At 41.4% G+C, this 144,179-nt stretch overlaps 2 protein-coding genes across 2 annotated transcripts; both read right to left on the bottom strand.

The window, feature by feature from the left end:
• Positions 1-52,691: 52,691 nt before the first annotated feature.
• dmrta2 (DMRT-like family A2) lies at positions 52,692-54,546 on the bottom strand (the record flags this gene model as incomplete). The annotated part of the gene is made up of 2 exons (XM_080506450.1): positions 52,692-53,581; positions 54,069-54,546. 2 exons carry the CDS (start codon positions 54,544-54,546, stop codon positions 52,692-52,694), a joined length of 1,368 nt encoding a protein of 455 aa, XP_080362576.1.
• A 14,260-nt stretch (positions 54,547-68,806) lies between these two features.
• On the bottom strand, positions 68,807-137,222 carry faf1 (Fas (TNFRSF6) associated factor 1). Its single transcript, XM_080505891.1, has 20 exons — positions 136,919-137,222; positions 133,038-133,106; positions 130,270-130,316; positions 124,645-124,677; positions 123,878-124,119; positions 122,421-122,512; positions 121,793-121,884; positions 114,060-114,165; positions 109,213-109,299; positions 99,434-99,529; positions 98,850-98,973; positions 98,670-98,733; positions 98,502-98,583; positions 93,261-93,415; positions 88,421-88,557; positions 88,232-88,320; positions 83,865-83,945; positions 82,840-82,917; positions 78,956-79,168; positions 68,807-70,597 (listed from the first exon to the last, which is right to left on the bottom strand). Exons 1-20 carry the CDS (start codon positions 136,976-136,978, stop codon positions 70,361-70,363), a joined length of 2,184 nt encoding a protein of 727 aa, XP_080362017.1. The 5' UTR covers positions 136,979-137,222; the 3' UTR covers positions 68,807-70,360.
• Between the last annotated feature and the right edge of the window lie 6,957 nt (positions 137,223-144,179).

Here is a 144,179-nt window from a genome sequence, read left to right as displayed (position 1 = left end):
ACTGCGAGCGGCTTGAGTCTGCTCCACAATAAGCTCTGCTGCTCCTGATGTGGACTGAGTCTAATGGATTGATGGAGAGCAGTTTGTTCAGTGACCTCCTGTCACTCACTGACTCAAACATCCCCAAACGTGCCCCAAAACAGCTCCAGCTTTCAGGATGGCTTTGTTGATCCTGGTGTCTTTTTATTGCACCGATATCAAAATCCACCACCACATCCACCCTCTCCATGAAATGAATAGCACTCACAACCGGAGCTTGGTCTCCGGTATCTTGCCGTAGACGTCCTTCAAAATGTTAAGTTTGGACGACAGTTTGAAGTTTACACTACTTGCTGTTCCTTCCAACTAATGCCACATTTACCAGTGTCATTGGACATGCAAATGCAAATATTGCCACAGCTATATGTTGGTAATTAATGCAACTGGAAATGACTGGGCTGAAGCGTGGAAGAGAACAACTTTACGTCACCGTTTGTGAATACAGGGACAACAGAGCTTTTATTCACTGCAAGATACAGGTAATAGGTTTCCTAAGGCAGCCACTGCTTTATATAAGCACTTCATATCAAGCACGAATGCTGTGGTGGAACATCATTCACTCAGAAAAGGAGCTGAAGCGCATCACAAGACTGTTACTCAGTGTAGTCGTAGGGAGTGTGGATCTAATGAGAAAACGGATGAGATGATAAGACACCAGCTAATTGAACACATGGCAAACCCGAACATCAGAGAGAGGCTCCAAATCGAACCAGAGTTTTGATAAAGCCATCACTATTGCATCACGAATGGAATCTGCTTTTTTTCTTTTCACCAAGCTCAGGCTTTTTCTACAAATGGTACAGCTTCAGTACAAGTGGCCCAGCGTTACTCACATGCTTCCATAAATAACTTCAAGCAGCATGCTTGCCCAAGTAAGCCTGCTAAAACTACTCCTGCATCATTTCAAACACTTGGTTAATATTCCTCATTGCCCCGATGCCAAAGCTAAATGTGGATCATGTCAAAAAATGTGACAGTTTGCCTGTACAGGAGGTAGAGCTTGCTGTACTATACACATATTGGACACAGCCAATATGTTTACATAATCTTATAACAAAAGATTAGAGACTCAAAATCCCCTCGTCCGTGGTTTGTGGTCATATCAGCTTCCATCAAGTTTATCATTTTATGGTTTACTTTTCTCTGTCCTGTTCTTTTCTCTATATATTGTTACTTAACATCAACAACCACAGGTATTTTTAAGTTTTTTTGCAGTTTTCTTCCGGTAAAAGAGAAAGTTATTTTTCTCAATCACCACCCATGCTATACACCTATACACATGTTTTGAATAGGAACTACCGTCATCAATAAACCTTAACATTGCAATGCACCCCCTTTTTTTTTTTTTTTTTTTTTTTTCCCAATCAATGAAAGACTTCATTTGTCCCCGGTGGGCAATTAAAAGGTGGCATAGAGCAAGGAGTGCAAATAAATAAATAGATAAATAGTGCAACAACAGACAACAACTACATCTCTGGGTAAATCAATACTAGCAATAGTAAAAATCTGATAATAAAACCGTGCGTCAGATATAATTACAAATAAGAATGAAAGTCAAAGGTTCAATATGTATCAGCCGGTGCAGGAGGCAGTGATCAGCTCAGTTTTTGGCAAAACAGCTGTAATTTTTATGTTGAGACGATGGGGGTGCCGGCAGGTGCTCAAACTAACTAAAACATTTCCTGTAATCTAATTTAGTTACTTTTAGAAACAAGTAATCAGTGAAGTAACTATGTTACTTTTTAAAGGAGTAACTAATAACCTGATTGCTTTTTTAATGTAACTGTAGCAACACTGTTGAAAAATAATTGATGAGACATTTACTGAAATCTGATAAAGTGCATTGGACATTTTAAATCAGCAACACTTGCAGACATCATCTACCTTAGTGTCACATAGTGTCCTTTGATTGTCATTTAGCAAACAGTGGATTTACATTTCACTTATTGCCGTCAACAGTACCATATATCTATGTTTATAGTGCTCACATTTACTCTGGTTTGCAAAGAAACCCTAACAGTTCTCTTTTAATGCTCGACATGTTTTGTGTACCTGAAAACCTCACATTCAAGCCCACATCTGTGCACTGTCATCTTTCTCAACCACTATCATCCACACAAATATTGTTTGACAGATGATACAATAGCCACAGCAAGGTAAATGTTCAGACTCGGGTGAAATTGCTGCACAGTATAAATTCCCCCCTTTCCACCGCAATGCTTTCCCGCTTCAGCACCTTGGACAGCGCAGTCCCTCTCCTTCCAGACACATAGAGCAGACTGTCAAAGACCAATCATACCAACCACTGAGTGCCAAAATGCAACATGATGGTGAAGACGATGTAAACTACAGCGTGGGAAAAGAGTGTCACATCAAGGAGGTAAGAACACAATGGCGCAGCAGTTACTGTGCAAACAGGCCACACAACAAAACACTGCCATTATGAACAAACGCTCAGTAAACCATATGTCACTACACGGAGTTGTAGTGCCGGAACGACTTTCACCCTTACAGGAGCATCTTTATTGTCTTGTTGTATTAAAAAATTTCTTTTATGTCTTCAAACTGTATCTGTTTTACCAGAAACACGTATTTGTGTAAACCTACCCTTAAGCCATAGCGCCGTTTGAATACACATTGTAGAAACAAAAACATACTGCGAAACCCAATACACATTTCATATAGTTTGACTGTAAAGTACAAAGGTGTGCAAAAGACCACTGATGAAGAGAAGAAGATAAATTATCAGACCTCCAAAAAGCTTTATCTGAATAGTGCCAGTTGCTCCAGGGACAAATGATGAAAAGTGGCTTTGCCAACTTTCTGGTTCATCAGTTTGAAACAGTGATTGTACTATTTTTTTAACTATTTGAAATTGATTATTTTTATCTGGCACTACTGCTATCTTCAGATTGTTCAGGGAGAAATAATATCATACATAAGGCCGGATCTACGAAATGTTTTCATGCAGCAGAACAGATATAAAAGTGATATTGTGCTCAGTTTAGCACGTTTGATTGGGTGGTGAAAACCGGCTCTATCTTTTGCAGAGATGCTGCCATTAGGTGATGACAGCCATTCTGTCCATTTCAACTGGCTAACCACAACATTTGATTCTACTGTAAGATATTTTCAGTGTTTCAACTTTGATGGGACTTTCATTGTGAATATTTCATTGTTGTCCTTGTGCCTGCTTTCCATGCACAAACCTGTGCATGCGTGCACCTTGCACCACGTGTTGGCTATAATAGGCTCCCGCTGCCAGTGACCATGGTCTGCAAAAAGCAGGTATTGATGAGAGATATTGTGTTAAATAGACTGGTAATGAGCCTTTTATTTTACTCTGTGTGACACAAACTGTTTTTGCATCTCTTTATAAACGGCTGCCTCCCAGCAAGCCGGCTTTCTTATAACTGATCCGTTTCCATAGAGTCTCTGTTGCAGGCCAACAGGCAGCATGGGGGACTTGTAATTTGATACCAGCCTCATTGTTTTGCTCATTACAGCTATGCCTGAAATGTGCTGAAGGCGCCAACTACATATAGAAAACCATGACAATTCAATGGTCATGAGATGTCATTCAGTCCACTTGAGTGTTTGGAGCCATCGGAGGGAAAAAGATCGTTTTGAGCTCATGTGGCTGTGGACTTGATGTGATAATCAGCCCACATTTCCATCAAACTCACATCATAAAACCTTGGCAATCACCGCGTGCCAATGTGCTTGGGTATGTGATGACCCGTTCAATGCTGCTTAAATCACAATTTTAATTTTGATTCATTGTACATGCATGTTATGTATTATCTTATTTAGTGAACGTAACAAGAAAGTATATGACAATGCCTTGCCACTGAGTGGTTAAGCTGAAAACCATAAATAAATATCAGAAAAGTTTGAAAACAATTTAAGTGACACTAATAGCGACAGTGATTTAAATAAACTATATAAAGCACGATTTCCTGAAAATGCATTCTTTATGGCTTGGAACACATTATAACCAGCCAGTGACGGTGTATTGATTATTACTGAAGGTTACATCTGACTGCAGTATTAACACTATCCCCATGCCGGTGTGACAGGTTGTTGACATTCCTCCATGTGAGTTCAGTTCACATCCTCTAGCACATTTTCTACTGCTGGTTTAGCCATCAGAATGAGACCTGCATCTTCATGACCTTATTACAGGGAGGGACGAGGAACCGTTTCTGTTTGTTTTGTGACCATATGGCCACATTAGCAGGGTAACAGTAACAGTCCCTCCAGGACTCGCACTCATTTCTGAGTGTGTGTGTGTGTGTGTGTGTGTACATGCATGTTTGGCCAAAATGACCTTGGAGGCCCTCTAGGGCATTTAACACGGCCTCCAAAGGCCACTTACACAGATGAACCTTTTTCTTGTGCCATTTGGCCTGCAATCACCAGTTGGATTGCGAGGCTCTCGCCACACACAGAGACACACACACACACACACACACACGCACACACAGGTGGGATTTGGCATGCTTGTAGCAGTTCTTCAGATTTTCATGCTCGTCATTTTGTGAATGCACTCCTACTTGGTATATTTGCACAAAAACAGAAACATTTGCCAGCACTGACAAAAGGTCAAACAGTTGGGGGTCACAGTAAAATAGATCACCAGCATGCTAGAAAGAAAACTATGGCGAGGTCAGCAGAAAACAGGCACTGGCAGCTGTGGAGATGCTGGTTCTTGTCAGATGAGTCATTCTCAGCTGCAAACACAGAAGCAAGTCGACTTGTCTTTTAATACCCCATGCTGCTGCTTCTGATAAACCAAACACAAGCGATAAAGTTAAGGAAATATATTCACCCTTCTCAGACCAGGCTAAATGAAAGTCACCTCAAACTTTGTGTTGCGTGACTGTGTGTCGTGTAACTTGTGCATATTATTGTGTCGTCACGCATGTGCAGCCTTCTGCATGAAAGAGCTCAACCTAATCAGCAGTATTGCAACACGTGCAGAACTGAAATGTGCAAATAAACTATGGGTCATTAGGGAGAGAGGCATTATCATTCAAAGCAGTTTGAAATCACATGTCCATTTAAGCACGCGCACACACACACACACATATGTGTGTGTGTGTATTAGTGTGTGTGTAAATGATGTGTATGTACCTTTTTTGCTGCAATAACATGACTCTCTGCCACTGTCATGCTGACGACAACAGTCTCCATAGTTTGGCCTGACAAAACCCTCATTCTTTGGCAGACTATGCTGACAACAACATTATGGTAGCAAAACAGCTTCTGGCACTATTGAACATATTGTTGAGTCGTCAACTACCCAGTTGTTTAGTAAGGAAATGATTATGAGTCATCTTTGGCTAGAAAAGAGGTGGTTACTTAGCAAAAAGCCTCTGGAAAAAGACAGAGAGAAGGAACAGGACTGAAAGACTATAAAAAAAAACAAAAAAAAAAACTTAAGCTGCAAGCATGGTTAAATGGGTCCTTACTGGTTTGAGATTGGAAACATGTCCTTCAAGTGGCGCTGCAACTGACAGTGTATTTTGGCCTATGAATGTGATGAGGGCCGACTGTGATCATACAAGCCAAGTGCACATTTTCATGAAGGTTTGAACACGTTTAGGCCATTAAAAAAAATGTGGTAGTTTGCGCAGTAGTAGAAAGTAAAATAATAATAATAAATCCTTGCTTTCCAATAAGGTCTTGCCCAGCTCTGCTTGGGGTCGAATCCTAAATACAATTGTGTGCTCACTGTTTGACGAGTGCTTTCACTGGAGCATGCTCTAGAAACTCCACAGCCCTTATTATCGGAGTTGTCCGGAAATTAAATTAACAATGAATCTGTGAGGTGTCACACTGGAGAAGACATTTTTGAAAAGATGTTTGACAGACCACAGACAGATCTATGATTTTATGGCAGCTGTCTTTAACAACCGGGCTGCTGTTGTCGGTGTCATCTTACTGCAACTCATACTTCACACAGAAACTCACGTTTACTTACTTCATTAATTTAGTCTATTTTTCATTTAGGATTTAGATTCAACATGAAAATGTGAATTCTTCCTCCATATTTTTGGAGGTAAATAGCTGACCAGCTGGTCTGCGTCTTTTGATGTGCATTTCCTCTTTCATATCAGTCTTTCTTTGCCTCTCTATCTGTCTCTCTCTATCAAAACCTTCTGGGTACCAATTAGGACTCAAAGCTGCTACAGTGCATGTGTGTGTGTGTGTGTGTGTGTGTGGTTGTGTGTGTGTGTGTGGGTGGGTGTGTGTGCGTGCGTTCTAACTCCAGCTCAGACAACAAGCTATAGGCTACCTGTCAACAGGCACTTCAATGCTCACCATCTGCTCAAACTGTAAAATGGTCTTCATTTACCCCCCCCCCCCACTCACAGACCAAAGCTACACACTCACAAGATAAGCAGAAAGACAGTGCAGTGCCGACTGAAATAAGTTACAGGCAATATTCACTGCGCCCAAGATAAATATTAGGCACTTAAGCTTCATATTTGTGCGTGAGAGCGCACTCACACGCACCTATGACTTTCGGAGTAAAAATGTGGCTGTTGGGTTTTGTTTTTTTTTTGTGGCTGCTAACATTTAGTGAATTCAAGTTCAACTCCGTGAACGAATCAGAGAGAGGGGCGGGCATTGCGTTCTGATGGTTTTAGACTTACGCAATGAATTAATTATTCATTTAAAAAAAATTTAAATGTCACAAAGGTGGTACTGTGAAAAGGCCAACTCAAGCAGGGGAAGGAGAGGAAAGCTTTTGAACATCAATTTTTTTTTTTTAAGTAATATATATTTTCATTTATTATCAACAATATTTTTTGGTTTGCCAGTTATTGCAGCCTTTAGAATGTGCATTGCACTGTCTCTTTTAGGCCACTCAAATCTATTGATCCTCAATCATACTCACTAATCACCATTGAGTGTTTGGACTCATTTGTGTGAATGAGCCAAGGTTATAAGGTAAGTCAAACAGCAAATTTGCCCACATTATTCTCTCTGTAATCAATAGTCAATTGTGTGTTTACAACAAATAATGATCTTATGTCAATACAAAGTTGGTAATTAGAAATTGATCAAATTCGGAGGAACCTGTAGGACATTCAATGTTGCCCTGCTCTTGCAATAAGCACAAGAAACAATGATGTTGTCATCAGCTCTCAGAAGTCTCTCAAATGTGCTCACAAAGCTAGTGGGAGCATGTGGATCAGGTTTAGTTAAAGATTGGAAGCTGGTTCATCAACACAGTGTCCTGTGGAGGGTAAACGTTACGTTAATATCACCTGCTCTGCTTCACATGTGCTCTGTGAATGTATGTGGGCAGCTAATGTAGTATTATCCCTATTGGACTGAAATTATTTTTTCGGCTTTAAGCAGAATGTACAAAGAAAACTGGCAGTATGACCCATATATATTATAATACAGTGTAAATGTGTTGAATAACAAAGAGCTTTAATTGGCACTTTGGAGGACATGTATGTCATGAGGGATGTTTGTTTAGACTCTGCAGCAGCGTCTCCCTTTAAGCCATCAGGACAATGAGCTCTCTCTGGATCCAAACCAGATGACAAATCAAGAGTGTATGTATAAGTAAATGTGTTTTTTTTTTTTTTTTGATTTTGCTTTTATACTTCCTGATCTGAATGCTCGTCGACACATTTTTTTTTTTTTTTTATTTTATTTCAAGGACATTAAAAGTGAATGATGTAAAATTAAACTAATCAGAGCTGTTTGGTGTCCATGGTTTGAGGCTCTTTTTAACTCGTCCATTGCTTGCTCATTGGCTTAAGTCAGTTCTGGTTTGTTCTTGCGCGTTTCCACAAGATGTAGCGATGGAGACAATGAGCAATGGGTCCCTGATTGTGAACTATGTTATACCTCTTCTAATTTATCCATTTGAGAGAAGAATTTTGTTTGAAAAGCTTCAAATCTGGTTCAACTTTCTCCAGTATAGTTATTTTTAACAGTATAGAAACACAAATTTGTTCATAATTAATAGCAAATGTGTACAGGTTTCTTAATGATTAATAAATGTTTAAATATGCTTGTATTCATTAGTGACCGAAAATGCACGAGCTTAAAAAAATCACACCTTACTTTGCAAGTCTTTTTTGAGGTATAATCCAAAAAATCCCACGAAAGATCCATTGACATGTTTGGTGAAATTAAACCAGAGGTTAGATTTAGATTTCGTTAAACTCAGGTGAACTGTCAGAATCGTTCATCATTTCAAGTAAACCAGCCCAAAAACAAAAATTTTCAAAAAGTGACTTATCAAACATCTGCTTGAATTTGCTTACAAGTGCATTTGCAAAAATGTTATCTCAACAAGTGTTCTCTAATCACATGCTATTTAAAATTACCATAATTTTTACCACTATAGGAGTTTCTTTCAGTGTAAAAAAGGCAAGATTGGCAACACTTTCAGTGCTTATTGTAATATGGTTCATAAACTCCCAGTATTTAAGGTAACATTCAGAATAATGGCTAAAATTGAAGAATGATGAAGATCCCCACCTAAGAAATTTACCACCAGCTCACACTGATGTGCATGTGTGTGTGTGTGTGTGTGTGCGTGTGTGTGCGTGCGTGTGTGTGTGTGTGCATGGTTTTTACCTGCACTGAAAGGTTATGCGTCCCTGACAATATTTGCCCTCCTATTCCCATTTTGTATTTTTTTCTATCGCACAGTCAGGTTTTCCACCTCCATTGCTCTCTTTCTACATAATGTCAAGCAGACGTACAGTACATTGCCGCGAGCCCTCAGACCGTGGGGATTGGACACAGCCTATATTTATAGAGGGGGCGATCTGTTCAAACATATGTTCTCCTTAACAAAGTCATCAATGTCAAACCTTGTTCTCTGGGGCTCCACTAATGCTACATTTAGCTTTGCATGCATAACATTACAGTCAGCAGAACAGAGAGTATTGGAGTTGAAGTGAAAGCTAATAAGCTATACTGTTGACCTCGTTGGGCCCCAATAATCACTTCAATAATAGATAAAGTAGGCTTTGGAGGACATGTGCTTGAGTTGATGTGACGAACACAGATCACTGAAAATCTGTTAGCCTGTATCAGATATTGCTGTGTTAGTTTTTGCCTGATGATTTCATTCAAGAGAGAAATAAACAAAAGTATACTAGAGGCGGGAAGCATTTTTAATTTGATGCAGAGCTTTACTGTCAATTTTTCACTCACCATGTCACATGTCTATATTACATGTCACTAACATTTGCCTCTCTCAGAGTCTGTGCTCTCTCATAGTAATAGTAGTAATAGTAGTAGTAGTAGTATCACAAATAGTTATACTGTATGTGAGGCAATGTGTATCAATAAAGTTTGTGTACGTCAGTCCAATTCAGAATCTCTACTTTCACATTTTAACCTGAGTAAGTAAATTGTTTCTTTACACAAGTATCTTTACTGAAGCAATGAATTTGAGAGCTTTACACACTTTAATGTACACACATGTACAAAAGCATAATGTTCACGGGACTAATTGCACACACAAAAATCCGTTGATTTTAACTTTAGAATTGAAAAACTTTAATCAGGTTTAAAGTAAAACAATACCCATGGTAGATCATACTTTTACCTCTCTAAGAGAGGAAGAGCCTCGAGTCTTTGAGTGAAGCCTTCTTCTCAAGGATCTTCTTCTGTTAGGGTGGTAAAAATATGTTTGAAGAAGTTTGAAAAAATAAAAAAAGAAAGCTCTCTCAATCCTCTTGGAAAAATGATATACCTAAGGTCCCATAGGGTGCAAGGGAAATATCCCAAAGGGCTCAGCAGAGGGAATTGGTTGCCTATAAGAAGTGAACCAAGGTTGCCCAGAGCCATACAGATGAGTCAAGCAACAGCTTTTAGAAGTCGTTTCTGTACTTGTGGTTCTAACTGATAAAAAAAAAAAAGGCCTTGTGTGGCCTAACAAACCTCGAACAGAATTAAAGAATTTTCTACAAGGATTAATAGAGTGATTCTGATACTGGACAGGTCAAATATGTTAACAAAAAGGCACAAGGAGACAGGAAGCTGAGCCAAGCCAGTGAGCACAGAACTCATTTATCTATCTGACCAGATAAACTCTCTGCGTACAGAGTGAGTACCGAGGTGGAAGACAAAGAAAGAGTGGCACTACAGAACAAAAGATTAAGTCCGGATTTGACAAACAAATGGAATGAGACATTTCCAAAAACAAATACTGATAGACGGATACATTTGGGTTTTTTGTTGGATTTCTCTGTAAAAAGCACATAGAAATGACTGTGTTGTAGTCAGTGCTATATAATGGAATAGAAATTAAATTAAAGTATAAGTCATCAATATTTGTTAAAGTCAAAAAATGCATAGCATCCAATTAAAATTAAAGATTCGTGAAAGGATTTTGGAAGGAAAAAAGTACCCGAACTTATGTATTTGTACTCTTTCTATGGAAGTGGTTTTGGTACTTTAGCAACAGCTAAATTTTCACCCATTAAAAAAAATGGGTGAAGTTGCTGGAAATGGTTTATACTTTTATTTTCTTCTGTGCAATTTTTACCAGCGTGTAGATTTTCCTTCCTAATAGCACTTTCACTGGCTCCCACCTCTTTAAGTTAAAGCACTTATGTGAAACTATTTACATATTCCCAGGGGGGGGACTCTGCTAAGGAGATAGTACTTTCAGACAGTCTCGTCGTCTCTCTTTCTGTCCATTGCTCCATTTCCCCCCACATTGATACGACTCCCCTGGATAACACATGAAAAAGAACTGAGTAAATAACTCATGCACACTTGGCAGGGAACGCTTGCTTCTTCTGCTGCAGAATACAGCTGGAGAGACTACACAGCCAGACACATTTTGTACTTTGTTAGTAACCAGTATGTAACACTTTTGTCTTTTTTGGTTTTATTTTTTTGACCCCACAATACAGTTTATTGTGCATGCTTCTTTAAGACCTCACAGAGTCATAATATATTGTCTCTGAACTCTGAGAACTCCATATATCAACATGACACCTACAACCCACAGGTCTCTGTCAATCCAAACTCACATCGCCCCTCATTCTTTCTGGCCTTCGTTCAGCTACCCAGGTGAGAAACCACTGAGAAGGGGCCACTTTGTGCCTCGCCAGCCCCATGGCAGCACAATGAATTATGTATGCATTTCTGGTTGGATAATGTGTTCAAAAAATGCCCCCTGCCTGCCCTTGTTATTGGAAACCTTCTCATGATGAATAATGACAGACATCAGGGTGCCAAATGTCCCGTGCAGGACACCCTAGGCATTTCTCTGCTAACAGGAGGAGAACAACATCTGTTTGGCTGCTGAATGCAACGCTGATTCATCAGTCTCACTAACACACCTCTGCTTAAAGTCACAGTCAGCTGTTTCAAAAATGCACCAAGGGGTGAGTCTAACACGATGTCAGTCATACAGCATAAACACTGGCACTAATAGCTATTTCCATTATAGATATTCATAAATAACCATGAAGGTATGATAGTAAATGACAAGGGAAAGAGATCCTGCTGCTCACACACTGCTCAACTGACAACTATGCCTTTGATCATAATTTGGCTCTACTCCTACAGAGGGACTGCTCCGAAGGACACTCAGCCTGACGTAAAGTCCCTCGTGATGAGAGAAAATTGCAGGATTTCATCTTAGTGTCTAAATGTTCATCGGCTCTTAAACTTGCTCCAAGTTTGCTGAGAGAAAAAAGTGCAGAGGGTGATTGTGATCCATAATAGGAGGAACGTAAGAGACATAAAGGGACTAATGTTGTTTTAATGGGTCTACCGCTGTTAAAACTGAAGAAGGGAAGCGAAAGCGTGTGTAAACAGACTTTGGCTTGGCATCTCTGCACTGGAAGCCATTTGCCTCGTTCTTTATCAAGGCGTTTAATGCAACTCAGCAATGCCAGAGGGTTTCGTTCTGCATTCCTGATTAAATCTGCAGGTTGCAGATGGTTGCAGGAAGCAACAAGTGAATAGAGAAACAAAAATGCCTGCCTTGAGGAACTAAACTGAAGAGACGTTGAGGTGCAAGTAAGAATAAGTCTTAAGGAGTAATGTTTAAAGAAATAATCTCACCCACCTTCCAAGTTAATAGCCTTTTCATCTTGGACGCCACCACTTTCCACTTCAAACAAATCCAATAGTGATAGGACCGACAGTATGTCGAGTTGTCAAGCCAACAAAACTCAGAGGGCAAAACAACCTGCTGAAGTGAAAAACAGTTCAAGATGCTGCAGACGAGATGTATTACATGGACATGTTTCATGAAGGAAATATGAGCTTGAAAGAATAGTTGAAAGTGAAGCTCTATTATGACACAGCAAATCTGGACCTATAGTTTATATATAGAAAACTATATGAACAGCAAGGTCACAGCAGAGTTGATTATTTACTCAAGCTTTCTAGATTTCTTTAGTTCTTAAGTTTATTGAATAGCCTTTGTTTATATCAAAGTGCTCATGGGGGATCATTACAAGCAGCTGATTTAAAACTAATCATTCATGAAGTTTTTAGCCAAATAGCCTTTTTTGCTCAGCCGCATTACTTCGTAGTGTCATAGTAACTTCAGTTCGAAAAAGGTTGATTTTCCCTGAGATGTATTTTTTAATCTCCACTTAGTTTTAGACCAATAAAAGAAGTACAATACAGTCATGATCCGAGAGCCAATATCTGTTGCAGGGGCCCACGACGCCACGTGGCTCCCGGCTCTCTTGCACTGCATAAGCAATGCACCACTCCCTTGTGTTCGACTTCGTGGGTGGTTAGCCCACATAGCCTTCCCATGTCTGTGGTTCGGGCTGTGCCCAACCGGGACACATGGGCTACCCGGTCACAAGGCAATCGTTAGCAAACACCACCCCTGGGCCTGGCTCTGGGCGGGGCACACGATCTTTTGTGTCCCGTTTGCAAAGGTGAGATTTTGGTGTTCGTCTGGGCCTTCACTCCAGACCTGTCCGCATTGGGTGGCCCCACCAGATGGCATAGCTCTAAAAATCACTAGACCACAGAAGCCATTCCACCACGACAAGGCCACAATCCAGGAAGACCGCTGCTGAAGACCGATAGTCGAACCTCAGATACAGGAGGAACAATGCAAATTCTGTCCTGGCTGTGGAACAACAGACCAGTTCTTCACCCTCTCACAGATTATTGAGGAGGCATGGGAGTGACATCTCTGCTCTTTGTGAAAGACATTGTCCTTCTGGCAGCGTCACATGAGGGCGTCCAGAAATCACTGGAACGGCTCGCGGCTGAGTGTGAAGCGGTTGGGATGCGGATCAGCATGTCCAAATCTGAGTCCATGGTCCTCTCACAGAAAAGAAAGGAATGTCCTCTCCAGGTAGGGGGCATGGAAAAGTATTTTGGGGTCTTATTCACGAGTGATGGAAAGAGGGACCGTGAGATCAGCCACAGGTTCGGACAGGGGGCAGCAGTAATGCAGTTACTGTCCCAGACTGTTTTCTCTGTAGGGTGGAGGCGTCACTCTTCTGATAGTGTGAGGAGCTCAGCCATCCGGGAGAGACATAGTCAAGCCGCTACTCCTTCACGTTGGGAGTGGCCAGCTGCAGTGGTTCAGGCATCTGATAGGATGCGCCCTGTTCGCCTCCCTTTTTTAAATACAGTACAGTCATTCCTATGTGCTTTTACAGAAAAAATAGAAAAGCCCAACATATCCACATGAGCGAGCAGGTTTGTTTGCGACTGTGTAAAGGAAAAGTTCTCCCCAACAGGGAGACACCTTTGCAGAAACCAGACTCAGAGGCGGTGGAATTCTGCGGACGTGAATGGAACTGTTGTAGGGGGGCCCGCAGTACCACCCCGGGGCCCGAGGCCACCAGGGCCGGACGCCGCCACTCCGGCACCCGACAGCCCCCCCGGACCCGGGGAGGCTCCAACAAACAACCCCAGAGAGCCACGTCCCAACCCGAAAGGCAGAGAGTGCAGAGAGGACCCCCCCCCCCCACCAGGTCAGAGGGGCCCACAAGAGAAGGGTAAAGGGCGCAAAGCCCCAGGCCCCGACCCAAGCCGCCAAGCCGGGACCGGCAGGTGCAGGGCCCCCAGGCCACGCGGACAGGGAGCCCCCCCGATCCCGGCAGCGGAGCCCGCCGCACCCCCGGGGACCAATCCCCCCCACCAACCCGCCAACCCGGCGGGACAGAGAAGGCCCCAGCTGCCGAGCCCCAGACCAGGAAGAGCGAAGGCCCAGCCGGGCCCGGCCGGAGGACAGCCACCCTCCAACCCCCAGGAGCCCCAATACCACCGCCCCATCCCCTAATCCCAATCCACACACACACCCACACCTAAGCATACGCATACACACAGACACACAGACACACGTACACACATATACATATACACATACATTTATTTGGTTGGGAGGGGGGTGCCCCCCACTCCCCAGGCCACCAGCCAGGCCCCCCGTCAGGCCACTACAAGATCTCATACTCCACCAATCCAACCGTGAATAGGGAGGGAGAACCACTACCCAGCCCCCCCCGGAGGCGCCACGCCTGAGCGAGCGTGCCCCCCGTACTCCAGCCACACTCACCCCGGAACACGGTGGGACCACAGCGGGAGGTTCTGGGGGGAGCCCCAAATCCCCCCCCCCACCCACCCCATCCACCCTGTGGGGTGTTGGATGCATGTAGAGGTGTGTATTTGTGTTTTGAAGAGGTGGGTGCAATGTGTGTGTCTAGGGTGCGGTTTAAAATTGAGGGGTAGCGGGGGCCCGGGCATTCTACCGCCGCCCAGCAGCAGAACCCCAAAAGCCAGCTTATCCCTTCAAGACCCTGCGTGACTAAGTGTAGTTAAAATTGTGGGCGGTGCAAAGTTGGGGGAGGGTCCAGATCACAGTTAAGTAGCCTGGACCCCCCCATCCTAGGCCCCGCCCACTGGTCCCTATTGTTGAATGAGGTAAAGTGAGATAAGGTAGGGGGGGCTGAGAGGGAGTAGGTCCCCCGTCGCTAGGACTTGGCCCAGCTGGACCCCCCGCGCCGCCCCACTCCACCCCCAAGTGGCCGGCTTGGAACACGGGGACCAACACCTACCCCAACAAGGCACCGCAAGAGGACCCGGGCAGGAAGCCCTCCCCACCCCACCCGACGGCCGAAGAGCAGAGTCTAAGACTCGCATGGCCCAGCATGAGCCCGGCTGGAGGCCAGCGGCTGGGGAACACAGTCGCCCCCCCCACACCCTCACACAAGACGACACCCATAGTTATATATAGAGACACACACACACACAAACACACACACACACACACACACCCAAACACCCCCGGACCATCTCACATATAAACACCTCTGGGGGTCACCTCCAGTCAGCTGTCCATCCAAACCCGGAGCCCCACTGTCCCCCATCCCCGGGAACGAGTCAGACCCGGAGCACAGCAGCAGGGGCCAACCCTGCCCCAGCAGGGAGAGGGAGGCAGAGGGAGGACCCACCCCCAGCGCCGCAGCGGGCACCCCCACCAGAAAAGAGAGGGCACCCAGCCCCCAAGACCCCGAAGCCCCACACCCGCCAACCCGGCCAGGCAGCCCAGCCGTGGCACAATGCCCAGCACCCCCACCCCCACCCTAGTAGAACCACCCCCAACCCAGAGTAGACCCCCCCCCCCCCACACACACACAACTTCCCCAGCACCCCCTGGCCAGGCCGCCACTCCCCAGGACAGATGCCAGCACCCCCCCAGACCACAAGGCGGCGTTCGCCTCCCTTCAGAGATTTACCTTGCATGTCCAACTTGGAGGAGGCCCCGAGGTCGGCCCGGGACCCGCTGAAGAGATTATATCTCTCGCTTGGACTGGGAGCATCTCGGGGTCCCCCCCAGAAGAGCTGGCGGAAGTTGCAGTGGACAGGGACACCTGGGCTTCTCTGCTTTCTATATTGCCACCACAACCCCAAATGGAATAGGCGGGAAAGAAGATGGATGGATGGATGGACAATCCAGTCAAGCGTAGGTAGTCAAGCGTAGGTTTCACATGTGCACAATATGCTTTTACAACTTGTAAATGACAATTGAAACTGTATATTGGGCCACAGCATGTCCATCGGTCAAAGTCTGTGCATATCTGATTTAGGCCATTTCAAATTATTTGGAGATGCTTTGATTGAGTGATTGTGTGTTTGCTTTGTAGAGCAGGAGAGATTTCAACAACTTGCGCTCTAAAAGTCCACATTGTAATGTTTTTTTGGATGGACTATATGTTTTGCGATAGCGAGAAAGGAGAAAATATATTTTAGGCAGGCAAGAAGGATTATAAGTGAAAATCAGAGAAACTGTGGAATCATAGTATGGTTATTCCTCCTGTTGACATACAGCTGCAGCTTAATATTATAATAATTGTATCATTTGTAACTTTGCAGGCTGTCAGCTGGAGACAATATATCTTAACTCCCTTACTGGGACTCGTGCTTAAAGTGCAAGGAGAACAAGCACCAGAACCTCACTGGCAACAAGTTGTCAAATTCCAAGTCTGAATTTCATTTAATTTTATTTATCACAGAGCATACAGCAAATGCAATGTAGCATTTCACCTGAAAGTTTCAGGTATTATGGAACTGGCACATTGGAGTGGTCCAAAACAGTGCCTCTATCTGGCTGCAACAGCTCTCCTTCCCTCCCTCTGCTCTGGACTCTTGCTGCCTCCCTTGCTCATTAAAGTCAGTAAACAGAGAATAGATTGATGGGGAGACGATAATCTGCACCAAATTGAAAATCCTATTTAACTAAATCACCTCTTTCCTTGTCTGTCTTTTTGTTTCTGTCTCTTTCAATCAGATAGTCATGATGCTCCGTCTCTCTTCATCTCTGTTTCTGTCTGTCTCCCCCCTCAGGCCAGGATGCCTCTGTCCAGGGAGCATGTGTTTTATGAGCTTTACCACTGGGAACCCACTGATAAATGTCACTGTCTCAAGCTAATTTAAAACATTTACTTGGAGTCCTTGGAAAGGGCTCCAGGAAGAACAGTAGAGTAACATACACGCAGATTTCCTTCATTGTTTTCCCCCTCGTCTTTTCATGTTTTTAATTAAGACTGGGTTAAAACAGAACATGAGTGTTTGCAGTGCTGGCTTGTATTTCCTCCTCCCGAGTTTTGTCATGTTCAAGGAGAGAGGAAGGAGGAGATTGGATGGAGAGGCACTGTGAGCCAACTGCTACCTACACCAGTCAATAATGATGCTGTTAGTTACTTCAGTTTTGCCAGTTATTGTTTCCCTCCTATTCATCCCTGAAATAATATTTGTCGAGTCTCTCACCCACCCGCTTTCATTTACTGTATTTGCATCACAAAGCATGAAGCACATTTTCATAGGTGTATTCTTTTCCCGTTTTCTATAGATCTGAGCATTACACTAATGGTCTAGAGATGTTTTCCTGCTCGGAGCTACAGATGCATCTCAGCAGCCACACCAACCATTTAACAGCTCAGGCGGTGTCTGGCTTTTATGGTCATGAATCTTAAAGAGATCCTTTTCCAGAATTACTGCACATTGAGGTGTGGCAGAGGAGCACGGTGAGAGTTCTCAGGCATTTTAAGGGGCAGGTGCTTTATGTGCTGTGTGCACGTGCGCAAGTTGGTCATGGTGTTGGAGGGTGCTAATGCCCGTCTGCCTCTTTCCATGCATTTGTGTCGGGCCCTGTGTGGTCTGTTGACGGCCTGACAAGAGATACTGACCCCTGATAGCATCCGATGCGTCATCACTCCATACGGATGTCGGATGCTCTCCATTTTCTTCACGTTTGTAGTGTATTGTTCTCTGCACACATATCTGTGTGGTTTCATTACAAAATCAAGCAACAGCGCCCTCCCGTGGCCCGGCATATGAACTACATCATTTGTGTGTCCGCTGCTGCAGTGTAAACACACACTTTTTTTTTTAACGGATTAGGTGTTGTCACGTGAAACCTTGTCATGTAAATGAGGCCTCAGTGAGATAGAGGGACAGAGCGGCTTTAAACGCAGGCTCTGTTTTAGGCTTCACTGCATAACCAAATAGCGCTCTGTGTGTCACAGAGGCTAATAAGGCGTATTGCTTTTCTGAGGAGCTCAAGGGGAAAATAGTCTCCCTGCATTGAAAAAAACAAAAAGAAATACTTTTACGAGATACAGACTTTTTTCCTTTTTGCTTCCTCTGAACTGACAAAAAAAACTGCATGCAATTTTAATGATTTTCTTCCTTTACATGCAGCCGAGAGTGGAAATGACACATTTCACTGCCCCTGCAATGTCTTCATATAGGTATTTATCAGCCTCAGTGACTCCTGGCTGTGTTAATAATCCCATAGCACTGGTGTAATGGATTCAGCCAAAGTCCTGCTTTATCCCAGGTATCCTCCCTTTCTCTCACTAAATCCACAGATTATTACAGAAAATACTTTTTCTCTCTCATACTTGTTCTGTCAAATTAGCGCTTTTAGCACGTCGGCCCTTTGGAGGAATTACAGGACTTATTTGGTTTTTGCTGAATGCAGGATAATCACTGGTTCACTGTGGGGTTTCAGACTTAGGGTTTTAAAAAATTAAGCTCAATCTATCTTCCCCTTTTCTTTCACTTTATCTCATTGAACACAAAATCCTGCTTTTATCACAAATACAGCATGTGGCAAAAGCTAAACTGCTGTTAAACTGCTCTCCCTCGTAATAGTGAGAAGGAAGTATTTTCTGTTAATTTCCTTAACTACCTTACTTCTACATGATGGATCCTTTGTGTTTTTTAGGTTGTAGTGAATGTGACTGTTGGACAGCATGATATAATGTTAATAGCAAGGAAATGTGGAAATGCGAAAAAGTATGAATGTGTATTTTTGAATCTTTAACAACTCAAACTGGACTTCAATAAGCCTTTTCTCACCAACATATTAAGACAGGCAAAACGTTAAATGGAAAGCCTGCGAGATGTGGCTCTGTCAGAACTTTTTTCTTGTTAAAAGTGAGTGTTTCCTCTCTCCTGTGGCTTGAAAACAAATTGCTGAATTATTGAGTTCCCTTTAGTTTCATTGAAATGTCTTGACTCAGATTTTCTAAAAAAGCCTCATGAAGTTAATCTGTTTCTCTATACTGAATTGAGCGGAAAATGAATTTATGCTACATCGATACGTTTACATAAACTAATTTGGTTTATTTAGTTTGTTGCTTCATGCTGTCATTTTTCAGTCGACCTACTTACTGTACAAACCTCATCCCTCATCAAAGTTGTACAGTCATTTTAATTAAATTTTTCCGACGCTTTGTGTTTCTCTTCATATAATAAATAGAGTACTATGTCTGTCTTGTGCCATACATTCTCTCACATTCACATGAACTTGCTTGTACTTTTTCAGTGCTTTTCCATCCTTTTCTCCCTTATCCATCTATCAATGAATTCATTTATCTCTGAAAAGCAGTCTCTGATGACTAGCATCCAGCACAATGCCTTGCTCAGACGGGCAAGGTCTATGGATGTGTGATGGAGTGCTCCACTCCGCAACCTGGCAGCGACGTGAACAAATTGATTTTCTGACAGATTAAAAAAGATTAAACCAGCCATAAAAACAAGCAGGAAAGTGCTTAATGGACCATATGTGTGCACAATAAGCTTTCATATGTATTCTTTTCCCGCTTTTCCTCAGGCCATCCATCTTATTTAGACTGACAGGTCGCGGGCCATGCTAACGTGACTGTCATGATGCCTGGACTGTGTCCTTCATATTATTTTGTAAAAGGCAGACATATTCTCCCACGCTCACCCAAAGCTGGATATACAAATATTTTCTATGGTTTCTCTTTTTTTGTGAAACTGTATTACCTCGCCAGTCAAACCTTAACATTTATCACAAGTTGATTTGGTGTTATGCAGGCTAGACATGAAACTTACATAAGAATGACTCTCTCAGAGTGAAACTTAAAACTGAAAGGTAGCGATTCATTGAACAAATCAGACGCCTTCAGAAATGGAGCTCACTTCACTTGTGACTAAAAGCATCTTTATCAGTTTCTCTCTGTGATGCACTGTGAGTTACATCCTTAGACCACAATATTCATTTGAGAACCAGCTGGAATGTGTGACTGCAGAGCGCTGGTGGTATAAACTGAGCTTGACAACAAGAACGGGCATTGGGAAATGTGTATCTACTGATGAGAATCGCAATAAACAACGATCATAGTGTGCCTGAAATTCTTCCCAAAAACGCTTTGATTTGTAATTTGTGCATCTCTTCCACACAAGAAAGTGACCAAGCTGCTGGTTCCCCAGCAGGTACAGACCAACATGGAATACCAGTTATTCATCTAAGGCATGGTGATTGAAATACACTTCCCTTTTACCAAATACAGTGAACTTCTTAGAGAACTTATGAGATCTCTGTGACTCAATGAGTCACATACAAGGGCACATACAAAATACTGAAATTCCTACACTGCAGATGTGATTTCGATGTAAATATCCCTAATTCAAAGCTAATGTCTGCACTTTAATAAGCAATTTCCAAATATTTATGGGTCTGCCAATGCAAGATTACCTCCAGCTCAGCTTCAGACCAGAAGAAACAGTGGTCACACAATCACCATTACTCACAACCTCCAGTGACTGGCGGTGTGTCAGCAGAAAAGTTTTTCACGTGAAGCAGCTTGGAGTCTTCAGTTCAACTGCAGCTTCGCTCATTAACTGTTTTTTAACTGGCTGTAACAGAGAAGCTCAGAAAAGTTAATCTGTTCCAAGAAAGTGCAAGTACAGAAAGATACTGCACTCATGTTCAGACAGGAGGGAGAAAGTGTCAATGTACTTATAATCAGGGATTATTTGAGGATATTCTAGGATGTAAAAATTACCATAGCTGATATACAAAAGCTTGACTATTGCCATAAAACATATCATAAAAACACAAATAAATGCACCTCAGATGAACTCAAACGCATTCAAACTGCATCAAAGTAGTTCAAGTCACGGTTAAGTTGAGTTGCTGTTAGCAATGAGCCAACATTCATCTCCAGCTCTGACTGTGACCTGCGTCTGAGGAAGTAATTAACCAGTAATTAGCCAGGGCGAGTGTCACAGTCCCTCTTGATTGAGTTCACGTATTTCTACAATTCAGGGGGATTGTGGAGGTCATCCTGAAAACATTCAGATTTGGGGTCAGAACAAAAATGTGAGAAATGTGAGGAAACTTATCCCTTTCGAAGAAATGTCCTGAATATCCAGCAGATTAAAATGAAAGGCATCCCTGGATTAAATCAAAGCTGTACTGGATGAAAATTTGATTTGATACAGTCTGATCTCTGAACAAAAGAAAATGTTGCCGGGAAAAGGGAGGACCTCTGTTTTTAACACAGACATTTTTAATTCGTTGCCTGTACAAAAGTTGATTGGTTGGTCAGTTGGTCGGTTGATTGATATTTAGAACAAGGTGGAGACGTCCCTGCCTCCGACAACATTTTCCAGCGCCTCTCCAACGGGTCAAAGGCCTTCCAGTGACCAGGGGAAATATTAATCAGTTGTCCACACCCCCTCAACTTCTTCTCCAGTCTTTTTTGTGGTCAATAAGGTAGCTTGATTCGTTCTGTTCTGTGTTCCAATAATGTTTTGTGCTCCCACTTTAATGAAAAATGGATGTTAAAGTCTTTTTTTAGATATAATGTGGGGTCATTGTTGGTGGATTGGACCTGGGGGCCATACGATTCACACCACTGCTGAAACACAATTCATTAAAAGAGAGACTAAGATGCTGACACAAAAATACCCAGAGGAAGACTGACAGTTGATAAGTGTAATTGTGAAGCTTTACTAATATTATCAAAATGGAAGTTCACATACAGTAACTCCAGGACAGACTCAGAGATTATAAGACTGAATTTTGACAACAAAGTGAAAAGTTTCACTTCAGCTCATCAAGTGATAAGACCTGTTGTGTGGGGCGAATCACTAAATCCTGTAAATCAGGAACGCTTTGAAAGTGCCTTTCGTTTTTATTGGCATTCAGTGAAAATTCCCAGGGAAAGATATAATATGATTGAACCTCCAGGATCTAATAAAGTTCCTTATGTTCCTTAATAAGGACTCTGCATTGTGTCTCGAACCAGCTCAATAGCCCTCTGTGCTTTATCGAGAGAGTAAAAACTGTCTGAATGTTATTAAAGCAAATTTACAGATTTTAAGGTTTTGAAATTGAAGAAAAGTGCTTGATAGTTTTAAACTATACTGAGTGTTAAATTAATGTTCTAAGACAAACCTCAATAAACTCATTAGATTGACCAAAGCGACTTTCCCTTTGTGTCTTCTGACTAAATGAGGCATTGCCAAGTAAAAACATCAAACTGAGTCAGTGAATTCTCGACAAACCAATGGATAAACTCATCAGCATATATGATGAAAATCTAGCATGAAAAGACTACAGAAACATTCCAGTGGAAATGTGTTTTGATCAGGTAAGAGTTTAATAGTATTAAAATGAGTTGTGGATTACACTCTCCAACAAAAAGTTGCACAACGACAGAGATACGGAAATATTAGTCTGTTTGGATGCAACATCATCAGCTTAGCGCAATACTGCTGACAAAACAGGAGGCAAGACAGATTAGAAGACCTCAATCTTGCAAACAATAAAGCAACAGACTGGGACTGCAGCCATAGGACGAATTCCCAGCAAGTCTTCCGCTTTGAAATTTTGGCTTTTCACAGTGGTTTGCCCTTTCCATACACCCCACCACAACCCATAGCCCCCTCCTCATCCTTTTTTTTTTTTTCAACCCACCATCTCTACCACTCACTTCCTGACACAAACTCCAACAGCTGCAGCCGGCAGAGCTGCCCGACTCCCTCCTTGATTCAGTCACATCTCTACAGACGCCGCTCTGGAACGCTTCAAACGGCTATTACATAAAAAGTGAGTGACTTACAGGCAAATCCTTTCAACCCCAAAACTGCCAGAATGTACAGCCAAACCAGAGAGAGGGAGGGAGGGAGAGAGAGGGGGGTGGAGGGAGAGGGGAAAACTATGTATTTTTGGGAGCTGAGGACTGCAGATAGTCAGCATTTAATCCCAACCCAGCTCCCCATTTTTTTTCACCTCCTGCTTTTTCTGTCTTCAGACCTTAAGAGCCCCTACCTTCAGCAACTGTCTTTTCACACATGAACAAACAAGGGACATCAGGACACATCGAAGCCAAACATGAATACATATCCTTGTACTCTGCTGACACAATGCAGGGGAAAAGCATCACGTCAAAAAAGCTTCACCTTTTCACTTGAAGTGAGGATGAAAACAAAAAAAAAATGTTTAAAAACAAAAAGTATGTGTTCCTGCTCGCGTGCGCGCGCACGTGCCTGTGTGTAGTTGAAGAGGTTGGCATGCTTTAAAGTCTGGCTTCCCAATAGACACCAAATCTGTGTTTGTTTCTCCAGCTTCTGTGTTTCTCCAGATTTCCCTCTGGTGTTCACCAGTCCTGGGCAAACGAGAAGAGAAGTGGTGCATTTGTGGTGTGATAAGTTGTTTGAGTTCCTGTTTCGCTATTCTGGAAAAACACCAAACAACTTTGGAAGGATGTGAATATTAACACCATCATAAGGTAAAGGTATGGTACTAGCTGTAAGCAATGTGTGAACTATACCGACTCAAAACTGGCTTCAGGACCACAATTGGACACAAAAAGCCACGATTAAAGTTTTTTTTTCATGAATTTCCTGGACATTGCATGGATGTCTTTTCTGGAAGTCATATGAACATCTATGGAAAAAAAAAAAAAAAGTGTGCCTCCACCGGGAATCAAATCCACATTAACATGCACAAAATAACCTCTGAAATACATCAACATGCATCAACAAACCAATAATTGACACCAAACACGCATGATCATCAGAATTAGAATAAAAAATGGTCCAGACTACCAGAGATCCGGTCCTCAGCACCATCATATAGCCAACAACCCAGTGCTGAAAATTAATAATACAGTTTATTGGCATTACCTTCAGACAGAAGCAACTACAGACCTGGATCAGCTTCTGTTGCTGCTGCTCAGAGTCCACTAGCTTATTTTTCTTAGGAAATCTAAAATTTACGGGGCTTGTCTGTTTGAAAAAGAACGGCTTTACATATGATCATGACAAAACTGCAAAACAAACAAAAACCAAATGCATAGGGGAAAAAACCCAGCATTTTAAAGACCCCCAAAAATGTCTTTAAAGGGTAACTGAAATGTTTTTCAGATTTCATCTTTAGAAAGAAGAATAAATATGCTTTCGAAAGGTATATAACATTCCCAGATAAAAGTCCGAATTCCGACCCTTTTAATTGACTTTACATGATGCAGCAGACGACGGTATATTTGCGGGCCATAAATGTGAGCCGCCTGAGCTAGACCGGATATGACGTACGAGGGGTTATATGTCCCAGCCAAAACAACATCAGCTGATTGAAGAATGGAGGGGTTTGGCGATACAGAAGCACCTAGGAGCGATGTTGGCGAAGATTTAAGTGACGTATCGTTGGTTTTGGACGAAGATGAAGGAGAGGAATCATCGGAGGAAGAATTAGAAGAAAATCAAGGCGTTCAACCATACATGTTTGAGCCGTGAGTACATATTGTGTGTGACCGGGTATTTACCCGTGTGCACATATTGTGCGTGACCGGGTATTTACCCGTGTGCACATATTGTGCGTGACCGGGTATTTACCCGTGTGCACATATTGTGCGTGACCGGGTATTTACCCGTGTGCACATATTGTGCGTGACCGGGTATTTACCCGTGTGCACATATTGTGCGTGACCGGGTATTTACCCGTGTGCACATATTGTGTGTGACCGGGTATTTACCCTTGTGTCAGAGTGGGTGTTTTGCAAAGTTTATTGGTCTATTTGTCTTAAGTTTTAGCAGGTTTTAAAAAGACTTACTGAAGGTTGGGTTTAAAAATCCGTTAAAAAGCCGTTTAAAAATGGTGGGGACAGAACCAGGTTTCAGGATACGTTTCCTCTTCACATCAAAACCAAGTGACTCTCGGATTGCGGGTGCTGTTTCGTAACAGTCATCCGTGAAATGTTGACTGCAGAGATAGGAGGCCTCTGTTGGTGTCCAGTTGGAGCGAGTGCGCTGCACTTGTTTTGTCCATAATCTCCTCAAAGTTTCATCTTTTGGGAATTTATGGACACTTACAGACGGACTGGGCATTTGGGAACACCCAGCCGCAACACAACGCTTAGGCATGACTCTAAAAAACTGCTAAATAACGCGATAATGCAGAGCACATGTAAACAAGACACTACGATCAGCTGTTGTGGGCGGAAGTAAATAACTCCTCATACGTCACAGCGCAAAACTACGGAAAGTTGGGAAAACTAGGTCAGATTCACAGGGCGGGAGATTTAAAGGCATTTTTAGACGTTCGGCGCTCAAGAGCAAGATAGTGGTGTGATTGTCATTGGTGTGTCATATATCATTCGAAAGGGGGAAAAATAATGCTAAATACTGGTGTATTTTAATAGAATTATTTCAGGGACCCTTTAAATGGCTATAAGTAATGTGTATGTGCTTAATTGGAAAAATTAACTAGTATACACATAAATAAAGCTCTCAGCTCATACAGACACACAGTGCCACACAAACACAATCATCTCTTCTCCACGGGAAGAGACGTGTGCAAGAAGACATGCAGACAGTGGAAGTGATCCAGCAGTGTTTTCTGGCCGTGCTGGTCGACAGTGTCATCACAGTGTGTGAGCGCCACACTCTGTCACTCCGCTTCGCTGGCAAGTAGCCTATCAAAATGCAGCAACCCACACTGGTGTGGAGGAATTGAGCAGATTTTCCTTTATATGTAGCCCCACACACACGCACAAAATAGAGGCATTTTATATACTATTTAAACTTGTAATTTTGGGGGAAATAACTTTGTGAAGACCCAGCAGAGAAGTAGCTGTGTTGAATTTTTTTTTTTCCTGACAGAGGCAGCTAATATTCCTAAACACCTTGATGTCTATTGACTCAGATGGATTAAAAGTCATTAGAACATGTGGGCTTTTGTGTGTTGAGCTCATTTTTGGCAGGCACACATCAAAACATTGTAATAGGATTTCCTGAGAGTGAAATGCAAATTTTAAATCTCCCTTTGAAGTGTTAATTAGTATAGGTAAATAGTATCCATATTAGCCACAGTACATAAAGCTATAGCACTCATAAACATTCACGCTCTTTCACTCGGTCTTCAAAAACGGATCACTGACCATTTGTGGAGTCAATGTTAAACTTCAGGTCAAAGTCGCAAAAACTTTCAAGTCCATGGCATGTGTAAGGTACATTCAAGTAGCCACAGGTCCGGTTCTCACACACGTCAGCCGTTTGTCTGAAGTCCTAAGTCTCCTTCACCGGGTCATTTTCTGCCCACCTAGTGTATGGCACTCCAGATAATAACATCAGCTGCAGTACCTAAAAAAGGAAACACAATTCTGTCTCTGATGATTTCATTAATTTCTCAGTGCAAGAGATTAAATTGAATTAAGTTCCTGGAGTCTCAAACAGGTGCTGGTTTTACTGTAAGTGGTCCCTGAAGGTAACGGTACCATTAGTGGTAGATTCTGTCGGGACAAACTGCTGTTTACCATCATCTTGGCTCAGGCTAGAAGACCCAAAAAAATACTAAATAAAGAGAGCTTTAGTCCTTGTCCTTGACTCTTAAAATATATCACTCCCTGGTGCTTCAGGCGTTGCTGAGTGTTCACTCAAATAGAATTAATACTGTAGGCGTAAAGCCAAAGGGGTACGACTACTCACTTTACTCACTGGTGACTCTGGGCAGCCGTAAATAATAAGCAAAGGCATCCTGATGCAATAAGGCCCCAGTAAAGTTTGGCCAGTTGAAAAGTGAAAAAAATAAAATAAATAAATAAACAGCTTAAGACATTTTGCTATGGGCAAACTAGCAACTGGTATGTATTCAGGATGGATCCCACACCAAATCTTTCAAAGAACACTGGATATATGCAAAATAAGATCAACAACTGTTATAAAATACAACTATTTACTGTTTACATGTAACTCACTACCACATGGCTTTTTATTTTAAAAGGTAAAAAGTATTGCATATCACTTACTGAGAGCTTTAGGGTTCCTATTGACGTATCAGTCACATAAGTCTACCCCCATCATTGTTGAAATGATGAAACACAAACAAGATGTATGACAATTACAAAGGAAACAATTAGAAAATGTATATCTAAAAAACTGCTATTCTGTACGGACCCTCGGGGAACACTCGTGTTTGGATGTGAAACAGAGACACTTCTGCTACTTGGTATCACCCTTTGTTTTTCAGCCATGACAAGGTGTTGCGGGTCCGCTTCCTTTCCTGCCTTTGTTTCCCCAAGTGATTAAAGGAGTCACACAACCTGTCTTGCACTCCATGTTTTCTTCCACTTTGACACAGACTTTGCACAATGTATGAATTTAATGTGTGAAGCTTCTTTTTTTCTTGTACGGTCATGCCATTGTCATTGCAATCTCTTCTGTGCCAGGCAGTCACAATCACAATGTCAATAAGGTGGAACACAAATGCCACTTCTTTGATCCAACTGTTGAACAGGAAGTCCAGCAAATCCACCCCACCCATATTCATATTGCACTCTCTCTCTACCTTCTGGTCCCATGTGTCTACCTACACACCAATGTAGTTAATACTGAGAGGGTTGATTGAGTGGTTGTCATACAATTTCACCACAGGCTGCAAGCAGTACTAGTGGAGTGGATTCCTTCCTGAGTAAAAGGATGTGAGGGACACTTAAAGCTCGTAAACGCACGTAAAGCTGTTGTCAAAAGACAGCTTGTGATTCTGTTGCCTGTGTATTGGCCGGGTCAGGTGGAGGACAATGTTGCCACTGGCTCCAACATCTGGCAGCTCAGAGGGATGTACAACCCCCCTGTGTATGTCTCAAAGTCAGGTGCAGCACCTTCACAACTGGCCAACATGTGTATATTGTATGGGGTTGGGGGGGGGGACATCTCATGTCTATATTCATATAGACATGAGATGATCAAGCCCACTGTGCAGTGGATCTGGATGATCCTGTGTTTCCTTTTCATTGTTATTGAAGTGCAGGGATATCAAGATGGCTTCCCCATCTATTCAGATTCATGGTGTCAGCGACCGAGGACCATCGGCTGGCTTCATGCTTAACATGCAGGTAATTAATTCAAGAATATTTCACAGAGAGAAAAAAAACAGCTTGAGGTATTAGATATAAAATCTATAGATCCATAAATCTATAGATTTTGGGAGACTTCCCTGTCATTGTGGATATTAATTGGAGTTGGCACTGGTTGCTGTTCTCTGTCAGTGCAGGTGTGAAATAACAGGCTCTGATATGGAAGACATCTTTTTTTCCATTCACTTGTTTCATTTTTCTTATCTTATTTCAAACATAATAAATAAAAAGAAACTAATTAGTCAAATGAATGCCATGAAAATAGAACTCTAACGTGCTCAAAAATGAGTAGGAAGTAGCATAAACCTATTAAATATTACCCGATTTCCAGTCAATCTGTTTGTGTTCGGTTATTTTCTTTTTTCAATCGATCGCACACTCAGAAAATTTCAGAAACTTACAGCAAAGAAAGCAACCAGCAAGTAAATAAACATATAGCAAAAAATAACCCCTCCAACCCCACCCACAAGTTGTTCAATGTTCTCTGACACTAAGTTTTTTGTTACTTTATACAGAGTTTGTGTTGTTTGAAAATGATCCAACTGAGTGAATTTGAAAGTTTTTGACCATTAGAATAGTGGGTGTGAGTGATCTCTGTGACTGGTGTTGTAAATGATCCTCATGGCCCATTTTGCAGTGTAGACAGTGAATGTAAGTTTTTTTTCCCCAAATCTCAGCAGAGTAATTTAAATATGGTGATATGAGTGGATAGTAGTGAATGTGGAGTGAAATGTGGTCCAGTATTTTGCCTTCCTGAGTATTGAAATGCTTTGTAATAGTTTGTTTTGCATGTGTTTAATGCAAGATTTCCAGTTTATTTTCACATCCAATATTTGATTTCATGAATTCTCAGAATATCAGTCCAATCTATCTGCATTATTGCATTATTTTTGCTTTGACTATTCCCAAATATACCATTTTAGTTTTGTTTAGATTCAGTGATAATTTATTCCTATCAAACTAATTTACAGAATTCAGCAGTTATTGTCTTCAGGAGTTCCTGAAAATCCCTCCTGAATAAAACATACTTGTGCCATCTGGAAATAGAAGCAATTTTAAAATGTTGGACTTTACTTGTGTAAAAGGATGAAGAGTTTGGGACCCAGTACTAACCTCTGGGGGACGCCACACGCAATGTCCAAGAAGTAAAGTATCCCAGCTTCACAAACTGCCTCCTGTCCGATTTCAATTCTCCTCTTCATCTTCTTGTTCATTTTCTTCAGCAGGCTCATCATCACCCACTGGTCCTTCGGTTTGAAAAATCAAATCAGGACACAAAACACTTAAATGAGTCATATGCTTCTCTGTATGCGTTAATTATATTTTGAAGGGCTTGCTCAAACACAAATAAGCACAATCACCGACAGACATAAACAAATGTTTGTTACTGCCATTCTCACTGGATCTCTAACTTGATTCTGAAGCCCACTCTTCCACATTGTCAGTCTTATCCTGAAGTTCACTGTTCATTGGAAGGACGGTTGATGACAGAGTTGCATTTTCTATAACTGACAGTAGCTGGATCATCAAAAACATTGAGTACATGGCTCGTTGTCCAGCCGAGCACATCTCCAAACATTTGTTTTGTTGCCTCAAGGTAACATCGGCATGATGTTGAATCAAACCCTGATTTTTTTTTTTTTTTTTTTCTTGGAGAGACATAAATCTAAAGTGACAAAGTTAAAGAAGATAAAGACACGGATACTTTTGTATAACGAAAAAAAACTTGTGTGAATTAGTAACATGAATAACAAGAGCAATCAGAGATTTCTTGACCTCTGCCAAGGGGAGACATGGACACAAGGAAATGACATATTCCACACCCAGATCAACTCCCTTTTTTTTCAATTATCTAGTTTGGTGATCCCGTGATTTTATTTAAGAATTTGAAAGACCACAAGATAAGACAATATTGTTACCTTCTTCCACGTTACCATCCGAGTCTTAGTTCAGAAGCCTGGCTTATTGTTGCGTTTCACTCACTAACTTGTGACTCATGCATGATAACAACAGGATGTCTGTCTTGGCCAATTCTGAAGTGCAGTTGGATGGAGGGAGAAGGGAAGACACTGGTGGTGCAGATTATTCCTCTTTTAGCACACACTGAACTCACACACCTGCAGTGGATCACCGGAGCGCAGCAGGACCGCGACAAACTACACTCCCCAAAGCAAAACGCGCTTCGACTCCATTTCCCACAATGCACTTGTCAATTAAAGTGACAGTGACATCTATTTCCCCATTTTTCGTAAAGATCATCCCATTAGTGTTTGAGATATCTTGTGAACAATTCATGGATCAAACATCTATTATGATTTTTTTTTCCCAGCTCAGCTCCTTGTTTGAGAACAAGGAGCTGAAGTTGTGCAGGAAATACTGAAGCATTGCACATTTTGCATCCAAAGGTTTAGAGAAGATCACATAAAGCTCACCTGTAAAGGTTATAGTGCATTTAAGGTTCATCCTGAAATTTCACCTAAAAGTCCAATATATTTGTTTTTGCGGGGAGCGTATTTAAAGTCACAATATTTTATTTGGTCATAGAAATTCATACACAAATCCTGTTGCTGATATTCCATAAACTCCAAAGAAATACACCTCCACAAACCTGGCAACAAGACAACTCCAATTTAAACTCAGCAAGGTTTCCTTGACAAATGAGTAGTTTCTATCTGGATCAGGACCTTCCCACGTCCCCATCAACCAATCACTGCAAAGCACAGCTGCCATGATTGGCAGAGAAGAGATTGATGGGCAGGTAAAATATTGAGATTATGTCATTGTCATTCAGTGTGTCTGGTTATATCAGTCAGGTAGCATTAGTGTAATTAAGACAGATATAGTACTGGTAATTAAGTCAGTGAAACATTAAATATGGATGAATGACTTATATTATGACCTGCCAGTGTCGGTATTAACAGTGGAGTCACCATGGATCCACGTATAGAGAACAGAGCTTCACACAAGGTCTTCTTATAGAATCTAGAAATATATCAATATATTTCTTTGTTTGTTTTAGCATTTTAAAACAATTTTCATTTCCAAAACAAAACACAAAGCACAAATGTTATTAGAAAATCCATTGATAAGATGTATTCTCCATTTCATAATGATGAACCGAAGTATCTTTGCTATTTAAACAATGTGTGCAATGTAGGGTAAATGACAACTGTGTTAGTTTGAAACTCACAAAGACACTAACGCTGTGCTTGTTCACAGAGTGTAAATAGCGTAAGTTGAAATAATGACAGACAATCTGATGGAACTTTTTATAAAGTTGAAGAAAAAAACAGACATTTTTATTCCATTAAACTCATCTGTGTTGGACAAAAGGTGCAGATACATTATAAGTGAGATGTAAAGGAGTGATTTGAAATTGAAAAAATAATGCTTTCAATAGTCAATTATGATGAATATGAATCCTATCTGTATTTTTTTTTCCACTTTAGTACAGTTGCAACATTTCTAGTTTGCATTCTGAAAACCACTGATGTATTGCTTACTGTACACACAGGAGCGTGTCCTGATTCACACACACACACACACACACACACACACACACACACACACACACACACACACACACACACACACACACACACACACACACACACACACACACACACACACGCACACACACACAGACACACACACACACACACACACCGAGCGTTCAGCAGTCATGCCTTTCTGTAGGATTCTCCTCTGGGTGCTGTGTCCAAGGTGAGTGTGCCGGCTGGCAGCTCCTGAGGAGTTGGTGGGAAGAGATAGCTGAGCGAAGCTATTAAAATACGGGCAGGAATTTCCCTTATCTCTCCCACCGAGGCAGCTCGCTCCGCTTTGTGCTATTATGGAGATAAAATGCACAGAGGCTTGGAATGAGGGAGGAAGGAGGAAGAACGTGGAGGGGAGGACGAGGTTGGGGGGGGGGAGGCGTAAGAACGTCAGATTTATGGAGCTAGGGAAGCTTAAGGTTATTAAATCGGAAGATTACTCGACTGCGAAATTGTTGAAGTTTTTACGAGAAGTTGAGGGATTTAGCCCGGTATTAAACAGCAAAGCATTTTGAGGCCAAAATACATTATTCACAATTTATTTTTACCCCTTTTCTTCTATTCTGTTCACCCTTTTCGCTATTCCCTGGGTCTTTCGTCTCCTTCCTTTCATCAACCTCACAGACAATATCGAGCTCCTCCTAAATTTTTATTCTGAGGAGCAGCTGCACCTCCCTTTTCTTGCCTCTCCCGCTCTATGGGAGCAGCATGTAGATGGATGGAAAATCGTGAGGAAAAAAAACATGAGTCAAAGGCAAAGAAACAAAGCGACACAGCAAGACACAAACGAGAGAGACAAAGATATTCTGACTGGGAGGACGGACTCCTCTTCCACCGTTTCAGTATTGACTCCACTCAGTGTGAGACAATGCATGCTTTTATCTAGGATACCCATCACTCTCAACTGTACAGAGACAAGGTAAAGTCAATGATAAAAGCCTCAAAAAAAGCATCACATTTTCAACAGAATGGCATAAAACGAGGACATACATGTTTATCAAGGCTAAGGAGGCTCAGATACACAGTGCAACACAAACTTCAACTTTTTTACGTTGTTATAAACCTTAACTGGTATGTCATTCGGTTCAAGTAGCAGCTTTTCAGAGTGTTTTTTTTTGTTTGTTTGTTTTTTTATCAAGGTTACAGTGGAGTGTATTTACCGAAAGATTGTATTCTCCAAGAAAATATTGAATATTTATCCAAGATTGAGAGAGATGTCTATTTTTAAATACATTCCTTTATGACAGCTCTTCAAAACAAACATTAAAGCTTAATACATGATGCACAAGTATGAACCTGAACACGTTGTTTGGAAAAGGAAATCGGTTCACAAGGGTGAGTTACAGATACTGTACGTAACGCGACATGGAAATTTGCACATCAAAAACAGGGTGACAACACACACACACACACACACACACACACTCCATACATTGTCTATCACTATGTGCTTGGCTTCAAATGTTTACTGCTCTGCTCTTTTGAGTCAGGTCAGGCTGGTTCTTTCTTAGTAAACAAGAAAAAAACGTGTTTTTCAGAGAAGTATTGAAAGAGAATTAAACATTTTGTTCACAACAAACTCCCTTGATAGCAGATACATGCACATGCTGACACATAAATGATATCCCGTAAAGAGTATCCCATTTTCTCTCACAATATCTCTACTCCTATATTCCGAAATGTTGTGTGTGTGTGTGTGTGTGTGTGTGTGTGTGTGTGTGTGTGTGTGTGTGTGTGTGTGTGTGTGTGTGTGTGTGTGTGTGTGTGTGTGTGTGTGTGTGTGTGTGTGTGTGTGTGTGTGTGTGTGTGTGTGTGTGTGTGTGTGTGTTGTTAATGTGAATAAGCTGGCCATACTCTTTGATACACCGGGAGGCCTTGGATATTTCACATTTCTTTTATACTTGTATTCTGCGGTGCACTTTCTCATCCTCTTCATCTCTTCACCTAATTTACACAATTTGCCTCCATCTCTCATTGACTTGGGGCATATTTTGCAATCCCCAACTGTGATCTGAAGCATGGAGGCGGTTTGTATAAGTTGGCAAACTAATGTCTTCATTTATGATGATGCCAATACATGATTGTGGATGTGTATCTATATCTTACATGCTGTTGGATGTACATGCAGAGCTGTGTGTATGTAGTTCCAATCCCTCTTTATTCTACATACTAATTTCCTCACGTAAAATGACTGATTGCATTTTCACCAAACTGAAATGTAATACAGCAAAATATGAACAACTACATCTTGCCATTTATGGAGGACCCCCCCCCCCCCCCCCCCCCCCCCCACTGTTTGTTGACACTCAGAGAGAGAGCCAGCTATCTCTCGCTACACTAGATAATTCTTCTCTGTGGCAGAGTAGAGAGAAACTTCATTAACCCCACTGCCACAAAGCCAATCCTGGAGATGTGCATGTGTAATGTGGCTGAAAGCACCCTTTTAACGCTGTAAACACTAACTTGCTAAACGTCAGGATGTATTACACACTTCAGCTAAATTGTCAAGAGCTGGTCCACCAGCTTGTGTTCCATGAGCTGTGAATAAGTCTAAAAATTATGCAAAAAATATTATATGAATGCAGATATGTACTTTCAGCAACAATGCACTCACATTACACGGGCCCGTGAAACACTTGTATATTTAATTTATGTCGATGTGCCACTGCACCACTGCTACAACCCCGGCCCAAAGTGAAAGTTAATGCAATCCCCTTTATGGCGACAATGTTGTCAACATGGAACTTGGTTTGTCTTGTCAGTTCAAATTAGTGTTTTGAATTATTTAAAATGATAGCTTTCTGGCCAACAGGGGGCTAGAGAAATACACATGATCTTTACAATCACGTCTCAATTTGTTTGAGTGTACCAGTGCAGCTGTTAAAATTTTGAAGTACAGTATATCATGCAAATAATGGGACATATGAAAATGGCAGGTGGGGGAGATCGAGAGTACAAAGAAATTAAATCTGGAATAAAGAAGAATAAGCCAAAACAAACAACAAACTAGTTAAAAATTGCCATCTTGTTTTCGAAATACGCTCTGGGACACTTCTGTCCCTGGAGGCCTCGACCCTCCTTCTCAGCCAAAGCCAGAAGCCTCCATTCTCTGCTATGATGCCAGAGATTATATGGCCTTTTTTTAAGAATTAGTGAAGAATTAGAATTCTTGGGTGTTCAATATCTCATAAGTTCTTATTGTTATTTTTCTTGTTCTTGTTCTTGTTCTTATTCTTGTTCTTGTTCTTGTTCTTGTTCTTGTTCTTGTTCTTGTTCTTGTTCTTGTTCTTGTTCTTGTTCTTGTTCTTGTTCTTGTTCTTGTTCTTGTAACAGATTCCGAGCAGTTGACTTCCATAGTGGACCACCTATACACTCAGCAGTCAACTGACAACTACCCATAAAAATTATTCAATGTAATGTAGGTATGAGGAATTGTTACGCTTCCTTCTGTAAAGTACATCTGCTGGTTTGATCTATTTTTGTAAAAAATAAACTAACTTCTTGAAGATGTACCGTAAAAAGTATCATGAAATGTATCACGATATGCAGAAAAACGAATGAATGAAAATTCAATTACAATTCTCACAGCTTTCACATGTAATCAAATATTCCAAATGTGAAATAATAGCCCTTGTTTTCTTAATCAGGTCTTAATGGATGCTGTAAAAAAAATCCCTAACTTTGTACACAAAAGGCTGCCTGCACGTACAGTACAAAGTAAAGGTATTTCATATTTAAATTCTCACATACAAAAATAGGAATGTGCATACGCTGTTCTTAATTTAGCTATTTGCCTTTAGGCAGTAAATGACTAAATGAAGCCTTCAGGGAAGAACGATGCCATTAGAACATCATCCATTCAGTCCTCCCACTGCCTGAAGCCCACAAAGATGCCTCCTCCTGGGATACTCCCACTCTGCCTGGGGGCACAAGGACATATGGAAGAGGCGACGTATAGTAGGAGTGAAGAAGAAGAAGAAGAAGAAGTAGAAGAAGAAGAAGAAGAAGAAGAAGAAGTAGAAGAAGAAGAAGAAGAAGAAGAAGAAGAAGAAGAAGAAGAAGAAGAAGAAGAAGAAGAAGAAGAAGAAGAAGAAGAAGAAGAAGAAGAAGAAGAAGAAGAAGAAGAAAAAGAAGAAGAAGAAGAAGATTGTTTTGTGTGTATTGGTATATTTCCTCACAATTTGTGAACACGTCAGTAATTACTGAGGAATTCATTTTTCCCTTTTAAAGTTAAATAATGACTTACGAAGGACACAGTCAGGAATTGCCATCAGTGATGGCACCCAGTGTAAACTCTGAGCTGGGCAGCTGCCTGCATGCCGTTTATTTCTTCCAGTATCTGCCTTCAGCACACACGCACGAACCAGCCAACAGGCTCCTTCTGTTCCTTTATCATGCACACTGATATTCACACATAAAAGTGCAAAGGGAGTAAATGAGCACACACACACACAAACGCACACAGAGAAGATGAAAGGTACAGCAACTGAGGGGAAAAATAAGAGAGCGAGCAAGACAGTGGAGATTGCAGCTTAACCTCTTGGCTCCGCTGTAAAGCAGCACTCACTCTCAGGAGCCTTGCTGATAGCCATCTGTCTGGCAAGAGGAGAGAGAGAGAGAGAGAGAGAGAGAGAGAGAGAGAGAGAGAGAGAGAGAGAGAGAGAGAGAGAGAGCGCTTCCCTTTCCCAACACATCAGCTCATAAACACCCACCCCACAAACACAAGGGCAGGCACTCACATAAAACTAGTCTATACTCACACATGATAAGCGCACAATAGAAGAAATATATTTTAAGGTGCTATCATTTTTTCCCCAACTGAAAATAAAACTTTGAGAATTTTTATCAGCAAAACCAATCCTGCAATCCTTAAAAATTCTAGCTGCATGCAGGCATGTCTGAATATAAAGATATTTTATCTGTATTCACACAAAGTGTGTTATTTAGATATGCGGCATGTGTACCCATAGCTGTGATAAACATCTATTTAAAGTGTGCCTGCACTTTTCATTGATGAGAAAATGAGGTATAACTTGGATAGCCTAGCAAAGATTCCAAAACACCTTTAGATTCTGGCCATAAATCTGGAGCTTAGTCAATAGCTCCCTCTCAAGGTGACAGGTTGAGCAAAAGGAAAACCTTCTGCCGCACTCACATCCTCACCCATAACTCCCCTCCTCTCCTCATGCTCAATACTTCCATTCTCTAGTGCCTCCTTAAAATACACAAATACCTCCAGAATTCTCCCACTTCTCTACCTCTTCCTCAATTCCACAACCCTCACCTCACTCCTCGATGTCCTCTCCACCCCTCGATCCATCTCTGTCCTCCTGATCAATAATCAATCTGCAGGAGCCAAAGCCAGGGGCCATCTGTCTCCATCCACAAATGTGGGGGGGCAGAGACAGAGAGAGAGAGAGAGAGAGAGAGAGAGAGAGAGAGAGAGAGAGAGAGAGAGAGAGAGAGAGAGAGAGAGAGAGAGGGAGGGGTGGTGTGAGGAGGCGGCATAGTTCAATCTATCTCCATCCATGGTTAGGTCCACTCGGCCGATATACATCATAATTTGGAAAGGTGTAATTGCTGGTCAAAGACTGGGGGTGGCTGCTAAAGGGGGAGGGAGAGGAGAAGAAAAGAGGTTGTCAATAATGTTTCTTCAGTCCAGTCCTCCCCTTTGGCCCACCTCCCCACTTTCTGCCTGACCCAGTTTCCCAGGTTTTTTTTTTTCTTCTTGATCGCTTGCCTTCCCTTCTTCTCTCACCTTGTCCTCTCTTCACTGTTCTCAGTTCAATTTAACAGAGACCCACAGACCACAACAACATCATTTATCACTCTTCTCATTCCACTCTGCGTCGGCGTGTCTGCAAGGGTGCTAGTAAAGTTTGTTTTCCACACTAATCCTGCAGGACCAGCACCAACAACGCCCACTCCCAGCATCTGAGCAGTATTTCAGTTGATGCATCAGAGGAGGATGTCCCTACTTTCATACGGCGCCATCTAGTAACACCTGCCTCACAAAGAAATACATCTCCGCTTCTTAAATTAAGTGACAACACACACAGCTGCAAACTTTCCACCAAGCCTGTCTCACTTTTCCAACGTCACAATTTGAGTGCACTATTAAATAAAAAGAAGAAACCATGTGATTGGAGCAATAAAATGCTTGTGGTTATTTACTGATAACAACAGATTGATACATTTTGACTATTTTCTGTCAATTTGGCAGATGACAGATTGCCTCAATTATAAAAAAAAAATGGAATGTATTTTCCAAGCATAAACCTGTAAGATTAATAATATAGACAAATGGTGATACAAGGACAGAAACACAGCTAAAACATTTAAAAGTTGTTTTACTAAAACACATTTGTAGAACCGAGTTAATATATATAATAATAAGTTTGAAGAAAAAAAACTATTCTGCAATCCATACCTATAACAGTTCTGCTTGTTGGGGACTCCATTTGAAGGCTTACCATCTATCATTTATCTTCTAAATAACTTTATCCAACTTGGAATTGTGTGGCACTGGAGCGGATCCAAGCTGACTTTGAGCGAATGCAGGAAACACCCTAGACAGCCCCCCAGTCCACCACCGGACAAACACAGAGCGACAGACAGTCAAACATACTCACACTGACACATACAAGCAATTTTAAAGATAAAAGTGAGCCAATAATGCACTTTTTTGGACTGTTTGAGTAAAACTGCATATCCAGAGAAAACCCACGGGTACACACAAGGCAACCTCCACACTGAGAGGGCCTCTCAATCCCATAAGCAAAACATTAAAACAACTGTTGAAATGTAACGACAGCATAGTGAGGCTGCGCAGACAAGTTCAATAGAGACATTAGCACCGAATGATGCTCGTGTGTATGTCAAGCAGGTACATTCACCAAGTTCACCTTGTTAATATAGGATGTTCACTTTCAAACACCACCACATGCTACTGCTGGCAACCATGTATGAACCCTGCGAATGTTTCAAGTTGTCTTTGTAAATTTGCAGTATGGTCCCAGTCCAATGATATCGCGGTTTTAGAATAGCATTTTCAAAATGAGGTCTATGCCGGACAGTTGATGTATATGCTCTATATTCTGGATTTAATTTTTATAGCCTATAACAATTCTACATGCATGGTTAAATACAGTGTAACGCAAGGCATCGAATTGTAGGCGTATTTTCATGACCTCTGTACTGACCAACACCTCATAGCCAGGCAGTCATAACACTAACATGAAGTCCTCTGTTACAACCAGACAACAATGTAAATCTGCATCAAGGACACTGCTCTTCAATAACTCATCATATCCAGCATTTTGCTTCAGGGTCTTTGAGCCACTCTGCATTCATACTTCAATCAGCCCACAGCTAAAATCAACCCAACAGAGACTTGTTTTCTCAAGCGTCTCTTCCTCCACTTGTTTAGGGCACACGGAAAAGAAAAACACTTTGATTAACTGATGCATTGTTTTGCCAGTTTAACGTTCCGAAAGGTGATTATGTAGCAATGGCATTCACCCATTCAAACATGCGCCCACACACACCATGAGCTGCCACGTGAGGTGGTCACCCTCAGCTTTGGTCAGTTATAGAGATTAACCACAGCACAGCGAGCAATGTGGATCTCTGCTACTACTTTTTAAGCAACTATTGAGCAGGTATATCGTGGATTGGCACTTTGCAAGTAATACATGGTACTTTGTTGCACGCAACAAAATCTTTTTGTGAGCAACTCGACTACGCCCACAAACTGAAGACATCAGAGAATGTAAGGAAATTGAATAAATGCTAACGTGGTTTGCCATAGAGGGTCGGAGCAGCACTGGCTCCACACAACACAAAGACAAAGCACAGGTTTGCAGCATTGATCAGCAGTCAGGACATCCCTGGTTACTATTACACTGAGCTGGAGGAGCACCTCATTGATCCTGTAATCACTCAGTCCTGCTGATAGCAGCATGAAAGTTGTCCAACTGTTAGTAGTATTAAAATCTGACTGTGTCCACAATAGCCCTAACCCTAACCCTAAATACCAACAGTAATGCAAAATTTAATTTGTCAAATAGTTTGTATTATTCAAACTAATTAGCAAAGAGAGTCCACTACTTTTTGCAAAAGCACCTATTAAAAATAATCAAGATATACATTTTCAGTAGCTTGCAAAACAGGAAATCCTATTACAATGCTTTGATGTGCGCCTGCCAAAAATGAGCTCAACACGCAAAAGCCCACATGACTCATGAGTTTAATCCATCTGACTCAACGGACATCAAGACGTTTATGAATAATATAATATATAACACAACTATTTCTTGGCTGCACCTTCACGAAATAATTGCAGAAAGTTAAAAAGTTCATGTGGTATATAAAGTTTTGATTGGAAAGTTTTGATTGTTTTTGCCCTGTTTGACTACTGGGTACCCTCAGTTGTATTGGAACTGAGCCCGAGATCACCTGTGAGCAGATCACAGAGCTCTGCCTGGTCGGCCAGCCAGTCAGGAGCACGGGGAGAACGAGTACAATGAGAAACTGTTTGGGGAGATTTTCTCTTTTGTCTTTGCAGAGACTGGGGGAAGAGACAAGTTGTGGAGTTGTAACATCAGAGCTGCTGTCGAGAGAAATAAAGACCGCTTTGTCACTTTACTACTGAAGAATCCAGGGTATAGATATTTCACTCTTGCATACTGTCTGAAGTGTAAATGTGAACAACATATGCCTGTATGTTTGTCTCTGTGTGCATTTGTGTCAGTAAAAGCGACTGAACGAGTGCCTGTTGGTGCAGCCGACACCTACTGCATAAAGCGCAGGCATCAACAAACGATGATGTACAGTAGAAAACCTGGTGGGAGAACATAGACATGAAAACATTTAAACATCTATATGTCAGTTATTTTTCAACCGCTGTGCACTGTGAAAGATCATCAGGTGAGGTGTGTCGTGGAAAAGTGTCCAATTGAATTCAATTGGTTTAAAAATCAATCAATGGCAATGATTTTATATTGTTGAGTGTCTCCTGCCCTCACCCACAGTAGGCTGGGATCGGTCCCAGTACCCTGCGACCCTGGACTGGATAAGCAGGAAAGAAGAGGGATGGATGGATGGTTGGATGGGTGGAGTGTACATTTTATGTGTTGGCTGATCAAGATATTTACACACTCTCCCTTGCCAGCAGGTGGCAGTAGGGAGCACATTAATACTGATCCTGTTAATTTAAGACAATAAAAAGAGTGAGGAGTAGAGCAACAGTAAGGTTGCCAGCTACCATAGAAGAAGAACTGACACATGGGAGAGGGTGCAGTGACAAAAAAGCCTTGGATAAATATTTGAAAAGGAAAAATTCAGACTCTATTTGACAGTTTTTGACATTATTAAAAAAGTTTTGTTCCATCTTTATATCGAACTAAATGTGCTGTATAAAGCTGCAATATGTTATTTTGTAATTGTTTTGATTGGTTGTCTGCCACAGGATATTTTGAATATAAGAAATGTTCCGCGGCTCAAAAAAGGTTGAAAAACGTCGCTCTATGTCAGTGTTTTTCAACCTTTTTTGAGCCAAGGCACACTTTTTTCTTCACACCACCACCCGAAAATGGTAAAAGTTTAAACACTGTAGCCTATATTAACAATATAAAGTCATTCTCATCAATGGTTTATCAACAGGAATCAAATAAATACAGAAAAAAAGTATTTCCCAATTTCTTTTTTTAAATTTTTACTCGCTCAGTGTGAAACCTGGGCCTGATGGATGAACACAGGGCTGAGATCCTGGCAGGAAAAGAAGACGGACAAACACCAACATGTCTAGTTCGGAGTTCAAATCCTCCCTTTTCAAAAACTTCTCCATCACTGTCACTGACATAGTACTTTGATACAAGATGGTAGCAGCCGCAGGTGGTGGTGATTAACAAGACTGACGTCTTTCAGTTTCGATTTCAACGGCACAGTTCTGTGCTGCCATCTATTGGTGAAGAGTATTTATAGATGATTACTCTGCAATACACAGTTTTTTTTAGAAAAAAATGTGAAATTGGATCATTTCCCACGGCACACCTGACTATGTCTCGCGGAACACCAGTGTGCCGCGGCACAGTGGTTGAAAAATACTGCTCTATGTAATGATAGGTTTTCATAAAAATACGAGTGAAACTCTCAGAGTTGTTGGGAATTCGTAACAAAATATATAGCCGTGGCCTTCACATTGCACCGTATGCTACTATATCCATTTATAAAAATGTGTGATAGACAATCCTCTTATTCTCCTAATAACAAACACTAATGCATTCCATCTACTGTACAAACTTATAGTATGTTTTTCTGCTCATTTGTATTAATTGTAACCATGTTTCTATAGCCCATGTCTTCGTTCTAAATGAATATGAACCCCTGGTGCAATGTCCAATGTTCAGTCAGATCTTGCAGGTCTGACACTAAGTGGGTGCTGCAAGTAAATAGCCGTAATGCTATCATTTATTGGTTCTCTCTGAGCTGCACACCGCTATTTCTTTCACCTGGTGGAGAATGAGCTCCACCTGGTTGCTCTAACGGTGCCGTTAACCTATCAAATCACCCATCTTCAATTAAAACCCCAGTAAGAGACAATGAGCTAATTTGAGACTCTGACTCATTAGTGCAGTGTGTGTGTGTGTGTGTGTGTGTGTGTGTGTGTGTGTGTGTGTGTGTGTGTGTGTGTGTGTGTGTGTGTGTGTGTGTGTGTGTGTGTGTGTGTGTGTGTGTGTGTGTCGTCCATTGTTGTTTATATGCTCACAGCTAAATTTAGACATTCTTTCTAGGAATTTGTTGCTGTTGCTGTTGTTGCTGTTTGGTGGGACATGTGTGAGTCTCTTCACTAAACAGTTCTTCAATAAATTTCCAGTGACATTTGACAGAGTGACAGAAGTAGGTCTGCCGAAATAAAAAAAATACCTCTGACTTCACTGGTTCTCTTTTTGGTGAGAAATTCCTCCCATATATCTGTTGGGGTTTTTTTTTTTTTCACAATCAAGGGCTGCTTTGTTCCTCTTGTCTTCTTTCACTGCTTCTCTCCTGCTCATTGGTTGTCTATTGTTCTCTCTTTCTTTTTCCTCTTCAACTTTTTCTTTCTTTTTTTCCATTTTTACTATATTTTCAGCCTCTCTGCTCTAAGTGAGTCAAATGAAGATTAAAGACGTTTCTGCTTTCACTAATGCCCACACATACACGCACGCACGCACGCACACGCACACACACACACACACACACACACACACACACACACACACACACACACACACACACACACACACACACACACACACACACACACACACACGCAAGCTTACTTAAATTACATGCAAACTCAGAGAGGCACGTACACCCACTCACATACTCACACATATGCACACAAAAACACGCATATGAACTGAAGTATAAATGCAAAAATTTTCAAGAAAGCACTGATATGCACACATGCATACTTGCCCCCTGGGGACAGCTCACACAATTACGGCTAGAATGGGATTCATTCTTAGCCTTCAACAACTCATTAACTGCATATTGCAAATTGTACGTTTCAGCAGAACGCATTGATGAGGAACAGTGAGGGAGAGTCTGGCATCGTTGCAACGTGTGTTCAGAATGTATTAGCATACCCTATACACTACACTATATGTATGTCATATCTGGTGGGGAAATGGGAAAGAATGACAAGAGCTGGGGTTTTGGGTTTTTTTTTTACAACCACACTGCAAAACCTGCAGGTTAGATATCTGCAAATGTTTTTTTTTTATTTACTTGAAATCCCAAATGAGTAGGTCAAACTTGTCACATTATAATAATCTCGATGTTGAATATGATGCAGCAGAAAAGAAAAAACTGACGAGTTTTGTGCAGTTCTCAGTGTTTTCTGGCACCGATTTGTCAGGCAAACACCACAGACCTCAGAATCAGTTGCAAAGTAAACATGAGCTATAAAAAAAGATTTGCAAACCACACACCGACAAAGCCCTGAGAATGCTGGCCTGTAGGTAATTTCAATATAGTGTAGTCATTCAGATGCCCTTGGCTTTACACAACAAACACTACGACTCTTGATATCATATGGGAAAAGGAGTTCAGCTTCATCTTCTGTTCGTTGCTGTCCCTTTGTTTGAGTGTGTAGTTTTTTTGTCAGCTATGTTATGCTATGTGACCGGCTCATTAAAGTCTTGCTCGCCCTCTATGTCTTCACCTCTGCACAAACCAGTTGGAACTCTCGCTCACAGGAGTCCAGTCAGACCAGTCAATACATGTGTGGGTGTAAACAAAGACTAAAAATAATAACGACACACTCTTCTGAGGAGTGTTGTGACAAACACAAATATGTCAACTGGGCTGTCAGTCTCTTGCTCTCTCTCTCTCTCTCACACACACACACACACACACACACACACACACACACACACACACACACACACACACACACACACACACACACACACACACACACACACACACACACACACACACACACAGCAGCCCAAAGTACCAAATAATGTTGGTAATGGCAAAAAATTATTTGCCATATTATGTCAAGTCAGCCAGTGAAGTAGGTCCAGTGAGTGGCGGAGTGACTATATTCAGCAGAAGGAAGTGGCACTAACGTCCCCTTGACCCTGGCGTATTGCAACCCTGAATGTCGGTAACTGTAATAGCCTCTGAAGTAACAGGAACTCAGTTAGGCATTGGTATAAATGTGCATTTGGAAGTTAGAGTTAGAATTTACATTTTACAAGACACTCACAATGCATCCCCTCCGCAGATTTATGTACACATGCAAAAACATACGCACACCGGAGATGAAGCCAAAAAATCATACACAACCCAACGCACACACATGCATAAAACTCAGTCACATTCCAACACACCTTATCTGCCCCGGCTGTGTTGACTGATATTCTTCACTTGGAGAGATTAAGTGAGCTTATGCTGTGTCGGAACAGCTTGATGTCCATTTATCCCTAAAACTCACACGAGGCGTCTCAGTGAGCTTGATGCCAACCACGCGCACACACCGCCCAAAACACGAACGCTCCCCAACGCTACTGTACATACCTCTAACTTTATCATCGCTGCTGTGATTTCTGTTTAAGAAACCAAAGTGGCTGGCACACCTCAATGTTATTTGATTGTTAAAGTGGCCAGTTTGTGTGATGAGGGGATTTTTGGGACCACTGAGGCCAAAAACTTTACAAAAAAAACAGGCCCTGTAGAAGATTTTCTTGAAAATGAGAAATCTTCTCTGTGCACTTAAAAATAACTTTAGGTATGTGTTTTTCATCCAACATCAATTTTATGTTCTCTAATTGCCACATGGAGAGAAGGTGCCTGTGGTGTTTGTGGTTCCAACTGCAGCAGATTTAACCAACACACTATTAATACACACAGGCCATCTGGGTACTTGCAGGGTACAGATAGCTGGCAAGTGCTCGTCGTCTCTCTTTAGTAGATGTTAGTAGATGACAAAAAATTTTATCGTTTACGGTTTGAAGAGCCAACAATGGATCCACAATGAGACACCTGAGCAGCTCTCGTAGGCTGTTTACCCAAGGTCCTGGTTTGCTTCGCTTTCTTTCCTGCACAAAGTGGTGACCTGTTTAAATTTAAAAAAATTATAATGATAATTCAATACGACTGCTAAAACTTAAAGTAGGTTATCGGGTCTACATCATTGCAGGTAATTGTAGTTAACTTATAAATACTTGTGCATCACAGAATCACATGTGAGCAGGCCTGAGGATGCAAAACAAGGGTCCTCAATTGTAAAAGGGATTTATATTTTCTCTCCCTACTGGGTTGATTGAAATACACTAAATGGTAAATGGACTTCACTTATATAGCCCCTTACAGCTGTGTGAGCAGCCCCAAAGCTCTTCACATAGCTCATCACATGCACACACTCAGTCACACACCATACTATCAAAATATATTCATATAAATGATGTTACATTATAAAGGTCATGTAAATGGAGCTGGATAACTTTTTTTTCTCATTTAAACGGACAAAGAAGACTTTACATTCAATTATAAATGTAACTATGAACATACACACACACACACACACGCATCAATCTGACAGTTCAGTGTCCTAAGAACGGACAATTGAGATATCAACAGAATAAAATCATTTGCAAATCTCATTAAAAAAAAAACTACTCTCACAAAAGAAGCAACATCACTGTATCCTGGCCTTCTGGAGACGTGTTCCTTCATTCACATTCAAAAAGTGTGAATATCTTCTGTGAAAATTGTAAAATATCTTACTTCCTACAAGTGTGGTTAATGTGTGGTGGATGTGCTGTGATTGTGTGATATATGTACAATGAATGTACTATGAACTTACTTTGAATGTCGTCCTCATGTACAACAAATAAAGCATTTCAATTCATACAATGACCTCACAGCAGTTTATCGCACATTTTGTTTGTTTATTCATTGTGTGTATATTATCATTTCATTCCGAGTGTAGTGAGCTGAAAGAGAGGAGACACTAAATTCAGGCCAGAATGTGCTCAGTTGTTTCTTGTCTCAATGTTGTTTTGTTTGTTTTGCTGTTATCTATTTGTTATTCTGACAGTAAACCAAACAGCGTCTCGGAAAATGAAAATGGGTTTTACGTATGGAGTAATAACCTAAATGGATTTCTCTTTCTCTTTCTCTTCCTCTTCGTACTGCACTGGGAGCCTGTAGCTATTTATCTGCCTGTGTCTAATTATTCATTAGAGAACACAGAGAAAAGAGCAGAAAAGAAAATGTAGTTGTTCACTCACGAGCAGGCCAGCGTTTGTTTGTAAGCCGATGCATATTCCTTCAAACTCTCTCCCTCAGCTTTCGGTTGGTTTTCACACACTGGTGACATGGATCTATCATCTCCCATGATACCTGATGTACTGTACTAATAAAACTTTGAATCATCAATTTGCAAAACATGTCCAAACAGGGTAAAACAACTTAACCGTCTCCTACTACAAACAGTTTTTCACCTGCATGTGGATGTGAGACAGCTGACACTGAGAAGACCACAGTGAAATACACTGATACGGTTGAAAACACAACCCAGAAGATGTCGCTGGTGTTGTAAATCAGTGTTTTACGCATACAGGTGTCCAGCAGAGTGCGCTGTAGGTCATGTGGAATGGCCTCATCTATGTCTCACAATGATGTAAACATCTTTAAGAGGCAAACACATTCATTTAACTGTTTTGACATTCACAGCTTGAAAAAGAAACGTGAAAACAGCAGGTTTGTCTTTGACTTTAAATGAAATACAAAGGTCTTGGAGTTTGATGAGTGATTTTCGTTTTGATTCAATCAGAAATGCCACGGACCAGCTGCTGTCCATTTTTAATTGGCCACTCGCAATTATTAAGCATGATTTCTTTCTGATTAATACCGACAGCATTAACACACTCGATGTGAAGCAATTTATCCCACCCACAGTGGTGGTGTGCTCATTTGTTGTTGGGTTGTTTTTTTTTTTTTTAATGTCTGTGGTCTTCAGTGGGTAGGGGGGGGGGGGTGTTGACACTATTCCATGTAGGCAATATAGGATGACCACTTTGTTTCAAACTGTCTGGTCTGTCAGAGGAAAATGTCCTACCTGGCTTAAAAACACACACACACACACACACACACACACACACACACACACACACACACACACACACACACACACACACACACACACACACACACACACTTGCCATGAAGTGTTAGTGTTAACCACTACTCCACATCTTAGCAATGGATTCTCATATTTGAACAGCTCTGGATTAAATATTCTGGAATTGGAACCATCGAGCCTTTGAAACTGGGATTTATTTCAACGTTAACGAGTCACACAATTGTCTTTGTTACACACTTCCTGAATAATTAAAGGCCCATGTTGTCTGTAAACAAACTTTTCCTATACCGCTCTGTTTGAGAACATGGCCTGATGGCGACTGACAAGCTTCCTGTGAAAGCTACGAGGTCCCGACTTGCCCCAGTCATGGATACAGCAGCAACATACTGTACCATTATTTCACAGAAGTATTGCATTATATGCTGTATATGGAGTCGTTTTGGTCTCATTCATATAAACACTGGTCTGTGGCGTCCCTGCAATAGTGGATTGTTGGACAAGACGGCCATCTAGTGGTGTTGTTAGTTACTCACAATAGCCCTGCTGAGGTCACGCTTAGGCACCATATTAACTCCTCCTTTGTAATACTAACATTGTTTAACATTTTCTATTGTGTCTATTGTAATCGATTTTATTTATCCATCCATCCATCCATCCATTCATCCACGTTAAACCCTGCACAGGTGGCCCACCCATCACAGGGCAAACAAACGTCAAGAGGCAGATAGTCAAACACTCACATACACACCTACAGACTATCACCATTTCAACGCATGTGTTTGGACTGTGGAAGGTAATTGGATTACCCTAATAAACAGAGAAAATTGCAGAGCCTGGACAGAAAAGTCCAACAAGGATTCAAGTGTGAGACAATCTTGGTGGGAGACAAATGTGTTGCTGACTGGGGTAACTGTGGGCCCCGAAACTGGGCCCTGAACCCCCAGCAGCTCCCCAGGACTGCAGCAGCCCACTGTTCTTAGTCGGTGTGGTTAAAGTTGACTTGAGACAGGATTGGTTAAATGTAGAGAATGCATTCCCCAAAGACAACCAATAAAGTACCGAAACATAATTCTGTATTTGCTGAAAAGTTTATCTGAATACATAAATGTGACCAGGAAAGCAGAGCAACTAATAGAGTGAATGGATGAAGGTGCATTAGCTTTTTCAGGCTCGTTTTCCATCAAATATTGAAAGATACAAGTTTATGCTTTAATTAAATCAAACATATATTCACCATTTTAAGTACATAGATTTGCTGATAACTTAAAAACGAAGACAAGTCTCCAGGCTGTGATTCATGTTTATCTGGAAAGCAGATTTGTTTTTGATGCTGTCAAAATAAAAATGTTTTCAACTTCGATTTAAATAACATCTGTCTCCTCATTCATGAGAATCTATTTCTTTTCAAAAAAAAATTCTAATTGAGGTTATCCTGGGGCATAAGGTGATTGGCTTTTGAGAAAAAGGTCAGATTAATTAACCCAAAAAAAATGTACAATCATGAAAAAGCTGATGGCGGCTCCAAATACCTCACTTCCTCCAGTGCATGCGTGGTTTTTCTACAGTTGTTCTAAACCTGGATGCAAGTTGAACTGGGGTTTTAATATTGCTGGCCAGTGGGAAAATGTTTCACTGCCCTGTGGAATTGTGAAAGTCAAACAAAATCCACTGTCGTTGAGCACCTCCGACATTCTCTGTGACTCTAATGATGGACATGAATATTCATTCATTATTTAGTTAAAGACACTGCTACGAGGTTGTAAACATTATCTGGAGACTTGTCTGCACATTGAGTAACAATTGTCTACTGCTGAAAGTAGTTTGCAGTGTCAACCTCCGTCATACTTGCAGAGGTGAGCCAGTCCAAGACTACAACAAAAAGAAAAACAAAAGAAGCTATATTCGTATGAAAGAATGCTTCAAAAATATCAAGGGATTGAGTCTATAAGTAACTTGAATGACTAATTACTAATGAAATGTGAGTGTAGTGAGTGAGGAAATTGGAAGTGAAGTTAATACAGTTTGAAGTGCTTCAATGTCATCGCTTTAAAACCATGAAACAGAGTTTATCAGTTCCAGTTAGTCGTCAGGGTGAGAACAGGGAATAACCAGGCTGTGTGCTGTGCCTCAAAATGACACTGTCTGTTGGTGTAAATGGCTGCGGGTGCAGGAGGTGATGACCCAGTAAAGTGTTCTGTGTGAGCACAGTGTCTGAGTACAAAATAAAAGAGGACAGAAGGTTTAAACAGATGCCTGTCACACACGTGGCTACGACAACAAATGTTAAGCCCGCATGTTATGCTGCGTGGTCATACTCTTAGCGCACACGACCCATATTAAAGGTCAATCATCGAGTTTGGTCCCGCCCAGCCATCCAGGCCAGGGGCCGTGGCACCTGCAGCTCTGTCGCTGTTGCAGGCGATTTATACAAACTGAAATGTATTTCATTGTGGGTTGTTTGAACATTACATATCTCTGAAATAAGGAAAATATGTCATAATATAGCAGGAGAATCAGATATAATTAAAGCATTGCAGCTTGACATAAGAGAAATGTTTAGATACCACTTTAATTCAAACATGTGAAGCTTCTATACATCACATTAGTTACACTCAAACGGAAATATTCTAAGTTATCTGAATTATTTCAGCTTATAAATCATGAAAATCTAAAATTCTGGATCTCAAAATAGAGTGTTGGGCAAAATCTTAATTTTTCCCATTTCAAGGCTATTATCACACCTATCAACGTTTTCAATTTTTGGTTCATGGCTGTGTGCTATGGGTTACTGATTAAATAACTAACTTTTTATTCTGGGTTTTTTTTTTCAGTGCACCTGTGAAATTGTAGCACAGAGCAGTGTCAAAATATTGCACTCCATCCGTCCATCCATCCAGTCATCCGTCCATCTATGCATCCATCCAGAGGCAGAGCCAGCTTGACAGGTCGCCTCACATTTACCACCACAAATCAAATACACATACACATTTCTATAGTCATCAAATGTCCCCAAGCTCGTTTTGGGGATTGAAGGAGAAAACTAGATTGTCCTTAAGAAACCCACGTGCCCACAGGGAGCGCGCGCTCCACTCGGGAAGACATCCAGTCCAGATACAATCAAGGAACGAGAGATGGCAGTGCTGCTTGAAATGACTCCAGTGTGGCTCAAGTCCCACTTGCTATAGATAGTAAATGTCCACGAGGTGGTGCTATACTGCTGTTTGCCTTTTCTCACAGGGCGTGAAGAGAGAGGGCGCTGATGCGCAAACTGACCAATCCACAAGCCAGAAAAAAAAACGGGAAAAAAAACAAAAAAAAAACGGGGCCTCCGACTTATCTTCAGGATTTACACAAGAGATATCATTTTACAAGTTTACAAGAGACTATTATTCGGGTTTAATTCTGACAACATGTAGAGCTCTGATTCTCTATTAATTGTGTATTATTTCAGTGTGAAGTAATGATCTAAACATGTGACATGTTTACCATTTATATTGAATAAATGATTTTGCCGGTGGTTAAAAAAAACAACAAGTATTTCGTTTCCACCTCTAATTTTTTATGCTGATATTAAATGAATTTGAATTTTCTACCTTGTTTCCCTTTTATTCACATGCCCATGCGGGATTGTCAACTGCATTTTACCTGGTTATCGACTTCGAATCCTGTTAGTTTTACTCGTCTAAGCTGTTTGAAAACGATTGTATTCATCGTTTACTCAATAGATGAACGTGGACGAAAAAGAGAGGACTGACAGTTAAAATAAATAAATGCCATTGGTTTATTTGTCCTCTATAGTGTTTTAATATCCCCCGTAACGAAAGCAACGTCATCAGGCAGAAATATTTGAGAGTGCAGGGTCTTCTCACCGGTTTAGAGCATGACAGGGTTTCATTCACTCTCACATTTACAAATACCACGTGGAATTCACAGTCACTGAATTACAAAAACATATTTATGTCATTGAGATTTACTTGAGATGTTTAATCAAGAAAATTAATGAGTTAAAAGAGAAATAAATCTTCTTAATATGACACCGAAAGAAACTGTAGCAATTAAAATAACGAAATCATATTTACTTTAAAAACACTTTTCTCCATATTAAACTGTGTCTTAGACTCAATTTAATTCATCAGTTAAAAAAAATGAAAATATCTGAAAGGATTTCTTTTTTTGTGTGTAATTATTGTTCTTTGTTTTGTCTAAAAATGCGCTTTTGTTATGGCCTGAAAATGATTGGAGGCAGCAAATAATGATTTAGACCTCCGATTAAAGATGGAAATACAGAAGTATCAGTTGCTTGAAGGATTTCGGTGAATGTTCGTGAAACCATTTTTCAGTGTTTACGTGCTCCGTTTACACTTGAACGTGTTTTCATTGTGCATTTTCACCAAACATTAATAACCACCATGCATTTTCACAGTTTTTTAAAATAACATTTATTTCCAGTATATTTAACAATGTGACAGCACAGCTTGTAACATTTGAAGAGGAACCAACTCGATCCAGCACTTTGTTACAAAATATTCGAGCTGACTAACGGATAAATGAAAAGTCAAATATAGCATAGCATTTCATATAACCAAATGCAATATAATACAGGCAGTTGGAATTAAAACTAAAAACTGAAATAATTCATACAAAGAGAAATGAAATTAATAGCAGTTTTACACAACATTAGTTCAACTTGTACAGCAGAAATGGGGTTAAACATCTGGAAGCTAAGTAGTTTAATAACTTAATGTTGCTCGTTTTTAACATCCCATGTATTTGCGCAAAATGCGCTTCAGTATCACCAACCGACTGTAAAGTTTTGGGTTTTCTTTTATAAGCCTTTGATAAATAATTTCTTCGTTACTTCGCACGGGTTTTTACATCAAAAAATGTTAAATAAATGTACGCATGTATCAACCATTTTTCCTGGGCTGAATTTTTACTTTCCCAGCTTGATCCGGATTTATTTCGACTCTACATTGTCAATTTCACATCATTTTATGGATGATGTATTAGGGTCGTACATGGATAATACCATCGTGACATCTGTGGTTTAAGATATGAAATTATTTGGAAAAAATTACACACAGGTGAGTTTTGGGTATCTCTCTCTCTCTCTCTCTCTCTCTCTCTCTCTCTCTCTCTCTCTCTTCCTCTCTCCCTCTCTCTCTCTCAGAGCAATTGACTACAAGCCAGATAATCCTATTATGTACAGCAGCCTGTAGCCAAAACACATAACAGATTTCAACACTTTGGGCTACAAATACACTGGAATGTATGTCACTGGAAAGTCCACCAGTCTCACTGTTTGTCTGGTGTGTTGTTGACGAGGGGCCCGTACAGGCCACTGGCGTAGCTCTGCTCCTTGTGCAGCATCGTCCTGTCTCTGATCAAGTCGCTAAACGCGTAGTCCATCGGGGGCCTGAAGCCCAAAGTGGGCATCAGCCCGGTGGTGGAGTAGGGCGTCATGAACGCCAGGCCCCGGCTGTGCGCGGAGTACGCCAGCCTCAGCGGGTTCAGTCCCAGGTGGGTACCCAGAGGGTACGCGGTGGGGTCCGCGCCGAAGTGTGGCGCGTTTGGCTGCAGAGGCGAGAAGGCCGAGCGGTTGCTCAGCGTCATGGCGCCGGGGAGCATGGGCCGAGTGGGCGCCGTCGTGGTGGCAGAGGCCGGCGGCGGCTGCTGCTGCGCACTCTGGAGGAGCCTCTCCGCAGTCCACGTCTCGTCTGGCCCGCTTTTATTGGGGCCCTGTCCGCCGCCGTTGTTGAGGATCTGCTCGATGGCCTGCACCACGTCTTTGCCGCAGCCCTGCAGCACGAGCTCCAGGACGCTCCGCTTGTGCGTGGGAAACACTCGGGTCAGGATGTCGATGGCGTTCATGTGCCGGGAGGCCGCTGAGGACGGGGAGGGCTCCTGTTCGTCCTTGTCGGTGTCAGAGCCGGAGTCAGAACCCAGGGAGCTGATGGAGCCCGGGGTTTCCTCTCCGTCTTTCAGAGGCTTGGATACCGGCGAGTTGATGAAGGACTCGCTGTCGCCGTTCTCCGAACCGGAACCTCCGTGTCGTCCGTCCGGGGAGGAGATCCCCGGGGCCGAGTCACTCTCGGTGGAAGCGGGCTTCCCTGCAGACTGCTGAGGTGTGGCAGACCTGGACAGCTGGCTCTTTGGGAACAGCTCATACTTCTGGATACTTGAATCTGCCGACACAATCACACAGTCAGATTTGAGAGACAATATGACCAAAGACAATGAGTGACACATCCTAAAATAACATTAAAAAAACCTAAACTTTGTTTAGCCGTAGACGTTTCCATGGTCGAGACCGGAACACGGTCTGTCTCAAATAGAGAGTTTAAACGTTGTCCAGATATGTGTCAACAAATCACGACAATACAACTATCAAAAATATTTTCTGGGGTTCAAAATGTAAATTACGGTCACTGTAATCAGATTAGATTCCACTGCAGTCTTTCAGCATCAAGTAAAACCAGTGCGACGATGGGCCTGTCTGTTTCCACTTGTGTGATCAATATTCGGGCCTAAATGATCAGACTCGCAAATTAACTTTATCCACATTGTGATTCCCCCTATTATAGATTTATTAGCATTTAATACACAACGACCTGCCCCCCCCCAAAAAAAAAATCCCCGCGTGCGGACACTTGTACACCTGTGCGCACTCACCAGAGTTGCTCTCGCTGTTGACCGAGGTGAACACCTCGTAGCTCGGCCGCGGCGGGATGATGCCGTTGGCTGCGGCCAGGGCGAGTCCCTCCGCCGTGCCGTAGAGCAGCTGCAGCTCCCGGGCTTCGTTCTCCTCCTGCGCCTGCTGCCGCCGCAGCGCCACCTGCGCCGCCATCACCCGCTGCCTCTCCGCGATCAGGGTGCACTTGGCGCACATGCAGTCCTTCCAGCGGCAGTAGCGCTTGTGGCCCTTCAGCGCGGACACCACGCCGTGGTTCCTGCAGCGCGCGCACTTCGGCGTGCGCGGGTACTTGTCGGCGGCCCGCAGGAGGAGCGGAGGGCCGCGCAGCAGGTTGCCGGCCATGGACACCGGGATGGAGGCCGCCGCGACCGCCGCCGCCGCCGCCGCCGCAGCAGCAGCTCCCGGGTGGACTTGTGAAGCAGAAGAGACTGTGGGGAGCTCCGGTCTCAGATCCATGCCCGTGATGCTCACTGCTATTATGTCACTAAACTATTGAGAGGTAGAAGATGTAGTGGGAAAGCGGTGATTTTTTTTCTTTTCTTTAAACGACGCGGAGACGATCACATACGCGCCGCGATGCTCACCACATCCCCCGGGCAACAGGTGAAGTCAAAGATTTCGACCGACGGGGCCGCAAAATACGATTGAAACTGTCCAGGTGGAGTGTGTTGGGGGTGGGTGGGGGTGGGGGAAAAAAAGCAAAAAGCGCGACTAAAAAGAGACTAAATCCGGGATGAAGTTGCGCCGAGAAGAGCGGGTATTCCTCCCCGACAGAGAGTGGAAGCTGTCCGGGAGGAGCTGAGGTTGTTACTCGCTGCAGCCGGAGACACTAACTTCCTCCAGAGATTGTCAGTGGATACAGAACCCTCTCTCCTCTCTCTATTGTTGCTCCTACGTTTTCATTAGACAAATTTAACAACAATGTGGCGCCTGTCATTGGCCAAAGGAGGAAGGAGCGATCTGATTGGCTTGCCTTTTTTTTTCGACTGTGTCCACCTGAGTTCTTTTTTCCCCGAATATCAAGTGTTAAGAATCTGAAGGGAGTTCCCAGAAAGCTGAAATCGATGCCGTCTATTTGAAATAAAAATGAGTTTATAGATTGAAAATAACAGGCCTTATTATTCCCCCTTGCTTATTGTTTAAGTTTAACGGAGCACAGTCGGCCACGAACAATTAAATCCCGAGATGAAGGAGACATTCTTCTCCCCAAAAAAACTCTGTATAATTTTTTTTTTAAGAGAAATTCTGTTATTTGGTGTTTTCGTTGTTGAGCTGTGTCTGTTGACACAATTGATTTGAAGTCAATTTAAGATCTAAAATTTCCCAGAATTAAAGATAATGCTTGCCTCTATCTCATCTGTAAGGTAAGTATTTATTTCTTTTACTCAAGATGAAGGTGATTATATTGAATTTTTAAAAAAAGAAGATATTTCCCTCCAGGTAACGAGTGCAGGATGTATTTTACCCGCGGTTTCTGGGTGGGGTTTTTGTTTTGTTTTCTCCTTAACCGCGGACTGCTTCGCCGTGTTTTCACACGTCTTGTGGGCGCAACTTTACCTGCAGAAACAAACTTTGAATGGGGCATATTTAAGGGAAGAAAAAAATTACTACGATGTGTTATTTTGTCTACAAATTCGATTTTTTTTCTTCCGATTTGTGTTTTTTTTTTTTCTTCCTCTTGAATTAATCTTTTTTTTTTTATCGCATTTTCGGACTGCTTCATTGTTTGGGCTTCACTCTAACTTGGATATACTTGGTTTCTGGTTTTATATTCAGAGTGAAACTGTTTAACTCCTGTTATTATTTAATGCAACATAAGAAGGGAAAATAAAACCGGAGAAATACATTGCATGATGTGACAAACAACCTTGTTAGCAGCATTATTAAAACTTAAAATACGAATTTGTCTATATAATTCAGTAGAAATAAAAAAGAGATTAAAATTAAACACTTTGTAGTATTTTTCCCATTTAAATATGAGATTTGAAAGTGCTTTTCAATTTAAGTGTTTATGAATTATTTGAATTGTCTTCAGATGTCGTCGTCTGTTCTATTCAACATGTGTCGTTACTTTAATTTTGCGTAAACATCATACAACAATAAATATCTTGAAATAAAATTGTGAAATGTGTTAGATGTATTATTATTATTGTTGTGTTTTTATAATTTTCGTTTTTATGGTTTAAATAAACAATTTATGTGTGACTATCAAAGACATCTGGCTCCACTTTTGCGTCTTGGTCTTATTCGGGTTTTTTATTTTTTTATTTTTTGTCAAAACGAGAGGAACAAATGGGGGGTGTAAAAAAAATAATACTTCTCCATTCTCCAATAACCTCTATGAATTAGGCGCCGTGCTATGTGGTCCTCTCGCTCTCCTCCATAGACTGACAAACTGAAATCCACTGGCGCTTATAGAGATTTACCGTTCACGATGCACAGAGCGACAAAAGGGCACCGCGTTCAAACCACCTGCTTCCTCACCTGTTCACTCCGCATCAACGCCTGCAGCTTTTTTGGGAAATCAGATTAAAAAGTTCTCGATGTTTTTCGGGTTTTTTTTGTTTTTTTTTTATTTTCATGGGTGTTTTGTTTATTTTTCTTTTCTTTTTGAATCAACAATTGTCAGTACCTTAGAGGATGACAAGTCCTAGTAAGCAACAACAACAACAACAACAACTTGGAGCAGAGGAGAAATGGCTGCTCGGTGCGTCGCAGCAGTGAGCGTGTGTGCAGCCCTGCCTCTCTCCCCTCCCAGACTCATTGTTTACTTTCTGAATCACTGTAAGCAAATGCCATCTGTTTCCCTCGCCGCTGTCATCTGCACCTTAATTACCTAGCCAACAGGCTAATAGAGACGATATTAAAACTACATCTTTTTGACATTCAAAGTAATTATCTGCATGGGCGACGATCTCCCGCGGATGGAAATTGCCGGTTTCGCAAAGCAAGTGATAGTAGCAAACAGCAGAGGAGGATTATGGACCTGTAGTTTCACCTCAGGATGAAGGCTTTCAAAATAAACCGCCGGTTTAAGTGCTGGGGAGACGAAACGAAGAAGAAAGTTTATGGCCAACCTTTCTCATCTTTAAATAGAATGCTGGAGGAAACGATGAGTGGACAATTACTTAAAAAAAAAAAAAAATAAATTAAAAAAAATACAGCTATTATAAGGCTTTAGTGTGCTAATTTATAAATAATTAGGTTGTTTTTTTTCTGGTTTGCATACCGTGTACCTTTTCTCCTGGGCGAAACGGAAAGGTTTTGTAAAAAAAAAAAAAAAAAATGTATTATTATAGGGATTAGTTCCCGATTGTTCCCCATGGCCCAATTAAAAATGCCCCCCGCGCAATTAAAAGTGACTGTGAGCACTTAGAAAATCCAACATTCTTTTAACCACTTCATTAGGCCTATGCATCAAAAAACTATGCGGAGCTTTCATTTCTTTCAGGAAGGCTACAGACGAGTGGGTTTTTAACACCCTTTTAAGATCACAACAAAGGCCATGCTTGACCCAACATATGTAGCAGCATGTTTCCGCTGCCCCTGCACCCCGGTGCGGCTTTCGGAGCGGCCTCTCCCACTGCCGCCGCCCCGCCTTGCAGCCCGGCTGGGCCCGGATCCCCTCCCGCGCTCTCCCGCTGCAGCGGCCGGGCACTGTCGCACACAAGCAGAGGTTAGAGTAGCAGTTAGACAAGGGGGCTGCGCAGAAAGGAAACGCACGGGGGTTTTCGCTCAAGTATTTACACGCTTGACGGGCACACCGAGTATGGGCCCGGGCTTATAGACAAGGGGGCTGTTAACCTGCCACTTCACACCCGCGCCGCCGCGCCGGGGAAATGGATCAGGCTCGACGCATTCCTTTAAAGGCAGAGTCAGGGGGGAGCGGAGAGGGCCGGGGACCCAGCAAGGAGGAAGCTTTATGGGTTTCACAAGCATGCACGCAACAGCAACATGCAGATGCACGATATGATCATTTTCCACAAAAAAAACCCGTCATATTTTAGTTTTCCTCACTAAATTCCTTTTTTGAGAACCTCCACAAGAGGCCTCGACGTTAGTATGCATTATGGGAGTTAAAGCCGACTGAAAAGAACTAAATTGTAGATAAATGTTAGATTTCATTTTATTTAAAGTGTTGTTAAGCGTACACCTCACCATATAACTCCTTATTTGTCAAATAACAAGCTAAATTTTTTTTTTTTAAAGTGTTTCACCTAGCGTGCTCTTGAAGTATAATGGCTTAAGTGGAAGAAACACTGCAAAGCGTCTCCTCTGAAATCGAGAAATGTGCTATAATTAGAAATAAAAGGCACCCTGCTACTTAAAGAATATTGGTTTTCTGCTGCGATCACAGGCGGAAATATCTTGGGGAAGGACTCCCATCTCCGTTAGAAAAACAGATAATTAATCCATACTTTGTGGACTCATCAGAAATAGCTTTTGAAAAACTGTTTCTCTGGAATATTGATGTGAAATCCCCCCTCCCTCCCTCCCTCCCTCCCTCCTCCCTCCTCCCTCCACCCCCCCTGAGCTGTGACAGCCAGTCTTGCAAAAGTCAAAGGCAAACATCGGCTTGCTCAGAGCTGGCTGGATGAGGCCACGAGCTGAAGAGGCACTTGAGCTGAAGAGGCAGGCAGAGGTCTCTGAAGCGTCGCTCTTCACCCGCTAGAATAACACTTATTTGTAAATGGGGATCACCCCGTCATGGCGTATGAATATTTCAAAGATTTGAAAGCCCCCTGTCTGCCAAAGCAGTTGGCCAGCACTCAGGCAATTTCTATCTCTCTCTCAAACACGCACACACACACACACACACACACACACACACACACACACACACACACACACACACACACACACACACACACACACACACACACACACACACACACACACACACACACACACACACACAAATACGTTTTTGTGCCCCGAGGTAGGTTGGCAGGGATTATCTTTGTTTAATGAATGGGCTACAAGTATTCATCAACACGGCGAGATTATTGGGCTGCCTCGCTTTCCATTTTGAGCAGCCTATAGTGGCGTATAACTCCGTGTGTGTGTGTGTGTGTGTGTGCGAAAGAGAGAGAGAGAGAGAGAGAGAGAGAGAGAGACCTACACACTGCAGCCAATTAAAATGCACTCTCCCTCGCTCTATCCCTCCACATCTGCCTCCTTTTCTCCACCAACGAATGGCGCAGAAAAGAAGGAAGCTCATGAATAGGAGCTCATTGAGATCACAGATGGAGTATGGCTTTCTTTTTGCTAGAAATTTGAGAAACACTATTGTCCCCAATCAAAACTCAATGTGTTCCCCTACAATGGTGCCGGCTTTGAGCTCCGCCGCTTCAATTGGCCTTGTTTTTGAAACTTGAAGTGTTCCGCACAAAGAGTTGGCCCTCCTGGATGTCACCACCGCTTCGCTTCAGTGTGTGTGTGTGTTGCGCGCGCCATACACACACACAAAAAAACACAATTAATATGAAGCTGTAATTACTCTCCTTCACGCCACTGCACCTATTCAGGACCCCACTGGCCCATTTATTGCTTTATCCCATGCGGCTGGTAATCCGAATACCACAGGTTTTTTTTTTTATTCGGCCTCTATGGAAGGAGGCAAATCTGGAGGAGTGTATAAATAAACTGAGCAACAAGCCAAAGGAGGCTGAAGGATACAGGCAATAAAGGTTAGCGCACACGATTAATCATAAATGACAAACTTGCACAAATGGCTTGAAGTAATAGGTTGATAAATTATCCATATTATGGATTTGATGCTCGTGTATGGCTGTTGACATTATTGCGTGTGGTGGGATCGATGTAACGCACGCGTACACCGTCACACATATTAAGTATGGGGAATTTTTAATATGTAGAATTTAGGCATGATACAACAAATAAAATGAGACTAAATGAGTCAGTTAATGGATAGATTGTACCCAGAGTTCGTTCTATGAATAAATCTTCATAAGGCCACAAAAATATAGATATCGTTTCGAAAAGTATATTTATTTAATTTTCATTTATCCTTCATCTGGTTTGAAGGTTTGCACACCCGCTGCGGATCTAAAGCTTTAATGAGACCAGGTGTCACCGCAGAGATGCGGGTTCTCTCCATCACTGCAGCGCCCAGGGCGCCCCCTACAGGCAGCAACCCACGGGGAGTGGAGTGGAGCCCGGGCTCCCCATCTTTCTGATTACAAAAAAACAAAAAAAAACAAAAAAAAAAACTTTCATTATTATATCATTAGATTTTTCGATGCTTTGGAAACAACCGCTGATCGAAACAATCCACTGACTTCATCAATTGTGAAACAATGACAACATTTCCGCAGATCAAAACAGGAATATTTCCCTCAACATCAGGTGCACGCGACGAAATAGAAACCAAAGGCCAGTTGGCAATTTTATAAAAACTAATCACAGGAAAGGAATGGGTCCGTGCAGCAGCGGCTAAAAAATACACGACAAAATGATCTATTGTGCAAACAGACAAAGATCATCAGTCTAATTTAACATGTCACAGACGGGACGAAATTAATTATGAAGACGACCTTGAAAAATTCATCTTAATATTACTGTTAAGAAAAGTGTGATATTAAGAGAATAAATACAAATAATGCACAAGTTAATTAAAAAAACAAACATGTTGACAAAGGAAGAACTGTTCAATGCTTGTATGATGTGTTCAGTTGTCAATAATATATTTGTTTCCTTACTGAGAGACACACAATCATCAGACAGAAATATTATTGATTAAATTCTCATGTATGCATTTTGAATACTGGGTCATGTGTGTTGACTGAAAGCTGATGTCAAACACAAAGTGACCTGATAGACCTCCTCAACTGACACTCATTCAGAGGAGTGTATATAAGGAAAGAAAAAAAGGGAACATACAAGATCAAGTAATGGAATTATTTGTATTCATCTACATGTTGAATGGGCTTAATACTTTTTAAACCTACTTAAATTAGGTTTGTATCTAATCTCAATTTCACCAAATAATTGCTGAGTCTTGAGGTAAATGGTCAAAACACAAAAAAAAAAGGATCTGGGACTTTATAGGTTTTCTCCTTTTCTAAAATAATCTATAGTAATTTCAAAGGCATGGCTCTTATAATCCAATTGGTTATATGTGTGCAAAAATGTGTTTTGTTGTTTTCGAGATAGAAACCAAAGTCTATTGTGTCATTAACAAACAGACGTGTGAAAAGAGGGAGAGATGACCCTCCCTTTTGTGCCCACCCAACAGTTTAAGCTGCATAGATTCTGTTTCTTTGGGCAGGGCCCACGTCTCTGAGAAAGTAAACTCGGGCTGACCTTCCAGGTTAGGCCAGTCTGGGACACAAGCAGAGATCCTGCGATTCAAGGAGCTGCCATGCTCTGCCCATCTCAATGGGTCCCACTTCAAAAGGAGGGAGGGGAAGATCACTTGTGTCAGGAATTTTGTTCCCTCGCCAGTGGGCTGCATTCTTGACCCTGGCGGAGCTGGTTAAACATCAGGGACGCTCTCCTCTTTTGTCGTCGACAACCTGATGTTGCTATCACCGAGTCTGTGGCGGGGGAAGCCAGCAGAGTAAGCTCATTACCACACAGACACTTTTTTGTCCCGGCCTGTGTCATATTTAAGAGCTGCTGCTGCTCAGACAGAAGCTGATTGAGACGTCCAGCCAGAGAACTGAAACGTCAAACAAGAATCAATTAAAGGATCTTAATGGAATCGCACTAAATGCTTCTGCTATACAATGCATAAGACAGAGATCAGCGTTATGAAAGGAAGCAAATGAAGGTTGTTTTCCTGCTTGATTTATAAGTATAACTCTTTACAGGGCACTCGCTGAATTTAAAATGTTTAAACCTAAGGCATTGATCAATAATTCTATATTCCAAACCTTCAAAGTACGAAGGTTCACCGTCACACGATAATGATGCCATTTAAAAGTAGCCTTTACAGTATTGAGGTATTGAGCACTGCTGTCCCAAAATACCAGTAAACTACTGTATATATCTGCCAATAGCTGATTGACATAAAAAGACACAAATGTAAATTTGTATTGTAAATAATTTGTATGTATTTACATTTGTGTCTTTTCATGTCAATCAGCTATTTGCACACTTTTGCCCAAAGTAGTGACGTTGCAATCATTTCTTACTTGTTATTTCCAGCACCGCTAATATCTGATTCAAATGTGTTTAAATGGACTTTCCTCCCCTCGTCATCTGGAATAACTTAATACATTCTAAGATTCATATCTTACAGGCTATTTCAAAGATATTGTAAGAAGCCTGTTAAGAAGGCGAAATGTGACACTAATACAGGGGAAGTCTTATGAAAGCTAGATGAGAAATCATGTCACTTTTTGCACACATCACTGCTCCATTCACATGCACATTAAAAAAAGGTACTTTGACACATGCTGAGATTGATGATAAAACCTTAACCAACAGCCTGAATCTACCCCGTTAAAGATGTCAAGAAGTTATAATAAAAATAAGCTCCTCACAATTAAAAAAATTACAAATTCATATTGAACATTCAGGGAAAAAAGTAAAGTAAAAGTAAAAATGCTGTCATGCTAGTCAGTTTGTCTGTCAACAACAAGCTGTTCCAACTGTCAGATTTTCTAATTTCATTCAGTTAAAAACCAACGCTGACATTGACTCATCACACAAGATAACTTATGACAAGTTTGTTGGGATATTAAAGAGGAGCATCATTAAGTATCAGCAGCATTTCCCGCCTGAGTCGTCATCATCATCATCATCATCATCATCATCATCATCAGGTGCACCCTCACGAATCAACGTACAGAAAGCTGCACGATAGAAACTGTAATGTCACAGTTGAGTGGAGCTGCAGTATGTCGGCCGTTCCCTGAGGAAGACTCACTCTGACAGAGCGGCCGAGGTGCACCTGTCTGTCTCGTCACGCTCACTGAGCTCCTCACCCTCGCCCCGAGCTGCACGTGTCTGTGCAGCCAGCACACACACACACACACACACACCAGACACACTACACACACACACACTGAAGGCTCCGCGTTCAACCCTCAATCTGAGTAATGCAAATGTCATCGATGGACATTTAACTTTTCTCCCTCAGAGCTTCAGCAAAGTTCAGCGATCTCCCCACCAAAAAACAAACCCAACTCACATTCAGGAGGTCCTACTTGGTCAAGTCGGGGTCAACATTTCCATGGAGCGGTGAGCACAAACGGGTTCAAACGATTGTGGAGAAATTGAGGCACAGATCACCTCTGGTGCTGCGGCGTCTCAGTGACACTCCACCACGTCATTTTCTATAACCACTTTATTCTTTTTTTTATGGTGGCAAGAGGCTGGAGAGGATCCAGGTCACACATTTATAACGGGGCCCAAACAAAGAGATGCAACTTCATGGATGCCAACTGCTGTCAAACCCAAAATAACAACAAGAGATGGACTATCACACAAACAGAGAAATAATTGCATTATTTGTTCTACAAATACGTGATGAAGGACACTATAAATTCATTGGTGGGAAGCTGGGTCACATCCAGTAGCAGGTAGTGGTTTGAATGTATCTATTTAGTCCATAAATTATGAAAAGAGGTCAAAACAAAACAAAACGTGGTGTGTCTAAAGTCTAAGCATGTGTTAAGTACCAAAAATTACATTTTCATGACAGAAATACTCATAAAAGTACAAAAATGACAGAAATACTAATAAAAGTAGAAAAATACTGTTCAACAGTGGCAGCTGGTGGTAAATGTCTTAGATGGGGCTCTTCATTAATATTCAATTTCAGCCAATGTTAACTTCATTTAAATATAAAACACATTACAACAATCTGGCCTTTTAAAGATTGTGACAGGCCCCTAGTGCTGAACATCATTGTACATGTAAACAGGGAGCGAATAGAGAGCACCTATTCAGACTCTTTTATTAATATACTTGTAAACAAATACAAGCAGAACTTCATTAGTCCCTTTTATATATATATATATATATATATATATATACACATACATTTATATAAATAAATGTGTTTTAGGGCTGGTTTACTGGAAATGACTGAGTTGAGGGAAAACAAAAGGTATAGCAGGTATATGTTTCAAACAACACATCAATTCATCGTTCAACGTATTTTCGATGCGTTGAAAGAAACTTCACAAAAGAACTGTAAAATAAGATGTGTATATAAGCTCTTAGATTTTCAGTCACTAATAAATATGAACGTATCGAAACATTTATACAATTCAAATCTGGACACGTTTGCAAATTTCCAAACACATTTGTGTTTGTGTGCATTTAAACATAACTAGCATGGAGAAAGTTAAACCTGACCTGCAGCCTTTCAGCCACATTTCTCCTTTTAAACGGGTAAATTAGAAGAAACGTGACCGAGTTAGAAATCAGACACTCACCGGTTGTTGTCTTCAACATCTCGTGGAAACACGCGAGAACAAACCAGAACTAACTTTAAGCCAATCACGTCTGGAGATACACGATTTACAAGGCGCCCCAAGTCTCGAACATAGAATGACGCTGATTGGTTTCATTTCATGTCAGTCACTCTGGTGTCAGTAAATTAGTAAAATCCTCTCTTTAACTGGAGGTTATATGTAGAAAAGGAATACAGTTCAAGGCCAAATACTAGTTTATGGCATAAACATATAGTTTAATTATAAGTTTATGAATATATTTTATAATATATTTTTCTGCATCTTTATGTGTTTTTATGTTTTTTTGTTTTTTAGGGGGGGGGGGGGGGGGGGGTTGCTATTGGCCAGCTTCCACTGCTCAAGCACAGTAATTATGAGCGTTTGCAATCAGTAACCTGGACACAGGGTGGAAGTTAAAATTGGCACAAACTAATACTAATTTGTAGCCTGGTGACCTTCAAATGTGAACTTAAACATATATTTTTTTTAAACTTCTGTCGTTTGCACATATCTATATCTATATAGCTTGATTTCACGTAAACTAAGAAAAGCATTATGCGTGGGAATAAAGACCAAATCCATTTATTAAATGAATAATGCAGGCGTCTCTGATTACATGAAGCTTTTAACAGGGATTTAACCATAATCATCCTAATGCATTTTGCAATAGAAATTATGAACCTCTTTACTTCACGTATTGATTATTTTACCAGAATACGAGCAAAGATGTTTTAAAGATTAATGTCTGAGCTATTATATCTTCTTGGCACAAGTGCGGTACATGTTTCTTAATCACAGCAACAATCAATAGAGTCAGAGTAGCTTCTGTGGCTCCTGAGACAGCCTGTTAAAAAAAAGGCTGCAATTTCCTGCTCCACACGGGTTTGAAGGAGAAATTACCAGTAACTTTTTTATTGTTTTAGAGCCTATCAAAGATGTCTTCGAACCCAGGGAAACCTGTATTTTGATAAAGGATCTTGCAGCAGATAAATGCTTGTTAGATCCCATAAAAACAACAACAACAACAAAAATAAAAAAATCTAATTAAAAACCATGTTATTTCCTAATAGACCATTCTGTCTTAGTAATTTGTTTCGAGAGAGAGAGAGAGAGAGAGAGAGAGAGGGGGGGTGATGTCTTGGAGCACTTTCCAGGCTCTGAATGAAGCCTTCAGCAGAATCTCCAGTTTGGTCAAACCTGAGGAAGCGTGCCTGGCTGAGCGCATTAGGTCGACTCATTCCTCGCGTGAGAATCATGACAGGCGCGGAGAAACTGACAAACACACTCACACACCAGGATGCTCGCGTGAAATACTCCCAGTGCGCCGCTCACACGCAGCCAGGGAGTGTTTCAAAGCAGGTTTGGATTGCGTTGTGATACATTTCTGAAGAAAAACCAAACAAAAAAACTCTATAACCCACCTCGAGACTCACATTTTCCCTCAAAAATATGCACTAAAGGCTTTTGACGACACTGCTTACAGAGATGGATAATTGTCTTTTTCACCCCATCAGGATTAACACGAAGCCTGCAGGAAAGTAGATTCACTCAAAACAACTTGAAATGACTTGGTTTCCTGAAGTAATTTTATAGTAGATTAATAGAATCCGGTTCATAAAGAAGAATGAGGTCAGAAGGCTTTCCCTCACAGGCTGCTTCTCTCCACAATGAAAATCTATATCTGAAGTTGGGATTTTACTTACATTACAAGTTAGTATTGGACAATATTAATGATAATAATATAAACAAAAACTCTTTATAATCCCATACTGCTTGATTGATTTCATTTTCAGACATTCCAACTGCCGAGCCCATCTCCACACTTTGTAGTTCATATATCAATTTAATAAGAGAGAGAGAGAGTAAATGATTTGTTTCACAAGTAATGGCAGAATGATGGTCAGTTTAAGGAGATTTGATCTACTTGTGATCTTAAAATACTGTTTTAATGAGTTTATTTCAAGGGGAAAAAAGAAGAAAAAACTGTGAAATGCACGTCATTGCTCATAAACAATCTAAATTAATAAATACAATAATCACATACTATAAAGGCTATGATTGTGCAGGAACACAAACATTATTTTGTTTGTTTTTGGCAGTGGAGCTACACATACATTTTTTGGCCACCCTTTACTCAATGTGGAACCTTTTTTTAAACACATGCAGAGTAAAAAGTGTATATTTAGTGGATTTACATAATAATTCTATTTCCTCTGCAGGCAATTTGTGGCACATTTTAAGTTAGTGTCAATCTCTTGTCTTGGTTTCCTCGTTTATTTCAGATGAAAGTCTACCATCAAACAATATAATATCAAAAGTAATGATCTATTACCTCTGTCCAAGTTGACCCACCTCACTGCACCAGTGTGCGTGTGTGTGTGTGTGTGTGTGTGTGCGTGTCCTTGATGTCTTCTTCATCAGCTCTGCTACAGATGGGGGCTAAGCCTGCATGATCTCTGCTCACTGAAGGTAGGAAATCAGCCACGGTGTGGCTGAGATTACCAGGTGGTGAGACAGTGAGGATATTAAAACATTTGCGAAGAGAGACACTCCACGGGTCTGCGAGGAGCAAATGAAGGTGCAATCATACGGATCGGTAGAATAGAAAACTGGACAATTGAGGGAAGCTTGTGTAAAACGTGGGGCAATAAAGTATTAAAAGCTGTTCAACGGCTTGTACACAATAATTAGGATTTAACATGTTGCTGTGATCAAAAAGAGGAAGTGAGGAGATTCCTCCACAACCCCTCACCTTCCAGGACCAGGGGATCCTTCTTCGTCTGGGCTAACAGTCAACTTGCTTGGCGGCCCCCAGACCAGAAGCCTGAAGCTGATCACAAGAGCCAGTCTGCGTCTGCTCCAGAACTATCTGCAATAGTACACCAAGATCAAATACATAGAACTTTTGTCAGCACATCTATATAGTAGACATCCAGTCAGGAGAACACTAACATTTCCTGGTGGTCTCGATGAAACTTTGTTTAAAAGGGTGAATTTATCAAGCAAGTGCATTATCCAGTGGATTACATGAGCGGCAGGTTTACCCAAAGCACCAGCAACTGTCTGAAAACTGCCACCTCATCAAAGACCAGAGGAGTTGATGTAAAAACAGAAATAACAGCCTAACTTACGGGAGGCTGTGAAACACTGCGCACAACTTTTAATTTAGTGGAGGTATAACGAGAAGTATTTGGAGTTGTATCCAGTGAACAAAAATATACAAACCAACATTTTTAGCTTTTGCTCCCATTTTTCACAAGCTGAACTCAAAGATCGAAGACTATTTTCCCCCCTTTGTTACACAAAAAGCTTATTTCTCTCAAGCATCGTATGCAAATGTGTCTACATCTGTGTTAGTGAGCTATTCCCCTTTGCCAAGATAATCTCTCCACCTCACAGGTGTGGCATATCAAGATGCCTATTTGACAGCAGGATTACTGCGCAGGTTTGCCTCAGGGTGGCCGCAATAAAAGACCATCTAATGTCACCCAGTGCAACCAGTCTGCTATGAATTCTGGCATCAAGACGACAACGTGCAGCTTCATTTGAGGGAGTAGATGCGGCTCAGGTCGTGGCGTCATCTTTCGATCTCAATGCTGGCGGTTCGAATCCCATCAGTGCCTCTCTGGCCAGTGCCTGTGTGGATGTAACTGAGCTCTGACAATGAAGAAGTAAACGTGCACTATAAACATCATCCAGTGTAACTGAGTTGATCTTTTGTGTGGTTGTAGCATGCGCTAATGTTAAACTGGATTCTATGAACATTGAGAATGCTTGACATATTTTAGAAGGAGCAAGACTGAGAGCAGCAGAGCATCATGGGCAAGGCTCAGTGTGAAACAGTAGATGAACACAACTCCAAACTCAAGATGAACATTTTTCACAACCGATGGACATTTAAGTATTAATTTAACAAACTGAAGGAGAAATATATCAGTCTTGTTGAGAGATATGCTGATATTTATGACAAGGTTTCATCTGAACTTTGCCCACCTCATTCTTTATTTTTTTTAATCTACATTCTGTGGCGTGCCAGAGAATGTACATTCCTCCCCCTGCTTCATAATTGCACAGGAGTACTTCATAAAGTGGCTGGTTCACCACAGTGGATAATGTTAAACTTTTCAAACAGCAACGATTAAACTGAAAATGACTTCTCTGCATCTTCTCGCCTTTAGAAAAAAAAAAAATAAATACTGATTCAATCAACCGAAGGTAAAGACGTGTGCGCGTGTGTGCGATGGGTTTCAAGAAATTACAGGGTGACACAAGTTGATGCTCATAAACATATATTTTATATAATGTATATCAAACTGAACCTAACACAGGAACAAACTTCAACAAGGATCCAGCAGAAGAGAAGAAAAAAAAAAAAGAAAAAAAAAAAACCTGAACACTGAGCACTCTATTGGCTTGTTGAGCAGTGGTGGTTAAGTCATGGACGAGCAAAGGCTGAAAAGACATTGCAGATGCTGCTGGTGTCCCATCAAGCCCCGTCCCCTAATTGGGTAGCGGACGGACAGGTGCAAGGTGGTGGAAGACGTGGTCAAGTCAGGTCAGGTCAGGGTCGGTAAAATGTGGAGTTGGGAAAGATTGAAGGCTGATTTATGCTCCATGTACACACTGAAGTGAATGCATTTGAGAAGATGTTTCCGTCACTGCCTGTATGCTTCTATACGCCCTTTCTGCCGACATGGACAGTACACTACACCTCCACAGGGGGGCAGCTCTGTGTCAACAGGCCTTGGCAATGAGTTCCACGCCAACAGTCGCAGAAGTTGTGTTGATGACATGGCGAGTGGTGAGGACACGATGATGTACCGTTTGGGCAGGAGAATTGAAAGTGTAGTCGGTAGCAGCGGTTGCCTATACCTTTAAAATAGGCAACTTGATGACGACAGTCGTTTTGAGATATTTCAAGATATCCACGCTGGGTTTTGCGACTTGTTCGGCTGAGTGGCGCCCCACATCAAGCATAACAAGTCACGTCGTCCGTCAGTGAGGTTGAACGTCTCGCCGTCCCCCCGTCACCTCCGCCGTACAGGAATTGGCAAGCTTTGGTAGCACTTCTCAAATTGGGTTCTGCAACTGTGCTACATTATCGAGCCGTGTTACGCAATATGGTTTGCCCTCAAGGACGGACTGGTTTCTTCTTGGTGACCACCGTCAGTTGCACTCAGCGGCTACGCTGCCCCCGAGGCTAGCGGCGGCACTCCTCCGTTGGTCCATATCCGTACACTTCCAGGGGACGGAAAGAAATATGGATGAAATGAACACAAGGTAGAGATGGAAGGCTTTGTGCATATCCATGCGCGTATCGAACATCGAGCATAAATTAGCCTTGGGAGGGTAAATAGAGGTTCAGATGAGTCAGCTCAGACTTATTGAAGTTTTTCCTAAAACATTTTCATATCATTTTTATTATTTCAAACACAAAAACCATGTTCTAACAAAACAGCATCGTTGTGTTTAACTGAAAATCCGGGAACAAGTCCTTTATTTTTGTTTGTGACAAAGATTTGCCATCTCAGTCTCTGAACACTTATTGTCCTAAGCTTGTCTTGTGCGAGACAAACCATGACACAGCAGTCCTGGAAGGTGAAGTGTGTTAAGTGTATGTGAGGAGTTGAGAGAGAGTGAGAAAGGGGGCGAGAGAGAGAGAGAGACAGGATTAGGGCTTGTGAGTGTTTGGCTGTGTGCTTGTGATACTGTCTTTGCTCCTCTGTGCAACACATGTACACCACACCACCCTTTCATTTATCACGACCGGGCCGAGGGCAGAAAAGCTTACTTGCACTTGTGTGAGTATGCCTGACTGTGTTCATTTACGTCTGAAAGTTTCACCTTTGTGTAAATCTATGTGTGTGTGTGTGGCTGTGTGTGTGGCTGTGTGTATAGTGTAGGCCCAGACTGGAATGGGGCCCATGCTTGGTGACTAATGTGCATCCAGCCAGTTTATCAGTCAGTCTCTCAGTAATCCACGGGGCAGTTCCTACTCTTTGGGCTCCCAGGAAGAGCGTCTCCTGTGGAAACAACCTGGCCTCCAGCAGAGTCGACCCTGGATCCAAGTCTGATACCTGAGAAGAGATGAGGTAGGGGAAACAGAGGGCGAACGTCAGACAAACACCCAGGAAATGCTTTGTTTCATAGTCGGGTCCGATCAACGGAATTATATAAACAACTTCCCACTATATATACACACAATCCTCCGGTTGGTCAAAGAGAACACACACCTTGATCAATCTGAAGCCCTTCATTCCTAAATATAAGTAGAAACAATGACAGTTCAGTCAAACTAATAAAATATATTAAATAAGCGTCTTTGCAGGTTTGCCCAAATCTCATTAGCAGCATCTCACACCAACGAAACTCCCGAAGCTGCTGGCGAGCTGTACATCCCCCCGTGATTGAGACTGAGAACAGTGTAGCGCTGATTGAAACACCTGAGAGTGTATGTATGGTGTGTATTATTCTAGCAGTCTGTTTAAAAAGAAAAGAGAGCCTGAGGTGTAATCTGAGCTGTAAGAGCTTTGTTTCCATTGGGTTGGTTTTCTCAAAAAAGGCACCAATCTGGAGCAAACAAATGAAGTTTACAGGACGAGAGAGAGAGAGAGAGAGAGAGAGAGAGGAGAGAGAGAGAGAGAGAGAGAGAGAGAGAGAGAGAGAGAGAGAGAGAGAGAGAGAGAGAGAGAGAGAGAGAGAGGAGAGAGAGAGAGAGAGAGAGAGAGAGAGAGAGAGAGAGAGAGAGAGAGAGAGAGAGAGAGAGAGAGAGAGAGAGAGAGGAGAGAGAGAGAGAGAGAGAGAGAGAGAGAGAGAGAGAGAGAGAGAGAGAGAGAGGAGAGAGAGAGAGAGAGAGAGAGATGAGAGAGAGAGGAGAGAGAGAGAGAGAGAGATGAGAGAGAGAGAGAGAGAGAGAGAGGAGAGAGAGAGAGAGAGAGAGAGAGAGAGAGAGAGAGAGAGAGAGAGAGAGAGAGAGAGAGGAGAGAGAGAGAAGAGAGAGAGAGGAGAGAGAGAGAGAGAGAGAGAGAGAGAGAACTGGATTATCGAATGCAAATAATGATTCATCTCAACTTTGACGAAGGTCACACTGAAACGTCCCTGATGCTTTAGAAGGAAGGTAACATTTATCTACTCTGTGGCTATTGTCTTTCAGTGGAGAAATACTGCATTGCCACCCACAACGGGGTTGATTGAGTTAGCCCTCATAAGGGGGGGGGGGGGGGAGGGGGGGGTCTGACCTACGTATTTTAAAACAGGACAATCCGACTGTCTCTGACACCCACCACCCCTGTGGGCCTCTTAGATTATGTGAGCTAATCTCATGAGGGGTTGTGTTACACCGGGCCAATCTAACACCTGGGCTGGCTGGGCGAGGCAGTGGGACACCGAGATGTTTCCAGGGCTTATCTGATGACTGCTGCATCAGCCCCTCTGATTAGGAAACCTATTCAAACCGTGCGGAGGATAATTAGTCCGCTCCCTGTACTGGGGGTTGTAGAAGGTCGGAGGACAAGCCGAACACCGTAAAGGTCGGCCTCACGACGGGCAAAGTGAAAAGCTCAAAACAAGAGTGCTGCGGGGACTGAAATGTGAACATTGCTTACGGTCGCCTGCAGTGTTTGTAGCAGGTATCACGTTTAGACTGCAAGCACCGCAGTGTTCATGTTACTTCATGAGAAAAATCCTGATTTGAAAAAATACAAAAACAAAACTAAAATACAAATCTATTTATTACAATTTGCAATGACAAATCAGCGATAAGAATTTCTTAAAATTTGTGGTAGTGATGTATATCTGTTCTTTGTCTCATGCTCATGGAAAATCTTACAGATAATCAAGGCATGTGCAGCCAAAAAATATTTAACAATTACATTAAAAGACAAAGTGATAGTTTTCACATTTACCATTAAAGAGACTCATTTTTACTTCAAGGCTTTTTTTTTTTTTTTTTATTTGCCAATGGTTAACTTAAAGGGTTAGAGTTACAAACTCATCCGTATGCAGTGAAAGGCACTGGACAGATGACGGGGCATAAGGAAATATTGAAACCTTTGTTTATTTGAGTGTTAAATTTGTCACAGAGAATTTAAAGATTACAAAAGGCCTGTGCGACTAAAACACAAGCCAAATTTTTATTTGTGTTCATAAAATTAAGAATTGTAAAAAGAGAAAATCTTTAAAGTAAAATGATGCAGAGGGAGGAGAAAGAGAGAAAGAGGGAAAAAAAAATTAAAATCAAAGGTTGTAAACGAGGGGAAAGTGAGGACATAGCGGCATCACATAACCTATCATTCTCCTATGGGTGTTTGGAAATGTCACACCATGTGCAAGTGGGGGGTCTTTGACTCCACGATTTCATCTCCTTGTCCTCATTTCCAAGTGTCATTTAGACCCTTGACTTCTCAGCAGGGTTCTGGCGAGCCCGGTGCTCGCAGTGAGAGGGTGCCACAGCAACCTCTTGTCCCTCACCTCGTCAACTGGCTCACGGCGCAGCGGGGGAGCGAGCTGCTGTGATGAGAGGGTTATAAGATCGTGTTTCAGTGTGCGCGCGCGTGCGTGCGAGCGGCAAACATTATCCATCCCAACGGTGGGGAAACGGCCAACAGAGCTGCTGTATTCCTTTTCCCACCTCAGGAGCGCCGCGTCACAAATGGCTGCCATGTTAATGAACCCGACAGGCTGTCATGACACCACAGCATCAGGTAGGAGTAAATGAGGCTTTGAGGGTGGAGCAGGTGTAGGTGTGTGTGTGTGTGTGTGTGTGTGTGTGTGTGTGTGTGTGTGTGTGTGTGTGTGTGTGTGTGTGTGTGTGTGTGTGTGTGTGTGTGTGTGTGTGTGTGTGTGTGTGTGTGTGTGTGTGTGTGTGCTGAATGAAATCAGGAGGAGTTTGTGCTCGCAGTGCACGAGGGAGAGACGACGGGGAGAGCAGCATCTGACTCTGAAAAAGAAAGTAGGGAAACAAGATGCCACACTGACACAGGAGACGGGCGCCATCGGTGATTGTTTACATTGTTATCCAATTAACAGACCATAAGCATGGAGGCATCTGTCAACAAACAAAGCTGTTGTTTTTCCTTTGCTCAGCCTAAGCCATATTCTTCCTTCCAGTGCCTACACAGCCATGCATACATACATACATACATGCATACATACATACGCAAGACACAATCTAGCTCTATGTTTTCAGGTTTGTTTTTTAACCTTGAGTCAATATAATTCTTATTATTCAATTCAGATCGAATCAATAAGCCAAATAAGAAAACCATTTGACCCATTTAGAGATTATTCTGTAAAGGTTTTCATCAAACTGAAATGAAATGGAAAAAAATACCACTTGAATCAATCAAATATGTATAAGAACACAACTGTTAAATAAAATTACATAAATTAACAGAAAAAAAAGTTAATTAAGCCCGGCTTGCCTGAAGCAAAATCTAAAGTGATATTATAATAACAAGTGCAGTTACTGAGCTCTGCATTATAAAGCCTAATTTTAAAACTGGATCCCAACAGAGAGACAGATGGTGCCTTTCAACAATATTCAATATTTTCTTGGTCTTTCTGATAAAAAAATAAATAAATTAGACATATAATATTAGACTACGACGAACTCTATGTATTTGCCATCTATAAACAGAAGATTTCAGGACAGTTTAAACGAAATAATTAGCACCTAATGTGAAGTTAAAATAAATACGACATTGTAAGTCAACTGATTCAAATGAATAAAACACACTGATAACAGAGGACGCGACACTAAGCAACGCTGAGCCGTGAAAGAAAAGAAAGGGAAAATAAACACGGGACCTCAAGATGTCCGTTTCCAACATAATCAAACGTGCAGCTGAAATAACGCATTTTTAATGAAGCCATTACAGGCCCTGCTATGTTAATTAAAACCAAATAACTTGTCTGTTTTAAACTTGTGTTGTCAAGTGTTTATTTGGCCAATTACAAAAGCAGTGGGAGATCATTATCTGCTGCCAGGAGCGTTGACAACACGTAGTGCTGGGGCGTGAACAGAAAAGAGCCAACTAGAATAAGACACTTCAAAGGGAGTGCCGCGCGGACTGGATGGGGGGAGGATGAGAGGAAAAACCAGAAAAATGCAGAACGGGGTAAAAAAAAAAAAAAAGAAAGAAAGAAAAAAGAAAATGAGAGTGCAATGAAATGAGGGGGAAAAAAGAGGGTAGGCTTGTGTATGCCTAAAAAAAAATGTAGATATAAAAACTGATTATTTTTAGAGGTAATAACCGTTGATTTGGATGAAGATGGAGAAGGCACAAATAGTGAGTGATACAAAGGAGAGTGAGCAAAATGTAAAAAGACAAAAGATGAACGCTGTGTCGGGAGCAGAGAGGAGGAAGAGGAAGAAAGGTTGGGAGATGAAGACGAGGGGAAAGGGAGGCAGAGGGTGGAAAAGCTTGAAAAAAAAGAGATGGAGATAAAATCCTGAGGGGGAAAAAAATCAGCTTTTAAATGGTATATATATATATATATATATATATATACTACTATAAAATAATAACCCACTTCCATAAACTGACCTATTCTGAAATTGTTAATCAAATCTAGCCCTCCATGTCATTCTTAATTTGAAAAGTTTAGTCCATCAACTCATCCTTCAGCTCATAGAGGCGGGGGAAGAAAAAAAAAAAGAAAAAAGAAACACCTCTAAGTTCAGAGATGTGGAAATGTCTTAAAACGATGAAATTATGCACTTGGAAATATGTTCTAACTCCGTACAATCAGGTTCATTTTTCACAGTTTTTCAGGTTCTTGCTTCCAAATATCTTGAGAAACTTGCCACAGTTCTGTGGATTTAGCCCCGTCTCAGTGTCTCTTCATGTAATCCCAGACTGTCTCCATGACGTTGAGATCAGGGCTCTGTGGAGGTCACACCATCTGCTGCAGGACTCCCTTTTCCTTATTGTGGCTGAAAATAGTTCCTTATGACTTTCTGCATGTTTGGGTACGGTGCTGCAGGAAAATCTATCAGGCGCCTTTATTTTTGCCGCTCGGCCAATGTCAATGGCTTGGAAAAACTTTTAAAGCTCTCCACATGCATCATTCCCACATAGAGAAGCGCAAACATCCAAGTGAAGTAGCGATAAACAAAATGCAAGTTGAAGTAAAGAGAGACATAAGTGGATGAAGGCGATGCTGCCCTCCGTCTCCTCCACCAGAGATGAAGCAGCCATACAGGTTGGAGTCAGATGGAGGTAATATCGGAGGAAGTCCTGAGGAAGCCTTTCAAAATGAAACTACTTTGAAAATAAACTGATGCTCAGTTTCCTGCGAGTTTTCCTACAGCTCTTTCAGAAAGCCGGACAAGAAAAACAAAAAACACACCAGTATGACAGATGTAAAATCTATTCCAGCGCAGAGTACAAGTTCTTCTTCTGCGTTTGCTTATTTTTTCTGGAGCTCGGGTTTTGTCTAAGACTTTACCGGGGCAAATTCACAGACAGAGCTGGAAGAGGGATTACCGACAAGGTGAAATAGAGTACAGTATCACAGTGAGAAAACTAATACGCTGTCTTGACAGTGTTTGGGTACCTGTGAGCCGCCAGGCAGGAAAGAACCTAATGCAAATGATTTTAACTGCAGTCTAAACATGTTCACCACATGCTGAAGGAAGAAGAAGACCTGGAGCCTTGCTGACGGAGGCTCGTGCTCAACAAGTATCAAAGGGAAAAGGAGGAAATTCGTGAATGGAAGGCGGAAAACTGAAACACTAAAATTCCCCCTCCTTCTCCTCAAACTCGCTGACAGTCATTGAAACGGAGAAAGGGTTAGTTCCCTGAGCACGGCTAAGCCTAGTACAAATGATGCCAGTGTAAGGCCTGCTGTAGTGCTGAAGAGATAAGCCACTGATACCAAATGTTGAGGAAGAGGCTGAGTCCAAAAAGTGGAGACTAATAGACACTTATTGGCGCCGCTACAGGAAGGTGGCGCGAGCGGGAGACAGACATCCCCGCCACGGAGTGGCTGCAGTTGAGGTTTACAAACGGGTACAGGGCTGTGCCACCAGATTTCCAAGCTCTGTCTCTTGATAGAAAGTGCTGTAGTTGTAGATAGAAAATACTTCAATCCAGCTTCACAACTTTTTTTTTTTTAAAGTCGGATTGAGTAGATCTAACTGCTTTGTGCTACAGCTGAATGAAGTGAGATGACATAAAGCACACTGACGAGAAGGAGTAATAGCAAAAGTAAGAGTGACACTGCTCAAAGCCCCGGGAAACTAGAGAAGGGGAAAAAAGGTTTCAACAGTTGTGCAGTATTACAAATGCAATAGTGGTCTATCCTCTATCCTCTGATCCTGGCAGAGCAACAGTGAGAGCGTCTGGACGGGATGGAGGCTTTCTATGCTCCTCTCATTTAATTACAACACAGAGCTGCAGGATTAGACAGGGGCCTGTGTTCACAGCCTCATACTGGCACTACCAATGAGCCGCTTTCCTCCACTCTTTTCCCCCAAATCTCTCGCCTTTCTGTTTTCTGAAATTATCTCCCGTCTTCTTCTTTTTAATATCTTCCCCACTTGTCTTCTCTATCCTTTTCTCTTTCAGACTGTTTCTCTGATTAAATCACTTCTTTGTTTAAGCTTTTGTCTTCTCTGTTCCCTTTTTTTGACGAGTTCTGCAGTCTCCATCCTCTCCTCGCTCCTCTCCCCCTCTAATCCTCCCATCCTGTTTTTGCCGGAATTTCATCTGCGATGCAGACACATCTTTATCTCTGTCTCAAACACATGTTTACTCTTGATTATAAAGAGACAACTGTGAATCCTTTAAGTGACAAAGTTGTGAGCGGGGCATGTGTTTGCTTGAAAATATTTGTGCATGTGTTGAAGTGTGTGATTGTGACGAGGAGGCGAGTGTGAGCTGCGCGTTAATGTGTGTGTTACTTTGAGGTGTTTGTGCCCCGGCGGTCTCCATAGACCACGATGGCACACTGCCTGGGCAAGCCTACACACACACACGCGCGCACACACATACACACACCTCTCCATACAACCACCACCCCTCCACACGCACTCATCTCTTGATTAATGGAAATCCCATTTTTGTTTCCAGCAGCATGGCTAATTAAAGTGGTAGTTAAAACAGTGCTCATTAACTCGCTACCACGGCGCGCTTTGACCAAGCCCTCTAATGACTAGTTGTCGCTAGCAGAGTGCTGCCGGGCGTTAGCAGAAGCGCCACAGAGAATACTTCTGTTAGCGCTGACAACTGTATCTTAACACAATCAGAGTGTACTGTATTCACAGTGGACCGATACTAATTAATATTCAGTGAATAATACATGCGTGCAGGTGGATGGATAAACAGTCGGCTTAACTTCCCGCATCACAGGTGCGAGTAAACAAAGGCGGTGATGCAACAGAGCAACTGCAGCACACAAACAAAAGAAAGGAATAATTTAAAAACAAAAAACAAAAAAAACAACCCACAATCACCATTAAGTCATAACCGATTGAATTATTGTCCCCGCTGCTTTTCATTCACAGCCACTGCTTGATTCTCAAACTGAAAAGCCAATGACAGCTGTGGATCTCTCCAGTGGGGATGTTTGCTCTGACCAAAAGTACTTCAAAATCTACTGACACTTTTCTGCAGGAAGGTAAAATGAAACACTTTTTTGATGCGGGCAGAAAAGTCCTGGAACTGGACAACAGAACTATGTCAGCTTCTATCAAATTATAAATCTTTGACTCGAACAGCTCAGACATACAAATGCAATAGGCACTTTGAATGTTAAGCTTCCATCAGAGAGGTACTGTGATAGTACATTTACCACAGCTCGATAGACTCCAAGAACTATGTTCAGCAATGTGAAGAACAAGGAGTCTTGAAACAGTTGGCGTCGACCCTACAAGCCCTAATCTCAAGCCCCTCAATTGAATCTGTGATCAAGTGAAGAAAAAAACATTGAGGCAGCTTAAAACCAAAAAAAGTTGTTCAGCATCTGAGAGACGTTGTGGAAAAACCCACCGAACTCAGTACCGACAAGGGCATTTACAGTTATACCTGAAGACAATTACAATACCACTGAAAGGTTATATATTTTTTCAGTTATTTAAAAAACCCCAAAACACACAGACGAAGATGATTCAGGTATTGAAAATGTCATTACCAGTTGAAGAAATAGGGAAAATATATAGTTCTAATTCAATTAATATTGTGAATTAAGAATGAAAGGCTTTATATACCTCAGTTCATGTCTAAATAAATCCCAAATTCCTGGAAGTCGCTCTCTTATGATAAAAATGAACATTTTAATTTTACTTACATTTTTAATAAGCACCAGTAAAAAGAAATTAACCTAGTGATGTGCTGGTATTGCATCCTTCGGTTATCCCCCCCACCCGCAGACCATTTTCAGCTAGATTTCTTTTACAAGTGCATTTGAAAGTGTGTTGGTGAGACACTCACATTTCTGCGAGGGAAGGTGGTGAGGAGCTTGTATTCTTCGCTGGGATATCCTTTGGACGCCACATAGTCAAACAGTACTTGGAGGTTCGAAGTACTCAGAAAACGCCTTTCGAGGAACTTGCCGCTCGGGGTGCGGATCCTCAGTGTGCAGATATCCCCCGCTTCTTGGTCGGGCTCTGGAGGTAGGCCTTGTTCCAATGTCATGCGTACTGCCTGCACAGACACAGAAAATCGAGGGTTCTTATTATTACATCCATACATCTTCTGAAAAGCTTTCGCCATCTTGTGGAGGTTGTAGACGGAATAGACCAAAGCTGCAGGTACTTAAGAAGTACTGCTCGACTGGGAGTGAGGGCCTGCTTGTGTTTTCTCACAGGCCTCTTATCTGGTTTCCTTCCGCAAAAGGATGTTCTTGCCGAGACACAAAAATGTGATGACCACTACAGTAGAGGACAGGTATGACGCAGGAGTGTTGTGGTACACAGTATTCAAAGAAAATACACATTATATATACAGTGTACATCCCCGATGCTAAAAAAACCTCAAACGTTATTTGTTAAATATTGATGATTGGCAACTCCACATGACCAGACAATAAAATCTAGACATTAATTCCATTCCTATACCAAATTAAATGAACATCAGGCTACATCACTATTTCTACAGACCCACAGCAACATTTACCACCACCAATGTCTACAAAACAGTATGAATGTATTTATTATAACTACATTTGCCTAATTTCGACTCCTGGACATTTAAACACTGTGGTATACAACAGAAGAGGAAAGGAAGAAAGCCAAGAAGCTTTTCACAAAGTCATTTCCAGCGCATGAAGACGTCCTCTCTTTCTGTCTGTGTTTTCAGTAAACTTAAACCAAAGACTCGTCAGTGACTCTGGCTGTTATCAAGATGATGACACACTATCCAAGCATTTATGAAAGACAAGCCAAGAAGTTTCTCCCAGTGCCTTATTGCAGCACTGTTGCTTCACATTAATTAAACGATTTTCTTGTCCTAAGAATGTTATTAAATTAGTTGCCCTGCGTCTCACCCTGCTCCCAAAAGCCTTGCAGAGCTCAGAAGGTTGCCAAGTAGCATAACAGTATGTTAAAAACAGCCAAGTGAGCTCTTCTCACAAGCCATCGTGCTTTCTTATCCCTGGACCGAGCCTGTTGAAGATGTCAATGTCGAGTTGAGATAATTTTAAGATTTGATTTCGTCGGAGGAAATATGCTCTTTAACAGGCTCTGAATATGGTAATATTTTCAACACCGCAAAGTGAGAGCGGTTAAACAGGCACAGAGACAACAATGAACTGTCATCTTCCATCGCAAAGCTAATCAACGCCCCACAGCTCTTAAAAACATGCTTCAGCTGCTCCCTTGAGCCTTCCCCGTCTTTCTACTGCGGCCCTTCGCCGCCGCCTTCTCCTCCTCCTCCTCCTCCTCCCCCCCCTGGCTTGTTGTTCCTGTTTGGCCAGCCGGGGAGCATATGCTGTGACAACACGCCCCGGTTTTATTTGCACACCATAATGCAATTATATTTCATAAGAGTGTACAACAGTAGCTCATTAGCAGCTTCTGGTGTTGGGTGGGCAGGGTAGGGCGCGTGCCGCTCCGCCATCAGCTCCCTCAGGTACGAGAACTGATGCTGACTGAGTTAAAGGGGCCCCCGGGGACAAACTGACACACACATGCACACGCGTGTGCATACACACACACACACAGTGTGAGACAGTAGACGGACAAACAGGCTGCAAACCACAGACGCGGGCATAAACATCCACACCGGTGAGACGTAGCGTCCCTACAGAAACCACAGGACACACGTTTGGTCGAGCCTCGGGGCCCCTGGAAGGTCCACACAAACAATCAGGAGCATCTCTGCCGCCATTTATCTGCCTTTCTGGCTCTGCTCAGCTCACCACAGAAAGCAAACAGATGAAGGGTGGTGGTGGTGGTAGGGACACACACACACACACACACACACACACACACACACACACACACACACACACACACACACACACACACACACACACACACACACACACACACACACACACACACACACACACACACACACACACACACACACACACACACACACACACACACACACACACACACACACCTGACAGCCACACAACTGTATGCTAAGGCCCCCAGAAGGAGGTAAATAATAACGTTAGCCCACAGCGGCACATGAAACTCATACACACTGCCACTCCACAGCCACCACCCCAATTCACCACCTTCTACTTTCATCTCCCTTTTCTTTGCACAGGGGCACAAAATCACAGGGAAGGCATTCCCACTAGCATCGTCCGATCTCTGGTGGCAACTGGTGTTTTTGTTGTGTCTGCAATTTCTGTCCTACACAGTGTGGGGGTCACTGCCTCACAAGACCGCAGGAGAGTGAAAAGAAGAGAAAGAAATGAAGACGATAAAATTAGATCATCTTTCTGAGCAGACTCTTCAACGTTATTGAATTGAGCAGTTGTTCATTAAACTGTTGCTCAAAGATATTGAGGCAATAGAACAAATGATTGACACAAACAGAAATGTCTATATCAGATGGATTAAGACCTTGATCAAAAACAACACTGGGCTGAATGCAATGATTAAAATCACAGAAATGTCGAACGTTTCCCATCGACTTGAGCATGTCACAGGTTGAAATGTGTGTGGTTCCTTAAGTTTTGGTAATAAAATGCATTTTTATACATTTAGGAACTCAAGCAAAACTCAATGTAGAAATTATTGGGTGATTTAAAATAGATAAATAAATAAATAAAACTTCAGTTTTTACGAGGAATCTATAAATGTGTCTTCATTGACCGGAGCCAAAGCTCCTAATTACACACATTAGAAAATAGTTGATTTTACAATTGACTTATGCCGTCTATAATTATATATGAAACGTCATTTCTCACTGTTTAGTCATACAAGCTGCTGATCCTCCTCCTCTCACTCCTTTTTTTTGGATGTCTATCTGGACTGTAGTATAAGAAAACTGTGTTGGCACAAAAGCCGTCAAGCCTGAGCAGACAGAATAATATAAGTAGGAAACAGAAGGTCATCAAGGCTATTGTTGTTCAAAACACACATAACGCACGTGTGTACACAAGAGTTTGGTGAGTGGACGACAGTGACATAATTAAGAAGGCCGGCTCTGGGAATGTTTTGTCATCATCTGTTTGATTTAAGTGACAAATCATCTGAAAGAGCCAGGCCATCCAATACCTCTCGCTGCCCTCAGGCTCTGTGCTGCTGAGTAAACAACAATCAGCCGGGACTACACTGTGTTACAATGGACTGTATTACAACATTGGTGCCATCCTCGCGATTATTGTTTTCCTTTATGCGTGACATTGTGTCTGCCTCTGTGTGGGTGTGTATTTGCCCCCACTTCGTGGACAATAATTGTTTTCAAGTGAATGTGTGTGTTTGCTTAGGTTGTGTGTATGTTTGTGCATAGGCCTGCCTCGCGAACTGCCTCAAGCTTTTGTTCGCTTTGGCTTTGAATATGAGGCTGTGTGCTGTACGAGCAAAAAAAAAGCAGTTAAACAGAACAATAACTGTGTACAGAGGGTGACATTAACGAGGACTGGTCTTGCTGTAATTACGACGTTTGATTCTTCTGAGATGGCGGTGTGCCGACACTGCTCCGGCCGCGCTGGCTTACAGGTTTCACCAAAACCACAGTCTAATTGACTCATTATAGTGAAGTGAGAGCAGGACGGACAATAAAAGGACGGGACAATGGCACAGTCGCTGTGTGCTGGCACAACATATCATTGTTCAGCCCAGCAGTGATAATGCAAAATTAATTTGGAGCATTTTGATTGCAGTGACTGTGAGGCTGACTGGAGTTCTTACCTCCTTCTCCTCCTCCTGCTCCTTTTTCATTTGTTCAAGACGAACCAGTTCAGCCTCTTTTTTCTCTTGTTCTTCTCTCTGGAAGAAAAATTTTAAAAAGCACATTTAACTCACTAGAATATAAGAAACTCTTGCTGTTATCTGGATAGTCGCTCTTACTCACCATGCGCTGTATGCCCCACATTTATACTCTACAAGAACATTCATTAGGTCATTCATCAATATCTGTATCTGTGAAAGAGATAGATCTAGATACGCGTCTGAACTAATTTTGCTGTGTCTTTGTGTGTAAATTAATATGAAGTCTAAACTTGAATGATACACATTTATTGCCTAATATATAAGGGCAATCACTGTCGACTTCAGATTTGGCTCATAGACTTGTATCTTTTTTTCAGATTGTTCACTATTTGTGCTCCATGTAAACTCGCACGTTTCACTTTGTTAGAATACATTGAGTTTGAGATGGCCTTAAGGAAGTGTTAAGTGTTATCCAGTAGATCTGGGCACAACGTGCCATTAGACCCTGAAAATTTAAGGATCGGGGAAATAATCTTAAAACTGCTAATCTAATAAAATAAAATATGGCTCTATCTACTCAAAAAAATAAAATGTAGTTACTGGCTTGAGCCCTTGTGCATGTACTATATCCACTTCTGTCTGGTTTTCTCTTAAGTTTGTTGCTTTATTTTTAACTCATTTATCAACATACTGTTCGGATTTATTTCATTAGCTATTTCGAGTCTCTATCCTGACTATGTTTCTCCACTTTTCCAACCCCATTTTCATTTAATTTTAATTTAGATTTACCAAGTCTGCTTTGTGTGTATATATGTGTTTGCGCATGGATGCGTACACAACACCACAAAAAAATCAAATAAAGTACCATAGTAACGGCAAAAGCACAGAAATTGATGGTTTAACTTGGTCTAATGTTTCACTGAAAAGCATAAAAGATGATAGCCACCCACGGCGAGGAACCCACTTTAGACACAAACGGCAAATTGGTTTGGTTTTGATCGTACCTTTTTACGGTCGGCCTCTAAAGACAAACGATACGCCTCATCCTGTTCCTTCTTCACCATTTCTCTCGCCTCACGCTCGTCCTGGGTGGATGAGAAGGAGAGGGGGGAAAGGAAAAAAAAAAAAAAAGTTGGGTCCATTAACATCATAAAAGGATGCACATGTACAAAACATCTAAGCTGAGGTGCTTTTGGGGTGGAAGCCAGAAAGGGACGGGGCAAAAGAAAATGCAGCATGTCTCGTGTGGTTTACGTACAAACACCAGGTATGAAAGAGTTACACCAGAGGGGAATTCATTGTGACCGGGCCGCCATTTACCAGTTCCCGAGCCGCTTTTGTTTCCTCATCTCGGTTTCACCCTCCTTTTCTCTTTCATTCACACAGCCTCTCTCTTCCTGTTTGTACAGAGGGAAGGGGACAGGCGGCCTTTCTCTTTTTACCTGCTGTGGCTACAAAGTGTTTCATAAAGACGGGGACTAAATACGAGTGTCCATTGTGTGAACAGTGCACGGCCATTAGTTTCCCATTTTCTGAAGGCCCATGCTGTGTGCCACCCCGGATATGGCAAAGGAAGCTTATTGTGACGATCAGAGGCCTACTGCACAGCTAAACAGTGGCCAAGCAAATTGACAGACATTGTTGCATTGAATCGGAAAATGCAAAGATACATTTGTGCCTTTCCCCACACACAATAGATGAGCAATGAAAAGAAAGTGTAAAAGAATGGCACAGTGGCACAAAAGCATCAAAAGTACCGACCTTCAATAAAGCGGCTCGGAGTCACGCAAACGAGTTGCACAGTGATTTTTGTTTGACACTTGAGTTGAACTGTTGGCAAATGTTTTGAAATGCCCAGAATGGCTTGATGTGAAGAGGCATGAAGGGAAATGCTAATCTGACATGTATCTGTTCAGACGCCACGTGATTTCAAGGGCCTTAACTTCAGTGGAAAAAAGAAACAGATTTTTCACAAGTAGATCCTGGCTACTGTTCAAGTTGGCGAGACGCGCCGTCTTCTCGTGGTGATGAGAAGACAGCGCACGTCCGCTCATCAAGCTGTCACACATTTTAATGTTTGTGTGCAAATAAGAAATAATGAAAAGAGCTGTAAAGATCTCCTTTTTTAATTTTCTGTGTAATGCTGGGACCAAGTGAGGTGAGCTGCTTATACAGAGGCAACTTTTACATTTAATTTAATTTGGCCTATAGTAACAACCCCCAGCAAAAGCGGAGCAGTTCTGATTGGCTCTCAGGTTACATGAACAATAAATTACACATTTTGGTGCTTTTACATGAAGGAACTGACCTGGAACTTATAGTTTCTCAAGATATGACACGTCATGAAACTGGGCCCAGTTTTCATCTTCTTTTGTTTCCCTCCCCCCACATAAAAACTCTAAAATGACCTGGAAATGACCTGAAACAGCCTTGAGGAAAGCTGACCGATGCAAACCACCAAACCTGCGGTGAGTCGTCATTGGATTACTAACTGCTCAAGCTCAAACACAGACGGGTTGTACAGTTGGGTTGGAGACACAATGTGGCCGTCCAGCTGCTTCATTTCCAGACAAACACAAAAGTCACTGTCAATGTGGAATGTCTGGGTTGGGTCAGTTTGTATTCATGTCTAAAGTTGCTTTTAGTCAGAGGAGGAGAAAAAAAGAAAAAAAAGCAATAAAACAAACAGAAGAAAGAAGAACAAGAGTCCAGAAAGGAAGAATATTCACCAGCATGTCAGTACTGCTTCAGTAAAGGTGAGCTTGTCGAATTAATTCTGGAGCTGTGATATCACTTACTGGATAAAAGGTGTGTTTATGTTAATGCTACCAATTATAAATAATTACATTGGTATATTGTCCTTTTTGTGACATACCAAGCTGTTTGCTAGATTTAATAAGCCCCCCTGATAGCAGCAACTCAATAACCTTATACGCTGTTAAATGTTATTTCTCTCATGGACATCATAATTCTATTTGCAAAATATAACAAATACCTTTTTCCTTGTTTCAAATAAAAACAAACAAAAAGCATTACAATTACATGCAGAGTGAATGTAATGTATAATTAAGGGAGTGAAAAAAAATCTGTTTTCCACTGCGGTACAGGCCGATTTAATGTAAATTAGTTTTAGAAAGTGTATCATATAAGGCCAAAAGAATAATTAAAATAAATGGTTGCACACTCTCGCGGCGCAATATTATTTTCCTTCCAATAACAACTTTGTGTAGATCAATGATGCCATGTATCAACAGTTTTGGGTCCTTGGTTGTTGTGTATTATTATGAGGACCTGTCCTCCATTTGCAGCTTCTACTTTAATGTTGATGGATGTGGAAATACAATCAATGACTTTTCACAATGTTTGGCAATTTTTCGAAAAGGTCTGAAATCCTGCCTGCTACAATATTTCTCAGTTACTCGCTTTTAAAATGTTTTTGTGGTTATCTTGCAGTTGAAGTGACTAATCAGGAAGGCAGCTTTCGGTCTGTAAGTTTGACAAGCTTGATAAAGGACACCTATATTCTTGGTACATTTTGGATGTGTTGGATCATCTGATCGTCACAGCTCGCCTGATATTTACAACACAGCAGTGGTTCTATGCTCTATGAATACTTCTCATGACATCCTGTCAAGAGTATTTATTTGAAGAGTGTGCAAGAGTGACAAATCCGCAAAGAAGCCAAAGTACTGTGGACATAATAACAACTTGGAGAGAATAGCTGCCACTCAGCCGTCAGTCACTAACCTGAGGAAGTTTAACCCTCGGGACATGTGTGTAACAACACTCAGTTCTTATGAGCGGTTCCCATAACTTGGATGCGGTGACTCCCTCAATAAAACTATTACAGAGGAGTCTGTTTGGTTGATTGACTCCATAACTGTTAAAAGACCTAATACAGCAAGACACCTGTCATCTATAGAAACAGTTGTCAAAAACAAAAGCACAGCAGTGTTAGGTAAGGCTGGCAGAAATATGCAACCACAATATTGTAGCAACTACACACGCAAGCACGCACACATACACACACACGACCCTTAAGAAATAAAGAAGATCACAAGTATGACTACTTTGTTCAAATGTGTTACTTCAGCACATTTGTTGGTATATAAACAGACTATATAGTGAGACACTGCCTTGAAATATATGCGACCACACAGCTTAGAGGGATGACTTTAATACACAGCTCAGTAAAACACTATCGAGTGTCTTTCTTTCTTTTCTTTGATTGAGGTCACTGTGTAAACACATCAATCGGTGGTTAATGGGATCAGGTGCCTGGACAGCGAGAGGTCCTCTCGGTCGCACCGTCCCAGATTCCTGTCTTGTCACATGAAAGGCAGGAATCACTTCTCCCCTCCTCTGTGCTCTGCACAGATTGTATCCTTTAATGGTGTTTGCACAATTTGCATGGCAGTGAAAGAGGTAGTTGACAGACACGTAGCAGCATAGCATTACCTACAAACCAGAGTGAATGGGAGGTGGACTTGAGTCCTGTACCTATTCACAGACTGAAGACTATAGATGGTACAGTTAAAAAACAGCCGAAAGGGACTGAAAAGGTTCAGTGGCTTTCTGCCAGTCGTTACATGTTTGGTAATATCTTAAATCCTTTATGGTTTGTTCCCACAGCTCGTTACTTGGAGGTTATGACTTCCAGCTGAGAAAGAAAAGAATAATGGAGTTCTTCTTTTCACTCTACGGAGAGAATTTAATCAATTCACTCAGTTACTGTTTTTTTTTTCACAACTGTACATGTTGCAAATGCGTTGCACACTTGGTGAGTCTATTCTGCGATTGGATATTTTATTAAGTTTCCAAAGAGGTTGATTAGTGATGGTATGTAAGGCAAATTCTGTCAGTAGAGATGGAAGAACAGACGAGGGAAGAAATATCTGAACACACAACGAGCTCAGCTGGTTAGAATGTTTACAGGCTAATAATGTCTTCCTGTCCTCATGTCACACGAGACTCCTAAATCAAAAGCTGCTACCTTTTCTGAATTACGACATATGAACCAAAACATTTTCATTTTGTTTTTCCCTTCTCAATTACCAATCTGCTTGTAAATCAAAAGTATAGTATTTCAGAATATTACAATATTTCAGAAATCTGATGTTTTTCTTTCTTTTTTTTCAACACAAGGCCAAAGTTATACCAAACAAAGGTATTTATATATTAGAAATTTTGAAAGGAACAATTTAACTTACTAATAGTAATCAGATATTTTGTGATGCAACTCTATAAGCTCTCCTGACCATCGGGGTAACCAAAAAAGGACAATACTATCAGGCATCGGGAACCTCAAAAAACAATCAAGCATTCCTCACATGTTTCAAATATTGGTCTCAATATTTGTGCATCTAATTACCTCATCCTTAATGTCCTCCTGTTGTTGTGCTGTGAAGATTTCCACTGCTCCCATTAACTTCATCAACAACTCATCCAGTGTTGTATTCCCTAAAGAAAACAGTCAGTCAGGTGCTGCTTTGTGACGTTCAAGCTTTGCATTTTCACATTATTAAACAAACAATTAAAGGTCACGTGGATAAATAATTACCTTGAATAACGTTTAGGACTTCGTTGGATGTGCGTTTGCCCATGACAATAAGGAGCAAAGGGAACTGGTCTGTCTTGTTTGTCCGTACAGTCCGTGCAACCACGCTGCCAAAGTTCCTCGAGCATACAGTGAGTAGTCTGGAAGACAAAGAAATGGATTCAATTAACTTTTAATCTTCATTCTGTTTCATAAATACTTTGGTTTTTCTTGGAACTCAACTCATCTTTCAGAGTCTGTAATTCAAAGAGGAAAAGAAAACCCAATCAAAAAGCAAACACAAACAGACACATACAATAGAAGCAAGTACTAAAACAAGTAAAGCAAATATTTTCCAGCAAATGGAAAAGGAGGAGTAGTCTTTTGAGATAGCAGCAGAAAAGAGAAATACACATAACTCACGGCATTAAGGACTTTAAAACCAATTCTGCGTTTTCTTATTCCATCAGAGTGACACGCTATCTCAATTGGAACCTGAGATGAATTAGTATTCCTCACCAGACGCCCAGAATTGATAGGGCAAGAGAGGATTTCTTATTCCATTACAAAGACAGAACTTTTTAAATTAACATTTCAGAGAGGGAAAAGGGTAGCAGGCAGCCGGGGCCCCGCCAAGCTCCCTGTAAATGTCATAATATTAATGAATTGCTATAGACGGAATGCAAATATAGATTAGCTTTTTCTCCCGCCTTTTAATAAGATCTACTTTAATAACTGGCTGGTAAAATAGAGAAGTGATGGAATAGATGGAAGGATGGCAGGTCAGAGGAAAAAGACAGAAAGAAGGGCTAGCGCCTGAAAGTGGGGGAGGGTGGGGGGGGGGGGGGTGTAACTCATTAAAATATGAAGCCAAAGCTGAGGGAGCTACTTGCAGACTTTTCAAACTGTGAAATTGAGCCCCTGCTCCTACTATGGTCACTTTAAAGTAATAATCCTTTCTGTACATACCCTCAAAATATGATTCTTGGAATGAAATGTTTGGAATACGATTGAGAAAAACACTGAACTTTGAGTAACCCGCGTCCTTAAACCCCCCCCCAAAAAAACCTTGGGTCCCCTAAATCTTTCAGATCATTTTGTTCTGACATTTGTCCCTGTTCAGACCTCGACCCAACCACACCATGACAATGGTCCACAGGGAAACTCTAACCTGTAATGAAAGGCCAGGGAACAATGGACAACAACTTGAAGGGTAACCCAATCTTAAATCTCTCATCAAGCACAAGAAAACCTGCTGTGGTTTCCAATCTCAAAACCAAGGAAGTCAGTCCAACTTAATATAAATGATCATGATCACGACGGCGTAAAAAAACTGCACAATCTGGGAACACAACCTAATCTGACCATGCATCCACTGTCACTCAGACGAGCACCAATGCAGTGACTATGATGGGAAGCACTTGTGAATTACTTTAGGAACAAGTATGGACATAATACTGAGGGCAGGCCGACGTCAAAGCTGCTCTGCTGTCATCCAGCCATAATATAACATGCTGAAGAATGTAACCTCGGCCACAGAAGACCCGCGGCCCTCAAACAACCTTAAGGGGCATCGAACTGGAGAGGAAACACCTGCAACTTACAATTTAACATGCACTTAAAGCTCTGCTTGGATGGCTAATGTGACTGACAGCTTGTAATTTGTCGCCCATGCCATCTCTATTTCTCACAGTGGAGCCAGACAGCCAAAATAGTTAATGTTTCCCTGCGCTGTCACCTTGCATCACTTCACATCAATGTGCTTTGTGAAGATGCGAGTGGACTGGTTAGACCTGACGTTTGCTCCACTGAGCAGCTGATGAGTCAGACCAGTACAGTAGCACTGCAGGGAATATCTTCACTCAGCCACCTGTGGGCGGAGGGTATGGGAACCGGATGCTGTGGTAGCTCACTGTGTCAGACACACTTTGTTTCAGAGTGTACGTGGGCATGTTTTGATTCGAAAGTGACATTTCGCTCTTCCTGTGAAGCAGTTAACTCTTCAGCTTAGCGTATGTCAAAAGCAGAAGCCAAGTGCATAATAAAAAATTTGCATATTGGCCCATCTCTGCCCTCAGTGGTTACAACATCAATTCCCACTGAACTGTTTTGGCTGTGTATTAAACTGCATTTCATTTTTATTAATATTCATATTGGAGAGTCTATATTGAATGATTAAATATCTACAAAACATTTAGCCTAAAAATAACATTCAATTTTTTTTTAAAAGCTTGTACAGACATGTTAGCAAAGCATATAGATAATAAGCATTTGAAGAAGCACAATGCACATATTCACAAATAGTCTTAATATTTGCAATGACAATATGTCGCCTGTGCGATTTAGCAAATGCATTTCCCACGAGTGAAATTTACACTGGCATCAATTCACCAGTACTGCATTTATACATAATTAATCATCTAACTGGGAAGCCTGTGAGAATACACAGAGCTGAGCAACAGGCAGGCACATTCCAGTATCAGCAGGTTCAGTGCACACGCACGCACGCACACACACAAACCTGTGTGACTGATGCCAATCATCAGTCATTTTGAATCAGCCTGAGAGCGTGAGAATGCCGAGCGACGGTGTGTGTGTGTGTGTGTGTGTGTGTGTGAGAGGAGTTGGCGCGCACATGTGCATGCATGCGTCGTTAGCAGCGAAGCTGTGACTAGCTGTGTGTGCTGAAAAGCTCCAGATGTTGCCTCCCTTTTAATGTGCAATAAAAAGGCCCAGCTGGGGCAAAAAGCAAAGGGGACCAATGCGAGAGAAAGGAGAGCGGAATGAAGGAAGGAGGGAGTTTTCTTAAAAGAAATAATGGAGGGGTGAGGTCAGGGTGCGAGTCTTTCTTAAATGGCTGCTACCAGAGGGCAGGCTTAACTCTGGAGGTTCAGTGAAGAGTGAGAGGGTTGGGCTGGTGAAAAATCAAGGAGCGAGCAGTAAGATGAGGATGGAGACAAGAAGAATGTAGCCTCAAGATGAAGAAAAGGTAACAGCAATCCAAAGCCTTCACAGGTACAGTGATGACGGGGGCAATAGCCTCTCCACCTGCATCTCCTCTTCTAAACCACTTAAAACCTCGGCTGCTGCAGATCTGATTAGTATGAACACATGACTGGCGACTGGCGGTATTTTAACGTTTGCATTCAATTGAGAAATTTGTCTTAGTCACTGTATCAGTGTGGTAAACAAGTGCCTCCAAAAAAACAAAACAAAACATTCCCCAACACTCGGTGATGAAGTAACGCTCGCACTTTGAGGCCAAGTGAAAAGATAGAGATGTTTGGACCCCAGTGGAGTACTTCATCTCACACTGACCCTCCATTCAGACGGCTTAGTCAAGATTGCCCAATCAGGGGCCTCACCATGCAAACACAACGCCTTTTGTTAGCATCCAACCTCCAAGCTTCGACGAGAGAATGAAGCTGAAGTGAGAATGAGAGGACGGCGATGGAGGGTGTGAGTGGTGGGGTGAGAGCTGAATGCCGGCAATTAAAGGACAAACCAAATGGATTTTAAATTGCTGCCCATGAGTCAAATGACGATTCATCTACACTTGCATTTTTTTTTTTTTTTACATGAAATAAATCAAAACGGTCAAGTCATGGGAGTCCAACATTTTCTGACTTTAAATGGGAAAGAATTTGGGCACAAAACATCCAAAGAGTTCTGAGAGAATTACTTGAAAAAGATACTACAATTGTGACATTAGCTGAGCAAACAGAGTGTCTGGGCAGGTCACAAAGCTCTCAGATGACATACAAGCTTCTTTCCTACTGAAATATATTTCAATACCCTATTTATTAGGTAGACCTCAGCATTTATGCAAACAGCCCACTCTTCCAGACAGGAAGCCACATATAAATAAAACATAAGGATTAAACATGCGGTCAGAGCTTAGAGCTCCAGTTATTGCACAACTAAACTTTATATTTGGCAAAATTAAATATTAAATGCTGTATGTTTCTGATAGATGGCACTGCACCCTTTCCACGGAATTAGGTTTGGTTTTTACAGCATTATTTCATTTTCAAACTTAGTGGATGGACTTAATCAAATGCACCGATTCTCAAAACAAAGCTGTCCCTACATTTAAAGACTAGATCATGCTTTGCAACAGAATTCCCATGCACCCGGAGATGGCTCTATTGTTTAGTCAATTTGCAAATTGACAATGAAGAGGGCAAAAAAAAAAGAGAAGCAAAAAGCTAGAAATGCTTATAAAAAAAAAAAAATCACTCTTAAAAAACAAAATACTAACAAAAAATCTGACTCTGAAAATAAAACCAGTAAGACTTTGATTAAAAAGACAGAAAATAATTCCGTGAAAAATCCAACAAAAATAATTATTGGCGAATCGACAGAACATATTTTGTCAAGTCTTCCATTAGAGAGAATAACTTGAAAGGTCAACCAGTGTTTGGCAGCACATGGAGAGCTGCCATCGATTATGTTCAGTCTGCTAAAATATAAGAGCGTTAAGGTCTTTAATTCTGTCTGACTTTGCAGTCGAAATACATTTCGCAAGCTATAAGAATGAACTTTTTTGATCAGATTGCAAGTTATCAAACAGAGAAGCCCTGTTCAATTAAAAAACAAAATCTGTTGAAGTGGATCAATCCCACTGAGTTTACACCAAATTCAATAGTATTTTCAGGGAGACTTATCAGGTAACATTGCAATGATGTATTAGCACTTATTATACACTGTCTTATGCACTTATATTAAAAAGAAATATGAAAAAGTTCAGAGTTTGTGATATTTTTGTATACGCCTGAATATATTACTGCAAAATGGTTAACGGAGGAATTATGTAAAATAAGACCGATATGATCGAATAGCTTCGAGATGACCGATACTGTACTTTGCTTTGTTAGCTTCTTCAGTGACGTCCCAAGCCCATGTGACGAAGTTCTGGCTCAGGTAGGAGACGATGGAGTCGGCACACAACAGTTGGGAGCAGAAGACGTTGCTGAGGACGCTGTCGTCGTTGTGGAGGTAGATCGCAAGCAGCTTTCTCTGCGGAGAGGAACACAAGGAATTTATGGGTAAAGAAATCAAAGATGTAGAACATTTTAAGGATGATTTCTTTGGTACGTCTGCCGTGGCCTGTTGAATCGTCACCGATTTCTAACATCAAGTAGAATCTGTGATTCAATTTGGCAAAAAAAAAAAAAAAAGAAAATACTTGGCTGTAAGGTAGAGTTTTATTAAATTTCTGAACAAGCAACCTTTACACTCAGCTCCAAGGAAATACAGATTAAAAGTTTGTCTGTGTGATCCGCCTTCGAAATGAGAGTTTTATGCAGCCACAGTTCTCAGGCTCCACGGTGGAGTTGGGTTTCTCAGCCACGTGTCTCATCACTGCAGAGACGCCACCACATTACATGAAAATAAAATGACACGGGAGACCAGCGGATGCAGAGCGAGCAGGACTTCTCCACACCGCAGCGAGGCCACAACTGACCAAAAAAAAAAAAGAAGCAAATACCACACAAAATCAAATGGAGAGCGGTGTAAATAAAACTTCTCTTGAAGGCGAAGAAGATGTGGAGAAAACAAAACAGACAAATCACTCTATTTATTTTACACCAAATGCCAGCAGCCTGTTCAGGTTAGTAGCGGCAGGGCCAGACAATATTGACGAAGCTCCAAATCCAAGGATATTGACACCATCATATAAGCCTGGTAGATTCTCCCTCCTGACGATCTAATTAAAAAACAAACACACCCACAAACATAAAAGGTTCCCGGGGACAATGTTGGAAATAATGCTCTTTAAATTACATGTCAATTCTCTTGCTATAAAAGAACAAATAATAAAAACTCTCAGTCTCGACTCAGTTCATTTCTAACCACGGCTGTGAGCGGGGAAGTCAAGGGGTCCGTTTCTCAGGAACAGTGATCCAGGCTACGTGCGCCAAAAAGCAAAAAAAAAATCTACACAAGGCGTAAAACGTGCGGGGAACTGAAAGAAGTTGTGCTATACTGTGGCCCGTATAGAATGGGAATGGGAGAGCACTGCTGTGTTTGCTCAACGATTAGTGCTTTAGAATAATCTCCAGGGCTCCTAGAGAGAAGGAGCTGGGGACTCATTCAGGCGTCCGATTCAACAGCCTGAAAAGATTAAACACTCATGCTGAGAAGACAAGCAAATTCAGTCTTGAGAGAGGAATGAGTGCGAAGAGAGGGAGCGTTTTACAACAAGTAGAAAAGGCCCCCCCCAAAAAAAAGCCCCGATACACACTCGAGCTCCGGCGTCTTCAACACACATGCACAAACTTCGCCCGCGTACCTGCGAGCGAGGGACTCGTACTCGCACACATGCATGCTCAATTAGAGCAAGTGTAAAGACTAATCAAAGTGGGCATTTTGGGCCAACTGAACTCCTTCATCTCGGTTAAACTGTCCGTACCCCTCTGTTCCCTATCCGCTTTCAAGTAAATCTTTTGTGTTGCCCGTCTTAGCAGGGAGGAGCAAATCCCTCGGTTCAGCTAAATTACTAGGTCCAACCTGAGTAAGATAGTGACCCCATAGCCTTTCTTCACACCTGTTCACCTAAATCGAAGCTTTGTGCACGCGTGACAGAGAGACTCTGAATTTAACTCAGCAGAAGAGTGTTGGAGCTGATGCACCTGTATCACCGGCGCTCTCATAACACAAAGGTAGATCAATAAAGAATTTCATTAAATAATTATTTTTTTTAAAAGGGGGAGAAAAATCGCAGTGTAAATATATTTGGAGGGAGAAAAACTATTTGCATTTAAAAGCATTTAGTGTCCCTTTTCTGAGGTGATCATTTGAGGAAGCCGATGGTATCAGACTGTGACGACACTGAGCGTGGTTTATTTTTTTACCTCTGGAGAAGTCGGCAGTACAGCCACCATAAAGCACGTCCTGTTTTGTCTGTCTCCGCTCTCAGCCTGTGTTTCATAACTGTTATACAATACGGACAAAGTATTGACGCCAATTACTGGTATCCTTCAGACAGTATAACACATTGAAGTAAGAGCAAAACATTTATATAATATCTCGCAATAATGCCGTTAAAAACTTTAACATCTGGGCCCAGCTTATTTTAAGACCTGCGGTCACCACATGGGACGCAACATTTAAGTGATAGATTAACAGGATTTTACAGGATTCATTTCATTTCATTCATATGACATGTTATTTTGTGAAACTATGCTACGTTTAGCCGTAAATAAATGTCTTACTCGACGAGAAACCTTTTCCACATAGCACTGAATGAAAGATGAAAGTTGCATCATTTTTATTATTAAACATTCACTTCTGCAAGGAAAGTTAAAAATGGGCCACACAATGAAGAGGAGTGCGCATAACTTTCACTGGCCATTGCACTTCTTATATTATAGTCTCCCCTACTATTTCAGTTATTATTATCAGTCATTTGTTGTTATATACATTATCGAAAAAACCCGAAGGCACTTTGAAAGAGTTGATCATGCAGACTGCTAGTGCAGATCAGCATTCATCTTGTTTTTCCCATAGCGATGAAGATGCTGGGTCATAAGGCATTTATACCTATGCATATGCATATGTACACCTTTTACACCATTGTTTTGTTTTCTTTCAGTCCCTTTGATACAAATTGATTTCTTTATGAAGCGTTTATCATTTCACCTACTATAACGTATAAAAAACTATTGTTTTCCTTCTTTGGAAAATAAAGCTTTACTTACAGTGCTTAAGATATTAAGCTAACAGCAACAATCAAACAATGGATAAAGGTTTTTACACGATTCTGTACTGCATTTGAGGCTAGACATTGTGCACGGCATGCCCTGTTGAACGACCAAACAAATTCCCAAATGGCCTTCAGTAGCAGAGTGTACAATTATATATATTGTCATCTTTCTCACTTCAACAAGGTTTTCACCAAGTGCTTCTAGTTTTCAGGTTTTCAGCTCTCAGTTGTACATATATCTGCAGCCCTATACGTTTGGACTGACCAGAGCAGTTCCCTCTCGACTCTGCGAGGCTGTTGCTGGGTTTGAAAAGTGGCGACTTCGCGGTGATAGATCCCTGAACTTGCCTTTCCGGCAAGGCTATGAATTTTGATGCGTCTTTGTGTGTGGCAGACATGAGAGGAGTGGAGAGCGGGGTTAGAGTGATTAACCACTGCGTTGATGGGGATTTAGTGAGGATCGTGGTTAGCGATGGGTGGCCTATCTCTCTGTGCGCTCTGACAAACCACTGATCCCCAAGAGGGTTCAGCTCAGCTCTGCAGCCCAAAGCATTTTCATTAAGGATGGATTGACTCTATCTCAACAGTCCCCCAACACACACCTTCAAAAACACTTCATCAAATGTAGTGTTTTGCTTAGTGATTAGCCTCTTCCCGGGTATGAGAGTGAGACTGATTCCTCTGTTTAGAAACCCTCCTCGACTCGCCCTTTAGTCAGATCTGCGCCGTTCTAATATCCATTTAATGAAGTACTTTTTCTATGATTAGGACACAAACTCTACATTCCTTTTCAAAAGGAAGCAAAGAGTAAAGGATGGGGTGGCTGGAAAAGAGGGGAGAAGGGACGGCGTTATTGTGCACATATGCTACTGTGTAATGAAACCATGAAAAGCAGCATGTTTTGGCCTGTTGTCTGGGATGCTGGTGACAAAACAGGACAAACACGGAACAGATCAAATAGCTTCTGTTTTCATGCAGCGTCTTTGCACATATTCAGCTTCTCCAAAGCCATTTTAACCACAGCACAGTTGGCAGGCTAAATCAAGCTCACCCAGAATAAAAGAAAATACTGTGGAAATGAATACTATTTTGCCCTCGCACTGTTGTAGAGCACAGTGGTACAGTACAGCATGTGTGAACACCAGAGAGACACTGGCCATATTGTGTTGGCTTAAGAGGGGAATCAGCTGAGAAACAGGCAAGATTCCAACTTTCTCTTCAGTTTTTTTTTTTTGTTACCCATCTTTGTTGATTTCACACATCCCTTACCCTCGTCCCTCAAATTCATATGCTGTTGTCCCCATTTTCTTCTCACTCAGTTTCTCCTTTCAAGTTTCTCGGGTTAGGGTTTTTTTTTGCACACTCCCTCTAGATCTTTTTTCACGCCGTGTTCTTCGCACCACACTCCCCCCAGTATCATTCATTGCCCTCCCTCTTTGTGTGTCTGGTGATCTGAACCCCCCTAACATCTTGCTGTGTCCTTGCAGTCTAATAAGGCGGCAATCCACACAAGCTGTCAGTTGATACAAGCATCCTTAAAAGGAGAAAAGCAAAAAAAAAACATGGGGGGGTGGACAGCTAAAAATAAAGCCTCAGCTGTCAGGGTGAAAATTTGATGAGGGTTTTGATAAAAAATTACATCAACATGGTTATAAAATCTTTAGCCTCCATAGTAAACACTCGGGGAAAAATGCATGTTTTTACCGCAATTTGGAACATCACTAGTGATCTTGCACCGACAAAAATCGAGCAGAGCAACTGGGCTGTCGGTTTTTACATGTAAATTTGAATTTTGTCCATAATTAATATGGTCAAGTTGTATATGTTTATTTGATCCTTATTAATTGTGCTGATAAAAATAGCTCACCTTGACATTTTTTTTCTCTCCAAATTTTTTCTCTCCATATGGGATTATTGTTTCTCTCTAGATTCTAATAAAAATATTACGCTAAAGTGATGTGATATATAAATATATAGCAACACTGACTAAATAATCACAAGACCCATAACTGCAGTCTGGCCTAGAAAAGATGAGCCTAATCACATACATACACAATTATTGTGTTTCAAATTCCCACCAGCTTCTTAATAAAGACAGAAATGCCATATCTCCCTTGACAGAGAATGAATAATAATAGACTTGGTATGTGTTCCTTCTTGGTGTTATTTCAAGAAAAGAAAACAACTCAAAAAAGGGGGTGTACAGATCACATAAAGGAAAGATGACATCAGTGCTAAAGAAAAGAGTATTGGTAACAGTAGTACCAAAAAAAACTTTAACCTCGTCAAAATTGGGGTTTGAAATGTTAATGTGCCAAGAAAAACAATTCTGTGATATATTACAGTTCCGGTAGTAAATTAAAAATGTTCATGTGAGGCCTTCAACACTTTACTTACATCTCTGGCTTTGCCATAGAAGGCCTCTTGAGACGCTGCCTCCAAAGAGCCAATGAAGAACATTGGGTGGGTCTCACCATACCTGTGGGACACAACAGGTAAACAGCGTATCAACACTTTCAACTCTTTCAACCTTATGAGACTTTAAAGTTGTTGCACTGAACTCACCTTGAAGAAAATTCATCAGTAAAGTGAACTAAGGCATCAGTGTCATTTTGAATATTTTCTGGCACTGCAAAAGACACGAGAATAATTTTGTGGTCAAGCTTCAGATGTGTTGTGCTGAATTGTGACACCGTCTTCCAAGCAATAAACAAGCCTTGAGCAAACTGCTTTTCTCCAACGTACTCATAGGTGATCTTGGGCAGTTCGTGGAGCTCATTCCGAACAGCTCCGTATCGTCCATCCCAAACTCTGATGGATCTTCGAAATCCTCACCCTCACTGTCGCTGATCATAATGACATCTGCACACTGTAAACAATCATTATGGAAAAAGTCATTTAACAGAAGCTTCTTTTTTCCCCCCCTGTTTAATCAGTTAGTATTTACATAGTCTCTGTTGAGGATTGTTGTGAACAGTGATTTTCTGGACTACAACTCCAGTAGTGTCGACACGGACATAAGGAACAGTTCAGGTTACTTACAGTATATAGAAATAAATTATGACGGCACTACATATTTATTTTCAAAAATGAACAAAATTTAGGATGAGGGTTGAAGAAGCCATGTGCTTTTATCTCAGCATACATCAAAGGTGAACATTAAGAGGACCCCAGTCATAATGAGCTGTTCAAAAGATTGCAGTACTAAAATATAACATAGCAACCGTTTAACACAGAATATTTATACAACAGCCCCCCCCCCCACCCCACATTAAAACTAGTCTAAAGCTCCAAAAGGTGTGTTTGAAAAATGACAGAAGCTTATAAACCTCTTCTGTGGGCTCCTGGGCGATTGCTGGTGAGGACCTTCGACAAACACTGAGATGATGGCAGGGAAAGCTGATTCCGGAAAGGGCTAGTGTCATCTAAAACAAATTAAAAAAGCAAAATAAAAGAACAATATTAAGTTTCTTGTACTGTGGTAAATGGTTCATTGATTGATTTGATACCTCGCATTTCCATGATGTTAACATACCAGTAGTAATGTAGCTCATTATTGATTAAGAATAACTGAAGTATAACCAAAACAAAGGAAACTTTACAACAGTTTTATCCAATTTATCATCAATCCAGTGACAAAAGTCAACTTCAGTCAACTGAAACAGGTTCAACAAATGAGCAGCAGAGGCAAAAACCTGTATCGCATGAAAGTTTAGGATGTTTGAACAAAGCCTTGCTCATTTCTCTAATGAGGGCCGATCTCGACGAGGTTTTTGTGCACCTGCAGTCACCATTAGTGTGGTGGCGGTTGATAGTAAAAGAACACCTGACTAATGAGCTCTAAAATCCAAAGCTTGGACTGAAAATGTCAGTGATCAGCGGGGACTCATTACAGCTGGTGTCTCCTTGCTGAGACCCCAGGGGACATCAACTATATAAGCAAGGCTGTTGCAGAGTCTAAAGAATGAAACGAAAGATGACTTTATTAACAAGGGGTGGCATAGCTTGATTATTACAACTTCTGATCAATTAAAAGTACACGCCCACACGCCCACACACCAAAGCATACAACCAATGCAAATTATATTAACAGAAGAATAACTACTATATGATGATTTAAAAAAAAAAGAAAAAGAAAAGAGGTGTTACACTGGATCACATTAGACAAAGCCAGAAAGTGTGAAAGTTGACGTTTCCTCAACACAAAGACCCTTTTGTCAAGTCCTATCAACAAACACTATTACAAGCAGGACTGGCAATCATCTACCCGTGACTGCCTGAATATACTGATACTTCACAATAATGCAACAATGCACTCAATTCACTGGCGTGCTATTTGTTAGGAGCCAAGCAGAAAGCCCAGATGCAAAGACTTTTTTCTGGGAGAGTGAACTTCTAAACAGCGGGGCTGAGGAAGGGCAGGCAAGCCGGGTGTGATAAGAGGCAAGAGACGCTGCTCGTCTCCTGCAGAGGTCCTGTGATCTGCCCCATTGTCCGGTGCAAAGACACACAAAGAGCAGCTGGACACGGGTGAATCAAGAGACGATTATATGCAACGCCAATTGAATCTGAAAAGGGCTCCACACTCGAGGGAGTTTCTCCCCATGTTTCTCCACGACGAGAGAGGTTCCTCCTACTGGCCTCGGTCTCAACGGCGGGGCAAAACAATGTAATCACTAAACCTTGTCAGCAACATGGACTCACTTGTATAACGCTGCCTACCTTGCACAAATAAGAGACGAATCCCTGACATCATATCCCACTGTTTGATAAAACAGTCACCCCTCCCCCCCACCAATAAAAATAGAGCCAAACCAAGTAGATATTTTTTTTTACAAAAATGACCTAAAGAACTGTGGCCACCTGCAAGCATGTCTACAGATTTAGTGTTCACTAACAAAATAAGCAACATTACAATAATATAGTTTGTCAAATTTCAGAGATACACTATTTATTACTTCACACAAAATGTTCCATAGTGCTGTTAAGGCTTGCTTTAAAAAAAAACAAACACCAAAACCTTTTTTCTCTGGTTTTACTATGTGTAAAAAAAAAGTGTTACATTTTGCAAATATTTTGAAAATACACAGTGTACGTTATATAGTGATTGTAATGCTGAAATACAGTTTGTTGCGATAAAAGGGATCTATTCATGTGACATGTCCAATAGTCAAATGCTCTCAAATGACATTTGTGTTGACAGATTTCCAATTATATGAGCTGTTTATATTGATTTATTCCCAAAGGGAGAAAAGTACCTTTCTCTTAACGATTCTTGGCAGGCAAACACACCGTTTATTACAGCCTTCAAACTGTTGACTGAGAATATACTGAAACCGGTTGTAATATTGAACACTGTGTTTCAAATTTCCGCCTTCCCAGCAACAAAGGAGAGGTTATATGAGAAACCCGTTCTCTCCCCTGACAGATCTTGTAAGTGTTTGATTTTGATGAGTATTCCTCCTCCGTGTTGTCTTAAGCACAGAAAATTGCTTTAAAAAAAGCAGTGGAAAAACCACCGATGCAATATTAAAACTACACAAACCAAGAGAGAGACCACTGGCGAAGGGTCACGTCGGCTTTAAATGCAAAAATAGCTCCCATCCCACTCACTGTTGAGGGTAAATGGGGAAGACTTTGGGTTTTTTTGAGCAGTACAATCAGCTCCCATTTTCCAGTTCAGGAGACGAACAGTCTCCTCTGTTAAACCCAGGCTTGAAACAGTCCGACTCGATAAGGTTCGGACAGGTTGAAGTCACCATGTGCCATTTTTAGGGCACAAAAAACTGAAAGTGCTTCCGACCATGTTACAAGTTATTATGATGATTATTAGTATTAACACAGGGCCAAAAAAATGATTGATTAACAAAGTAACCTGTACATCCTCCAATCTGCCTCACACTGTAAATGTGGATTCGCAAGTCCAGCCCTGAAGGCTTCTATAGAACAAAATTCATAGAATACGTATGTGTGTGGAGGTGCAAGGGCCCATTCGATGCTGCTTGTAGCTTTAATATCTTCTTGTATCCTAGCATGACGCAAACCTGTTTGCTGTCCTTTGCCCTACCTTTTTTTCTGCTCACTATCCTCTAACCACAACTGGTGCAAACTGAAAACGGATACCTGAGTCTGGATCAGTAGGAGGTTTGGTCATGATAGAAGGGAGTTTTCCCTTCCTCAATCACCTTGCGAAAGTGGAATTATTTTGGGGTTTTTTTTGTCCTGAGATGCTTTTCTTCTATTAGGCGCAATCTAAAACAACTGGGATTGAATTAAAGACACTATAGAAGAGACACACTGCGTCGACTGTGTATTAACACTCAATTGCAAATGTATTTTTCTTTTTACAATCAAACTTGTATCACAGCAAGGACAGTCTAGTGTCCCGGGAACACCTACAAAGAACACTTAGCTGAATTGCCTCGTCATTACAGAAGTAACTCAACTCTAACTGCTTTAGTGCTGCGGAGGTTAATTGTCAAATGTGCTTCTCATAACAGTAACCTGTGACTTTACAAAGGAATGTGTCAAAGCTATAACTTTAACCACTAGCTAGCAATACTTACTCAACTGCGAGTAACCATCGTGAGCATGATAGTCGTTCACTCATATTGATGATTAATTGGGTCAGGTGGCGACATCACTGTGTGAAATACTGAGCAGAGAGCATCTCCATGGCAAGATGCTGATCTCCTTTAAACTTGTTTGATCTTCTATCTCCTTTGTATGTGACCTTTTTCACAGTTTTATTCAGAAGCGGTAACATCCCAAAATCTAATCGATTGGTCCTTGGATCAATCATCCCTGAGGATTTCATGCAATTTGGCTCAATAGTTTTTGCAAAAACCTGGTCAAATACATACATACAAACAAACAAACTAATTAACTTAATAACTAATCAAATAAATAAATGCAGACGAAAACAACCTTCTCAGCCAACTTTTGTTGGAGAAGGTAATAAAGACCAACTGCCAGTAGAGTAAAGGTACGACCACTGAAGACACGACGTATGGCCGGCCTGAGAGTCCACTTCACACAGAGCTGTATGTATTGAGCCAAAGAAAGATAGATTAAGCTTGAATGGTGTGAAGTAATAGGCTCAGGTCTATTCTGCTCACCCCGCAATCGAGTGGCAATCAAACGTGAGAATCTCCAAAATGACTGCCAAGAGAATCCCCGTAAACCCTTCACCACGACCATGCACAATGAGAGATTTTGTTGGAGGACCTAATAAGTGTATACATAAAGTTGATCACTTCCCTTGTCAAAGAGCCTGGAGGGTTTGGGCTGACATGGATGCAAGGAGGGGAGGTGAAAAGAAGTGGTGGTGGTGGTGGTGGTGGGGGGGGGGGGTGAGTGCCTCTCAGTCCTTTTCCTTGCTTTGACCCAGTGGCTTCTCCCGATGTTGAGGTACACAAGTGCAGCTTGACGGCTCAGTGGTAAAACGTGGAAACAAGGTTGAAGCGCCGCAGGGCATGGGGTCCCCCCCCCCCCCCCCCAAAAGACCCTCCACCACATCTCCACACAAAAGGAACTGGCTCCTCTTTTTTGGATTCTTTTAATTAACACTTGCATTGAAGCTCGAGGCATTCACGGGCCGATACAGGGAAAGAATTTTCTCTCTCCTTCCACCCCCCCTCCTTTCCTTCTCCCCTTCAACCCTTTTTTCCCCCTTCTCTACCCTTCTTTCTCTCCCTTCCTCTCCCTTCATTCTTTCTGTGTTTCCTCTTTTTTCTTTTCTGGTGGAGGCAGTGTTTAGATTAGGTGTCTGGCTGTGAGTGTGAGATAATTACCACTGACAGCTGCAGTGAAGGCAACCAAAACCACAGTATACTACCTTACTCCACTATGCCATTTATGAAGAGATTGAAGAACAGAGAAACTGAAGGGGGGGAGGATTAGAGATTTTTTTTTTTTTTTTAAAGGAACTGGATTGATGCAACGATAAAGATGAGAAAGTGTGTAAACATGTGGAAAACTAAGACCAGACAGGAAAACAAAAAAAAAAAGGAGAGCTGGATTACTTGGTCCAGGCTACTTTGAGTGAGCCAAGCTGCTGACAAGTACAAAGCTCGAAACTAATAAATGACTGCTGGGATCAGCAGGATGCCTAACAGTGGGAAAAGTGGTATCATCTCTCCAACATGGTGTTGTACTTCTATGCTCACACACAGTGGGGAAGCAGTATTATGCTCATCCTTCAATTAAAAAAGAAGTGCTGATACTGATGATTCAACTTGTTTGAAAAAGAAAAATAGGTTCCTCTTCAACTAAAAGACTGTAAAATATTTTAGAAAGTCTTCTGCCACCTTTTCCAACTTATGTGTACAAGTTTTCATTATAAAAATCAGGTAGTCTTTTTTTCATAATTATTTCATACCAGTTTGCCAAAGAGCAGGAGACAGAAGACAACATAGTATAAGATACAGGAAGAGGTTTACTTCCGTCTAATTCCATTTGTATAGTCTAGTGCGTTGATGTAATGTGAAAGTACATTTGTGTTTAAGATACATTTCTCAAAGTATTTAAAATTTATGAAAGGACAAAGTGTGAAAGCATAAAGAACCTGAACTCATAATCTTGTACTCTGGTAGTTACAAACTTAACGTCAGCTTTTAAGAAAGAAGTATTAATTGCGATCAAGCTCATGAAGAGGAACTTCTTCCTCCATAAATAAACGAGAGACGGGGGGGGGGGGGGGGGGGACCTATAGACCAACACAGTTCTGAATGTCACCTCAAGGATTCCAGTTGTGTCAAGGAGGGGCTACCCGAGTTTGCAAATAGGACATGTTGCTACGGAAACCACTTGCTGCCCCCCCCAATAAATCCCAGGTTTCACAGGTAGAGGAGGATTGCATTAATGCCAGGTGGGAAATGGAGGGAGGTGCTGCCCTACAAGGCAAGGCACCTCGGAGGCTCTGCAGCATTAATACATTAGCAAACACCATGAAACACTGCATAAATGTCAGCAATTACTGGCAAGAAGGAGGGGTGGGCGGCACTGGAAGGAAGAGAAGAGGAAGGGATGTAATAAGGATGTCCTACTGGCTGTCAATCACTCCCGACAGATGTGCGGGAAGGACTGTCAATCAAAGCCTCGCTAGTGAAATGAGGCCTATCTGGAAACTGTTCATGCTAAATTGTCTCGGCGAAGGAGAAGCGCCCGGAGGAGTCAAGGGAAGAGCCTCGACCGGGCACATTTCCAACAGCAAGGGAAAGTTAATATCCTGATGGCCCCTGAAATCAGCAGTTGTAAAAGACCTCTGTCATTACTTTCGGCAGTCTTCGCAGCAGATTTGTTAAAGCCACGAGAATCGGGGGGGAATTTGAAGGCAGTGATAGATCCTGGTATTTGCAAATAATGCCGGCGTATTTGTCCTAATCTACTTGGAATAAAGTGAATTTCATCTAGTTTTAACTATAGCAAAGTCCAACATACTTTTCTCTGACTGGGAACTTTTTCCAGTCCTCAGAAGACTTGTTGATTTTAATGCGGTAAAACCAAAGAAAATTAAAAGAAATGCTAAACCAAACATGGGGAAAAAACAAAAGTGTGTGTCGCCACAAATGATCCACAAGTTAGTGAGGAGGGCGAATATTACAGACTGCATTCTGATCAATCAATAAGACTCCTGTGCAGTAAAAAAAAAAAAAAAAAAAGAAATCCGATTTTTTTTTTATTTAAATTTGATTGGAGTCACTAAAGGGTAAGGGTTAAGTGAAACATTATGCTTTAGATGTTTATTTTTCTGCTTTCTCGTTGCCTTCAGTGCTATGAAATATAAAACTAGAACCTCCTTTCCTCAAAAAAATCCCAACATGTTTCATTCTATGTTTCTCAACACTGCAAGTCAGACAGCAATACTGTAGCAGGGCTGGATGTACGAGTCACAGAAACACAGACACACAAATAGAATATTAAAACACTGTTTATGCCAAAATCAAAAATGCACAAAGCCATCTTGAAAACTAAACTCAGGATTCTTGAAGCTTGTCCAAGTTTGTCCTCCGGATATTGATGTAAAAAGAGCGGGTGTTTAATATCTCAACTCCGCAACACTGAAAACAGCTCAGAGTTTTGGGCCCTGGGGCAAGAGAAAACCAGCGTGGGCATATTAAGGATGAAAATATAAAAACCTATATTAGCAAGTACACGATGGCCACACAATTAGGTGTGTGTGAAAAAAGGTTTTTTTTAATATAAAAAGGATTTCTAATACTTGTTTCACCAGGTCTATGTCATCTACCTGCTGGAAATGAGCATCACCTCAATGCTGCTTTGTGCCTCTTCCACTTCCTTTAATTCTCAAGCTTCCTGCATCTAATACCACATACAATAACAGCGTACTGAATAAACTGATCTCTTGTTCACCGTCATTTGAGCATTATATGTCCTGATCCAATTTCTATTCTTCGTACAGCTTGAAATAACTTGGAGCACAATAAACAATGAAACACATTGACTGGACTGCATTTGTGGGGGGAAACGCAACACACAACTACTAGTTTCTCTGAAAGGTGAGAATTTCTTTCTGACCAACTATTTTCTTACACTCCCAACAATGCACAACGTTAATTAAACCAACATCTCATCAACTCGAAGAACTTTCTCAGAAGATAAGAATAACTCTCAGAAGAAACGTATACTTTGAACTGGCTGATTATTCGGGCGAATGATGTCACAATAAGAGGGGTCTTTGTGTACACAATAAACCAACTTAACGAGAGCAGCGACACCAATGGTATGAGTGTTTAACATTTTTAGAATATTAACCGGTGGTGCAGACTCTACTGTCGTCAGAATTTTTACAAATTTATCTTATTTTCTCCAAAAACAGCTTTACTTTTAATCACATTTATTTGGTAAAAATTCTGCATCACTGTAAGAAATAAGGGTTCAAACCAAATTTATTTCTATCATTCATCATCATCAAATTGAAATTCCACAACTATTATAATGCAGCCAATACATGAAATGAGAAACATGAAAAAAAAGTCTTCCAAACTGACCATTACTGCAATTTAAACTATATAATTTGCAAAAAATATTTTCAGAATTCAGTGTATGAGACACAGCTCAGTTACTGTGGTGAAGTATCGCTCGCCTTCAGACGGCACATTTGAAAACGTGAATATGCACACGAATGCAAACACGCAGGTGAACATAAGAGATATCACACACTTGAAGGCAAAGCAGAGTTAAGTAGTAATCGATTCCACTATGAGTGGGATAGTGTGTGGAGCTAAACACAATCTTGGGCCTCTGGCTGCCATGTTTATTGGCCCAAACCCCGGGAGATGAGACTCGGCTAATGAGCTAGACACTAACACTGGCTCCCTACCCGCCTGCTAGGCCAGCCAAGCCCCGGGCTTTCTCTGTTAATACCTTCAGACGTTTCAATAAGAGGGCTATGGCGAGTGCAGAGGCCATTATTACATTTCTGTCTCTTCTCTATGCTTTTTTTAATATCTCCTCAACCAGGAAACGCAGACACTGCAGATGTGTGTGTTTCGCCGAGTGCCGACTGGCCCCATGACGCCACAATGAGCTGAAATCTATTCATGAATCCAGGCCGTTATTTCCACAGCTACCGGAGGAGAAAAGCCAAGGCCCGCTAAGAATCAGCACACAGAATGTAAAGATAACCCCAATAATACATGTAATCCTTAAACATCTTAATATTAAACTGAATATTCATAAAGTGAACCTTTACAATCAATGTTTTTTTTTTGGGGGGGGGGGGCTGAGGAACCACAATCTCCAACCTCAACTCAGAGCAGACCAACACACTTAATATCCTGAACACTTATGAAATGTGGTTTGCTCTATTCTTCTTTCAATGAGAAGCGGAAACTCGCAAAGCTGCGGTTCCAAAGCTGAACAGTAAATCATTTGGTACAGAAAAGCAGAAGCTTGTTCACCCAAAAGGGGTCAGTCATTGTGCCACATGCCCACAATGAGCTCTCAGCTTTGCAGTAAGATTTGTATTTTCGGTTGCATTGCCAGGGTGTTTACTGATCACATAATTGGAAGTCTACAAATATAATGCTAACAATGGTAAATCTGCATCATAGCAGTATGGTTTGTTTGGTGGTTACTGGCTTTACAATTGGCTGCTCGGAGCTGTGATGGAACAAAATAAAGCAAACAATCTTCTGTGGAGTAAAGGGATACATAACCTTTTGTGCACAACAATGGGTGAGATGTTGTTGCCTTCATTGCTAATCCCAAAGCTTTACTTTGAGCCATAAAAACAGGTGCAGTTATTGTTATTTTAGGTTTTGGATATTTGAATAATGGACCACAGACAAATCATGGGCTACAGTCAAAGTGACTGTATCCACCAGAGTACTAAAACATTTTTTTTAATCCTCATTCGTCACAACCATGCACTGCCCTTGCAGCCACTTCCATCATACAGGACACATACTAAAGTATGAAAATGAAGAAACAATGACAATATCAATGCTCTGAATCAGACAATGGTCGCATAGGTCTAAAAAAGAAAACGTTAGGGAGGGGTTAACACAAGAATGTGTGCACAACAGCTTCCCAATGTAGCATGATAAACCATGCCAAACAATTAGCATGGGAACACATATGCTATCAAAGCAGGGCTGTGACAAAAGGGGTCAGAGGTTCCTCAAGGTTCTGGATGAGGGCCACCTCTGATCAGCTTGACTGGGTGTGGAGTGAATGGCTGGGAAGAGCAACCCCTGGACAGGAAAGGTCAGCGGGACTCAATGATGTGAGCTTTAATGTCCACAGATAGGGGGCACAGGATGGAACCGTCTTTGACATCTTAATTAGCTCCAACGTCTTACTTTCACGCGTCTGACAGATGGTTTCGGCGTGGATCGCACGAGTGGAACGGTTTCAAATGTAACTTGGCTAAATAATGCCAATAACCCACTATTAACCTGTGAAGAGTGAAGCCGTGATGACATTTTCCAGTGACTTTAAAAAAAAACAACACAAAGTTATATTCCGACAAAATGTATAATATGTAACCTGCACTTATGGCACAAACAAATATTAAGACGCTATATCATTTGTAGTATTTCTGTGAAATTGTAGATTATGTGTGTGTGCGTACAAAACTTACAGAATCATCGGATGCTGATGCAGGCCACCCCTCCCACTGCTGATGCCGTACTGGGATGTTGGTCAAGTCTGAAACATTTCTCTTCACCTGCAAAAGGGAAAACATTACAATTACTGTTACGCCATGCTAAAAGGTCGAACAGAGGCAAAAGTGGGTCAAAAGTCTGGACAGCAAACAGAGGAAAAAAAAAAACCCACATTACAATAAATGCTCAAATATGACTCCACACTAAGCTTAAAAACTGTGTGAATTTTAGGATTGGACAGTATTTCTTTGAGGGCGTGTATACAGTAAACACGACGCGTTCAATTTCTGCAGCTTTTCTTTCATTCAGATGCGTGAAGGAAAAACAAGAAAGGATGGCCCAGAATGGAGGAGGACTTCAGTCAAAAGGATCGGGGAGGAGAAAAAAAAAAAAAAATTATGAAAAGACAGGCAGTGTTATCAGCATTCTTCAGATGCCACAGCTAATTCCCAGCAACAACAGCTCCACACTCTGAAATGAACAGTATTTCTCTTCTCCCATTCATGCGCGGACGTTTGCATCTACATCACTTAATAACATTCCTCGCTTTTAAACAGTTAGCAGCTGGCGGTGGCCTGTCCTACCAAACGCCGTGTTACACCGTTCAGTGGCTTGTTGGTTTAAAGCCCTAACGCCAGCCTGATGTGCGCCCGTCCAGGTTGATCAAAGCCCCGTCGGCGTCTGAGTGCTGGCGGCCGTGGATTCTGGCGCATTTGGTCGGCAGAAATCCGCCATTCAGACCCGCAGGGCTGGACACTGATGCTGAGAAAACTTTCTATTGTGGAGCAAATATCCCTCAGATACACAAGACAAATCCTGCCCTTTGTAAAACGCACTGAGAAGAGATGGATCCTTGGATACGTTCAGGGCCGCTAGTCAGAGTGGTGGAAACTTAAAGAATGCTACAAATGTAAAGCAGAAGCCAATCTTAAAGCAGGAAAGTGTCTGCAAAACACTGAACTGTAAAGAGAACGGGGGCAGACTTTGTTTGGCGGCAAACACCTTTGTACTTCTTAACACTGCGCATCCGCTTGCATGATATATATTAACTTGTGTAGCCGTATGAAAACATAAAGAAAATTACTTTTACATACAAGTTAAAAAAATTTTTTTCATTTTTTTATCATGGAAACTGAAATCATATTCTATTTGTGCTGGACCGAGCAGCGCAAAGCAATTCGCCGTACAAATAAGCAAAAGAAAAAGAAAAAAAAGGAACAATAATGAATGAGTGGCACAACCATTCTTTGTCTTTCTATCATAAATCCCACACCACACGGCTCAGTGCCTATCCTTATGAAGAGAGGCTATGGGCAGGATAGCAGACTGGGGTCAAAGCGGGTGGCCAGTGTTATTACAGAGTGTAATATCTATGTTTGACCAGCCAGACTACAGGGATTTGACTGACCGGCCGGCCGGCCGATGAATAGAGGGGAAAAGGGAGGAAAGGAGAGGCATAAACACTAGTAATGAAGAGGCTGCTGTCAGAGGTTAAAGCAGCATCAGAGAAACAACAAACTAACGCCCACCACAGAGAGAGAGCGAAGGTGAGAGGTGGAGGGGGAGGAAGAGGAGGAGGAGGAGGAGGAGGAGGAGGAGGAGGAGGACGAGGAGGAGGAGGAGGACGAGGAGGAGAGCAAAAGACACCTGGCAGAAGACAATCTGATCTTACCACAGAAAGAAAACAGCGACACAGCAAGCCTGTGCACCTGAAACTACACCAGCAGAGTGTCCGGGCAGTCGTCCAGCCCTCTGTGACACATGAATACGCTGCTTTTATTAGACTCTGATAAGGGCATGTGAAAAACAAATAAAGTATGTGTGGAATACAAAGCAACCCACATTCAAGGTGACACACAGGCTTCCCTTAAATTAAGCAGGTAGTTGAAATGTTTGTTGCAGCCTTGGTTACAAAAGCATTGTATGGCGGCCACAGCAGCCATCCCACAGTACTGTCTAATGCTGCCCCCTATCTGCCACAACAGCTATCCAAGTGATGCCTTAGACTCCAACTAATAAACAATTACATGATATTACCGACTCTAAATTGTGATTTACCCTCTGAAAAACGGATAAAACTTGCTTTGCTTATCAAATTAAAACAGTACTTTTATCATGTGATATTCGTATGGCTTAATAAATTGAACTCCAGCGACTAATGAAACGGATCCATTACCTGACTTCTAATTAAAGCAGCTAAAATGTGAAGCCAAAGCATTGAACAGAGTGGAACAGGATTTTGACACAAATCTAATAAATCGGTGCTGTTGGGATGTACACGCCAGTTATACACAACATTTGCTGGCCTGGTGGTGAAGCTAAGCTGCTGGGCGCGACGCCTCACGGCAAAATTAATGATCCAATCATTGTAAATGCCAATTGCCTGTAATCCCTGACTGGAAGCAAATCAAAGAAAAGGAAAGGTTTCCGTTAAACAGTCACAAGCACTCTCTCTCCTGCTCTTTCTTCATCTCTCCTAGGCACCAGATGCCATTCTTTCACTCCCTTTTCGATCCAACCTTCCTTTTCTCCGCTCTGTAGCCCTGTCTGCATTTGGGTCCTATATGTCTCCCAGCTGCGGGGTAGAGATGGGGCCCAGGCCCAGCCCTGGGGGGCAGTAGACGAGGGAAATCCCAAGGACAACTGGTCTGGTCACGGACAACTCGGGACCCAGCAGCCATTCCTATTCTACCCTCTACTTCTCTGGCAAACATTTGCTCTCCAGCTTAGCTCAGAAGCTAGCCAGCAACTTACCCCCACACCCTTGTCTGGTAATGCCAATCAGAGTCTACCCAGCCTTGAGCTCCAGAGACGTAGAAGAAAGAAGGTGGAAAAGAGACACTGGGAGGGAAAGATTGAGAAAGAAGGAATAGAAAAGGAGGGGTAAGGGCAGTTCCCTTAGAGCCACAAGGCAAAGCCAGAGTCTTTGGCAAAGACAAACAAGAAGAGAAGACTCCATCCCTATTGATATGCACAAGCAGGGACCATCGGTTAGTCTTGAGCTAAGACAAAAGGGAGAAAAGAGAGAAAAAGGTGCTCTGTAGTGGAGTCCATATGTGTGAGTGGACACAGTTTGAGCAGAAAAGGGAGTAGGCTGAATATGGTGTTACTTCTTTGTTGCATTCTTAAGTCTTTCTATGTTGACAAAAATGAGTTCTTGTAGTTATGGGAGCCATTTATATTGTGTTTACGTCGAAATGCTTTAATCCAATTCCTCATATCGTCTTTTACAAAGCAATTTCACCGAGATTATCCACCGCCACTACCCAGCCTGGTGACTGCACTTGCACCTGTAGCTGGCAATTGAACTTTTCTAAGACGGCCCTGGCATGGGGTTATACACAAGACATATGTAGGTTAAAGTTGTGGGTCTCATTTTCACTGCAGGGGATCCTTGAGATGCCTAAAGACAAGCATATGCAAGGAAAAGACCACGACATGCGGGCCTGTTTAAGCCCACATTGTCCTTTCTCCATCCCCTATTGCCTCTTACAGCACCCCCACCAAGCCAACAGTCCTTTGCCTCCTTTCTGTGTCCATGGCTCCCCCCTCCCACACCACAGGGACCCCTCCCTAGTGTTTGTAATCCCAGCAGAAACACTTAAGGTTCACAGTGGGTGCTCATCAAAACCATCTGCCTGAGAAGAGAGTGAGGGAGAAAAAGAGGGATGATGGAGGGGGGGGGAGAAAAAAAAAAAAAAGTAAAAAGGAGAGAATGAGACAGAAGTCCAGGGAGGCAAGTTGCCTCCAGTGCAAATGCTGGTTTTACTAATCTGTTCAATTAGCGCCATTACAAGCTCTGCTAGTAGCCCGATTATTATTGGCGTAGTCTTCACCAGCGCATAAGAAACACATTTAAACCACAGTAGCTGCAGCTATCAAGAAAAGATTAAAACCTCTTAATATAAAATACAAAACACACACACACACACTAAAAAACACTGAGGGCTTGACAACAATCCAAAACTAAAATATCTACAGATCCTACATGTCTAGTACAAATGGTGATTATCTAATTTACAAATAGGAAATGATTGACCATCACACCTGATCAGTTTCGGGGGGGGGGGGTGTTTTCTCTACCTGTGACAGCAGGCGACACGCTGAATAATAAATGGGGCATGCTCAGGTCTCGCTCGATAGTGGTAGGGCAATAATGCTTTGGTGTGTGTGTGTGTTTGAGAGTGCCGACTTGAACTCATATGGGCCCAAACATTGACACAGACGCACATGCTTACTCATCTACATAGGCAAGCAAGCACACACTTATATTTTCATGCTCCTTAACCTTTAATCCTTTTGCAGCTGTGATGGTAATAACCAATAGATAGAGGTGTACTGCTTTCACACTGGGTCCAGAATGAGTCGCTATAAATATTTCATAGGCTGCAAAATCTACTGTTTAGTTTCAGATCAAGAAAATGAATAGACTCTTTCGATTTCCGTTGCTCCTGCATGCTTAGATCAAACAATGTTCAGTCATTTAAACTGCCTTCGAGACTGCTGAGGGGGGCAGAAAGACGAAGCACGGGGAGAGTGGGGAGAAACAGGGGGAGGCTGTACCAAACTGCAGCTGTGAGAGTAATTATGTGCTCTGAAATGTGATCATTTGTGATGAATAATGAATCGATGGCTGAGATAGACTAGCAATGTTTGGAAAATGGAATGAAAGCTCTGTTCTGGGAGACTGGAATCGGGTACAATAATATTTATACGAAAGCCTGTGGGTGCATTACTGGGAACCTTTGGTGCGACTATGCGCAAAAAATGCTTTTCTGGTGTCCTGTAAGGTCTGGGTCTGCACACTCTGTTGGTGACTTACCTCCTGTATGGTTCTGAAGCCGGGGAAGTTGAGGTTGTAGTCCCTCTGAGCCTCGCGGTGGGTAATGACCAGCAGGAAATTCTGGTTTAACGACTCTTGGAGAGCACTAAATAATGGTGGACAAATGAAAACACTGTCAGAATTACTCAGAACAACTGTAGAATAAAAAAAACAAAACAGGAATTAATGCAGAGAGTCATTAAAAACACAATATCGTACAATATGAGGATGCAAGAGAAATAAAAGACAGAGGGGGGGGGGGTAAAGAAAACACGAGTAAGAGTAAAGGGCAAGCTTCGACTTGTCAACTGGTGGTAGTCTGCTGGTCTACGGGGAGGTGGGTGCCTCCTCAGGGGGGCTGTCACCCACTTTACTGGTTGTGTTTTAACAAGCCTGGTCAGGGCTATGTTCAGCTCAGCAGGAGCCTACATCTATGACCACCTGCACAGTAACAGCATGGAGTCCACAAACCTGCATTTATACCAACAAAGCTGGAGACTATTAAGAAATACACTTGAGGGGGGGGGGGGGTTGATTCTTTCATTCATAAAGCATCATCAACCTACTCAGTCATCAGGTTGTATGTTACTTTGGAAAGAACGAAAAAAGCCGTAATAAATACAGCAACAACACAAGAACTAGAGTGTAAAAAATATTAAAACCAAAACGCTGTACATGTTTTTCTGGTCTACTCCGGATATGATAATCTAAAGACACAGTGTACTGATAAAGAAATTCCCGTCATAATTAGTAAAAATGCTAGTAATTCACGTTTTCCTTTTCATCTCAGTGCGTGATCACTGAGCATTAATGGAGGAACAAATAAGCAATGGTGCATCCAGGTGACGGCATCGACTCTGGACGGACACCAGTCGCTTACTCTCTAACTTACAGCAGTGTCAAATACGCAGTTAGAGAAGAGGAGGTGGGGGAATCAACTTTTGGAAGCTTCATTTACAATAAGCTGTGAGGTTAAGTAGCGTTTTGAGCAAACGCTGGGTCTGTGATGCTGAATAGCAATGGGAGGCTTAAAGGCCGAAACAGGCACTTAATCGGGGCTCAGAATCGAAGGAGAGAAGAGTTGAGAGAAAGAGAGGGATGAGGGAATTAATATGTAGCGCACACATTAATTATGCAATCACACCCTTAATCTGCGCAGATCTGGACGAGCTTATGTTAACAGAAGCTCAAATTTACTGTAATGACAGCATATTTACATTGACTAAAACTACGAAATCAATATGTAAATGTAATGTTTGTTGTAGCTAACTGGAGAAGATTGGAAATGTGTGGAGTGGGAAGGATGGATGCATATGTAATAGGGCTGAGCAGAAGGATGAGAGAGATGTGTGTGCATGTGTGCAAGCGGGAGAGAGAGTCAGGCAAAGAGAGAGAGAGAGAGGCACAGAGAAAGAAAGAGAGAGAGAGAGAGAGAGAGAAAGAGAGAGAGAGAGAGAAGAAATGGAAGGGGTAGGGACACATAAATAAGGATCTAGCTAATATCACGATTATGTTTGGACACAGTCCCGAGCTGCTGCTGGCAGGCAGCTCGACTCCTAAATAGGCAGAGATAGAGGGTAAACTGAGAAGAAGTGTTACTCTGTCCTTCCAAGCAAAGAAAGAACATCTTATCAGTCATTTATGGCAGGCCGGCGAGCCATTTGGTATGTGCGTGGGTGGAGTTCTGTTCAAGATTTACTTTGAAAAATCAGATTGGTGATTGTGCTCTATAGCACAGAGATACTTAAATAAAGGCATTCAGGGGTGGGGGAAATCTGCCATTCTCAGCCAGTCATTCCCGTGCTGTTCCCATCTGCCTAAGAAGACTTGCTGGTTCATATACAAATGGCAAAAACCATTGTTTCAAGTCTAATACATCTTTGAACTGCTTTCACCGCTGATGTTTTCAGAACTGCGGGTCTTTTGATAGAGGCAGGGCCCTCCAGCAGTACGGGGTTGAAATGTGGACGTCTCACTGTTTGCTTCTGCTTTCAGAAGTCTCTTTCTCACTCAACACACACACACACATAAACGGTGACATCCAGGTCGGCCTGCAACATCTCTGGAGGCACGTGACATGGCATAAGGGTGTCGAGAGGGAAAAAAAATGTCATTTAACTTTATGGACAGCAAAAATGGAGCAATTTGCAGGGGGAGAAGAGCAGGCTAAACAGATTGGTCTCATTCTGAGGTAAGCCCATTGCCTAAGCTGCGAGTCCCCGCGGCACAGAGCAGACTCTAGACCTTATTAAACTAGCACTGCCAGGCACATTGATGCACACACACGCGCGCACAATGTGACATGTGCCGACAAAACACAAATACCCATACTGAGACACGCCAGTGTCCCACACACACACATTCTCCTGGACCTCTGACTGATGGAAACTGACAATCGCACTTGTCTGCTTCCATTGTTGGGAGTGCAAGAAGACACGCAGACACGTCTTGACTCTAATAAGTAGAGAAGCTGCCGACGCCACACACAGGGTCTTACCTCCTCCACATTTTGCATCCACAACACGGCAGGAAAAGTCGAAACCGTTCAGACTCTGCTCTGTTTTGATCTGCCATCTTGCCTCGAAGTTAACGAGCATGATAAGCTGTTGGATGCTGCCCATGAGAATGACTTTAGTTAACTGGCTAGGTTTTCCTCAAGCCCCCCCCCCCCATGTGTCGGGTACAGACGAGGTGACACGCAGAACCAGCCTCAATAAAGGCTCACAGAACATAATGGATAATTATTATTTTTTTTTTTTTCAAACTTATTTGAGAGTTAAAATTAAGATACGCTTTCACTGGCAAACACGCTAACTGGGAGCAGGAGGAGAGTAAACAAGGAAGGAAACAGGCGCCACTGAAATATTCATCAATCCTTCATCATTTATGCAAAAGATTAGCTCCTCCTCAACACCCTCTTGTATTCACAGGCAGTCATCAACATGGCCACAGAAGAAAAAGAAAGAAAAAAAAACACACACACCCTTCTTCATACCAGGCTTTTAACACCGCAGTACTAACTGCACATCGCATCACATCACATCGCTAACTAAATAACTACCTGAGATGAATTGGTGCTCAAAGGAAAATCTCCCAAAGCCTGAAGATTTATTTCTAATCAAACAAGACAACCAAGAGGAGTTTGCTCAGCAGGATCATAATGACAGTGCAGCACTATTTAATCAGTCAGTTTGGTTTCGGTCTGTGTGCAGCATGAGCCAAGCTCTACAAAGTAATTGCCAGGGATATTACCATTTATGGGACATTTGCATTTTTACTCAGCAACAATTTGAAGCATATAAGCACTATGAAATTAAATTGGGGGGGTGGGGAGTGGAGAGGGGGAGGGGGGAGGAGACTATTGTCTAAAACTAACACAAACTCAAATATAGTTTCATTAACCATACTCACAATACACAATATATAATTAAACACAGCCATAATATCTGAGCAAAATTGTGAAACTATTAAATCGTGGCATTAATAACCAGACATTGCGGAGGAGAAAAAAACATTATGTGCTTTGTAGTATTTAGGTTTGTGTCCTAGTTTACAGTGAACTCCTACTGTAAACTGATGCAACTTCATGGGTTTATAAAAAGTCACAACTATGTCATCCAGTGCTATGCGTTTTTTTTTTGTTTTTTTTGGGGGGCTCCATTTCTTGTTTAAAGGAAAAACACATATAAAAGAATGTCAATTGTTTTTTTATTCAGGTATGCAGTATTTTGAGATAATTTGACAAAACACTAGAGCCACAGTTGAGGGAATTTGCGAGATGGCTCCTGTAGATATTTTGTTATTCCTAAAAAAAAAAAAAAAAAAAAGCATACTTTTATTCACTTAGTGGCCCCTTAATTACTATAACCCACCAAGCATAATGCAATAGTCTATTTTTGATACAATGTTCAGGTTAAATTGAAGGTTTTAGGTCATCAGTGGCTCTACTCTACTACGATGGATTGCATTATTTTCCAAAGGGTTTCGCCACATTCTGCCTCCCTCTCACAAGAGATTAGCACCACCTGTCAGAAGAACGCCATGCAGCACAGCACCACCGTTAATTATGGCCTCCGTAATAAACACAAACATATAATTACGCAGTGCCGGCGCAAAAACATGATAAACTTCATAAAAGGAAGAATTTATGGCAGCGCTGTTGTGTTGAATTGTGCGAGATTATACTCGTGCACCCAATAAAGAGGCAACTGACTGTGTGGATATCTGAAGCAAACATTGTTGCCGGATGCATGTTTGAACACGGCTTTAGAGTGTGCAACATCCATCCAAGTTAAGACAAACAAACAGACAACTTAGAGCAGAATGAGATACATAGTTTTATGAAATGTTACTAATTAGATTTTCTTCTATTTTCAGATTAATCGCGGTTCATCCGATGATGCTAATCACATGCTGGAAATGGAACAACAGATCTGGATTTTGTATGGCTTATGACAGGAGACTTGTGGGGTGGCAGGTCAAGACGACAGGAAAACTGTTGCGTTGCAATCGTTTTTGTTTTGTTTTTTTCCAATGGATACAACACTATCTGTGGCTGGTGTAACATCTGAAATCCTCGCCACACTGTCCATTAATTGGCATGTCAAGTACAGCATACGACTGACATTATTTTGGTGTCTAAATAGGACATAATTAGGGATGAACCAGTACCACTTTTTTCCTGAATGAGTAGTGTATTTGCAATCGAGTATTCACCGATACCGAGCACTGAGGTTAATACACACATTTATTTTTGCCACAGATGTTATTTGAACAACTTTCCCACATTGTGATGTACTGTACAATAAAGCTTCTGTTATCTGTGTGTGTGTGTGTGTGTGTGTGTGTGTGTGTGGGGGGGGGGGGGGGGGGGGGGGCTTTGTTACATCTGGTGCATCCCTCGACATAATATTAATGCTACGTTCTGTTCTCTAGTTTGAGCAACAGTTAATACAGTAAACAGAAACAAAACTGTTGTAAATGTGTCCTACATGATATGTGGCTGATGTGACAAGACAGACTATAATTTCCTGGTACATCATCTATAATAGATTGTCAACATATTTTCACTTTTTTTTTTTTGGGGGGGGGGGGGTAGCTGCTGAATTGGAACTAGCAGCAAGCATGCTGACACGAATGAATGTCCCAGGAACTGATGAAATATCATCAAAGGCACAAGTATCTGTCAAGCTGCTCTTTTTTACAGAGCGAGTAGTTGCAAATTTTCACTATTAAGCTACACAACTGTAATAGTGTCATATGTCATAAGAGAGCACAACAGTAGCATAGTTTACACAAAGATCAAAACACAAAGCCTTAAGAGGACCCGTCACTACACCTATTTTTACTTTCCGACACTCAAATAAACAAGGGCAGTATAATTAACTTTTTTTTTTTAAAGCATGTCTCCATTTCATAAAAAAAAGTGTGATGCAAGATCCACAAATGTGACTGCCATGTCAGCGACCCCTTTATCACAAACAATATCCCTCATCGTGTCTAAATTCACCCATCAGGTGATCCAAAAATAGCTTATGATTAATAAATGTCACTTCAACATCAAGATAAATATTCTTCATTCTCTTAATAGCATATCTTAAAGGTAAATGTCGCTATATTATTTGACATCGTCAACTTTATGGCCTCCGCACACAGGAGGCTGTGTCGTCTGCATCATATTTTCAGGCACTTACATGAATTTGCACATACTGAGGATATGTGGTGTGACTCAAGTTTATTTTTACTTCAAGCGAACAGCTTGTTTGGTCTCACTGCAGGGGACTGCTCCTCTCATATTCTGGGATGTGTCACCTATTCTCTCCCAGTATGGTGGCTGGGTCAACACACACACACACAGACACACACAGACACAACTCCTTTCAGTACAGACTGTCCACCATTAAAATAGTTGACACAGAATAATGAGTGCCTGACACCCAAAATGATATCGATAACACTTAGGGAAATGGCAACGGTGCTGCTAAAAAGACACAGCAGTTAGTGGGGGAGTGAGAAGATGAGAGGAGGCAGAGGAGAGAGAGAGAGAGAGAGAGAGAGAGAGAGAGAGAGAGAGAGCAAGGGGATACTGGGGAGATGAGGGCCATTAGCTGCCAACACAATATAACTACCACTTAGCCTAACTAGCAGCCAAAGCGGCAAAATGCCAAATGAGTTCTTTCATAAGTGTTGTGCTGACTGGGCTATTGTCGGTGATTGTAGGAGAACTTCGGGAGAGCTTCTTTTTTTTTAAATGTATTTATTTATTTTGAAGCCACTGTCAGCAAACAAGGATCAACGAAACACACACAACAAAAATGAGGAAAAAAACGAATATCTAATAAATAGATCATTCTTTAAGAGGAGTGAAAGAAAACAAGTACCCTGAAATGCTTTTATGATTAATTTCTTTTGGAAACAACAAATAATTACTATGACATTGACAGCATAATCAACAACACTAATAATAATAGACAATTTTAGAAACATAATTTATGCGAGTCTGTATAGAATTTTATATTAAATATTAAAAATAAGTGTGTATCGTTATTTTTCTCTGAAAACCAGTGTAACTACCATTCTACTTTAGGACTCAACTAAAAAGATATTTTTTTAACATTGATTAGATTTTTGTTTTGGTAAACCAAAGGTTCACATATATTACAAATAAAAATATAAATAGGACTCTTGTTTTTAAGCGAGCAGCACTGTACACTGTATACAAGTGAAAATCCATTTACATCTTAATCAGCTTCACGTTCCCAAAAGAGATCTGCAAATACCAGACAAAGTGATGGATGCAATTTCCTTTGTGCTTTGATTCAAACCCTAAGCAAGCTCAGCACAAAACCACACAAATTCAAAAACAAAACAAAAATAAATAAATAAATACACAAAACATTATTATTGACAATAAAGTGCCATACACTTGAATCTATCCCTACAACCCCGATGTCTTGTCATAAATAATAAAAAAAAAAAGGATCTTGGTTCTTTGACAATATAGAGGCATGTGAGAGTCGGAATAATATTTCTTTGGAAGATGTTTACCTGCCACTGATTAGAAAACAATCTCATGTTCCGCTGCCACCTGTGACTGTATTACTGCTGTGACTTTACATTGAGCTGACTGACATTTCAGAGCGAAAGCCTGCTAATACCACCAGGCACTGAACCTCTGGATAGAGACACTGCTTTTATAAAGGGTTCTCAGTAAATCGGTACTGTCTCTATGACATTGTGACTGTTATGATTTAGAAGCGAAAGGGAATAAATAATAAATATGAAGCTGGGATATAATATCAACAGGTTGTGAAGATCCAGATGTAAAAAAAAAAAAAGCAAAACCAAAAAAAAAACACATGACCACAGCAAGCAACAATATCAGGCTGGAAAATACAAATAAAGGAGCAGAAATTGTTATTTACACAACACAGAGATTGTGGCAGCAGACGCTCCTCTTGAAATGTCAAAATGGATGTGGGGAAATGAATGTGCCCCAGCAGGTCAAATGTCTCTTATTAACTCGAAGAAAATGGCTTTTGATGGCTGGATACTGAATACATCTTCGACATAAATTGACAGAGACAGCCACCTACTGGCCACTATTGGGTACTGCATGCATGTGACTACATACTTGAAAATGTGTGCCCAGGCTGAGAAGAGGAGGAAGATTCACGAGAGTTTGACAGATGTACTAAAAAAAGAAGGGCTGTGAAGGGTGGTGGTCTGAATACCTGTTATTGCTGGTGCTGGCTGTCGCAGCAGTTTCTGGCGTCAGGACGTACAGGGAGTTGTTCTTGGGCAGATGTAAACTTTTTAGCAATGTCTGATGAGACACAAAAAAAAGACAAACCGCTTTAAAAACGGACAAATAAATGAAGACGAGTTACAGCTGTAGAGACAATTATTGTTCAGCAATGGAACCTGTGCTCAGATCATTTGTGATTGTGAACACACGTGTTCATTTCTAAAAGCACAATCTCTTCCCATTAGTATTTTAAGGGGAGCCTTTCATTTTGCGCATTTTGACTCGGAATGGAAAACTTATCAAGAACAAATTTCTATTGATTGTGGGATAAAAAAATCAAAACAGACTTAGGCTCATATGCAAAATGTTATTAAGGTCAGGATAGTTGGTTGCCAATATTGTCGCGTGCTTTGGAAATATGTGTTGTGGAAACGACGATCTGATGTTACAAAGAGTCTAAGAAAAACAGAAAATCAATTAAAATGTAATTAAATAACTACATGGGAGCAACAACTAGTATCCCTTGTGCTTTTCTACTTTCTTGATACAATATTGTAAGCGCATAAAAATATTTTAAGAAAGAAATTAAAACAAAATGGAGAAAATTAACTCACACTATCAGACACATCGCCATTCTTCCATCCTTTCAGTTGCAGTTTAGACAGTGGAACACCAAGTTGTGTCTCGAGGATTTCTTTGATGTTACCTGTAAGTTGAAATAACACAAAGACAAGAACTCAAGAAATCAGTTTTTCCCCCCCAACAGACAAACAGTGTGCCCTGTGTGGAAGAGTAGACGGAGACAAGTGTGTGGCTTTGTCTTTAATACGGGTCAACTGGACTTCCTCCACCGTATGGGGACTTAAGTCATCAATTGGGACAGAAATTGGGACTCCTTTCGAGGAAAATTATTACTTTTTCAGATCACTTAAGGTTACAGCTGTGGCACTCAAAAGTGTGGTGTGCACAAATATAACGGGGGAAGGACAAAAATAATCGCAAAATAATAAAAAAACTAAACAAAAGGTGTTTCAGAAAGAGGGAAGATAAAGCGTCGCCGGTTTAATAAATCCAAATCAGAGAAACGAAAATGTCAAGATGCTTATCTTGGAGTTGGGTTTCAGTAAATGAACAGAATAAGGTTTTATAATTAATCTTATACACGCGGACTGCACACAGCAAGAAGCTTAACAAATTAAAAAGAAGTCTGGAACGTGGACTTCTTTCATAGAAAACTCTAAATATTGTCAGCAGGGAAATTATTGCAACAGCATCAGTGAATAACAAAGACATGCATGTTCACTGCAGTTAATACAGTTACACAGTGATTGTGAGCCGTCACGTTTGTCTTTGATGCTTAAGTAAGGTTGGCATAATGACAGTATTTACTTGTGAAAATTAAATCAGGTGGAATTTGTAAATATTGAATTGAGGCTTGAATTTTTCTCCCCCCTAAAAATATACGACAGCACTTTCCTGGGAAAATACCCTCACAGGCAGAACATGGCCACAGACTTTTTAATACAACAGACTCTGCCAATCCAGACTCTGGTCGAATGGTGAAATTAAATGGCTCAGTTGGTGGAGTGGTAGTATGACAAACAGAAGATCTCAGGGTCAATCTCCTATATGACCATATCCCAAAATGTCCTGTAAACAAAATTCCTCTCAATTGATGAACATCTTGCATCCGAGTGTGTGAAGTGCTTTGAGCACTGGTAAAATCACTGAAAAGTGCTAGATCAGTGACATCTAATGCGAGATGTTTTGTGCGTATGTGTATATACATATAAAATACACGTTAATAAAAAAATTTGCAATTTCCATTTCGTGTTTTAATCCTGATAACATGTTCAATAAAAGGACTTGATCACCCTGTTATAGTTTTGTTGGGGTGGAGAGTCATAATTTATACGTCAAGTAAAACAGTTTTGAGAGCCACTGCATTAAAGAACGGGATACCCAAAGAAAAGTAGTAGTAACCACTAATGAGGAGTAAATAAAGACGGAAATTATTATATGTTAATGTTCTGGGTTCAAGTCAGTTGCATATTGCTTGAGTGTTTCTCACCAACTGTACTGTGAGCCTCTTCAAGCACCAGTGACACGGAGCGCTGACGGTACTGCACAGTGAAGTTGATCATCCGCGGCTGGCGCTCAACAATGTGTCGGGAGGATGGGCTGATTGGGCAGAAAGCTGAGGCAGAGGAGGATGATGGCGGAGAAGAGGATGAAGGCGAGGACGAGGTGGGAGGGACGATACCTCCTGCTGCTGCATCAGCTGCTTCTGAAGGGCTGGCCTGGCTGGGCTCCCTGTCAGGGAGGACAAACGTATGAATTAAAAAAAAAATTTGACTGGAACATTTTTAAGATGTGTTTTTTTTTTTTTTTTAATGTGTCATTAAATGTTATGGAGGGCAGAATTCAGTGTATTGTATTCAGTGAATTCAAATTCTAAAATCTAAGAAGGACAAGTCTTAGTCTTTCAGCTGCTCCTTTCAGGGGTCATGAATCGGATCATCTGTCTCCATCTCATTCTATCTCTTGCCACGTGTGTAATACCGACGATCTCCATGTACTCCACTACATTGACAAATCTAATGCTGGACGGCGCCATCTCCACTTTCCTTGTCCAATACATCTGAAAATATGTTCTCAGTCCCTGTCCAACCCTTCTTAACATGTCCTTTCTATGTTAATCTCTACTTTTCAACCTGAGGTGTTTCTATGAAGTGTTTTTATTTATGAAAATCTCTGCACATTCAGTCACAGCCAGATCTGGATGAGAACCAAGTTTCACACAACACTGTCAATGGTTTAAATGTGAACAAAGTATACCCTTTGTGACTTGAAGAGACCTCAGGAACTGTTCTGCAAGAAAAAGAACAAAAGAGGGTCAGATTCAGTCTTTTGAACAATGAGGTCCAAACACATAGATAAAAGAAAAAAGAAAAATCAACATATATGGAACAGTTTGGATCAGTAACAAGAGAAAAACTACTATATACCAGCCATACTTGCTTCCTGCATTATCTCATGTTTGCACCAACAATTACTTGAAGATTGGGAAATAATTGTTCCTCATATTGGCTGTATTTAATAGAGGAATTAAAAAAAAGAACTGTACGTGGATTATTGGAATCTGTGCACTGTACATATCTGTAATTATATAAATATCTTCATACAAATACTCTTGAACAAAATCTTAAAATCGCAGTGGGGAAAGTCAAAAAGCTACGGGAAGAGACAAGAGACAAGAGACAAGAGACAAGAGAAAACAAAAACCACAAAGTTGTTGATGGGGTTTTCTTAAAAAAACAAGAAAAATAATTAAATAACAGGGGCAACAAAGGACTTTGCAGAGAGTATTGATCGCTTCAAAAAAATCCTTCAGGTATGCTTGATGAGTGTGCTTCTAGGAAGTTGGTGGAAAAGTGAATGCGGTGGCTTCACAAGAGGACTTCCACAGCCTGGAAACGAGTGTTCTTGTAAACTCTCTTTGTCATCCATTCTTAAATTCTTTCCATGGGCAGGACGGTCCAAAAGATTGACATTATCCTACTAGAAGTCCTTCAGGGGATTCTTGTTGAATGTGGCGCAGTCCTTTTTGAAAGACCAAGTGCCTGCTGCAACATCACCACAAAGCCAGGCACGAGATAAATCCCCCGAACAACCCGGAGCTCCATTGCTCATTGAAGAAAAACACATACCCGATTTCGATCACTCTCGTGTGAAAAAATTTAAATTAAAAAAATCGGTTTAACCCTAACCCTTATCATAAGTGAGTTGAACTTATGGCTCAGACCTCTACAGATCTCTTCTCATGTGCCCCTTGCAGAAAATGTGGGGTTTTTTTTACACAATGTCTAATGTGCATGAACCTGAGGGATCATATTACAAAAGTATTGTCAAATAACAGAGATGACATAAGAATGTCAGCTGGAGCAGTCTCATATATATATATATATATATATATATATATATATATATATATATTAAATTGAAAATAAATCTCTATCCTGGGTCATCATTTAAAGATTATCTTGGAATCAACCGCTGATTATACATTGGCTAAAATCATGAAAAACTGATCCCATTTGCACTTTGACCTAAACTTGGCAGAACAACAATTAAAGCCTCGAAAAATCTGCTGTTGCTGTTTTGGTGAAATTTCTCACTTTCCTCCTTCTGGATGGCACTCTTTCCCCACGCACGCCAAGAGAAACACAGAAGCAGCCAAAAGCAGCTATGACCATCGGGAAACTGTCCCAATCTGGCTCCGACTATAGACAAAGCACTTCAAAATCAAAATCTGCAAGAAACCATCTTTCATATTACACAAGCTTCTTATAATTCTCTAATTAGTGAAGAGGAGTCTGGAGGAAAAAAAGGGACTGCCTTTTAGACAGGCATGCTGGCTTACTTACTAGTTGGCCCAGGCTCAGGTCACATCGTCAGAATCTGTTTACTGGGCAACGTCGGCCTGCTCCTACCAATGCCAACCACTTAGTAAATGTGCTTGCTGTTGGTTATACAGCCAGCCACCATTCATAGCAATGTGTCGACTTACGAAAGAGCAGCAATGTTCTCGTGGCTCAAAAGCCTGCGGCATGTGGAAACATGCACACACGTAGAAAATTTTCATTTTCACTGAATATTTCCAGTTCGAGAAGATTTAGATGGCATTGAGGAGTGTCGGCGAACCACGACAGTAAACTGAAGAGTTTAAAGCGTCTCAAAGCAACCAATTCCATTCAGGAAGCGCTAAAACTACATTGTGTTTCCACTATTGGTACGATTCGCATTTAAAGCAACAGTCGAGAAACCATAGCAGGATCAAAACCCTCCAAATCCGTCGCTCATGACTTGATGTTACATGCTAGATAAGCAAACTTATAGGTCTATAGAGCTGCACTGCCTTTGTTAACCAACATGGAAATGCATACTCATCAACTGTGAACAGATGGCAGAAACTATAGTCATTATCTTTAGGTCAAACTTTCATTTTGTAAAGTCATCCATAAGGTGAGGGATTCTGTTTCCTGCTAATACGAGACATCAGCTTCACCATTGTTATTTTTAACAGCTGTTGTGCACACACATCCATTACAAAACAACGACACATACTCTCATCCGCCCTTTTTGGCAATTCGAGCTGCTGTACGTCTTCATGGCCGAGGTTCATCAAGGTCCTGGAAACATTCCTCAAGAGATTTTAGTTCATATTGTCGTTGTAGAATCAAGCTGTAGCAGTTGTAGTTTAGTCTAATACTGGCTACTGCTGGAATTTTGAACCATGTTAGAAGTGGCTGACGCACTGTTTAAACCCTTTGCCTCCTGGATTCCACTCCGATTGCTCAAAAATGGCCACTTTCTGGTTCTTCTTGTAGTAATTAATCCTTTATTGTGTCCATAGTTAGAATACACGAGCTGGCCTTCCCAGTGAGTCTAGAAAACATTCAAAAACACCACGTTCAAAAACCTATTGGTGCTTGGGGGTTAACAGGACAGGAAATCTTCCCTTATATAACCACAGCGCCACCCTGTGATCATATTAACAAACGCACTTTCCGATATTTGGCTTCTACATGACGGCCCCTAGTTATTAATGGCATACAGACATAACAATTCAAGACAAAACAAATACAGGAGCTAAAAAAAGAGAAATTTAACGATTCAAATATTTACATTTCTTGAAACAGACAGTTTAATCACAGGCCTTTCAAGAATACTGCCCTTCGTCTATAACTTCACACAAAGCACAAGACCTTGTTTGTCTGGAAAAATAGTCTAGAATTCCCATGATCCAGCTTTCTCCAGGCCTTTTCCCTACCAGGCCCAGGGCCATCAATGGATAAATGTCTGTTTCAGGTCGTGGTCTCCTGAACTGTGGATCTACAGGTCGTCTCCCATCGAGCACAAGACCCTCTATGAATGCTGGCCTGGCTTATGCTCTGCACTGTCTGCAGTCTCTCCTTGATCCGCTCCAGTTCCTGCCTTTTCTTTTCTCCATTTACATCCACAATGGCCTCATCAGAAACATTATTCAGCATGTGTTGTGTTTCGTTTTTACATTTTCCAGAACATTCTCTCTCTGAAATTGCAATTTCATACAACATTCCCCCTCCTGAAGTACTGTTGAAATTTCCACAATTTCCATAAACCTTATGTCTTCTCTGGACATTTCATTCTGCTTCACAGCTGTCTCATTGAAATCATGAATATATTGATTGGTCAGCATTTCTTCTCGTCTGCACTAAGAGATCCTATTAACCAGAGAAAAAGGAAAAAGTCCATTTCTACCACAGCATTGCTTCCATTCAATCTGTGTTCTATTAACAACCAAACCCAGCACTTGTCCTAATAACATACGGACAATTCCCATGGCTATTAATTACCTCTCCAGGTTCCAATATCTTGGGTGCATTTGTTCCAATTAACAGGTCAAAACCTGCCTCAACGCGTGGGATTTCAAAACTGGTTAGTTACGGCCATTTCCTCTGAGGTCACCATGCTATCAGCAGTGACCAGCATTTTCTTCTGGGGCAGAAACCGGAAGAAGATATAAATCACCACTGTCCAAATCAACTACTTCCAAAGCAGGTAATGAGTAGGCTGGAACGACTGCCTCTTGTCCCATGGTGCTTCACAGGAAGTCGGTTTGTTCTTCTGGTAATATTCAGCTTCTTCATTAAATGTTCAGAGGAGAATATGTCGGAGAATCGCGGGTCTAAGAAGGCACAAGTTTATACGATGTCACTTCCCTTCACTGCTTTCAAACTCACAGGAAGAATGGATAACTATGCACTGGTCCTTACCGGCCCCTGTTGGTCCACATGTTTGGGGTGACTTATAGACGGTCTCCTCACAGCTGTTCTGTAGTCGGTGGTTGCCTTTTAATGTGAAGCATCGTGGGGCAAGTTTGATCACAAACCCTGCATGTCAGGTGCCTTTCGCAATCACCGCTCATGTGACCAACATTCAAACATGCAAAGAAAACCCCCTTTACCTTCTGAAATGAGATCATTTCCTTGCGATTCTTTTCTTTGAGCTGTTTGTACTCCTCCAAGGTGTGGCTATGACTGCATCGAGGTTTCTTAACGTTTACTGCAGCCCGCAGAGGTGAGGCCACCTCACTAGGTCCTTCAGACGAGTCCATTGACGCAACTGTGGTGCGACAAGTGTTTCCTCTCTTCGGTTCCTCAGGTGTGAATTGAACTTATTGAACATCCTTGTGCCAACCACACCAGAGGCTGAATCCTGTACGACGTCAGAGAGTCGGAAAGGATACAACACGTCGTTCCATAAACGCAACAAGATCCTGCAAGTGAGCTCGTTTGTTGGTCGTTTCCATTAGGTCATTGAGCAGTGGTCCTCCATAGCTCCCTCATTTTGTGAGGCAATTGTGACAGAATGGTTCTCATGTTTCAAGGCATGTCCGATTCCTGCATGTACTGAAGCTCCTGCATTACAATTACAGCATCCGGGAAGAAATAAGGGCTATGATTGCAGTGCCTTGATATCCTTAGATTTTATTGTTTGCCATGCCAAAACCTTCTGTATATAATAATCTGCAACCTTGTAGCAGTTTCCAAAATGTTCCAACAGAAGACCTTTGGCAATATATACCGGGTCAGGATCCATATGCTGACTGTGATGCATCAATTCTCTTGGCTGCCCCCTGGTGAATGGTTACAAGTTGTACAGAGTCTGCCTGAGTTGCCTTTTGTTTCACTCCTTGTTCAAAAGCTTTAACGAAAACTTGTATTAGAGAGGATCAGCATCAAATATCGGGATGTCTCCGGGTGGTGGCGAACAGGAACATTGTTGCTGCACCAGAGCAGCAGTTTTGGGTTGGTTTGAGCAGAATCGATTTGACAATGATTTATTGATTGCCCTTCACCATTTAACCATACAGTTGTTGATTGGCTTTGCAACTGCAGAAATGTTTTCAATTTGTTTTCCATTTGCTCCTTGTGGTTGTGCAGTTTTACTCCATTTGATATGTTTCTTTGGTCTCACATCCACTTGTCTGTTCTGTGGCAATGAGAGTCCTGAGTACTCCATGTCCATGGCTGCTATTCCTTTGCTGCTGGGTTTAGGGTTTTGACAGATGCCATTGTTCATTTTTCCTTCTCCAAATAAGAGTTTATGCCATTTGAAGATGCTTGGGAGGAACGCGGAGCATCTGGTCATATTAACAAACCCGCTTTCCAATATTTGGCTCATGCAATACCTAAAAAAGTATTTGTGTTGTACCGGCAGTGTTGGTATTCCACGACTTGGGGTTCACACCAAGATTTTTTTTACATTTTCTGAGCTCGTTTTAGAACGGTTTCTCATTCTCATGCAACAAAAAACATGTAGGCATTCAAAATTATTACACATGTATGACCTGTAGTGGTATTACTAATTGTCGCAAGATCAGCTGATCCACTGTCTGTTTTAAAGTACATATCTTACCGTTGCATCATCCCGTTCTCTTGTGGAATGATTCCATTCATAGAGGCCTGTAACGAGAGCAGAAGGAAATGTTACAGCAGTATAAGATCACCGTTGTGGTTTTGAACCGAGACACGAGCGCACCATAAACACACACCTGCTCTGTGATACATAAAATCAATCTTTACATTCTTTACCAGGAGCCAGAATTATCAATCTCACCTAAAAATGTAACCAAAATGATGACGGGTATAAAACTATTAGATACATTTAACTGACACTGATACAAATTAATTTTTAAAGGATGAATTCCAGAAAGCTGTTGATGCTTCAGCCACCTTGGTAAATTGTATGAAAGGTACACGGTAATGCGGAGGTTATTCTACCACTCTAAACAGCTGATTAAGCAACTCGGCCTCATTGAGAATGAACTAACCTCGTGAAGTAAACCTAGTACGTGAACGGCTACAATCTTGGCACTCTTGACACCGGTAAAGAAAACACTGTCTACTCTGTAGTCCACCAGTCTTATTCAAGGTTGGACTACTTTTTGCTGAAAACTGTAATATTATAAAGGACACCTCAGGCAGACAAAGATTTTCTCGATCACAATCAGTGACCATGTAAATGTCACTTCGACATAAAATAGTCATTCCGCCTAGCAGACACTGGTGATTTATTAAATCGTTGCTCAAGGACCCAGATTTTATGACATTCCATTAAAAAAACCAACTATAGACATTACTCTCTAAAACCTGCATGATTCTTGAAGTACAGACTTTCCAGAGCACAGTGGTCTTCAGTGAACTTAACGGGGTCATATTAAGACGCCCCAGAAGTGAATAAAACCAATCATCCGTCTCTCCATCTTAATGGATAACTCCTACAGGAGCAAATTAAAACTCATTCCAGGACATTTCCAAATTGTATATACTTATAATAATTTAAATATTACCTTTAACCAAGTTTGACTTCTCATGTAATCTAATCTGAAACGGGCATATTGGCTCTCTTGTCTGTAAACAGACACTAACCTGGTGAAAAATGAGATGAACAGTTGGACAAACTCGCCGGTCCATCTGTCACCAGTTGAATATACAAAATAGGGAGCACAGCACCAGTTGTTTGATTCCTCATGGCTCCAAGTAGGGCGCTTTGTAGCCGACTGTGCTGCAAGTTTATTATTATTGTCACTATTATTGTTTACACTGATACATTACATACATGTTGTTTTAAGTAAAGCCTCACAGAACATTCAGTTGGACCATTCAAGGAGAACGACCAACCAAACAAAGAGGACTGAAAGAACAAATGTAACTCGAGTCTGCTTTGTAGGGAGCTTTTGTTTGAGAACATAAATGATTTCTCTGGAACTCTTAACTACACTAAATGGCCACAATAAGCCACCTAAAGTCAGGCAGTGCATTCTGGTACACTATGCATTTTTTGTGTGTGTTGGATGAATACAAAATTAAATACGAGAGTCTTGTGTACAATCTCAACAAACAAGCCAAATATTCACACTTAAATATATCTATGAACAATTTACAAAGCATGAAGGGTTTTGTTTTTTCCATGCTTGTTAAGGAGGTTGCAAGAACCCTTTCAAAGCTGCTTCACATGTTATTGTGGCTCATTTCTGACGCAGCGTGTACCCTTTATCTGACATCTGCAGTTTACCAAACACCGCACATTTCCCTGTTTGTGAAGCCTCGCAAACTGCCGTGACACTTATCAGGACTGAACACAGCTCAAAGTACCTCTGAAGAGCAAACTGTCTGGTTATCTAAAAAAAAAATATATATAAAATAAACATTTGGATCAAGTTGGGCCTTTTTGGGCCCAATTTTCAATGTTCATATAGTAGTGGCTAATGGGATATTTATTTTAAAGTCCAACAATTAGTCTCTGCACTTCACAGGTATTTGTACACAATTGATACAATAAGAGTTTGTACACAATGGAAAGATTGGCTCTACGCATTGTAAAATGTGTTGTCATCCAATCCCAAATAAAATACTTTTCATGAAAGGGTCAAATGTTCAATGTATTTATCTTTATCATGAGCAATTGTGAATAAAATAACTGCTTGTATTGCTTGTATATATATATACATATATATGAATCCATTCAATGTATTGTGTGTGTGTGTGTGTGTATGTATGTGTGTGTGTGTGTGTGTGGGGGGGGGGGTTATAGTTTAGTTTCCCACACCTACTTAAATGGATCATAAAGTGAAGTGCAGACAGATGCAGATTTCACTGTTCATTACTCTGTTCTCGAGACAGTTCTAGGGGAAACACCATTTAAGTATCCCTGCATAAATGTTTTTGCCATCCCACCTAGCAAACATGCACCCAGCAGCAGCTTTGTTTTTACAAAAACAGGCACTACAGAGGAACTGCAAGTCATCAGGTTTGCAGCTGCAGCGAGTCCAGTGCCGTCTGTCCTGGCGCCTGCTTTGAACTCTTGCCAGCATCAACCTAAATATAGACTGATCCTTTCAAACGTGGGGTAAAAACCTGGCAAGATGCATCTTTTTCATCGAGCCTCTGAAGACAACATTTACATTGCCATACCTTTGTTTCGATTTTTCCCCATGACCTCAATGCCGTCGTGCAGGCTGCTTATTAAAAAAAGCACTGCAATATAATGAAAAAGGGATTTGGATATTTCAAAAATCACATAGTGCGTGTCATCAGACGGCTCCTGCCTTCTTGAACTCGTACTTTTCACCCGCCCAAAATTGCAAATCCTAAAAGTTGAAAAACAGCAGACTGAGAACTTACCACAAGATCCCAATTATTAGACTCCAAAACAGTGATTGCCTCCGCTATGTTATCAATCCCAGTGCACGCCTGTGGAACAAACCAACACATTAAGAATTACAAGAGAAGAACATTAGTACCTACTGACAATGAAACATTTGATGATGTTGTGTCACAACACAAGTATAAAAATAACTGCTGTATGTTAGAACCCCTGTGCTGCAACTCAGAGCCGCCAAATATCGGTTGTAACAGTCGTCACATGGATGGCACACAGAAATGCCTCATTCTCTGGAGTTGAGTAAAACACGTCATGAAAAACACTGGTAGAACATTGCGTATTTCAGCAAACAGAAGCCCCATTGTACAAACACAGATATCTTTGGATAGCTGAAAGTGGCAAAGTCGACTAAAAGCATTTTATTTATAAAACAAATATAAACAACTAAAATAAGGTCATGACATACTTGTTATTCTTTAACGACTTTACTTTAATCGCTGTGTAATCTCTCGGAAGTGCAAAATAACCCCAAACACATCAGAAAGACTTCTGAGCTGATGCAAGAGTAAGAACTAGAATCAAACCATAATGAGTGAAACTAATGTCAAATTTAAAGTACCATATAGCCAGTATGTTGACAAAGTGGACTTTTGACCTGGGAGACATGAGACATTATATAATTTTTTTTTAAAGTTATCTCACAAGCAAATGTAAACAAAATCCCCCAAAGCAAATAAACCTTTAAAATCAGCTTGAAACTCAAGGAAAGTATTTGATTTGTATGATGCTCAACTAAAGTTTTAAACCAAAAATTGCCAAAATTCTTTATCATATATATATATATATATATATACACACATTTTTTTTTTTAGATAGAGCACTCAATGACTTGATTTGTCAGCCCAGTAACTATATTTTCTTATAAAAGTAAAACTAAATGGTCAAATAAGCCCAAGAGAGATATTTGTATTTTTGCCATTACTTTGTTGTAACTGTGTAGAAAAGTATTTAACATCTCTGCTTTAGAGTATTTATTTATGACATGGATTTTTAAATAACTTCCAAAACATTTCTTAATAACACTCTGAAGACCTCATGAACAATGCAAAAAGCACAAGATGCTTTATTTACATCAGTTCTTTTGAAGAAATTACTGGAGAAACCACTCGTGAAACTGTAGGTAAACTTGTGAGATGAGATTGTGGATCTGTGATTCAGAGCAGCTGACAATCGCGGGCACTTTGGGGGCAACATTTCAATTGTTACTCCTAAACTAGAATCCATACCTCGGTATATCTATTTAAGTGAAGCCCAGTGGCCGTTATAGCACTTTTCTGAAGTCAACATTAGCTTTAATCTACTGATCTGTCATAAATGCTTTATCCCGTTTATAGCATAAGCTAAGAAACGCGTCTTTCGCACATGAAATTAACCGAGATCATGAGAAAACCTGAAGACAATGCTCACGGGCATAGTGAGAACTTGAAAACCTGTGTTCTGAGACGTGATGTGACAGACCCAGTCACCTCATCAGGAGTGGATCGCAAGATGTGGTACATCCTGGGAATGTTCCTGCTCTTGATGTACAAAAGGATGTGAAGAAATCAAATTTCAATTTGGTTTTAAGGTTTTCACATTTGCACCAAATGATTGTTTTTATAAGCTCTAGAGAAGTTTCAGTGTTGCAATTGGTTTTATAGATTAGAATTTGAAGCCAATCTGATTTTTGCTAAATCAGGAGAAGAACAATCTTGAGGCAAAATAAGCATTTGTGTGAAGGAAATATGGTGTCCACCTAAAAAAAATGTGCCTGTGGACATTATTGTTCAATGAAGGTTGTGTTATTGAGTGAGAAATACCTGTTGAATCACTCATAAAAACGAATCGGTTTATTCTACCCACTGTTTCCCCTCAGGCACTGAATAAAGGATGGCAATTTTAGGAACCTGATCATTACTGAAGTTACACCACTAATACCAAACTAACTTGCAATGCAATATGGGTATTGTGATAGTAACCAAGGTGTAAAGTGTGTAAAATCTAAAAAAAATACTCCGACTATCTTTGATAAGAGTTTGTATTATTTGTCACTTGTTTAGTTTTTGCCTGAAGCCCCCCGAGCAAGATAATAATGGATGGCACTTCACAAGAGCAGTTAGTTTTAAATTTTTCTTAAGTAAAGAGCTGAAGTCATATGCGAGTGTGAGTTATACACTCCTAAACAAAATCTTAAAACCAGGGAAAGCACCTTACACACCAACAGATCATAATAAGGTTCCAATTAGAGCTTTAATGTGCAAAAGAGCAAAAAAAACATTTAACAAGAAATGGAGCGAATAATTTATTGAAATTTGTATTTAAATTCAAACAGGCTGCTCAATCAGCCGATGGACGCTTTAAATGACCAAATCCTGTGCAAAGATCTGCTTTCAAGACCCGACAGCCTGATGGCGAAGCCAAGAGGTTAGAGAACTGGACTTGGGTTTGGAGGTTCAAATGCCACGGCAAACAGGTCACAAGCAACTCTGGTGCTTCTCGATGCATGTATGGTTATGGTTAACTATGAATAGGATGGCTTACACGGAGAGAAAGGATTTCCCCAAGAGGGACAATAAAGCAAAGGCAAGCAACAAATGTTCTTTCTTCGCCCCATTGTTGCAGAGAGCGTTTTACAATTTTGAATTACATAAAAATCCTGAAGCTTATGGCACAAAAAAGCTAAATGGAGTAGTTGAGGGGAATAACATTGCTCTTTTGGACCATCCTGCCGAGCCCTAACCCTATTATCAGATATATTGACAAATATACGAAATTGTGGGAATGTAGAGAAAATGTGACAAGCAGTGTATTCAAGTACCTTGTCACTATAGATTAGGATGTGTTCTGTAACACTGCATTGAGTATGCATTCAAACTATTATACATTACATATGTGTTATTATTTATGTAACCTGTTCGCAAAGTATGAGAAATTTCCTCATTTCCTGAAGAAGTAAACATGGAAACAGTTGACCAGTAACTTCCTATAGGGTTAATGAACTAATGAATAGCTTTATTACATATAACTTGAGCTATAAGTAACAGGTAAGAATTTATGTAAACCTCAAAACAAGATGTAAACAACAATGTCTGTCCTATTTAATCACAGATTAAATGCTGGACTATGTGGAGCCTCTTCTTAAAGGAGCTGGCCCCAACAAATTGTTTTGATGTTTAATAACCCTGTAAATAATTGCTGAAAGGGCAGCACATAAAAGAGGGCGAGAGAAAGCTGCAAACCGAAATCAAATAAGTGTCTGTGTATTTTGACGACGATAACAATAAGAACGCCATTAAACTGCGTGTGTTTATGCGTCTCCTTTTTTTTTTTTTTTTTTTTTTTTTTTAAACGTCACTGAAAACATGCTAACGGCTATTGGATTCCCAGTAGGATGATATACTTGTTCTATATTACATCTCGTAAAATACCGAAACGAAGATATTTCACCTGAACATTAAGGTGAAATTTTAAAAAAACAACAACACAATTCAAGAAACAGTATGTGTTCCAAGTGGCCGAGGGCGCTGTGCCTCTGCTGGCAGCTAAACGTCCAGATCATCGATGATTGCCGGACAAACAAGCTGCAACCGTTGAGGAAAAATTTTAATACACACCAGCCCGTTTGTGTCCGCAGCTGTATGAAGGCATTATCTAATTAGCTGAAAGCTTGTAAGTATGTCCTTAATGAGTTAGCAGGCAGTCAGTCGGTTAGCTCGACGTGCTAACTTCAGAAAGCTCAGCTCAACTCTGTTGTTTTGGGAGCCCGTGTCGCTGACAATAACCGGGGACATTTCGACGATGACAGGCGGATTTCCTTCCCACCGAAAAGTCGCACTGGGCGCGTCGGAGAGGGGGGACAAACCTGAAAGTCAGCCAGAATCATCTCACGGTTCATGTTGCTCTCGCCGCTTTCGGAGGCCATGGCAATGACTGGCTAAAAGCGATTCTTCTTCCACCACTCGTCGCTCCTCTCGCCACACACAAAAAAAAGGACACGGAGTTTTACCAGCACCTCGGCCTCGGACGCGGCGACGGGTGACAGCTCGGCGGAATGGGCACTGTCTGATTTTGTCGGGACTTTGCGGCGTCAGGTGGACAATCGTGAGTAAAGTAACGTCACGGCGCGGGGCTCTCTCACACCATCATTGTGAAGCCAGTTCACTGCTGCACGGGTGACGTTAAGTGACAGCGAGTGTCGTAAAGCCGAGGAGCTGCTGGAGCAACTCTTCTTCTTCCTTTTTTATTTTCGCGACTGGCCGCAAAACAACGTTCGTGGTCATTATCGCCATCTACTGTGTGGGCATGGGAAACGCCCCTCCTTAAAAAAAAAACCAAAAACAAACATTTTCTTCATAAATTAATTTCGGCTCAGGGGAAACGCAGATATAAATTGACTGACAACTCAGAATAGTGCAATTGTAAGAAAACGAGCGTGTCATTGTGTCATATTTTACCGGGACGATCCACTTTGCACGTCCTATCCGTGTGGATGGGGCTTATAAATGTATGTCTTTGTATTGCGGATGTATGTATTTCCTATTGCTTTCTCTGGAACAACTTGGGCTTTTTGCACATGTCGCACTCCTCGGGAGTGTGCTGCTGTATGGGAGGAAGCTATGTGAGCCCACACACAAGAGGCAGAAAGGGGCGTCAGGAACCTAAGCGTTGCTTTTCAGAGGAACTGAAGAAATAATTCCAGATTGACTGTCGCGGTCTTTACAGACATGAGGCGGAGTGTTTGATATGCAAAGCGTTTGTGCCTGAGGCGACGGGAGACCCCAGAGCTCCCATGGACACATTAATAAAAAAGGTCTGCGATGCTGTAAATGTTGTCTCTGGATTCTACCTCCAGAAGTACGTCACTGTATTCGTTGTCATTTATTTCCCAATGGTGTTTAGGCTTATTTCATGTTATTTATTTTGTGATTTTTAGCAACTATTTAAAGTGCACGAATCATACTGAGGTAAACAATAATAAGTCAAAAACCTTTCCACAAAGTCAAATTTTATCCAGACAAATAAGTAAAATGTCAGTATTGTGACAATACTGACATTCATATTTATACTGTCCCAGTATAAAATACAATGAAATTGTCCAGAGATACTTCAACATTCACGGCTTGTATCTTCTCCGTGAATTGTATTGCATCCAAGCAATGACACAATTTTTGGGGGGGGGATTTGGGTTTCCATGTCTGCTGTAAGGTGTGAGTCCTGTCTGCCACGGTGTTCCTGTTCACCCTTCGGGCTGCACCATCTCTCCAGCTTTCAGCGTGTCTTTGGCTTTAATGCTGATGCTTCTTCACAAAGACATTTCTGACTTGTCACTGTAGCATCCCTGACGCTGACCTCCAACTCGTCAGGACGGGAGAGACCGCGATGTCCCTGTCCCTGTCGGAGACACGTTCAGCTCGATGGGCGGCCACCAGAGGGAGACCAACAGCTCCCGCAAAGGAGGAGGTCCCACGTCTCTTATCAACAAAGGACTGCTGAGTGTCGGGGACACGTCGAGGCCGCGAGACATTTAATAGTGGAAATGTTGTCCTGACTATCCGCTGCAGGAACTCACGACGGTTGTTTATCCATCCTCCCAGTGACTCTCTGGTGGCGGGGGACTTCCATCAAGCGGATCTGCAGGACTCCTTATGTCCCTCCATACAGTGACGTCTCCATTCGGCGTGTCAACCCTCTGGACAAAGTGTTCATCAACAGACGCCACCCCCACCGCGGTGCCTCTGACCTCTGCTCTCCACCGGCCACCTCAAGACACTGCCTTGTAGTATAGTCGTGCCTCAGTCATAACACTTCTGCTTTCTGAGCTGAGTACAACCAGTTTTAATCGTATACATTGCACAAAAACCTCATGTGTGAGGGCAAACCTAAACTTATGAGGAAGGCAGGACCTTGTCATGTTTCTGTTAAAGTCATATGATCAAGTCCAGCTGACCTAATCCAATTGCTTGAGAGACCTCATCCTTGAATCAATGAGAATATGCGTAAGTAGGGTAAATTAATAAGTGTTTTCTTCTTTAAATCATGAGTAAAATGGCAACAAACAGCATCCTTCATCATTCTGTATCTCAGTTCCAAACATGACTGTCAATGGCCAGCCTTCATCTGAACACACCTCAGTCTCTGATGTGACAATGCCAGCATGTCTAGAACCTTTATCTAGAACATTTATGCAGCAGTTTCACATGTTGAGGAATTAGTTATGCCAGTCAACATTAAATAAGACTTAAATATGGTAATACATCTTAACTGATGAAAATACACATTCATCCAAACTATATATATTTTGTTTTTCCATGAATCAATTAAAACAAAAACAGCAGACCAGAAAGAGCAGTATCAGTACTTAGTAATTGTTCTGCACATCATCATTGCCCAAAGTCCAGATGTAGAAACACAATAATAAATCATAAATCATATTTCCACCTCACCGTCCCATGACAGGGTCCCATCATGACCGTAAGAGCTCCACAATCATCTGCCCGTAACATAGTGACTTCACTGATTGACCAAATCAATGGACTCATTCCAGTTCTGAAGGAGGTTGTGACTGTGGACTCGCTCCAATATGCATACAAGCAGAAATGATCCACAGCTGACATCAGCCCTGCTGTGACCCACCGAGCCTGATGCAGCTTGATGCTCAACCTCAATGTCCTTTTGCTTTAAATTTGCAATGCTGCACATCCTTTGTCATCATCATCATCCAGTATCAATTTAAGTGTTATATTGTGTTGTGTTGGTTTTAAATCTGAAGATGTGATGTGTGCTGCTGATCCCATTGGCCAGGTCCCAGATTTTTTGTTTCTAGTTAAAGAAAGGTTAAATACCACATTTTCAGCTGTTGCAAGACACTGTACATTCTTATGGACGTCAAGATTTTATAAATCCTATTTTTACTCTTAGTTATTCCGTTTGACAGAAATACTTTAAAAAAATTTTTATTGTGTTTCTTTCTACTCCTGTCTCTGCATTATGTTCATTACATTCCTTAAACATATCAGCAATTACAATAAAATTAAAGCAGAAGTTCGTTTTATTACAAATTAAAAACCAAGAAGAATGTGAATGTTTTCTTTCTTTTTATCACTCTGCAGGGTCAACCCATGGGCTAAGATGGAAGCCTTGGCTCAAATTCAAAATGTTTGACCCCCACGTAGATATCATTTAGGTACTTAAATACAATGTTTCACCTGTACCTGATTCTTCCAGGTCTCCTATCGTCATTTATGGTAACATTCCCGTTCTCCATTAATGCCAAACGCCTGTCAATATTTGTCTTTTAGCAATGTATTTCCTGTATATAAAAGGAGCAACCTCACTATTTTTCCTGAAACCATAAATTCGGAAATGCTCTGATAGTCTTTTCCATGATAAACCTCTTAAGATAATAAAAATCACACATCATTTCTTGTTTTTCTTCGATTCCTTTTCACTTTAACAGGCATTTCACTCCAAATGCAACACAACGCGATCGACACAGTACTTCCGTAAACATTTTACGTTGCATGTGACGTCACGTGACACGTCACATCCTCTCAAAGAGCGCTCACACTGCACTCTGTTGGTTGTTACTTGTAATAAGAATGGGAAACGACCTCTGGAAAATATCGTATCTACGAAAAAAATTATAATCAGACTTTAACACCTGCAGTGTGACCGTAGTATATTTTCATTTATTTTTATTTGAGAGAATGACAGAAAGGTATCTTTTCTCAATTATGTCAAGCCTCAAACAGACGAGACATTTAAGCAGTTATGAAATAAGATAGTTGTATTTGCAAAGACAGACTTATTTATTTGATCGCTTAGTCAGTTTGAAACCTAGTGATTTGTGGTCTAATTCAATGCAAATAATTTTTTCACACTACCAATGACATTTGTAATGTGCAGTCGACCATTTATTGAACACAAATGTATTCAGTTGTACATCATTCTCACTTCAGAGTGTGTTTATGTGCAGTAGCATTCTGTGTGCTACTTCTGTGCTATACCTTGACCTTGATAACATTTGTGCATGCCTCATCTGTGGTGGGGACACATTTTTCCACACCTAATATTAAATATTCTGCAAAACAGAGGTTGTCACATAACAGCTAAATAAACAGCTTTTAATACAATACAACATGACTTGTCATAATCTTTTTTTCAGAATCATTGTCAAATCTTGGGGGGGGGGGTCACTGTATGCAGAGACCAGAAATCCACAATTATGCATGCCCTGCAGTTGATATAAAGACCCCTATTCTAACACCCCTTCTAAATCTGTTCTTCTTACCTGATATTCTGTCACCAGTCCTTTTGCAGTTTTAATAGAAAAAGTAACAAAGTACTGTTGGAGTCAAAAGGCCATTATGTATGGGGATTGAGGAAGTGGCCTTCTTCATGTAGATCAGCGGTGTCCAAACTCGGTCCCGGAGGGCCGGAGTCCTGTAGGGTTTAGCTCTCTCCCAGCTGCAGCACAGCTGATGGCAATGAAAGGCTCGTTATTGGGCCTTTTCACAACCATGGTGACGACATCATCATTAGAATCAGGTCTGCTGAAGCAGCGAGAGAACTAAAACATGCAGGACAGGGGCCCTCCAGGACTGAATTTGGGCAACCTGGGTGTAGATGTCATTTCAGCTGAAGCGTGCGTTGCTTTTATTTGCAGCTTAATATGAAGCAGTTGTAGCTCACACTTCCAAGTCTGTGTCTATGGTTTTCTTATGGGACATGATGGCATATTCACTCCAGGTAGTGAGAGAGAAGCCTTATTATGGCTTGATGGACAGAGTTAGGGTCTGATTGGGAATGGAAATGCTGCAAGATGAACAATTTAATCCACAGGTATTTGCTGGTAATTACATTCACCGGGAAAGTATTGTCAGCACTTCACTTTTTCCTTGTTTTGTTCCAGCATTTTAACGAAAGCAAGTAGCTCCCCCGCCCCCACCCCCCTCAAAATTCAACGCACAACAGGCTATAATGACATTGTGAAAAACATTTACTTGAAATGTTTGCAAATTTGCTACAAATAAAAAACTTTGCTCAATGCTTTGTTGATGCACCATTGGCAGCAATTCCAGCCTCGAGTCGTTTTGAATGTGATGCCACAAGCTTAGTACAGCTATCTTTGGGAAGTTTGGCACATTCATCTTTGCTGCATCTCTCAAGCTCTGTCAGTTTGGATGAGAAGTGTCGGTGCGCAGCCATTTTCAGATCTCCCCCATCGATGTTCAATCAGATTTAAGTCTGGGCTCGAGCTGGAAGGACATTCACAGAGTCGTCCTGAAGCCTCCTTTAATATCTTGGTTGTGTGGTTTTGGGTCGTTGCCATGCTGAAAGATGAGCCGTCTTCCTATGCTGGAGGTCCACAGTGCTCCGGAGTAGGTTTTCGTCCAGGATGTCTCTGTACATTGTTGTATTCGTCTTTCCCTCCGTCCTGACGAGTCTCCAGTTCCTGCTGCATTTGTGCCTTGAGACAATCCCGTCTCAGAGGTCTACAGAAGATTTATGTCACTACCTGGTTTGTGCTCTGGGATGAACTGTCAGCTGTGGGACCTTATATAGACAGGTGTGTGTCTGTCCAAATAATTTACCACAGATGGACAACATAAGCTGCAGAAACATCTCAAAGAGCAGTGGAAACAGGAAGCACATGAGTAAACTATGAGCAAAACTATTTGACACTGTGTAGTTAGTGTTAAGAGTTAGTTAGTGGATTGTGTCGCTGCCCCCGGCCTCTCGAACAAAGCAGACGTATTCCACTGGTGCAACTTGCCTTTTATTTAAATCGGCACCGTGAAACTAAAAGCAAAACAAAGATTTCATTTTTTTTTTAATTCACCCAGTTTACAAAAATATATTTCAATGTTCATTATATAAAATTCATTTAATTTAAATACACATTTACTTTATTACAAAACCCGACCATAATTAAAACCTCCGTAGAATTAAATATTCATTTCATAATACATTATAAAATCAACTCGTATTTAAAACAGTTGCCACGAATAAACAAACACCAAACATACCTCACTCTGCTGACCAAGGAGGGATATTTGCCCTGCAGCAGCGTCAAAGGTTCTGATTGGGAGTGTATGCGTGCAAACAAAGAAAACAAAAATAATAAACAACCAACCAACTTCATGAATGAATCCAAATAAATGGGGGGACGCTGCAGTTCAACCTACCGTGCTGTTCCAGGAGTGAAGCTCAGGTGACAACACGGGAGTGCGCCACTTAAATACTTCCTGACTGCACAACTTCCGGTCGCAAAATACATTTCCCCAAAAGAAATATCCCATAATTTAAATAAATAAATTCATTAAATAATAAATGTTGATTGACAGGCCAGGGTGCCTAGTTATACATATAACCCACCAAAATATATTATTGTGAGCGAACAACTCACAGTGAATCAAAATATAATTTCTAATTTCTAATTGCACATTAACACTTCGGCCAGGTAACAGGCCTATAAAGTTTATGCAACTTTTTGGTTCTTTTTTAAAATTTAATATTTCTTAAACAATTTGTGTGAACAATTACAGAGTACATAAAAGCAACCACAAATAAATACATAATGCAGACACTTTCAATATGCCTGCTCAATGCAAGCTAATTTAAACCAATAGTAAGCACAAATAGTCAACTCCTCCCAAATAGTTCTTCAACATGTACTATGAAGTGTTGTATGACAACATTCTCCAAGACACTTCACAGTGTTTAATCACATTCACACATGGCATTGGTGTCCTGCTCAATGGCACTTATGTGCAAAGGTAGGGAATTGAGCCTTCAACCTAACCAATCCTGAGAGAGCTTGCTCTCTCAGCCACAGCCGAGATTTTAAGTCTGCTTGCAGCATCAAATACATGCAGACGTTGTCTCATATTATCAGACGTTTTAATAAGTCCTGTCTGGTTGCACCAGTGTTTATGTCCGTTTTCACTACTTTCTATCATTTCACAATACTGGAAATTCGGTTGTTTTATTCAAATTTGCCAAAGTGAAACGGTAAAACCCAGTCTTTAGCGCGTATATTCCTTATGTCATGTTACTGTAATTTGAAACTGTTTTTCTATACCTAGTGTTTTGGTACCTTGTTCAGCTTCTTCTTCTTTGAA

Source organism: Blennius ocellaris (genome assembly GCF_963422515.1).
Source record: "Blennius ocellaris genome assembly, chromosome: 12".
Classification (NCBI taxonomy): Eukaryota; Metazoa; Chordata; class Actinopteri; order Blenniiformes; family Blenniidae; genus Blennius; species Blennius ocellaris.
This window is presented reverse-complemented; position numbering and strand designations above follow the sequence as displayed.

Excerpts from the sequence above, each read along its gene's own strand:
- faf1 (XM_080505891.1), bottom strand. The coding sequence starts at position 136,978 with ATGGCCTCCGAAAGCGGCGAGAGCAACATGAACCGTGAGATGATTCTG. Across the intron at positions 99,530-109,212 it reads CATCAGCATCCGATGATTCT|ATGACACTAGCCCTTTCCGG; the intron begins GTAAGTTTTGTA and ends AATTTGTTTTAG. Across the intron at positions 88,321-88,420 it reads AGTCCTAAACGTTATTCAAG|GGAATACAACACTGGATGAG; the intron begins GTAATTATTTAT and ends TGTTTTCTTTAG.